General features: G+C 43.3%; 1 protein-coding gene and 1 non-coding gene across 2 annotated transcripts; one reads left to right on the top strand and one right to left on the bottom strand.

The window, feature by feature from the left end:
- Positions 1-36,731: 36,731 nt before the first annotated feature.
- LOC126235754 (leukocyte elastase inhibitor-like) lies at positions 36,732-140,263 on the top strand. The gene is made up of 8 exons (XM_049944550.1): positions 36,732-36,791; positions 85,881-85,991; positions 86,403-86,582; positions 108,915-109,122; positions 114,860-115,074; positions 115,572-115,757; positions 124,766-124,904; positions 139,974-140,263. Exons 2-8 carry the CDS (start codon positions 85,914-85,916, stop codon positions 140,120-140,122), a joined length of 1,155 nt encoding a protein of 384 aa, XP_049800507.1. The 5' UTR covers positions 36,732-36,791; positions 85,881-85,913; the 3' UTR covers positions 140,123-140,263.
- On the bottom strand, positions 136,998-137,072 carry Trnai-uau (transfer RNA isoleucine (anticodon UAU)). The gene has a single exon. It is a non-coding gene; the product is annotated as a tRNA-Ile (tRNA).
- Positions 140,264-144,179: the final 3,916 nt, after the last annotated feature.

Here is a 144,179-nt window from a genome sequence, read left to right as displayed (position 1 = left end):
CACTACTTCATCCCTCAAAGCTACCCATTCTTCTTCTACTGTATTTCTTTCCCCCATTCCTGTCAATTGTTCTCTTATGCTCTCCCTGAAACTCTGTACAACCTCTGGTTTAGTCAGTTTATCCAGGTCCCATCTCATTAAATTCCCACCTTTTTGCAGTTTCTTCAGTTTTAATCTACAGGTCATAACCAATAGATTGTGGTCAGAGTCCACATCTGCCCCTGGAAATGGTTCCTAAATCTCTGTCTTACCATTATATAATCTATCTGATACCTTTTAATATCTCCAGGGTTCTTCCATGTATACAACCTTCTATCATGATTCTTAAACCAAGTGTTAGCTATGATTAAGTTGTGCTCTGTGCAAAATTCTACCAGACGGCTTCCTCTTTCATTTCTTAGCCCCAATCCATATTCACCTACTACGTTTCCTTCTCTCCCTTTTCCTAAGCTCGAATTCCAGTCACCCATGACTATTAAATTTTCGTCTCCCTTCACTATCTGAATAATTTCTTTTATTTCATCATACATTTCTTCAATTTCTTCGTCATCTGCAGAGCTATTTGGCATATAAACTTGTACTACTGTAGTAGGTGTGGGCCACAATAATGCGTTCACTATGCTGTTTGTAGTAGCTTACCCGCATTCCTATTTTCCTATTCATTATTAAACCTACTCCTGCATTACCCCTATTTGACTTTGTGTTGATAACCCTGTAGTCACCTGACCAGAAGTCTTGTTCCTCCTGCCACCGAACTTCACTAATTCCCACTATATCTAATTTTAACCTATTCATTTCCGTTTTTAAATTTTCTAACCTACCTGCCCGGTTAAGGGATCTGACATTCCACACTCCGATCCGTAGAATGCCAGTTTTCTTTCTCCTGATAACGACATCCTCTTTAGTAGTCCCTGCCCGGAGATCCGAATGGGGGACAATTTTACCTCCGGAATATTTTACCCAAGAGGACGCCATCATCATTTAATCATACAGTAAAGCTGCATGTCCTCGGGAAAAATTACGGCTGTAGTTTCCCCTTGCTTTCAGCCGTTCGCAGTACCAGCACAGCAAGGCCGTTTTGGTTAATGTTACAAGGCCAGATCAGTCAATCATCCAGACTGTTGCCCCTGCAACTACTGAAAAGGCTGCTGCCCCTCTTCAGGAACCACACGTTTGTCTGGCCTCTCAACAGATACCCCTACGTTGTGGTTGTACCTACGGTACGGCTATCTGTATCGCTGAGGCACGCAAGCCTCCCCATCAACGGCAAGGTCCATGGTTCATGGGGGGGACCTTTCTACCTAGGTAGTAGAATTCCTTAACTTCATCTATTTCGTGACCATCAGCATTCATGTTAAATTTCTCGCTTTTCTCATTTCTGCTACTTCTCATTACTTTCGTCTTTCTTCGATTTATTCTCAATCCATGTTTTGTAATCATTATTAGACTGTTCATCCCATTCAGCAGATCCTGTAATTCTTCTTCACCTTCACTGAGGATAGCAATGTCATTAGCGAATCTTACCACTCACGTCCGCAGCTCGTGGTCTCGCGGTCGCGTTCTCGCTTCCCGAGCACAGGGTCCCGGGTTCGATTCCCGGCGGGGTCAGGGATTTTCACCTGTTTCGAGATGACTGGGTGTTTGTGTTGCCCTCATCATATCATTGCCATTCATGAAAGTGGTGAGATTGGGCTGAGCAAGGGCTGGGAATTTGTTTGGCCATGATAACCGCGCAGTTGGGCGCCCCACAAATGAAACACTATCATCATCATCTTATCACTAATATGCTTTCACCTTGAATTTTAATTCGTTAATGTATAAATTGGACAGTAGGGACGAAAGGCTACATCCCTGCCCTACACCCTTTTTAATCTGACACTTCATTCTTGGTATTCCACTCTAGCTATTCCCTCTTGGCTTTTGTACAAATTTTGCGTTATTCGTCTTTCCTTACAGCTTACCCCTATATTTCTCAGGACTTCGAAAATCTTGCACCATTTGGCATTGCCGAACGCTTTTTCCAAGTCGCCAAATCCTATGAATGTGTCCTGATTTTTCTTAAGTCTTGCTTCCATTCATTATCAACCACAACGACAGAATTGCCTCTCTGGAGTCTTTACCTTTCCTAAAGCCAAATTCATCATCATCAAACACAACCTCTTTTTTCTATTCCCTTTATATTATTCTTATCAGCAAATCGGATACGCGAGTTGTTTAGCTGATTCTACGATAATTCTCTTGCGGTCTTCGGAATTCTGTTACTGACATTTTTCCTAAAGTCAGATGGTATGTTCCCAGACTCATACCTTGTACACACCAACGTGAATAGCCGTTTTGTGGCCACTTGCCCCAAATATTTTAGAAATTCTGTTGGAATGTTATCTATCCCTTCTGCCTTATTTGAACTTAAGTCGTCCAAAGCTCTCTTAAATTCTGATTCTAATGCTGGATCCCTCTTCTAAATTTTCTCCTGTTTCTTCTTCTATCACATAAGACAAATCTTCCCGTCATGGAGGCCTCTTTACACCTATCCGATCTCTCCTCTGCATTAAACAGTGGAATTGCCGTTGTTCTCTTAATGTTACCACCCTTGCTTTTAAGTCACGGAATGTTGTTTTCACTTTCCTATATCCTGAGTCGATCCTTCCGTCAATCATTTCTTTTTCGATTTCTTCACGTTTTTCGTGCAGACATTTCGTCTTAGCTTCACTGTAATTCCTGTTTATTTCATTCCTCAGCGAGTTGTATTTCTGTATTCCTGAATTTCCATGAACATTTTTGGACTTCCTTCTTTCATCGATCAGCTGAAGTAGTTCTTCTGTTAACCGTGGTTTCTTCGCAGTTAACTTCTTTGTACGTACGTTTTTCTTTCCAACATCAGTGATGGCCATTTTTAGAGATTTCCATTTCTCTTCAACTATACTGCTGTATCTATAACCTTAGAGAACTTCAAGCTTATCTCTTCATTCCTTAGTACTTCGGTATCCCATTTCTTTGCATATTAGTTTTTCCTGACTAATCTCTTAAAGTTCAGCCCACACTTCTTCACTACTAAATTGTGATCTGAGTCTATATTTGCCCCAGGGTACGTCTTAGAATCCAGTATCTGATCTGGAAATCTCTGTCTGACCATGGCGAAAGATAACTTAAATCTTCTACATCTACATCTACATTCTTACTCCGCAAGCCACCCAACGGTGTGTGGCGGAGGGCACTTTACGTGCCACTGTCATTACCTCCCTTTTCTGTTCCAGTCACGTATGGTTCGCGGGAAGAACGACTGTCTGAATGACTCCGTGCGCGTTCGAATCTCTCTAATTTTACATTAGTGATCTCCTCGGGAGGTATAAGTAGGGGGAAGCAATATATTCGATACCTCATCCAGAAACGCACCCTCTCGAAACCTGGCGAGCAAGCTACACCGCGATGCAGAGCGCCTCTCTTGCAGAGTCTGCCACTTGAGTTTGCTAAACATTTCCGTAACGCTATCACGCTTACCAAATAACCCTGTGACGAAACGCGCCGCTCTTCTTTGGATCTTCTCTATCTCCTCCGTCAACCCGATCTGGTACGGATCCCACACTGATGAGCAATACTCAAGTATAGGTGAACGAGTGTTTTGTAAGCCACCTCCTTTGTTGATGGACTACATTTTCTAAGGACTCTCCCAATGAATCTCAACCTGGTACCCGCCTTACCAACAATTAATTTTATATGATCATTACACTTCAAATCTTTCCGCATGCATACTCCCAGATATTTTACAGAAGTAACTGCTACCAGTGTTTGTTCCGCTATCATATAATCATACAATAAAGGATCCTTCTTTCTATGTATTCGCAATACGTTACATTTGTCTATGTTAAGGGTCAGTTGCCACTCCCTGCACCAAGTGCCTATCCGCTGCAGATCTTCCTGAATTTCGCTACAATTTTCTAATGCTGCAACTTCTCTGTATACTACAGCATCATCCGCAAAAAGCCACATGGAACTTCCGACACTATCTACTAGGTCATTTATATATATTGTGAAAACCAATGGTCCCATAACACTCCCCTGTGGCACGCCAGAGGTTACTTTAACGTCTGTAGACGTCTCTCCATTGATAACAACATGCTGTGTTCTGTCTGCTAAAAACTCTTCAATCCAGTCACACAGCTGGTCTGATATTCAGTAGGCTCTTACTTTGTTTATCAGGCGACAGTGCGGAACTGTATCGAACGCCTCCCGAATGTCAATGAAAATAGCATCTACCTGGGAGCCGGTATCTAATGTTTTCTGAGTCTCATGAACAAATAAAGCGAGTTGGGTCTCACACGATAGCTGTTTCCGGAATCCATGTTGATTCCTACAGAGTAGATTCTGGGTTTCCAAAAACGATATGATACGCGAGCAAAAAACATGTTCTAAAATTCTACAACAGATCGACCTCAGAGACATAGGTCTATAGTTTTGCGCATCTGCTCGACGACCCTTCTTGAAGACTGGGACTACCTGTGCTCTTTTCCAATCATTTGGAACCTTCCGTTCCTCTAGAGACTTGCGGTACACGGCAGTTAGAAGGGGGGCAAGTTCTTTCGCGTACTCTGTGTAGAATCTAATTGGTATCCCGTCAGGTCCTGTGGACTTTCCTCTGTTGAGTGATTCCAGTTGCTTTTCTATTCCTTGGACACTTATTTCGATGTCAGCCATTTTTTCGTTTGTGCGAGGATTTAGAGAAGGAACTGCAGTGCGGTCTTCCTCTGTGAAACAGCTTTGGAAAAAGGTGTTTAGTATTTCTGCTTTACGCGTGTCATCTTCTGTTTCAATGCCATCATCATCCCGGAGTGTCTGGATACGCTGTTTCGAGCCACTTACTAATTCAACGTAAGACCAGAACTTCCTAGGATTTTCTGTCAAGTCGGTACATAGAATTTTACTTTCGAATTCACTGAACGCTTCACGCATAGCCCTCCTTACGCTAACTTTGATATCGTTTAGCTTCTGTTTGTCTGAGAGGTTTTGGCTGCGTTTACACTTGGAGTGAAGCTCTCTTTGCTTTCGCAGTAGTTTCCTAACTTTGTTGTTGAACCACGGTGGGTTTTGCCCGTCCCTCACAGTTTTACTCGGCACGTGCCTGTCTAAAACGCATTTTACGATTGCCTTGAACTTTTTCCATAAACACTCAACATTGTCAGTATCGGAACAGAAATGTTCGTTTTGATCTGTTAGGTAGTCTGAAATCTGCCTTCTATTACTCTTGCTAAACAGATAAACCTTCCTCCCTTTTTTATATTCCTATTAACTTCCATATTCAGGGAAGCTGCAACGGCCTTATGATCACTGATTCCCTGTTCTGCACTTACAGAGTCGAAAAGTTTGGGTCTGTTTGTTATCAGTAGGTCCAAGATGTTATCTCCACGAGTCGGTTCTCTGTTTAATTGCTCGAGGTAATTTTCGGATAGTGCACTCAGTATAATGTCACTCGATGCTCTGTCCCTACCACCCGTCCTAAACATCTGAGTGTCCCAATCTATATCTGGTAAATTGAAATCTCCACCTAAGACTATAACATGCTGAAAAAATTTATGTGAAATGTATTCCAAATTTTCTCTCAGTTGTTCTGCCACTAATGCTTCCCATATCACCAAACCTTTTCCAAGTGTATATCCTCTTCTTGTGATTTTTGAACAGAATATTTGCTCTTACTAGCCTCTCTCATTCCTTGTCCCAACCCCATATTCTCGTGTGACCTTTTCTTTTTCTCCTTCCTCTAGAACTACATTCCAGGCTCCCAGAACTATTAGATTTTCTTCTCCCTTCAAGTACTGTATTATCCTTTCAGTACCCTCATACACTTTCTCTGTCTCTTCATCTTCAGCTTCTGAAGTCGACATGTATACCTGAGCTAGCGTTATCGGCCTTGGTTTGCTCTCGATTCTGAAAAGAACGCCGGCCGGCGTGGCTGAGCGGTTCTAGGCGCTACAGTATGGAAGCGCGCGACCGCTAGGGTCGCAGGTTCGAATCCTGCCTCGGGCATGGATGTGTGTGATGTCCTTAGGTTAGTCAGGTTTAAGTAGTTCTAAGTTCTAGGGGACTGATGACCTCAGAAGTTAAGTCCCATAGTGCTCCGAGCCATTTGAACCATTTTGATCTGATAAATGGCTCTGAGCACTATGGGACTCAACTGCTGAGGTCATTAGTCCCCTAGAACTTAGAACTAGTTAAACCTAACTAACCTAAGGACATCACAAACATCCATGCCCGAGGCAGGATTCGAACCTGCGACCGTAGCGGTCTTGCGGTTCCAGACTGCAGCGCCTTTAACCGCACGGCCACTTCGGCCGGCTTTGATCTGATAAGAACAACCCTATCACACCATCTGTCATACTTCCTATACATAACGAATCCTATTCCCGTTATAACATTTTATGCTGCTATTGATATTACCCTATACTCATCCAACCAGAAATCCTTGTATTCTTTCCATTTCACTTCAGTGACCCCTTTTATATCTAGATTGAGCCCTCGAATATCCCTTTTGAGATTTTCTAACTTGCTGCCACGTATAAGCTTCGACATTCCACGCCCCCGACTCGCAGTACGTTATCCTTTCGTTGGTTATTCAATCTTTTTCTTATGGTCATCTCACTCAAATATCTCTTTTCAGAGTTTCTAACTTCCCTAACACGTATAAACCTCTGACATTCACGCCCCGACTCGTAGTACGTTGTTCTTTCGTTGGTAAGAGCATATGGACTACCAGACCAATTGTGTGATTGGACTGAAGAGTTCCTAGATAACAGAACGCAGCATGTAATTCTCAATGGAGAGAAGTCTTCCGAAGTAAGAGTGATTTCAGGTGTGCCGCAAGGGGAGTGTCGTAGGACCGTTGCTATTCACAATATACATAAATGACCTTGTGGGTGGCATCGGAGGTTCACTGAGGCTTTTTGCGGATGATGCTGTGGTATATCGAGAGGTTGTAACAATGGAAAATTGTACTGAAATGCAGGAGGATATGCAGCGAATTGACGCATGGTGCAGGGAATGGCAATTGAATCTCAATGTAGACAAGTGTAATGTGCTGCGAATACATAGAAAGATAGATCCCTTATCATTTAGCTACAAAATAGCAGGTCAGCAACTGGAAGCAGTTAATTCCATAAATTATCTGGGAGTACGCATTAGGAGTGATTTAAAATGGAATGATCATATAAAGTTGATCGTTGGTAAAGCAGATGCCAGACTGAGATTCATTGGAAGAATCCTAAGGAAATGCAACCTGAAAACAAAGGAAGTATGTTACACTACGCTTGTTCGCCCGCTGCTTGAACACTGCTCAGCAGTGTGGGATCCATACCAGATAGGGTTGATAGAAGAGATAGAGAAGATCCAACGGAGAGCAGTGCGCTTCGTTACAGGATCATTTAATAATCGCGAAAGCATTACGGAGTTGATAGATAAACTCCAGTGGAAGACTCTGCAGTAGAGACGCTCAGTAGCTTGGTACGGGCTTTTGTTGAAGTTTCGAGGACATACCTTCACCGAAGAGTCAAGCAGTATAGTGCTCCCTCCTACGTATATCTCGAGAAGAGACCATGAGGATACAATCAGAGAGATTAGAGCCGACACAGAGGCATACCGACAATCCTTCTTTCTACGAACAATACGAGACTGGAATAGAAGGGAAAACCGATAGAGGTACTCAAGGTACCCTCCGCCACACACCGTCAGGTGGCTTGCGGAGTACGGATGTAGATGTAGATGTAGATGTCGATGTAGATGTTGTTCAATCTTTGTCTTATGGTCATCTCCCCCTTGGCAAGTCCCCTCCTGGGCATCCGTATGGGGGACTACTTCGGAATCTCTTGCCAATGAGAATATCATCAAGATACTTTTTTCAGTTACAGGCCACATATGTTGTGGATAGAGATTATGTGTCTAATGAAGTGGTTTCTGTTGCCTTCTGCATCCTCTGATCACTGCTCCGAGCAGTCTCCCCCCCCCCCCCCCCCCCCCCCGCCCCCCAAGATGGGCGGAAGTCTTCGGTCGCCAATGCTAGACTATTAATCGAAATTTAAGGGGTGGCTGGTTTCGAAACCGGACCGAGGACGCTGGACAACTTCGCTATACTATCAAAAAAATCAGACTGCTTCCGCAGGGCTGTGAGAGCTAGAAATGCCGTACAGTTGCCGGTTGCGCTCTCACCAACAGGTCCGAAAAGGAATAAACATGTCACACCAAATTGCGCTCCAGATAAGGCCAACCACTGTCCATATTGCGAATGTCAGCACGTTGGGAGTGGTATACAGTGTCTCCTAGTTCCATTAGGAGTGCTTCTGTGGAATTCCTTAATAAAACACTGTCTCTTGGCGAATTCCATCGTTACGATCTTTCAGGTTTCAACAACAGCAGTGCTGAAGGTCAAAACGCTACTAGCATAGCTGCAGCAGGAGTCTTGGCCTCGAATGTAACAGTCCGTGCCTCACGCTCGTCGCATGATGACGGTGGAGCAGCGAAGCAACATCACGTGTTTCTAGTCCTCCATCGAATGCGGTCGAGAATTCGTCGAACTGGACCTGAATATCGAGAGGCTGCTTCCTGGTTCCTCCTTCACGAAGTACTCCAATCCACAAAGCAAAGATTCTGCGCGAGTTTTCGCCAGCAAACGGATCACAGTCCTGAATCGCCCGCAGTATTCGCCGGAGTTAGCTTCAGCTGACTTTTGATCATTCCCCGAACTGAAGTTGGCAATAAAAGGACACTGTCATAACGTAATTTCAGGCATTGAAGAAAACTGTACTGCAGTAATAAATACAATTCAAAACAAGAACTACAGTGACAGTTTCAAAACACTTTCATATGTGTGTTAATTCACGAGGAGACTGTTTTGAATAAATACAAAATTCTTTCTAGAGAGGTCGACAGGTTTACCACAGGCATTAAAATCAGGAATTTCTTGCTATTTTTAGATGTTAATAGATTTGTAAAGGCAAAAGAATTTAATCATTAGAATGAGGACTTTGTCTTGGAATAAATTTTCATGTTGAATTACATATTTGTATTTCTTCATTGTTTATCCTACGTAACTGTAATATGTAATGAAATATTTTGTTATTGTTTGCAAAGCCTTCAATGGAGGAATTTTGTAACTGGATTTTTTTTAATAAGTTTGCTGAGAAGAATTCTTATCTAGAGAGTAACTCAGATTCTTCTACGTCATTTTCCAGCACCATCACGTTATGAGCACTCTTTTTTATGAGAGATAAATTTTATGAGAACCAAGTTTGCATAGCATGTGTTCAAGAGTCCAAATTGCACTACCACAGTTTTCTATAGTTAGTAGCAGCTCAGAGGCTCAGACGCGCCGTTTCTTCTTTTTCTACGAGAGCAGTTGCACGACATTTTCCACTGCGACACAGGTAAGCCAAAAAGCAGGAGATTCGAGGTTTGAATTTCACAGGGACAATAAAGTTCAGAGAATGGTTTTCGTAACAAAGTGTTGATTGAGACAGGGAATATTTAGGACACTTTCTTGTAGTCAGATTTGCTTCTCATTCTCGCAGACAGATTCTTTTTTTAACTGAAAACGTGAGGTTAGCTCATGCCCATATTCCTTTTCCATGAATAGAATTTTTTGGTATGCCACAGCTTACATTCATAAAGGAACTATACATTCAGAACAGGCGCGGCTCGTGGTTTCTATACTGGGGAAGGCTGCGGCATTTATCAATCGGAGCCAATATAGACCTCTGGTTACGTTACAGATTAGTCTGACATAAACAACTAAGAATTCAGGGGGAGGGGGGTGGGCAGATCACTCTCTACCCATAATTTTATGTACTGTGTCTTCTATAATAAGGTATTAATTTATTAAATATCATTAGAAGCTGACTTCGAGTTAAAATCTTTGGTTAGTGTTTTTATACGTCATCATTACATTTTCTGACACTTTGCAGCAAATCATATGAAAAGACGCGATGCGATGAATGTTAACTTTGCGGCTGCTTAATATTTTTGGTGTTTTCAGTTCTAAATTTAAGGCGTTTATTGTAATTTACCTCCAAAGCTCGAAGTTGAATGTTTTTCGCTGGAATTATGTTTTTTCACCTTTGCGTGAAAATTCTTTAAGTCAGTGATACCAGTTTCAGTCCAGGCACTATCAGTACTATTTGTACGAAGACAGGTGAAACAGAAAAATGCATTTTTCACTTCACAACCACACAACCACTCAGCTGCATCGTACATTGCTCTATTAAAACTGCGTTTGTATCCTTGCCTAGATTTGCACTGTTTCTGTTCTTGATTGATCGTTAGATCGGGTCTGGGTGCACCAAGTTCTTTCACTTGCATCCTATGGCCGTGTTCCAAGTTTTTAACTAATAAACTGCACACTGAATTCATATTGCGCTGGTTTCACACTCGCGGTATGTCGCAGATATTCACAAGCAAGTAAAACTCACTAAAATCTTGCAAAATACACTCCGAAAAAGAAACTTGCTAATATCACACGATATCAACAAAAGCAGTCAGCATCAGCAAGCAAGGAAAGTAAAAGTCACGGGACAAATTTCGCGCGCTTTGTCCTCTAATCACTTATGAAACTCTCGCTAGATGGCAGTACTGTTGTTACGGTTAGAGAGCCTGTAGTTACGGCAGTCTAGTGCACTCTGGCGGGATATTTGCAAACTTATTGTAAATGTAATCGGGCAGGTAGGTTAGAAAATTTAAAAAGGGAAATGGATAGGTTAAAGTTAGATATAGTGGGAATTAGTGAAGTTCGGTGGCAGGAGGAACAAGACTTCTGGTCAGGTGACTACAGGGTTATAAACACAAAGTCAAATAGGGGTAATGCAGGAGTAGGTTTAATAATGAATAGGAAAATAGGAACGCGGGTAAGCTACTACAAACAGCTTAGTGAACGCATTATTGTGGCCAAGATAGATACGAAGCCCACACCTACTACAGTAGTACAAGTTTATATGCCAACTAGCTCTGCAGATGACGAAGAAATTGAAGAAATGTATGATGAAATAAAATAAATTGTTCAGATTGTGAAGGGAGACGAAAATTTAATAGTCATGGGTGACTGGAATTCGAGTGTAGGAAAAGGGAGAGAAGGAAACGTAGTAGGTGAATATGGATTGGGGCTAAGAAATGAAAGAGGAAGCCGCCTGGTAGAATTTTGCACAGAGCACAATTTAATCATAGCTAACACTTGGTTTAAGAATCATGATAGAAGGTTGTATACATGGAAGAACCCTGGAGATACTAAAAGGTATCAGATTGATTATATAATGGTAAGACAGAGATTTAGGAACCAGGTTTTAAATTGTAAGACATTTCCAGGGGCAGATGTGGACTCTGACCACAATCTATTGGTTATGACCTGTAGATTAAAACTGAAGAAACTGCAAAAAGGTGGGAATTTAAGGAGATGGGACCTGGATAAACTGAAAGAACCAGAGGTTGTACAGAGTTTCAGGGAGAGCATAAGGGAACAATTGACAGGAATGGGGGAAAGAAATACAGTAGAAGAAGAATGGGTAGCTTTGAGGGATGAAGTAGTGAAGGCAGCAGAGTATCAAGTAGGTAAAAAGACGAGGGCTAGTAGAAATCCTTGGGTAACAGAAGAAATATTGAATTTAATTGATGAAAGGAGAAAATATAAAAATGCAGTAAATGAAGCAGGCAAAAAGGAATACAAACGTCTCAAAAATGAGATCGACAGGAAGTGCAAAATGGCTAAGCAGGGATGGCTAGAGGACAAATGTAAGGATGTAGAGGCTTATCTTACTAGGGGTAAGATAGATACTGCCTACAGGAAAATTAAAGAGAGCTTTGGAGATAAGAGAACCACTTGTATGAACATCAAGAGCTCAGATGGAAACCCAGTTCTAAGCAAAGAAGGGAAAGCAGAAAGGTGGAAGGAGTATATAGAGGGTCTATACAAGGGCGATGTACTTGAGGACAATATTATGGAAATGGAAGAGGATGTAGATGAAGATGAAATGGGAGATACGATACTGCGTGAAGAGTTTGACAGAGCACTGAAAGACCTGAGTTGAAACAAGGCCCCCGGAGTAGACAACATTCCATTGGAACTACTGACGGCCTTGGGAGAGCCAGTCCTGACAAAACTCTACCATCTGGTGAGCAAGATGTATGAAACAGGCGAAATACCCTCAGACTTCAAGAAGAATATAATAATTCCAATCCCAAAGAAAGCAAGTGTTGACAGATGTGAGAATTACCGAACAATCAGTTTAATAAGCCACAGCTGCAAAATACTAACACGAATTCTTTACAGACGAATGGAAAAACTAGTAGAAGCCGACCTCGCGGAAGATCAGTTTGGATTCCGTAGAAATACTGGGACACGTGAGGCAATACTGACCTTACGACTTATCTTAGAAGAAAGATTAAGGAAAGGCAAACCTACGTTTCTAGCATTTGTAGACTTAGAGAAAGCTTTTGACAATGTTGACTGGAATACTCTCTTTCAAATTCTAAAGGTGGCAGGGGTAAAATACCGGGAGCGAAAGGCTATTTACAATTTGTACAGAAACCAGATGGCAGTTATAAGAGTCGAGGGACATGAAAGGGAAGCAGTGGTTGGGAAGGGAGTAAGACAGGGTTGTAGCCTCTCCCCGATGTTATTCAATCTGTATATTGAGCAAGCAGTAAAGGAAACAAAAGAAAAATTCGGAGTAGGTATTAAAATCCATGGAGAAGAAATAAAAACTTTGAGGTTCGCCGATGACATTGTAATTCTGTCAGAGACAGCAAAGGACTTGGAAGAGCAGTTGAATGGAATGGATGGTGTCTTGAAGGGAGGATATAAGATGAACATCAACAAAAGCAAAACGAGGATAATGGAATGTAGTCGAATTAAGTCGGGTGATGTTGAGGGTATTAGATTAGGAAATGAGACACTTAAAGTAGTAAAGGAGTTTTGCTATTTGGGGAGCAAAATAACTGATGATGGTCGAAGTAGAGAGGATATAAAATGTAGACTGGCAATGGCAAGGAAAGCGTTTCTGAAGAAGAGAAATTTGTTAACATCGAGTATAGATTTAAGTGTCAGGAAGTCTTTTCTGAAAGTATTTGTATGGAGTGTAGCCATGTATGGAAGTGAAACATGGACGATAAATAGTTTGGACAGGAAGAGAATAGAAGCTTTCGAAATGTGGTGCTACAGAAGAATGCTGAAGATTAGATGGGTAGATCACATAACTAATGAGGAGGTACTGAACAGGATTGGGGAGAAGAGGAGTTTGTGGCACAACTTGACCAGAAGAAGGGATCGGTTGGTGGGACATGTTATGAGGCATCAAGGGATCACCAATTTAGTATTGGAGGGCAGCGTGGAGGGTAAAAATCGTAGGGGGAGACCAAGAGATGCATACACTAAGCAGATTCAGAAGGATGTAGGTTGCAGTAGGTACTGGGAGATGAAGAAGCTTGCACAGGATAGAGTAGCATGGAGAGCTGCATCAAACCAGTCTCAGGACTGAAGACCACAACAACAACAACAATTGTAAATGTGGATAAAATAGCCAATGGTAGAAACAAAACAACTATGTAAAACATTATCAAAACAATAACACTAAACATCGATTAATGACGCATCGAAGCGTAGTCGAGATGTGCAGAGACAGAGGGTGGACAGCGAAGTTTCGGCCACTCTGCATTCCTTTATTACATAGATAGTGGAACGTGAAAAACGTGTGGTGGTTGGTATGACACCCTTAGGCTGCAAGCTCTGAGCCTTCGGGTCGCCCATAAAGAGCAGTACTATGTAGAAGCCACGCCCCTTACCGCTACCACATGCAGCTTACGGACGTTCCAAGGCGCAGCCTAAACACTACTAACCGTTCGGAAAACATCTATCGATACAAACAGTCCCAAAAACGTTGACCGTCGTTATTTTAATCGGAATGGGAAATTTGCGAAATTCGTCCTGACAATTTAAATTTTGAAATAAGTTCTTGCGAAATTTACTTTAACATATATTTTGGGGCGGCTCCGCCTCAGAGCCTTTAATTACGAGCCGCGCCTGATTCAGAAGGAGACAATCCAGAAGTAAAGCGAACAGGTGCCTATTCGTCTTTAACTTTTTTATTTATTAAGATAACTTTCAAGACTAAACGCATTACGCTTTACTTTCAAACATCTTCAGTGGTCATTGTAACGATATGGTTACAACAGGATCATGAACAGTTCTCATACTATAACTTACTACTACAAACAGTATAAAATTATTATCGTTACTCACGGATTTTTTTACATGTTTCTTAACATTCTTCTACCCATACGTTTCAAATTTTTTGGCACAGCACTTTCACTGAGCCTAAATACTCCTATATTCACATTTTTAGGTTGTCTAGATCCAGTGCTATCTCGCCATTTCGTGTAGTTTGTTTTGATATTGCAGGTCCGTTATTCTTTTATTTGTTTTGGTGCTAGTATTGCGGGACCGTTAGTCTTTGATTTGTTTTGGTGTAGTGGAAGCGTTTGTTATCGCCCTGTGTGTGTGTGTGTGTGTGTGTGTGTGTGTGTGTGTATTATGTTATATCATTTTCATGATGTCTAGGAGGATTCTTCTTTTCTTGCCGTATGTTTTAGGTATTATATACCTTATACCGATGTTTTGTTGCTAAGCTTTTTAGTCAGTTTTTGTCTGCGTCTTTTTTATTATTGCCTTTTGGAGTTTGAAGTTCCCGTGTACGGATAGGAGGCGTTTTCAGTTACTGAATGTGACTATATCATAGTCTGTTTGTGTTGTGATAAGATGGTGGATTTCTTGTCGGAGGTGCTCTGCAAATGTTGACCGGCTGGTGCCGTATTTCCAGTCTCTTTTATGTTTTTTGAATCTTACTTCAAATATTCTGTTGGTCTGCTCCAAATATACTGCATCACAACTGTTAGAACGGAGCTGGTAAATACCAGATGCTTTGTGTACGTCGGCGTCATATTTCTTCTTAGACATTTCTGTATTGAGGCCATGCTTTGGTATGCTGCTTTTATTCCTTGTCTCTTGACGATGTTTCCAATTCTGTATGTCAGTTTGTTTCCATATGCGAGTGTGCTAGCTTTTCTGTTGTATTTCGGTGGTGTATTCTTGTTGTGTGTTGTTGTTGTTGTTGTGTGTTTATGGGGGTGTTTGAATGGTAGCTGTGTTTTTTCATACTTAAGTTCGGTGTCTGGTTTATGAGGCGTGAGTAGAATTGATTTTTTATCGCTGCCTGTTTGAGGTGTTTGACTGTCTTTATTGGTCCAAAGGTGTTTTAAGTTTCTCATTCTGTCCTTACTGTTCAACGGCATTACAAAATATGTGAACTTAAAGTTTGCCCAGTATGTAGCATAAAAGGGTGGTGTGTGCAAAAATCTACCACATATTTGTCGAAGAAAGTTAAAAATGACGTAAGAAACAAAAACCTGTGAGTAATGATAGTAATTCTTTCTGTTTATAGCAATAAGTTGAAGCATGAGAATTGTTCGTGATCCTAGAAAACAAAATTGTAATAAAAAAAGTATATTGTTACAGTCACCACTGAAGATTCTTTAAAATAAAGCGAAACATGTTTAGTCTTAAAAAAACTTTTATTAACATCTCAAAAGACGGTATTAACCTGTACAGTGTGTATAATTGTGACTGCAGAAAAGTGGGGCTGAAAAACAAAGTCAACAGTAACTGATTCCAAGTTTTTACAGAAAATTTCCTTAACGCGAAGCTGATACAATGTTTGAAGTACTTTTAGGTGTAAGTTAGGGAAATTTTACAGAAAAATTGCAACTGTGACAGAATCTACTTTTTTCCTCAAATAAGAATTTCGACGGCCGGGGTGACCGAGCGGTTCTAGGCGCTACAGTCTGGAACTGCGCTACCGCTACGGTCGCAGGTTCGAATCTTGCCTCGGGCATGGATGTGTGTGATGTCCTTAGGTTAGTTAGGTTTAAGTAGTTCTAAGTTCTATGGGACTGATGACCTCAGAAGTTAAGTCCCATAGTGCTCAGAGCCATTTGAACCATTTTTTTTTTAAGAATTTCATTGTATTGCAAGAAAGTGAACATATGATATTTATTTTAACGACATGATTTGCTCAGATGTTTTGCAAATGAAGGTGGTTTTCCAAATTCTTTATTAAATTGTATACATAATAAATCAAAAATAAGATGCAAAAATTATAAGTTTTCCCTTACAATTAAAAAAATACAGACTGCTCGCTTAATTCGACATTTATATCTTGAGTGAAAGTACTCCGTTAATGACGTGTTTGAAGGATTTCAGACATACAGATACATGTTCTATCATTTTTCAATGGAAATGAGGTACAATTTATATTTTCCCTTGTCTCTTCTGATGACCATAAAATACGTTACTGTCAATTACATGTTAAGTTCATTTCACTTGCATGAAATTTTATGAAGAGAACAAGATATAAGGACGCATTTTAAGGTCTGGGTATGGGTGTTCACCAGTTATTCACTTAATTCATTGGGAGTGTATTCTGTAAGAATTATCAAGCTGCTTCGAGGATCCAAGGACTGCAAGGGAAAAAGTGACTGACCTAGCGATATCTGTGCAGGAGTGGTACAGTTTGCTTGTGGCGGCTGTCACAGAGATAGCTCGTGATTTACTGTTTTCAATCCGACAGCTATCTCGATTTTTTATGGGTGAGTGAGCAGGCTGTCGTATCTCCTGTCCTCGCTCTTGGCTCTTGTAGATACACAGTATCTCCTGTCAGGTCCCTAAAGGTAATTGAAGCACGCCCAGAGTTTATAGTAACAGAAAACTTGTGATGCTGACCAAAAGGGTGTGTAAACCGGGTTGGCTGATTACCCTGAGGTAGCTCTTCACGTAAGAGTCCGATGACTTTCATAAAACAAATGAAGGGAGAAACAATTTCACGTATGGACGTCATGGTCACCTTCGACTTGATGTCGTTATTCACAAACTTGACAGTAGACGAAAATGTTCGCATCCTACAAAAACACGTACTGTCAGACGCTGAATACCAAATCAAACTAATATAGTGTAGGGCCCCCGAGAGCACACAGAAGTGCCGCAACACGACGTGGCATGGACTCGTCTAATGTCTGAAGTAGTGCTGGAGGGAACTGACACCATGAATCCGGCAGGGCTTTCCATAAATCCGTAAGAGTACGTGAAGGTGGAGATCTCTTCTGAACAGGACGTTGTAAGGCATCCCAGATATGCTCAATAATGTTCTGGGGAGTTTGGTGGTTAGCGGAAGTGTTTAAGCTCAAAAGAGTGTTCATCGAGCCACTCTGTAGCAATTGTGTGTGGAGTGTCGCATTGTTCTTCTGGAATTGCCCAAGTCCGTCGGAATGCACAATGGACACGAATGGATGCAGGTGATCAGACAGGATGCTTGCGTACATATCAACTGTCTGAGTCGTACCTAGACTTATCAGGGGTCCCATATCACTCCTACAGCACACGCCCCACACCATACAGAGCCTTCACCAGCTTAAACAGTCTCCTGATAATATGCAGGGACCATGGATTCATGAGTTTGTCTCCAGACTCGTACACGTCCATCGGCTCGATACAATTGGAAATGAGACTCGTTCGACCAGGCAACATGTTTCCCGTCATCAACAGTCCAATGTTGGTGTTGACGCGCCCAAGCCAGGAGTCAAGCTTAGCGTCATGCAGTCATCAAGGGTACACGAGTGGACCATCGTCTCCAAAGGCCCATATCGATTATGTTTGGTTGAATGGTTCGCAAGCTGACACTTGATGATGGCCCAGCATTGAAATGTGCAGCAATTTGCGGAAGGGGTGCACTTCTGTCACGTTGACCGACTCTTCTTCAGTCGTCGTTGCTCCTGTTCTTGCAGGATCTTTCTCCGGCTGCAACGATGTGGGAGATTTGATGTTTTACCGGGTTCCTCATATTCGCGGTACACTCCTATAATGGTCGTACTGGACTTCGGAGATGCTGTGTCGCATCGCTCGTGCGCCGACTATAGCACTACGTTCAGACTCAGTTAAATCTTGACAAGCTGCCATTGTACCGCCAGTAACCGATCTAACAACTGAGCCAGACACTTGTTGGCTTACATAGGGGTTAGCGACCGCAGCGCCGAATTCTGCCTGTCTACATGTCTCTGACTATGCATGTCTATTCCAGTTTCTTTGGCGCTTCACTGTATGTGACGTCATTGAGCAATGTTAGTCTTCAACATACTTCAAAAGGTAAGGAAAATATTACGAGCAGACAGACGGTGTAGCAATTGGGTCTCCTATATCTCCGTTGCATATATATATATATATATATATATATATATATATATATATATATATATATATTCATAGGGTCCTTCGAAGCAACGGCACTTTGCTCCGCTCCTTTACGCGCACGATGCTGGTTCAGATACGTGGGCGATAGGTTCGCTATATGGAGTCATGATGAAACGGCGATACACAGGTTTCACGAATATTTGAATGAAATGCACAGGGAGATACAGTTCGGACGGCACACTTGGGCACGGTGTATACGGCGATGCTCAAAACATTACGCATGGGCTCAAAAAGCTGCGTACAACGTTAGTGGCCAATGGCTACAAACACGAATCAATCCAAACAGCCATGGCAAAAAGCAGAAGGAAGCGAGAGAGGGAAGAAATCGGCATACTGCAACCAGCAGCGCGCTTACCTTACGTCAGGCTGTTCCAACCGAGCTCCAGGGAGTCGGAGCATCCCGGACCGCACACTGCGGCAGCTCGGAGCCCGCTTGGAGGGGGAAAGCGAACTCACTGCCCCCCTGGCCGCATGCAGCCCCAACTGACGCAATAATCCGTGTTCAATGACAGCTATGACTAGCCGCCGGAGCCCTGTGCCTCTATTCATTGAGAGGGATGGTCGTCCTCAGTGTCTTGTATGTCAGAAAGTATTTAATTCTGCGAAGAGGTACAATATACAACGACATTATACACGTCTTCACGCAGCGCACTACGATCAGGTAGAAGGCGTTGTACGCAGAGAACTGGAAGCCAGGCCTAAGAACGACATACCAGGAGACGTAAGTTTAAAAACGGTTTCGTAATACGGAGGGTATCAAAACGAATGAGAGCGGAGAAAACACGACTGAATCTGCAATTCAAGCAAGCTACAGGGTCGATCACATCATTTCGACGAGTGGTAAGCCGTTTTCGGTGGGACCACTCGTAAAATCGTGCGCGGTAGCAGTTGCAGAATGTTTGTTTCCCAGGGAAGTGCACGCAATTGAAGGGGTTTGCCTGTCGAAACAAACAATGTCTCGTCGAATCCCGGACATGGCAGCGGATTTAGAGACACAGCTCAGGAAAAAAGGCGGAGAGCTTTGTTGCATTTTCGCTAGCGTTTGACGAAAGCACCAACATATCGGACTGTGCTCAGCTTGCACTCTTTGTGCGTGGTGTCGATATGGAGCTGCAAGTAACTGAAGAACTCTTGGATGTGGTACCACTCGATTACACCGCAACAGGACGTGCCACATGCCGGCGTGCCGGCCCACTTGAATGGTCACGGAGCCGGCGAGCTGGAACAGCCTGCCTTACGTGAAAAATGTCACTGGCCGGACTGGGAAACTCCTGCGTCGGGTTGGTGTCCAGCCTGTCTACCGCAGCAGCCGCAAGATCGAGGATGTGCTCGGCTCCACAAAGGACAAGATAGATGCTTTACGCACAGCAGGTATGTAGAAGGGTGAAGCCAGTGTGGGAGAGCAACAGGCCGATAGCAACGCGCGTTCGAGAACTTGTGCGATACATTTGTCTGGGGCAGCACAGCAACTCTGCAGTGGCTGAACACAGGCAAGACTGCGGCAAGGAAATCAAGTTTAACGAAACCTACGTACTGGCTAAAAAGCGGGTTTTGACGAAACGGAAGATTAGAGAAGTGAAAGAAATAATAAAAGACCCTAACAGCATGAACAGAGAGAACGGATGCAGGCTTGCCCCGTCCCGGGCGCCAGACCTCGGAGTCCTACAGGCCGCACAAACAACGTTAGATGTGAGCGCTACCAGCGAGTAACTGCCGCCGCACGGCCCGTGTCCAGGAGCCCACGCCTCATTTGCCGATGACCACCATTCGTAACAATCAATGTAAGATGCAATAACCGACAGCAGATGCCCATTCCCTCCACCCTGGCACTCTATTATAAGTTCCCCACTGCTTTCGCCGAAAGTGACCAATCACACCCGCGACCTTTCAAAACTATAACGTAACGTCATGCTCAGTGAGCAACAGTGACAAAATACAAGCCTTTCTTCACAGTTATAACATGTCAGTAGACCCAGAAGAAAGCCACTGTAACCGTTTCCTAAACGTTCGTTTCTCCAGTAAAGTGTTTTACATCATGACACGGCAAGGTACTCAGAAAACTTTTATGTCTACTGGCGTGGCAGCGTAAATTAAGCAATTATACCCTAGTCACTCACCATTCTGAAAGATCTAGCGGACATGTGCACCTTCATGAAAATAATAATCACGTGATCAGCATTACCCTTCCATCTCCTTCCATTTCCGGTAGGGAACTTACGGAATTATATTGCTTGATTCCATTGGGTGATAATCAATGGTTTGGTCACTTTCACCGCTATAGCCTGTTCTTAAAATCTACCTTTTTTAAAAGCCGTTTTACAACATGAACTTCACGATGAATGTTGTCTGTGCAGTTCCCTTGCACTGCTCTCGTTGGTACTGTGTAATGTAGTCCTATATCAATCCCAGCAGTCACTGCCCTGTCAGTGGTCGTCTTACTGGAGGTAACAGTCCTCTTTAACGTCATTTTACATTTGAGCAGGCTGAGCGAGATGGTGCGTGGTTAGCGCACTGGTCTTGCATTCGGCAAGACGGCGGTTCAAATCCACGTCTGGCCATCTGAATTTAGGTTTCCCGTGATTTACCTTAAATAGTTCCAGGGAAATGCCAAGATGATTCTTTCGAAAGCCACGGCCGATTTCTTTCTGCGTCCATGAAATCATTCTGAGCGTGTGTGCCGCCCCCCCCCCCTCCTCCCCGCGTCTAACGTCCTCGATGTCGACTGGACTTTAAACGATAATCTTCCATCCTTCCTTCGATGAGCAACTTCGCCTTTCTTTCACTTTCTGTTTAGCAGGACAAGGTTTCCCATGATTTTTGTATCGTGCCGTGACACTAGAGATAGCAGCCCTATATAACCACTGTAGATTAACAATTGTTGCCAAGGATTCACAATGTTTTGGTGAGAAAACAGAACAGCTTCTGGACGCAGCGACCTAGTTACAAATCTCTAATGACGCTGCAGGTATTCAAGACATGTGTAAGATTTCCAAGCGCCTAAATAAAGTCTCTATGGGCGTCTCCAGCTGAAAATATTCGCTGCAAACTTCACTACCATATTCATCATAGAGCTGAAGCGAGCCATGTGGATTAATTACTTACAGGAGCTCACAGTCTCAATACCAGATGCTATTCTGTAAAGAAAGGACATGAAAAATCCGAATAGAAACACTAAGGGACAATCGAGTTGTATCTCAAATTTCGTCAAGAGCAGTTCTGAGTTTTATGCGTTGTCGGCTAAATGGTCTCTATTGCAGAGAACTGAAGAATATTCACTGGGATGGATGTAATTTGGCACTTTCTTTAACTTTTTGCAGTTGTTATTGGGCTGTCCTCCAGTTTGCTTGTATTCCATACAAAGGTCCAGAGGCCTTTGGAAAATTTATAAAAATAAAATCATTAAAATTTATTTCTGCATGAGAAATGCATTCATTACACCATGTTATCACTTATGTTACTAACTTAAGGCCATCTCTTGTCACAGGTAGTATTTGTTAGATCTTGTTGAAACGTCCCCTTTTAAACAATTATACATAAGACTGTGCTTAAACTGACACACAATATTTTTAGCGCAACGCAGTCTGACTATCAAAGATCCCTGCAAAAGAATGGCCCTGAGTAACATTAAACTATACCTTTCACAAAACTTACCTCACAAAAATCTTGGTTACTCGAGCTACTGCAATAAAGCGAGCGCCACTACTGCCAGCTAAATAAAAGATTCAAACTACTGAAGGCACTAACTACTGATAGGCATAGTTAGCAAATGAAAGATTTTGATAGAGAACAACCAATGTATTTACCTCAATAGTCATAATATATATAGCAGTTCATGACAAATTTCAAAACTCCGCCATCTCTCTCCCCACATCTACCACTGCTGGCGGCTCACCTCCAACTGCGCAACGCTACGCGCTGTTCACAGCCAGCTGCCTAACACTACAATGGCGAGTATTACAACAATGCAAAGCAGCCACAGGCTGCACACAGCACAGCCAGTGATTTTCATAGAGAGGTGGCGTTACCAATAAAAAAACCTAAACAGCCTACTTACATTGTGACGGACCAGTGACTCTAAGACAACTAGAAAGAGACAAAAAAAATCACTTTCGAGGGAAAGTGGCAGTCGTAACAAGGACAATGTCTTCGTCTTCAGTTGTTTTATGGAAGAAAATTTATTTACTTTGGTAACACGATATAATTGGAAGCAAACAGCCTAATGTCAAACAAACGTTAAAGATTTCGTTCTGCAATTGCCTGCTAAGTGAATTCGCTGTGGGTTCAAATACCGCTCTAGTCGTGCGGGAAGTGACTATTTATTTGAAAAAGAACAAATTCAGACATTGGAGCTGAGAAACTGCGTACTAGAATTACAATGGAAACAACTACAAAAACACTCTAGAGAATTATCGCACGCTGATACGTGAAAAGAAATGAATTTTGTTTAAAACTGTACGACATTTTTCACATAACACGTGATGATGCTCAACACATCGTTACTATTGAAGAAGGTAAACAATTCTAGATCAACCAACGGTGCAAAGAACAGTCAGATTTCGCGCTTGGAATCCATCACCAGGTACTTGAGAAAGAGAGAACAGCATCTGAGCGAGAAGAGCCAGCTGGGAAAAGGCGGGAGCGAAGCGAATATGAAATCAAAACTTCGTCAAATCGTTGATTTATGAGTGATTTTTGAGAACATGTCTCTCTGGAGTAAAGCGCTTTATTTATTATTTAGAAATGAATATGAACAGTCGCAATCGCAATATACTTTTTTTTTACTTAAGGTTACCGGTTTCGGTCTGTTTTAGACAACTTCAGAACCCTGATGGTAGATTATGGATGTGAACTGAGCAGGCGCAACACCTCCACGAACATTGACGTGGAGGTGTAGCACCTGCTCAGTTCACATCCACCATCTACCATCATGGGCCCGAAGATGATCACAACAGTTTTTAGCATGGACAGGGACTGCAACTGCTGTGTTCGGATGCAGGCTGAGTTGGCATCCCTTCGCTCCCAGCTTCAGGCAGTGTTGGCTTCGGTCACACAGCTTGAGGCTGTTGCCAGTGGGCATCACTGTGGGGGTCTGGATAGGGGTTTGTCAGGGACGGCCAGCTTGTCCCACACATCCCCCGATCGGACTACGACTGTGGCTGCCCGGGATACTGCCCACATTGAGGCTGATCCCTCACCTGTGGTAGAGTGGGAGGTCGTCTCGAGGTGTGGCAGGGGGCGAAAGACATTCCGGAGGGCTGAACGGAAGACCTCTCCAGGTTGTCTGACGAACCGGTTTCAGGCTCTGTCTCAGGCTGATACTGATCTTCGGCCGGACATGGCTGTTTGTCCTGTTCCAGAGGTTGCCCCTCAGTCTGCAAGATCCGGGCAGTCGCAGAGGGTGGGATTACTGGTAGTTGGGAGCTCTAACGTCAGGCGCGTAATGGGGCCCCTTAGGGATATGGCAGCAAGAGAGGGGAAGAAAACCAATGTGCACTCCGTGTGCATACCGGGGGGAGTCATTCCAGATGTGGAAAGGGTCCTTCCGGATGCCATGAAGGGTACAGGGTGCACCCATCTGCAGGTGGTCGCTCATGTCGGCACCAATGATGTGTGTCGCTGTGGATCGGAGGAAATCCTCTCTGGCTTCCGGCGGCTATCTGATTTGGTGAAGACTGCCAGTCTCGCTAGTGGGATGAAAGCAGAGCTCACCATCTGCAGCATCGTCGACAGGACTGACTGCGGACCTTTGGTACAGAGCCGAGTGGAGGGTCTGAATCAGAGGCTGAGACGGTTCTGCGACCGTGTGGGCTGCAGATTCCTCGACTTGCGCCATAGGGTGGTGGGGTTTCGGGTTCCGCTGGATAGGTCAGGAGTCCACTACACGCAGCAAGCGGCTACACGGGTAGCAGGGGTTGTGTGGCGTGGACTGGGCGGTTTTATAGGTTAGATGGCCTCGGGCAAGTACAGAAAGGGCAACAGCCTCAAAGGGTGCGGGGCAGAGTCAGGACATGCGGGTGCCAAGCAGTAATCGGTATTGTAATTGTAAACTGTCGAAGCTGCATTGGTAAAGTACCGGAACTTCAAGCACTGATAGAAACCACCGAAGCTGAAATCGTTATAGGTACAGAAAGCTGGCTGAAGCCAGAGATAAATTCCGCCGAAATTTTTACAAAGGCACAGACGGTGTTTAGAAAGGATAGATTGCATGCAACCGGTGGTGGCGTGTTTGTCGCTGTTAGTATTAGTTTATCCCGTAGTGAAGTAAAAGTGGATAGTTCCTGTGAATTATTATGGGTGGAGGTTACACTCAACAACCGAGCTAGGTTAATAGTTGGCTCCTTCTCCCGACCTCCCGACTCCGCAGCATTAGTGGCAGAACAACTGAGAGAAAATTTGGAATACATTTCACATAAATTTCCTCAGCATGTTATAATCTTAGGTAGAGATTTCAATTTACCAGATATAGACTGGGACACACAGATGTTTAGGACAGGTGGTAGGGACAGAGCATCGAGTGACATTATACTGAGTGCACTATCAGAAAAATACCTCGAGCAATTAAACAGAGAACCGACTCGTGGAGATAACATCTTGGACCTACTGATAACAAACAGACCCAAACTTTTCGACTCTGTAAGTGCAGAACAGGGAATCAGTGATCATAAGGGAGGAAGGTTTATATGTTTAGCAAGAGTAATAGAAGGCAGATTTCAGACTACCTAACAAATCAAAACGAAAATTTCTGTTCCGATACTGACAATGTTGAGTGTTTATGGAAAAAGTTCAAGGCAATCGTAAAATGCGTTTTAGACAGGTAAATGCCGAGTAAAACTGTGAGGGACGGGCAAACCCACCGTGGTTCAACAACAAAGTTAGGAAACTACTGTGAAAGCAAAGAGAGCTTCACTCCAAGTGTAAACGCAGCCAAAACCTCTCAGACAAACAGAAGCTAAACGATGTCAAAGTTAGCGTAAGGAGGGCTATGCGTGAAGCGTTCAGTGAATTCGAAAGTAAAATTCTATGTACCGACTTGACAGAAAATCCTAGGAAGTTCTGGTCTTACGTTGAATTAGTAAGTGGCTCGAAACAGCGTATCCAGACACTCCGGGATGATGATGGCATTGAAACAGAAGATGACACGCCTAAAGCTGAAATACTAAACACCTTTTTCCAAAGCTGTTTCACAGAGGAAGACCGCACTGCTGTTCCTTCTCTAAATCCTCGCACAAACGAAAAAATTGCTGACATCGAAATAAGTGTCCAAGGAATAGAAAAGCAACTGGAATCACTCAACAGAGGAATGTCCACTGGACCTGACGGGATACCAATTCGATTCTACACAGAGTACGCGAAAGAACTTGCCCCCATTCTAACAGCCGTGTACCGCAAGTCTCTAGAGGAACGGAAGGTTCCAAATGATTGGAAAAGAGCACAGGTAGTCCCAGTCTTCAAGAAGGGTCGTCGAGCAGATGCGCAAATTCATAGACCTATATCTCTGACGTCGATCTGTTGTAGAATTTTAGAACATGTATTTTGGTCGCGTATCATGTCGTTTTTGGAAACCCAGAATCTACTCTGTAGGAATCAACATGGATTCCGGAAACAGCGATCGTGTTAGACCCAACTCGCTTTATTTGTTCATGAGACCCAGAAAATATTAGATACAGGCTCCCAGATAGATGCTATTTTCCTTGACTTTCGGAAGGCGTTCGATACAGTTCCGCACTGTCGCCTGATAAACAAAGTCAGAGCCTATGGAATATCAGACCAGCTGTGTGGCTGGATTGAAGAGTTTTTAGCAAACAGAACACAGCATGCTGTTATCAATGGAGAGACGTCTACAGACGTTAAAGTAACCTCTGGCGTGCCATAGGGGAGTGTTATGGGACCTTTGCTTTTCACAATATATATAAATGACCTAGTAGATAGTGTCGGAAGTTCCATGCGGCTTTTCGCGGATGATGCTGTAGTATACAGAGAAGTTGCAGCATTAGAAAATTGTAGCGAAATGCAGGACGATCTGCAGCGGATAGGCAACTGATCCTTAACATAGACAAATGTTATGTATTACGAATACATAGAAAGAAGGATCCTTTATTGTATGATTATATGATAGCGGAACAAACGCTGGTAGTAGTTACTTCTGTAAAATATCTGGGAGTATGCGTGCGGAACGATTTGAAGTGGAATGATCATATAAAATTAATTGTTGGTAAGGCGGATACCAGGTTGAGATTCATTGGGTGAGTCCTTAGAAAATGTAGTCCATCAACAAAGGAGGTGGCTTACAAAACACTCGTTCGACCTATACTTGAGTATTGCTCATCAGTGTGGGATCCGTGCCAGATCGGGTTGACGGAGGAGATAGAGAAGATCCAAAGAAGAGCGGCGCGTTTCGTCACAGGGTTATTTGGTAAGCGTGATAGCGTTACGGAGATGTTTAGCAAACTCAAGTGGCAGACTCTGCAAGAGAGGCGCTCTGCATCGGGGTGTAGCTTGCTGTCCAGGTTTCGAGAGGGTGCGTTTCTGGATGAGGTATCGAATATATTGCTTCCCCCTACTTATACCTCCCGAGGAGATCACGAATGTAAAACTAGAGAGATTCGAGCGCGCACGGAGGCTTTCAGACAGTCGTTCTTCACGCGAACCATACGCGACTGGAACAGAAAAGGGAGGTAATGACAGTGGCATGTAAAGTGCCCTCCGCCACACACCGTTGGGTGGCTTGCGGAGTATAAATGTAGACGTAGATGTAGATGTAAAACAGACCGAAACCCATAATATTATGTAAAAAATAGTTTTTTGAGGTTGTGACGGTTCATATTTGTTTTTAAAAAGATTCTTTGAGTTTTTATGAAATATAAATTTGAAAATAAAAGGAAAAATTTACTACTCATTTAGAGCCGTTTATCGAAGACGTCTGCTGTAAACAGTGGCAAGGGACAGTGGATGAGAAACAGAAACATGGTAGGTAATGTACTTTATTCATATTAGTTGACAGTGAAACAATAAACCGAGAAATGGCAGTTATCTGAAATTTAAGAGTCTCTCTGATAGCAGCTTTGTTAGAATGTGTGCCCCCAGTCATATGGCTGTCAGTAGCAGTACTGAATGTGATATCCGTTCCAGGAAAACGCTTTTCAAAGATGATTTGCGCGAATTTGAGGATGATGTGGGTAACTACGACTCAGAAAGAGATCCTGAATACGCTCCTGGAAACAAAAATGCTTCGAAAGCTCTCGCTACAACAAGTAAATGTAAATATTTCTTGTAGCGAATAAGCAATATTTTGTTCCTTACCATAGTTTACGTGAATAATTTACTTGACAGGGTGATGCCAGAAATGTTAAGGACCACCCTTAACATGGTTTTCACACAATAGTAAGGTCTCTCCTAAAATTACTTTTGTATCGTGCTGAATCAAGGATTAATTTATGAGTTGTCATTTTTCATTACTGCAAAAGTTGTTAATGCAAATCTTAGTATCACTAACTGAAGTAATTCAGACTTTTTAAACTAGTTTTTTTGAGCGGTTTCGCACTGCGGCTTTGTTAACTCGCCCTGCAATTAAAGAGTGGTTAATCAAAACTAACTCATGTTAAGTACGTCCAGTTCGCGAGTACACGGTAGTAAGTACATACTGAAGAATTTTTAAGATTAAAATATTGGGTAGAATTTACCTTTTGAAAATATGTAGTTACTACACTATATTTGAAAACAATGCCTTATGTGGATACAATCACACTGCATCTACGTTAAATATCTTATTTACGAGATTTTTTTGGAACAATGTGCAGTGTCTCAAAACAGTCAAGGTCTTCAATTTTATTCATATTTCGGTCGTCTGACCTGCTGTGGCTCAGACAGATTTGCTGAAATAAGGGCTCAAAGTTCTAGTAGTGACTGAGAGTTACTTGACTGCGAGGAGCTTCCATAAACATCAGTTTTAACGTTGTCACCACAAGTAAAAAAGAGAGACGGTCAAGCAGTAATCAGTCCCTAGCTCCCAGCTGTAATTGATAAACGTTGGATGTTTGTGACAGGGGAGAAATTCACATTCTCATAGTTACAATCAAGGCGCTAGTTCAAGATAACGAAGATTCAAGAGTTCTGTTCACAGAAGTAAACGGGAACTTTGTTCCCAAGTTCTAAGACAATACCCGCGAGAAAAAGTTTACTGAAATGACAAATCAATTTAAAGATAAGAAATTGCACGCTCCTACAATACACTGGGACGGTAAATTAATACCGGCATTAAAAGGTAACGATACGGCAGGAATTCATTCTAATTGTGATATAAGCAACTTCTTGTAGCGTCTGTACTGTCATCTGCTACTGTAAAAGAGCTGGATGTAGGTGTGTATGAATCTCTCACGAATGGACTATTCAGTCCGTAGTCAAAACACTAGTCTTGGATAGAACAGCATCAAATACAGGAATAGTTCGAGGTCCTTGTGTCTTGACTGAAAAATTTCACATATGTGAATGTATTAGGCTCAACGGTGTTCCTGCGGGAAATACTGTGAAAGCACAGCTTAGACCGTAACAATCTTGAAAAACTTTCAGAGCGCTTGGTCTCTAGTCTACAAGGGTAATCCCAAAAGTAGGGTCTCCTATTTTTTTACAAGTGCATAGACCTGTTTATTTCTACAATGGTTTATATCAGTTTACAGCTTGAACATTTAGCTATTTTTCGACATAATCACCATTTCTGTCGATGCATTTTTGTAGACGCTGTGGCAGTTTTTGTATGCCCATGTCATACCAGCTCGCCACCATGCTGTTCAGAAAGTTATGAACCTCTTCTTTCACCTAGTCGTGTGAGCTGATTCGCTTTCCAGCCAAATGTTCTTTTTTAACTTAGGGAACAGGTGATAGTCACTGGACGCCAAGTCAGGACTACAGGGTGAGTGGGTGATTATGTTCCACTGTAACTGTTGCAGGAGAGCAACGGTTTGCCGAGCGATGTGTGGCCGAGCGTTGTCATGGAGAATGTGTACGCCCTTGCTCAACATCCCTCTTCCCCGGTTGTGAATTGACCGTTTGACTTTTTTCAAAGTCTCACAGTACCTGTCAGCGTTAATTGTGGTCCCAGCGATTCAGTTCCGACGACGAGGGAAAAGAAGAGGCTCATAACTTTCTGAACAGCATGGCGGCGAGCTGGTATGACATGGGCATACAAAAACTGCCACGAAAAATAGCTAATTGTTCAAGCTGCAAACTGATGTAGAAATAAACAGGTCTACGTACTTATAAAAAATAGGAGACCTTACTTTTGGGATTACCCTCGTATGTTAATAAATTCCAAACTGCAGTTCGTTACAGAAAAGTCAAGAAACACCTTGATCAAGTAGATGTGTCCTGAATGATGATTTTGTCCGACCTAAGGCATACTATAGGGATTTTTTTGAGTTAAATTACTGTACCTGGTACAGTGCCAAACAAGTTTATTACGCGGAAAATATGAAAGTTCACAATTCCAGTCACTACCAGGTAGTGATAAATTGTAAAACACACCCAAAGAATAAATAATACAGATAGTCCAGGGCCCAGAAAAATCTGTTAATTATCCGTAGAACAGCCATCTAGTCCTATATATAGTCTGTATAGGACATCGATGTTAGAATGTTACGATGTTGGTCGATAGTGAATTCAATAATAGTAATTTGTAAGGGAGCGGCTCCAGCATTGTACGCAGTGCGTCATTTTTTTCTGAAAGGTGCTTCTTACGGCCGGCCGTGGTGGCTGAGCGGTTCTAGGCGCTTCAGTCTGGAACCGCGCGACCGCTCCGGACGCAGGTTCGAATCCAGCCTCGGGCATGGATGTGTGTGATGTTCTGAGGTTAGTTAGGTTTAAGTAGTTCTGAGTTCTATGGGACTGATGACCTCAGAAGTTCGCAAAGTCCCATAGTGCTCAGAGCCATTTGAACCATTTTGCTTCTTAGGACCGGTTGGGGAAACTAATGGTTTATGGTCCAGTATAAGGTAAAAATGGAAATGTCGTGTGGCTAGGGCCTCCCGTCGGGTAGACCGTTCGCCTGGTGCAGGTCTTTCGATTTGACGCCACTTCGGCGACCTGCGCGTCGATGGGGATGAAATGATGATGATTAGGACAACACAACACCCAGTCCCTGAGCGGAGAAAATTTCCGACCCAGCCGGGAATCGAACCCGGGCCCTTAGGATTGACAGTCTGTCACGCTGACCACTCAGCTACCGGGGCGGACCATTATAAGGTGAAATTTTATGATGCAAAGAAATTTGTGGAATTTTTGTATTTTTAATGCTTTATACAAGAAACGTATTCGCAGCTGCGAATATGGACAACCATCAGCTGTATAATGGAATAACAACAATGAAAATTTGTGCTGGATCTACAGTCCACTCGGGTTTCCCGCTTAGAAGCTACATTTTTTTTTTAAGAAACGGTTTCAATGTATTTTTTTTTTTTTTTACCCTGTGAGTATGTGCTGATTCTAAGCGCCATCACATTGAATGTTTCGAGAAAGAATCGTTATTCGTGCTATTTGTTCTAATAAAATGAAGAGAAACGTCATATTGGGAGTTAAAGATTTTTCGTAATTAGTTACCTTCGCGTTTTAACTCTCGTGTTATCAGAGTAACCCGCTTTAAGGCAACGACCTATTGAAGATACATGATAATTTGTCGTTTTTGCTAGGATTTGTTATAATTAAATGTCAGTGACATATCAGTGATTGAACCGTTCTGAAGATTGTAACATAAATTACGAGTTTCCTAGGAACAGTGTTTCAGCGTAGCGTCGTTGGTTAGGACGCCAGTTTATGAAGCTGCGGGAGATCGGTATAGGGTTCGTGTCCTACTGTATACATACTTTTCGCACCTTCGCTTATACTAAAAGGTTGCGGAAATTTCCTATGAAATTAATAAAACTAATTTACAAAGTGGTTCAAATGGCTCTGAGCACTATGGGACTTAACATCTGAGGTCATCTATCCCATAGAACTTAGAACTACTTAAATCTAATTAAACTAAGGACACCACATACAGCCATGCCCGAGGCAGGATTCGAACCTGCGACTGTATCAGTCGCGCGGTTCCGTACTGAAGCGCCTAGAACCGCTCGGTCACAGTGGCCGGCAATAATGAAACTAATTTCTCAAAAATTTGATGATATGTTAATGTAGGTGAGCTCCCTGTCAGGAATCACTTCGATTTGGTGAAGCTTACTGAGTGGACATACATACTTCATTTTTGTCTTATTACACGTTCACGGATGCTGAAGTTTTTTTAATTATATGTGGCGTAGACAGAACAACATGACTAGCGTCTTGTCAGGAAATAAATGTGCTTTTTAACAGAACTAACGTAGAAATTCTACGTACATCTCGATATGCATACATATAGACGGCAATAGACCTAAGCCGAAACAAGGCCCCGGGAGTAGACAACGTTCCATTAGAACTACTGACAGCCTTGGGAGAGCCAGTCCTGACAAAACTCTACCATCAGGTGAGCAAAATGTATGAGACAGGCGAAATACCCTCAGACTTCAAGAAGAATATAATAATTCCAATCCCAAAGAAAGCAGGCATTGACTGGTAGAAGCCGACCTCGGGGAAGATCAGTTTGGATTCCGTAAAAATATGGGAACACGTGAGGCAATACTGACCTTACGACTTATCTTAGAAGCTAGATTAAGAAAAGGCAAACCTACGTTTCTAGCATTTGTAGACTTGGAGAAAGCTTTTGACAATGTTGACTGGAATACTCTCTTTCAAATTCTGAAGGTGGCAGGGGTCAAATACAGGGAGCGAAAGGCTATTTACAATTTGTACAGAAAGCAGATGGCAGTTATAAGAGTCGAGGGACACGAAATGGACGCAGTGGTTGGGAAGGGAGTGAGACAGGGTTGTAGCCTCTCCCCGATGCTATTCAATCTGTATATTGAGCAAGCAATAAAGGAAACAAAAGAAAAATTTGGAGTAGGTATTAAAATCCATGGAGAAGAAATAAAAACTTTAAGGTTCGCCGATGTCATTGTAGTTCTGTCAGAGACAGCAAAGGATTTGGGAGAGCAGTTGAACGGAATGGACAGTGTCTTGAAAGGAGGATATAAGATGAACATCAACAAAAGCAAAACGAGGATAATGGAATGTAGTCGAATTAAGTCGGGCGATGCTGAGGGGCTTAGATTAGGAAATGAGACACTTAAAGTAGTAAAGGAGTTTTGCTATTTGGGGAGCAAAGTAACTGATGATGGTCGAAGTAGAGAGGATATAAAATGTAGACTGGCAATGGCAAGAAAAGCGTTTCTGGAAAAGAGAAATTTGTTAACATCGAGTATAGATTTAAGTGTCAGGAAGTCGTTTCTCAAAGTATTTGTATGGAGTGTAGCCATGTATGGAAGTGAAACATGGACGATAAATAGTTTTGACAAGAAGAGAATAGAAGTTTTTGAAATGTGGTGATACAGAAGAAAGCTGAAGATTAGATTGGTAGATCACGTAACTAATGAGGAAGTATTGAATAGGATTAGGGAGAAGAGGAGTTTGTGGCACAACTTGACAAGAAGAAGGGATCGGTTGGTAGGACATGTTCTGAGGCATCAAGGGATCACCAGTTTAGTATTGGAGTGCAACGTGGAGGGTAAAAATCGTAGAGGGAGACCAAGAGATGAATACACTAAACAGATTCAGAAGGATGTAGGCTGCAGTTCGTATTGGGAGATGAAGAAGCTTGCACAGGACAGAGTAGCATGGAGAGCTGCATGAAACCAGTCTCAGGACTGTAGACCACAACAACAACAGACGACATTAGTATCGCGTACATTAATATGTTGGTGCAGCTGTCATTTTTAGTCAGGTGATTCATGTTAAGAGGTTTCCGAGGTGATTGTGACTGCACGACGGGAATTAACAGATTCTGAATGCGGAATGGTAAATTGAGCTAGACGCCTAGGACGTCGTTTCGGAAATCGTCAGGGAATTCAATATTCCGCGATGCACAGTGTCAAGTGTGTGCCGAGAATACCTGTCACTACCTACAACGCAGTAGCAAGCGGCCTTCCCTCAACGACGAGTAGTAACAGTGTTTGCGTAGAGTTGTCAGTGGTAACACACAAGCAACACTGCCTGAAATAATCGCAGAAATCAATGTGGGATGTATGACCAACATATCCGTTAGGTAAGTGCACCTGCCACAGGATCCGGGAGCACTAATGCCCTGCTTCCTGGACCTGGGTACGCGCGCCGACCCCGGATCGAATCCGCCCAGCGGATTACCGACGAGGCTGGTATGCCGGCCAGCCTGAATGTGGTTTTTAGGCGGTTTTCCACATCCCACTAGGTGAATACAGGGCTGGTCCGCACGTTGCGCCTCAGTTACACGATGTAAGTAGGCTGTTTAGGTTTTTATATTGGTAACGCCACATAGCGCTCTGTATGAAAATCACTGACTGTACTGTGTGCAGTCTGTTGCTGGTCGGCATTGTTGCAATATTTGCTATTGTAGTGTTGGGCAGTTGGCTGTTAACAGCGCGTAGCGTTGCGCAGTTGGAGGTGAGCAGCCAGCAGTGGTGGATGTGGGGAGAGAGATGGCGGAGTTTTGAGAGTGGACGATCTGGACGTATGTCCATCAGAAAGAGTAAATTTGTAATATTGGATATCATGGACTGATATATACATATTATGACTTTTGAGCACTATTAAGGTAAATACATTGTTTGTTCTCTATCAAAATCTTTCATTTTCTAACTATGCCTATCAGTAGTTAGTTACTTCAGTAGTTAGAATCTTTTATTTAGCTGGCAGTAGTGGCGCTCGCTGTATTGCAGTAGTTCGAGTAACGAAGATTTTTGTGAGGTAAGTGATTTGTGAAAGGTATAGGTTAATGTTAATCGGGGCCATTCTTTTGTAGGGATTATTGAAAGTCAGATTGTGTTGCGCAAAAAATATTGTGTCAGTTTAGTGTTGATCAGAATAGGTAAAGAGCGAAATGTCTGAGTACGTTCAGTTCTGCTCAGCTGTTTGTAAATCAAATAATGTAAGAGGTCTATCAGCACAGTAATTTATTAAATTTTTTAAGGGGACGTTTCAACGACTTGCAGACATTTGAAACATGTTCGCATTATTCCCTGGCTTACATTAGACACAGACAGCTAGAGTACACTAATTCCATTGCGGGGGGTTCGGGGTGGCGGCAGGAAGGGCATCTGGAAACCCTCTGCAACACAGCCAAATCAGTAGTAACAAGGCCGACCCCGCCTTGCAGCAGGAATAAGACCTCGAGGAAACGATGATGATCTGTTAGGTAAGTGCGGAGACATTTTGCGTTAGTGGGCTATGACAGGAGACGATTGAGGCGAGTGCCTTTGCACAGTACGACATACTCGTAGCTTAAGGAAACTTCCTGGGCTCGACGCCATATTGATTGGACCTCAGACGATTGGAAAACTGTGGCCTGGTCAGGTCAGTTTCGATTTCAGTTGGTAAGAGCTGATGGTAGAGATTGAGTGTGACGAAGTCGTAGATCCAAGTTGTCAGCAAGGCACTATGCAATCAGGTGGTGGCTCAATAATGGTGTGGGCTGTGTTTATTATGGAAAGGACTGTGTCAGCTGGTCTAACTGAAGCGATCGTTAACTAGAAACGGTTATGCTCGCCTACTTGGAGACCATTACAGCCATTCACGGAGTTCATGTTCACAAACAACGACGGGATTTTTATGGATGACAATGCACCATGTCACTGGGCCACAACTGTTCGCAACTGGTTTGAAGAATATTCTGGACAATTCGAGCAAATGATTTGGCCTCCCAGAATCCCATCGAACATTTATGCGACGTAATCGAGGGGTCAGTTCATCCTGCACCAGCAATACTTTCGCAATTATGGGTGGCTATAGAAGTAACACGTCTCAATGTTTCTGAAGGGTCTTCCAAGGACTTGTTGAGTCCATGCCGTATTGAGTTGCTGCAGTATGTCAGGAAAAAGGAGGTCCGACACGATATTAACATGTATTCCAAAACTATTGTCATCTCACAAGGGAACCTCCCCATCGCACCCCCCTCAGATTTAGTTATAAGTTGGCACAGTGGATAGGCCTTGATAAACTGAACACAGATCAATTGAGAAAACAGGAAGAAGTTGTGTGGAACTGTGAAAAAATAAGCAAAATATACAAACTGAGTAGTACATGGGCAACATATACATCATCATGGACTATATGAGCTCAGTAGCACCGTGGTCCCGTGGTAGCGTGAGCAGCTGCAGACCGAGAGGTCCTTGGTTCGAGTCTTCCCTGGAGTGAATATTTTACTTTCTTTATTTTTGCATAGTTATTATCTGTCCGTTCGTTCATTGACGTCTCTGTTCACTGTAATAAGTTTAGTGTCTGTGTTTTGCGACCGCATCGCAAAACCGTGCGATTAGTAGACGAAAGGACGTGCCTCTCCAATGGGAACCGAAAACATTTGATCGCAAGGTCATAGGTCAACCGATTCCTCCACAGGAAAACACATCTGATATATTCTATACGACACTGGTGACGGCATGTGCGTCACATGACAGGAATATGTTGTCGACCCACCTAACTTGTACACTTGGCGAATGGGTAAAAAGATTCTTCTACCTTGCCCGATTTAGGTTTTCTTGTGGATGTGATAATCACTCCCAAAAAAGTGATGAAAACATAAGAGTTTGTCATAAACTGAAAATAAAAAATTAAACTTTTCACTCGATGGAAGATTTGAACTAAGGACCTTTCGTTCCGCAGCTGCTCACATTACCACGAGACCACGACGCTCCTGCGTTCACATTGTCCATGATGTTGCCTATCTTTCCATGAACAACTCAGTTTGTATATTTTGCTTATTTTTTCACAGTTCCACACAACTTCTTCCTGTTTTCTCAACTGATCTGTGTTCAGTTTTTCAGGGCCTATCCACTGTGCCAACTTATTACTAAATCTGAGGGGGGTGCGATGGGGAGGTTCCCTTGTCAGTATATTGTTTGCAAGCCAAATGAAGCAGACAACTGCTGCTGGAGTGTGATGAGAGTGCAAATGACTTTCACCAGCTCGTGCCGTGAACCAACGATACTGCGTCTCGTCAAGGTAAATATCAGGTCTATGTGTACGTCAACGTTAGCTGGCTCCTCTAGCGTGCCGATGGCTGTACCCTCTTCAAACATTTCTATTCGACTGACGCACTCACGCTTCTTTGAAAGAGCCAGCAGCGAGGAAACTGTTTTGAGTGTCGAGTGGTAGAACACTGCCAAAGAGCTGTGAACAGCTCGAAGTGACCTTGACTTTCAGGTGCGGAGACCACGTCGGCAGCGAAGCGAGGAGAATAGCGTGGTAATGGATTTCGCGCTACAAGGTGACGTCAAAGCCTCTCAGCGTCGAAAATAGCAGGTATATACGCTGCGAGAACGGCCATGATGGTAGTTAGTCGCAGATTGTGCCGAGACGTGTCTCCTGTCTCGCTGTACGTTTTCTTGTAAGTAATGCTATCGACTGCTGATAGTTACGTAACAATGCAGTCGCACAGAATTAAACGATGTTTAGCTCACCTGTTAACCGTATGAGCATCGCGCAACATGCCACGATGTAAAATCAGTGACTCTACTGATGTACAGGTATTGAGTCAGCTGCACGATGAAGGCTAAGCAGTATTTATTGGAAATAAGGCCTGCCAGTTACGCAAAACATTTCTTCATATAGATCCATACGTGTAGCAGCGCGTATGTGCCCTCGTAAGTGGATTTCCTTTGTTCATTGGGTGAAATGTGAACTTGTTTCAAATGATAACTAAGCTACGAAAATTATGGCTAAAAAGTTTTTTTTTCTTGTCATTCACTACCGTACCTTAAGTTTACATTATAGGGTTACGCAGGATTCTCTGCACGTTATAGAGACTGGTAGCTTGTCATCTGCAACTAAGTGCTGTTAATGTGAATTTGGCTGGCGAGCTGACATATCACTTCATATGAAAGGTAATTTTTTTGTGTGAAAATATTTCACTCCTCTTTATTTGCGTTTTAGTAAATCCTTTTTCATCCGCGTTGCCATGAGTTATTGAGAACCACACAGAAATGCTACTCATATTTTGCAAAACTTCGTTAGAGAAAAACATTTTTCACTTTGCCGGAACACCCTGCAATATAAATTTAAACTAAGGACAACAAGAAGCCAAGACTGCATTTAGGTCTAATTGCATAGACTAGTTTTTACTTAAAACATGTCCACATAACACAGAGGTGAACAAAGAAAACCCACTGCCGATGACCCAAAGATGTTGAAATTCGTTTGGGTCTTTACGAAGGAGCAGTGCTTTGGATGCTAGGCGGACGTTACAGCAATAAATTTATCTGCAGGCACGGCCAATGTGAAAGCAGAAAATCCAACAGACGAATAAGCAGTATTTGTTTGTAATACGATTATCCTCTGAGCTGGGGCCATCTAAAAAGTACTTGTCACGACGAACAGGTGCTAACTGAGAGATCACGTTTTACTACTCCAACTGCAGATATGTTATTTGTCGCAGCTGATAAACAGGCTATAGAGCCTGGTGCACAAAGACGACTTGTGACCATCCATAGAGATCGCTGAATACATCTACTGTGACTTACACCAAACTGTTACTGTTTTTCTCTTCCTTAATTGTCAGTCTTTCATTTATTAGTTATTTATGTGAATCAGAAAATCCAGAACATTAGAACTGTACCGATATAAGAATACACTAAAAAAAAGGACACTCACCACGAAGAAATTATTCAAATGGAACGGGTATCGGTAGATGTGATGTACATGTACAAACAAACAAAAGATTACAATTTCTAAAAAATTAGATGATTTATTCAAGACAAAGAGCTTCGCAAACTCAGCAAGTCAGTAACTCGTGGGTCCATCTCTGGTCCGTATTCAAGCACTTATTAAACTTGGCATTGATTGACAGTTTCTACATGTTCTCCTGAGGGATGTCGTGCCAAATTCTGTCCAACTGGCAAGTTAGATGTCAAAATCTCGGCCTTGTTGGAGGGCCCTGTCCATAATACTCCAAACGTACTCAATTGGGGAGAGATTCGGCGATCTTGCCGGCCAAAGGAGGGTTTGGCAAGCGCGAAGACAAGCACTAGGATCTCTCGCCGTTTGCGGGTGGGCATTATCTTGCTGAAATGTAAGGCCAGGATGGCTTCTCACTGAGAGCAACAAAACAAGGCTAGAATATCGTCTACGTTCTGCTGTGCTGTACGGGGTCCCTGCTATAAATTGAAATGTCACCCGGGACCATCACTCCCGGGTATTGGGCAGTAGGTTAGCATCAGTCTGTTTAGTATCCCACCGCTGTCTGGTGCCTCTCCACACACGTCTTATGGGGTCTCAGTTCGAAGCGGAACTCATCACAATTCTACTTCAGTCAGTGAGATTCCAGGTCGAAGACTTGTCTGGAGACGCTGAAAGGTGGCTACACTGAGCCACAGCGCCAGAGATCGCTAGAGAGCATTGTTCCGCCGCCTCCACTGGCGGTGATTATTGAGAACTCGAAGTGGGCAGTGCTTGTCGAGGACTCGTAGTAGTCAGTTCGTGTTCAGATGTGCTAGTAGGGAGTGCTTGCTGAGATGTGATACTGAAAAGTTCTTGTTGAGATGTGGTAATAGCGAGTCGGTGTGGAGATATATTGTAATGATTAGAGTGATTTTGGTCAATATATGAAGGTAACGAAACTTGATTTATTTTTCATTATTTCCATGTTTTAAATAATGCGTCATTACAGGTTCAGTCAACAAAGCATCTGGCTTGTGTCCTTGTATTAGAGTGTAATTCTGGTTTTCTTGAGTAATTATGGTATTTTTATTTTCTTTAATTAATTCAGTATAAATGATATTTAAAATTTCTTGTGTTATTGAAGAAGAACCGTGCCAGATGCGTACGTTGAGTCATACTTCCACACACAGAACAGTTACACTTGTGCTTTGGTTTCGTAGGTTTTTATAGTTGCTGGGGACTTAATTAATTAATTGTGTTAATGAAAATTTCCATTTCATTCTTTGTTATTGTCTAAGCAGTCAGATTGCGTAATAATACTAGTCAGGGCCAACCGTTTACGAGACTTCGTAATCGGACAAACAGCTACTAAAACAAAAAATTAAAATTATTTGCATTATATATTAATTAAGCCCACATGCACGTGGCGACCGCTGCTTCGGATCGTCCCTTGGAATCTTCTGATTGTAGAAATAGTAGACAGTAGGATTGTTGTAGTAATTTGTAGTTTAGTAATTGTAGTCTATATTGCATGTGTAGATTTGGTAATTGTCATTCTTCTAATGGTATTTTTTTTTGCAGAATTTAATTTTGTTATCTTGTATACGGGTTTGACAATTTAGTGCAATTATTTCAATTGTTCGTTAATCGTGTTTGAGGGAAACATTTCGTGTGAATGGTATTGTTGGAGATAAAGTGTCATTGTGTGTAATTTTCATATAGTGACGAGCTTTGTATGTTTTGTAAATGATTACGCGATCGACGAAACAGGCAAAAATGATGAATAGCGAGAATAACGAAATTGTTAACATGGCGAACTCGCCAACACAGGAGAACAGGATGATGAATAATGGAGTTGAAAACAATTTAATAAGCAGGGAAAATAGTCCAGAACTAGTTCAAAATTTTTCACAATCAAAAAATTTTCAGAATACGAGATTAACGACAGAAGATATGCAGCAGTTGTTGGGTGCAATATTAAATTTGGGATCTCAGTTAGAATCACTACGAAGAACAATTAAAACCGAATTCAAAACAGTGGGATCACAGTTAAGATCTGAATTAAAAACAGTGGGATCACAGTTACGATCTGAAATTAAAACTGATATGGGAACAATGCTCTCTAGCGATCTCTGGCGCTGTGGCTCAGTGTAGCCACCTTTCAACGCCCGGACAATGGTGGGATATGAACGTGACTGTCGCCCGCCGCATGGCTCGACAACCAGGCGTGATGGTCTGGGGAGCTCTTAATTAACAACTTGACCAGAAGAAGGGATCGGTTGGTAGGACATGTTTTGAGGCATCAAGGGATCAACAATTTAGCATTGGAGGGCAGCGTGGAGGGTAAAAATCGTAGAGGGAGACCAAGAGATGAATACACTAAGCAGATTCAGAAGGATGTAGGTTGCAGTACGTACTGGGAGATGAAGAAGCTTGCACAGGACAGAGTAGCATGGAGAGCTGCATCAAACCAGTCTCAGGACTGAAGACCACAACAACAACAACAAGATCTTATGGGACCAAACTGCTTAGGTCTTCGGTCCCTAAGCTTACACACTACTTAATCTGACTTATACAAACTTGCGCTATGGACTACACACACACACCCATGCCCGAAGAAGGACTCGAATCCCCGACGGGGGGAGCAGTGCGGACCGTGGGGACCGGGTGTTGTGCTGTCCTCACCATCATTTCATCCTCGTCAACGGCGCGCAAGTCGCCCAATGTGGCGTCGAATGAAATAAGATTTGCACTTGGCGGCCGAACTTCCCCGGATGCGGCCTTCCGGCCAATGATACCATACGCTCATTTCCAAACGTTCCCAATGAAATGTTAAAAATTTGTCTTTCCTACAGTTCAAGATTTTGATAGGTCGGTTATAACATTTTTGCCACTGAACAGACCTTTTTTATTTTTGGTCTCAATACGCTTTGAGGTCCCTGAAGAAAGATACAAAGCCGCAGAAACAGTAATTCATTCTTATCTGTAACTGTCATTGCTATGTATGAATGTGTCGTAACATTAATCGATTGCACAAAACCCTCTGTCTTTTTTTGTCTCGAAATGATGAAATGTGGTTTGCTCATAGTTCTTTCACGAAATGTGACTGATCAGCGTTAGATACAGCAGATGTAAGGATAAGAGCAATCTTCATGCCAGCTATGAGTCAATAGCACCTCCTCTACACTTTTATCTGAAGTAAATTTCATTGGTTTGCGGCTTTATATATTGTATGATTTCTTTAATCTGCTTAATCAGGTCGAAGAACATCTGAAAGCCGCTATGTTCCACTCAGGTGCGATTCGGAATGGCACAGTCTCATAGATCTCAACCGGTAACATTGCGTTGCCTGTCACGAACAGCTCTGAATGGTTCGTATATCGAGAAAGCTTCTCTAAAGAATTGTTGTTCATGTTGAAACTCCTTGGCAAAGTAATACTTTGTACCGGACGGAGTCTCGAATTCGGCACCTTTGGTTTTCGCGGGAGAGCTCTACCGGAAGAAAGGATATCCCTGAGACGTGGCTTAGGCACAGCCTGGGGGTATTTCCAAAATGAATGTTTCCACTCTGCAGCGGAGAGTGCGCTGATATGAAACTTCCTGGCAGATTAAAACTGTGTACCGGACGGAGTCTTGAACGAAGGACTTTTGCTTTACGAGGGTAAGTGCTCTACAGATTGCGCCTTTCTTCCAGAAGTGCTAGTCTTCCAAGGTTCGTAGGAACGCTTCTGTCAAGTTCAGAAAATAGGAGACGAGGTACTGGCGGAAGTAAAGCTGTCAGGATAGGGTGTGAGTTGTGCTTGAATAGCTCCCAGTTGGCAGAGCACTTGCTCATAAAAAACAAAGGTCCCGAGTTCGAATCTAGGCACGACAGACGCTTTTAATCTGCCAGAAAGTTTCACACCATCGCATACTCCACTGAAGAGTGAAAAATTTTTAATTCTATCGTTCATGTTGTTTATTCAAGATTAGAGGTTTATGTTAGCTTATTAAGGAGAGGTAATGGGACTTTGGGGATAATGCCACTGGACAGGGCAGGTTTTAAGGAGGATCGGTTTGACATTATTGACTCTCCACGTTCAGGAAGACCTACGGGGTTTGATGATGATTGTTTAAACGCGTTAACCCACAATGATCCAAGTCAGTGTACAAGAGAACTGACACATGTGATGAACTGTGATCATTCCACCCTCATGCGACATTTGTATGCAATGGCAAAGAGTAAAAAATCGGGTGTACGGCTACTGCATGCTCTAAGCCAAAATCACAAAAATCTGCAGGTGGCCATATGGACATTTCTGTATGCTCGTCATCAATTGGTCTGTAAAAAACACCGACCATTCCTATCCTGTATCGTTACGAGAAACGGTCTCTTTCTGCTAACTAAGAAAAAGAAAGGAACGGTTTAGCCGAAAAAAATCAAAAACTCCAGAACAAAGACCTGTTTGTGTCTATGTATGTGTGTGTATTGAACCGCGGACCTAGAAACGACGGAGAGGCTTCGTCCCGCCATAGTCCTCAGTGGTTCACAACCACACAACAGGCCACAGCAGTCCACCCACCTCACCGCCGCCCCACACTGAACCCAGAGTTATTGCGCAGTTCGCCCCCCCCCCCCCCCGCCTCCCCCCGGGAACGTCTCATACCATACGAGTGTAACCCCAATGTGTGCGTGGTAGAGTAATTATGGTGAACGCGTACGTGGAGACAGTGTTTGTGCAGCAATCACCGACATAGTGTAACTGAGACGGAATAAGGGGAACCAGCCCGCATTCGTCGAGGCAGATGGAAAACAGCCTTAAAAACCATCCACAGGCTGGCCGGCACACCAGACCTCGACACTAATCCGCTGGGGGGATTCGTGCCGGGGACCGGCACGTTTTCCCGCTCGGGAAGCAGCGCGTGAGACCGCGCGGCTTGCCAGACGAGCACCAAGACTTGTGGTCATCCACAAAACAGATGTTATGCATCTGGTGGAAAAGCGACGGTATGGTGTACTACGAATTACTTCCCCGAGCTGTAATCATCGCTGTTGACATTTATTGTCAACAACTGAGAAGTCATCCAGGCGCAATCCAAGAACAACGACGAAGAAGACTGCGTGAAGTTATGCTACTACACGATAATGACCGCTCGTTATTGTTGGGTTGGGAAGTTACTCCACACCCATCTTGTTCACCTGATCTTGCGACCTCAAGTTTTCACCTTTTCCTTTCTCAGTCGGTCAATCTTTAAGCAGCCACCTTTCTGGATGATAATGCGCTCCGAACATAACTCAAACGTGGAATCGAAAAGTTACTTCAGCATTGGCAGACTGTTATAAATAGCGAAAGACAATCTATTATTGATGACTAAAACCTCTGTTATGTGTATCTATTATGTTTATTACACTTGTGGAAAAACGGTACGAACTTACGCACCAACCTATGAATATTCAATTAGTAAAATGAAGAAACAGCACAACAGTTACTTAAGCAATTGTTCTGCTGTTTCTTCATTTTACAAAATGGACTTACACAGTCGCGGCTACTCCACAAGAAGAACTCTGCGATATTAAATGAATTGCAGATTTGAGTGAACAGTTTCAGACGAAAACTGCAAACAGCTTTACAAATTACATGTTATCTTTTTACCGATGTACCGTTCACCAAGGAGAAGCGCAATATCACATTGCTTTGGAGACGGCGGCACTGAAACCTGCTTGTTTTTCAGGCTTGTATACGATGGTTTTTCTCGCAATCTTGTCGAAAATTGGTATTTTGTGAACTGTGGCCGTAATACTATAAGATTTATAACTGAAACAGAAGCTAGCCACAAGTATGGTATACAATGTTTATATTAATCAAACCATGACCGGTCTCGGATTTCTCACAAATCCATCTTCAAATGGTTGTCAGAGGTTTCCTTACTTTCTTGCTGGGGCTTGTTTTGTATTCGTTATTGGTATTCTGCGCTAGGATAAACAGGAATCATTTGTTCAGAATTTGGTAACATTTTTCAGAGATTTAGTTCTTTTGAGCTCTATCAAAATATTCGAGAAAAGATTTTAAAAATAGTAAAAGGTGAAATGTTGTGAAAAGATATGTGTTGTATCATTCTCATAGACGAAACTGCTCAATGTTGTTGTTATGAGTTTTAAAATTGAAATATTTGTCGACGTGGACTATGCAGTGCTGTTCAGTTTTTACACCGCACCATTCTCCGTTGAATCACAGCAACAACCATCTGAAGATGAAGTTGTAACAAATCTGGAACTGGTTTGGTTCAAATAAACCTTTGTAAAACATACTTGTGGGTGGTTGCTGTTTCAATTATAAATCTGATATTTTTGTTGTTTGGCTCATGGTAGCGAGAATCTGAATGACTTTTTAGAATATCTGAATTCAATCCATCCGAATACTCGATTGGCTATGGCAGTGGGAAAGGTTGGCTGCCTTCCTTTCGTAGATGTGTTGGTCAGGAGGAAAGTTGACGTTACGTTGGCTCAAGGCGTAAATAGACAGCATATCACTTGTATCTACAGGTTGATAGTTGTTCCAGTTGATTCGGGGATAATTCGTGTCCCGTTTTACACGGACCACGTCATCTCAGGCCCTGAGGGCTTGTCAGCTAATTTACCCAATCTTGAAGTCACCTTTCGTCAAAATTCTTATAGCGAAAGACAGATCAGACATGCGTTGCGCTATCGGTCACCCTCTTACTGGTTGAGTAATGATTGCACCGAGGTGACATCAAAGTCTACATCTATATCTACATATACATATATACTCCGCTAGCCACCAAGCGGTGTGTGGAGAAGGGCACAATTCGCGCCAAAGTCATATTTCCCCCCTTCGGTTCCACACGCGGATCGCGCGGGGGAAAAACGCCTGTCTGAACGCCTCAGTACGAGCTCTGATTTCCCTTATCTTTGAATGGTGATCATTGCGCGATTTGAAAGTTGGTGGTAATAATATATGCTCTACATCCTCGGTGAAGATCGGATTTCCGAATTTAGTGAACAGCCCCTTCCGTTTAGAGCGCCGTCTATCTGGAATTGTGTCCCACTTCAAACTTTCTATGAGATTTGTAACGCTCTCGCGATGGCTAAATGTACCAGTCACGAATCTTGCCACTCTTCTTTGGACCTTCTCAATCTCTTGAATAAGACCCAACTGGTAAGCGTCTCATACAGACGAACAATACTCTAATACTGGACGAACTAACGTATTGTAAGCAATTTCCTTTGTTGAAGGATTACTTCGCTTCAGGATTCTACCAATAAACCGCAGTCTAGAGTTCGCATTACCCGTTACTTGTGTAATCTGATCATTCCATTTGAGATCATTTCGAATAGTCATACTCAGATACTTGACGGATGTTACCACTTCCAAATACTGGGCATTTATTTTGTACTCGTACATTAATGAGAATTTTCGCCTTGTTATGCGCAGTATGGTACACTTACTAATATTGAGAGATAACTGCCAGGCATTACACCAAGCATTTATTTTCTGCAAATCCTCATTGATTTGTTCACAACTTTCGTGGGATACTACTTTCCTGTAGACTACAGCATCATCGGCAAACAGTCTAATGCCGCTGTCAATACCATCAACCAGATCGTTTATGTAAATCGTAAAAAGAAGCGGACCTTTTACGCTGCCCTGGGGCACACCTGAAGCTACGCTTGTTTCTGTTGAAGTCACTCCGTTCAGGATGACATACTGCTCCCTGTCTGTTAGAAAACTTTCTATCCAACCGCATATGTCATCGGATAGACCGTAAGCGTGCACTTTTTGGAGCAAGCGACAGTGCGTAACTGAGTCGAACACCTTTCGAAAGTCGAGAAATATGGCATCAACCTGGGAGCCTGTATCTAGTACCTGTTGTATATCATGCACAAAGAGGACCAGCTGTGTCTCGTATGACCGCTGTTTCATAGAACTGTGCTGGTCTATTTCCCTTACCCATGAAGCGTTTCCAACAAGATCAGCTGTATATTGCAAAAATATGATGTAAAATGTCGTTTTCGACCACCGCCCAAAATTAGGATCCTTTTAAGCTTGTTTTGCGTACAGCGGTGTCTATCATGCCCCTTGCGGTTATTACATGTCTTATAAAGACCGGGTTATCAGCACCGTGGAAGACTAGTGTACTGAGCGTAAACATGACACACGCTTACAACATCTGAGCAAATCTGATACTGCAGAAAACTGTCTTGGTCCCTTGTCTTATGGAACATAACAACACGGAGATTCTAAAATGCGCTTCCAGCTATTGTGATATTGTTATTAAGGAAGCAGTTCAAATTAAATTAGCAAGTAAACTTATAAATAGACATGGAGATTTTTGCTTACATTCTGAGTGGAATCCTGCTCTCTTGGAGTCCTACTCTCTCACTTGTCCAAAAACGGAGGGAAAGAGTTAATGCTAGCTCACCCTTTGGTTATTAATTTTCGCATTCACCACAACAAAATGTACAATAAGATGAATACTGAACATAGGACATTATGTGACATAAACAAGAAACTTTTAACTGCAAATGCCCTCATTATCAGAGCAGACAAAGGCAACACCCCTGTTGTCATATATGAATCAGACTATATTAGCAAAACTTATTAATTCTGCAGTAGGAATAACATAAAGGAAAAAGCATATGACCCTACCCCCAAATTCCATCATAAAATTAAAAAGTTGCTTAAAAACTGCAACTTCTTGTTGACACAATTAGAAGCAAAGCATTGTACAGTGATGAAACCATTAGCGCCAAAACTGAGATCACAGCCTAAGATCCACAAAGCAGTATGTCCGATACGTCCCATTGTGAACTCCATCAATGGTCAAAGCTATAAAATCACCAAGAAACATAATAATATTATGTGCAATGCTTATGTATTTGAAAAAACTTCTCCATCAAAAACAGTTATGAGCTCATCAATAGTATAAAACATATCCCCAGTCACAGCTAAATTTGCATCTCTTGACATAGTCAACCTGTATACAAACATACCTGTCAAGGAAACAATTAGGTTAATAAGACATAACTAACTCAAACATGGGACAATGGTACAGCCTGAAATCTATGAACTAATAGAGATCCTGGAGCCTATATTGTCACACAACTACTTTCTGTTCAACAACAAGTTTTACATTCAGGAAGATGGACTGGCAATGGGCAGTAGCCTTGCAGGCTTGCCAGGAGACATATATATCAATAAACTTGAAAACAACTTTTTTAGATCAGAAACCCAACTAAAAGATATGCTGCTTTATTACAAACGGTATGTTGATGACACTCCCATTCTGTTCAATGGAACAACAGAAGAAATAGATAATCTAGCCAAAGAACTTAATAAAATACACAATAAAATTCAATTCACAGTAAAACATGGAACGCCAGAAGGCATTAACTATTTTGATCTAACAATCTCAAATAAAAATCAAAAGCATAAATTTCAAATTTTCAAGAAGCCAACAACCACCAGTGTCACCAAACACAAATCTTCTTGCCATCCAGACCATAATAAGAAACATTCTTCAGAACAATGGTTAACTGAATGCTTAAAATCCCAAAGGACACAAGTGAAAGACAAAAAGAAACAGAAATGATTAAATCAATTGCGTCCAGGAATGGGTACAACCCTGCAATAATAGATTATCGATACGGAAAAATTAAATCAACCAACTGCTGAACAACCACCCACAAACAAGAAGACCACATTTATAAGACTGCCTTTCCTAGTGAAGATTTCTCACGAAGTTTTCAACCTCTAAAAAACATACAACATAAAAATAAGTTTCTTCACCAACAACAAAATACAAAATAAATTCATACACAGTACCAAAACCACTATACAACAGTATCAAAAGTCAGGTGTGTACAAGCTCATTTGCAACTCATGTCCAAGCTTCTACATCGGACAAACTGATAGAAGCTTCACAACAAGATTTAAAGAACACATAGATGTACTCCTTCTTAACAACGTGAATAAGTCCAGCTTTGCCTCACATCTTGCCCAACACAATCAGTCTGCAAACAACATAGAACAGAATCTCCAAATACTCCATTTTCCCAACAAAGGCACAATACTTGACCTTCTTGAAGAAATTGAAATATTTATCTACACAAATGTAGCACCTGACAACCTACTCAATGATCAAACTGAACTGAGAAACGAAGTTTTCCTTCAGAACTTTGAAGACCTACTAGTTATAACGGTACTTTGCGGGCAGGCGTGTCAATTAGCATCATGTTAATTAAAATCGGGGAAGAATTAAAAAGGGGAAAGTAATACGAAACTTTAATAACTGCACAGTATTACTAAGAATCAGTATAATGAAAAGTAATAAAAAGCAAAGACCAAGCGGGACATAAAAGAACATGTAACACATTATTGAGCTCTCTACCTTCAGTTATCGCGATCGGGCTAGTCGATGAAAAAGTGGTACGCGACTGCAAAATTCGTTAAGGAGATTATTTAAAGACTCTTCAAGCACGTTTAAAATACATTATTTATTTATTTATTTATTTATTTAACGTGGCAAGATTAGGGCCATCAGGCCCTCTCTTACATCTAACCAGGCATTCTACTTATTTTACATTCATATGTTTTAGTAGGCATGTTAAACTACATCTAGTACAAAAAGTGAAATAAACATTTTGAAAGGTACACCTGGAAAAATACATACATATAGAGTTTATATTCTTAGATCACATGTACTGTTATAATTAGACATTATTGAAGAGACAGATTTTAGATAGGAGTGCTGGCAGCAGGGAGTATGAGGGAGACTCATGGTGAAGGGAGGAGAAGAATAGAGAGACATGATGAAACATAATTAAGGAAATATAAAGGAAAAGAATATTGCGTGGCTAATAGAGATAGATGAAGAGGAAGGCATCTCAGGAGCAACATAGGAGACGCTAGCTTTGCTATTTGACAGATGAGGGGATTGTCCTTGTACATTAATTTTGTGGAGAACTTTATGAGGATGATAGTAGGAAATGCTTCAACTTCTTCTTAAAAGCAGCAGGAGATTGAATTTTGCGCAAGGTAAGGGGCAGTTTGTTCCAGAGGCGGACAGCGGCAACTGAGAAGGAGTTTGCAAAAGTTTTTGTTTTGTGAGTGGGCACAGTTAGGATACCAAATAAGAGTGACCTCGTGTTTCGATTATGATGACATGACAGGTTTTTAATCTCTGAAGCAAGGTACTGGGGTGTTTGCGCCTCGAGGAGTCGGTGGAGTAGACATAGAGTGTGGTAGTCGCGCAATTTGTCCGGCCGCAGCCACCCTAGCTGGGAGTATGAAGCACTAACATGATCGTATCGGCGAATGTTGCAGGTGTAACGCACACAGGCATTCATGGTTAGCTCTAGCCGTCTTTTGTTTTCACTGCTCATGCCTTGTTGAATCACATCACAATAGTGGAGGTTCGGTAGAACGAGTGCTTGCACGAGCTGGCGTTTCAAGTCCTGTGGAAATATGTTCCGAAACTTTTTGAGAGCATAGAGACAAGCAGACGTCTTTCGGCACACTGCGACTGTATTCTCCGCCCAGTTGAGATGTTCATCCAAAGTTACACCCAAGTTCTTCACTGTTTTCTGATATGGTATTGGAGTACCGTCGAGCAGAATAGGAGGTAGCCGTTCGCGGAAATCTGAACTTATTAATTTCTGATGGGCTATTAAGATTACTTGCGCCTTTTTTGCATTTAGTTTAAGCCCCAGGTTTTTCGCCCATGTCACTACTGAAGATAGATCATCATTCATCTGAGCGATTGCAGTGTTTACATCTTCAGGTCTGACGCTTAGGTAGAGCTGGAGGTCGTCGGCATAGAAATGATATTTACAGGAGGACAGAACCGATGAAATATCGTTGACATATAAAGAAAACAAAAGTGGTCCTAAGACTGATCCTTGTGGCACTCCCGAGGAAACATGTTTCCATGAAGATTTTTCATTTACGCAGACAACACATTGCTGTCTGTCTTTTAAGTAGCTTTCAAACCATCTCATTGCACTTTCAGAGAAATTAAGCTGTTGCATTTTTCTGAGCATTATGTCAAAGTTAACAGTGTCAAAAGCTTTGCTGAAGTCCAGTAGCGTCAATATTGTTGCCTTTCGATTGTCGATGGCATATTTCAGGTCATCAGTTACTTTAATTAGAGCAGTGTTTGTGCTGTGATGTTTACGGAAACCGGATTGAAATTTGTCATATAGGCTGAATTCATGCAAGTGTTCAGTGATTTGGTCATGAACAATATATTCAAGTGCTTTGGAAACAGCAGGCAGTATGCTAATTGGTCGGTAATCACTAGGCAGTTGCGGGTTTTCGATCTTAGGGATGGGTCGAATTAGGCTTCTTTTCCATGCAGTGGGATATATTCCGTTCACGAGGGAAAAATTAAATATGTCAGTTAAGACAGGCACTAAGATATCGGCAACATTCTTAATCATGGTTATACCGATACTGTCGTTGCCTATTGCATCAGAAGAGATTCTCATTATTGCTTTTCTTGCCGTATTTGTTGTTACATGTTTTAGATGGAAGGTATCGTTGTTAGTTATCCTGTTTAGGGATTCTTGTGGACGGTAATTATCAGCTGTGCTGGTATTCAGAGGTGCAGAGAAGTATTCATTTAATTCGTTAGCTGACACATGAAAAGTGGTTTCCGATTTTGCCTTTCCGACCCCCAAGCTACGGAGATTCTTCCATAGAGTCGTGGGCGTCAGATCGCTGCATACAAGGGAGCGAGCGTGCCTGATTTTAGCATTGCGAATGCATTGTTTCACTCTGTTCCGTAGCTTTCTATATTCTTCGAAACGCTCGGGTTTCGGATCTGCCTTGAAACGCCTGTGGGCAGCATCCCTATTAGTCATCATTTGACGTAATTCAGCTGTCAGCCATGGAGCAGGAGATTTTCTTACACGGATTGTGCGCACAGGTGCATGTTTGTCATAGAGGGCAGTGAGTTTATCACCAAGTTCATTAATTTTGCCGTCGATTGTGGGTTTTCTGATTATTTGATGCCATGAGATTTCTGAGCAATCGGCTGTTAGAGCGTCAAGGTCAATACGTTTCATGTTCCTACAAGTTATGTAACGCGATTTGATCCTTGGGGGCTGCACAGAGTAGGCCAGGAATATTACATCATGTGCTGAGAGGCCAGGGGCCGATGTTTGACCAACATCTCTTACTTTGTCAGTCTGTTTCGTTGCGATTACGTCTATAAGAGTATGACTGTGCGCCGTATGGTGTGTAGGTTGTAATGGAAGAATGTTCATGCTATTGCAACTAAACAGTCTTCTTAGGTTTATTGCGGAGGGAGTGTCTCTTAGCAGGTCTATGTTCAAGTCACCCATTACGATGACATGTTCGTATTGACACTGAAGTGAATGTAATTCCGACTGGAAGGAACTCATTGAGCTTATTTTTGGCGGCTTGTACACGACGCCAGTCAAGAATTTCCGACTTTGTATATTTATTTCAATGAACATGAATTCAGCCTCTTTTTCTTCAGCAGGATTTGACGTACATAAGACTTTCGCTTTGAGATCTGTTCGTATATACGCGCCGACGCCGCCACCTCGCTTTTTTGATCTGTCTGCCCTAAGAAATGTGTACCCTGGGAGATGAATAGATGCAGAGGATATGTGTGGTTTCAACCACGTTTCGGATAAGAGGATTACGTGGTAGTTTAGTTGGTTGAAGAGGAGGCTAAGTTCTTCGTAATGTGCAGGTAAAGACTGGATGTTGCAGTGAGCTGCTAAAAGCTCTGACGCGTTCCGCTGAGCAGCCTGAAGTAGGGTGGCAGACTGGTTTGTCCCTTTGTTAGGCACTACCTGCCGCGAGGGGCACTGGCCGCTGCTTCCGCCAAGTGACATAACACAGGGGTGTCCGAGATTTTGCGCGCCCTGTGTGTGACACCGCGAGTGCCGAAAGAAAGGCGACTGCTAGAGATTTCCTGAGGTTGCGGGAGTATAGAAAATGGATTAGTGGTATTCGGTGCAAAGAGAATATGACCAAGACAGTGACGGCTGTGTGTCACTGTGTATCCTCTGTCGTACGAGGAGAAATGTAATTAGCGTATTTGAAACAGCTTAGGGTGGAAATAAGGGAAAAGGGAGTGATTTAAGAGGCCGATGCTGCCAGCAGAGAGAAGTAAGCTTAATAATTAATAGAATATCGTAGGAAGCTAGAATTAAATTGAAATTTACTAAAGTGATGCTGGTAGTGATTATCGTAGGAAGCTACAATTAGATTGAAATTTGCTAAAGTGATACTGATAGTGATTTTTGTTATGAACAATTTAAACCGAAGAGATGGGTGATTAATGAACTAAAGGAGAGACTAATAATTGCAATAGAACTATTTCAGAACGGAAGAGAATAAACTGAGAAAATGAAAAAAGTATTAGCAGTAACTAAAATTAAGTAATGGTTAGAGCTACAGACACAAAAAAATAGTGAAAAGTTAATACAGTTACAAAAACAATTAGTTGAAGGTACAAATTTGGGTATGATTAAAAAATTAATAAAATTACAAGACTATATCTGAGTATATGGCTGTTACAATTTGCAAATGGTGTTAAGTTTGCACTTTTGGCTCGAGTAGCTTCACTTAATACTATTCAGTTCTGTCATGTTTGTGACTGTCTTCTTTCCAGCTGCTGTCTTAATGATTACTCTGCCATCCTGAGTCCACACATTCTGAAGACCGAAATGGGATATGGCACTGTTTAAAATCTTTAGCCGTTCGTGTGTCAGATCTTCCCTTATTGTAAGCCCAGTCCTTGCTAACTTCTTCTTCTGGGTAAAGATCTCTGCCCTTTTTCGGTACGAGATAAATTTAATTATTATTGGACGAGGTTTGGTGGCACCTGGTAGTTTTCGTCCCACCCGATGGCTCCTGTCAATGTCTGCCTTGGTCACTTCTACGCCTAATTTTTCACGCGCAATCTGTATAAGCAGGTTGTCCGTGTCTTCTTCTTTATTTTCTACTACTCCAAACAGTCGTAGACTATTTCGCCTTTGGTACTGTTCTAGTTCGTCAGTTGCGGCAGATAGTTTCACTTCCAACTCTCGTGCCTTTTTCTCGTATTCAGACACAGACTTTTTTAGTGCTGTAATTTCGGCAGTATTGGCCTCAACAGTTTCACGCATTTTGGCCAATACTGCTGCCGTTACAGTATCTGATATAGTGCCTGCTATCAGATCGAGATTGTTTTTATCGCGAAGCGCAGCGTTTACCTCAGAGCGGACCAGCTCCGCTATGCCGGGAGCCGCGGCCGCACCTTCCGCCAAGAGCGGGCCCGCCGCACCTGCTGCTTCCCCGCTGCTGGACGCGCTGTTGTTGACTCTTCTGTTTACCATTTTCTCGAAGATATTGGCGGAGCACAGAAAAAAAATAGCACTACTGCACAGAACACTGTTGTTTACACGATTTCCACTTGTACTAGACAACACCACCTGCGAGAACACCTTCGAATTCGACTAAATTTCGCGAGCCGAACTTAACACGTGTTACACTGCAGCCGCCATGACACACAGTTACATTACGTGTGACGAAGTGATCAGAGACGTTTATTGTCGGGTGGAGTGAAAATGAATTCGGCAACATAATTCGAACTTTGTGTTAGCTGGGAAAAATACTCCTGGGAAACTATTATGGTTGTGGAACCCACGAAAGTTGTGCGCAACGGAAAGCTATAGTTTACGTAATTCTGCATTTTATAAAATGGTGAAACGCGTGTGCGCGGAACATTAATAGAATCTTATCCTTGGACGGTTGCGGGGGTAACTGATAGAAACAACGCGCCAGCATAAAAATTAGTTCGCTTATTAACTACCAGATATTAATTAAGGGGACCTAAAATATTAAAAAAGAAGGATAGGATCATCACCTCCAATCCCGATTCATATTTCATATTTAATTAGTGAAAAGAAAAGTATTAATAAACAAACTACATTTCAATTTTATCCACGATTTTGGCTTCATTACGTAGTCTTGACTACACGATAAACAATATCTGTGGAAGGAGTATGCAACGTATCGTCATAATATTTAGCCAACCAATTTTGTGGGACACCAAAAATGTAAATGCATGAAATTGTTCTTACAGCGGATGTATAATGTGTGAAAGCGACAAACTCTATTGAGAAACTGAACATCCATTACATACTTCCATGTTTATGTGCAAAAATGGTCCTTGTCGGTACATCAGCATAGAGTTCGAATAGAATCGCTGGAACATTGCAAACCATTCAGATTAATCGAACATCTAAATACGCATAATGCTGTTACCACCAGGATGTGTTCTTTCTCCTCACCCCCGTGGCAGTAATTGAATTAAGATTCAGCCGGGAATAACATTTAAATCAACTGACGACCATTGAGCTAGCGTCACGAATTTTCAAACGTCCACCGCCAAGTATGAAGGCGAGTGACATCACGACTGTTAACGTCAATCGAGGGGTGTCGTCGTGATCGTATTGAATGACATTGAGCGGTTACATAGTTCAAAACAAGTAGCCACTCAACGAACCCTACACCGCATCCCCATCTCCTTCCCCCCAACGACCTCCCCCCTCCCTCTCCTTACATCCTAACTACACTGGTGTCAATGTAACATCCTACCACAGAATAAAACCTGTACTATATTTCTAAATGTTACAGCCCTCTACTGCTAACATGAATCAGTACTTTTATAGATATTACTTCTAGCTGGAAGAAACAGAAGCTGCCTTTACCAATATTCCAGATCACTTTAATGTAAGAATGAAAATAAGTCAACAGTTAAAGAACTTTTGTTCATGGTTTTTAAATATGAAGTGTACAGCCATAGAAACAGCTATAGTCCATTACAGTCACTATAACTTTTATACATATACCTTTAGCTAAAATAAACCGAATCTACTCTTGTTAATACCCAAGATCATGTTAACATAAATACAGAAACAAGTCAACACTTCATCTGAAGGTTTGTTATTAATTTAAATATAAAGGTCCTAGTCATACAGACAGCTGCATCCCACTGCAGAAACAATAACTCTATCTCACTGATTCAATGGTATTAATGTTAATGCCAATCATGATTATAAAAAAAATGCTACAAACTGCCTGTATTATAAGTAGTATACAAATAGAAATATCAGATCACCTGAAGTTTATACTTGTAGTTATTTATTTATTTATTTTATTTTGTGATCTCACGTTATCGCCAGTCTGATTAAAAAAATTGCCCTTATATCGGCTTTAATACACGCAAAGAAGAACAAATTACATCTCTGTGCAAAGTAGGCCTATGCCATATCCGTCTGTCAAGATCTTTGTTAAAGCAGCAGTTGTAAAGCGCTTGCTGGATCCTGGAAAAGGGGAATGATGACCTCAGATGCTAAGTCCCATAGTGCTCAGAGCCATTTGAACCATTTTGATGCTGGAAAAGTCTCGCTGTCAGAGTGTAAATTAATATAGTATGTGTGGAAGTGTTTGTAGTGATATAACAACTGGACATCAAAATGGAGGCAGACAGATGAATACTAACCGAAAAAAGCCGCCTATGCTGCCGCAGTAAGTAAAAAACTAAATTTACATCCATATCGACAGATAAGCTATAGTCATGGCGCTACATTAAAGTGTGTTCCATCTTTTTGTCATAGAACCAGCACCCAGCATTATGCTAGCACTAATGATGTAACTTCCTGAAACCATCTGAAGATCAACCTGAAAAGGTTCCAAAACCGGTTCATGGAATAAAACATAATTATTCAACAAAAGTGACTGGTTGCAGTTTTGTATAAGCTATTTACATAAGTACTGCACTTCGCCAGTAACTGAATGCTGCCGGCCGGAGTGGCCGAGCGGTTCTACGCGCTACAGTCTGGAACCGCACGACCGCTACGGTCGCAGGTTCGAATCCTGCTTCGGGCATCGATGTGTGTCATGTCCTTAGGTTAGTTAGATTTAAGTAGTTCTAAGTTCTAGGGGACTGATGACCTCAGAAGTTAAGTCCCATAGTGCTCAGAGCCATTTGAACCATTTGAACTGAATGCTGATGACATCAAACAATAGTGAGCGAAAATCCTCGGTGTATGGACATGATTCATTTGTTTTTCTTGCGAGTGTGTCTTGGGAAGAGAAATGGCTCTGAGCACTATGGGACTCAACTGCTGAGGTCATTAGTCCCCTAGAACTTAGAACTAGTTAAACCTAACTAACCTGACATCACAAACATCCATGCCCGAGGCAGGATTCGAACCTGCGACCGTAGCGGTCGTGCGGTTCCAGACTGCAGCGCCTTTAACCGCACGGCCACTTTGGCCGGCTCTTGGGAAGAGAAACATAATCGTGTTATAAATGACCAGTTATTATAAAAACACGATCGCAACGACTATGCTGCTGTCGCCCTGCATAAAAGGCTCTCTTGTTTCTACCGGCGTACGCAAGTATCGCTAACGATGTCCATGTCGAAAACAATACTAACTTCATAAATCGAGGTGTGAGGTTGCCTCAGAATGAAGTGGTTTTGCACACAAATACCGCGAGATCGAATACAAAGGGTGATCGCCTGGGTGTGTATTAACATACCGAAAGCGCAGATTTACTTCGCCGGCGGTGTAAGCTCGAAATAAAATCACGATTCTCGCCGAATTTAAAAACTGATTCGGCTAAGGAACGTGGTATTAAGCCGATATTTGCCACTCCCTCACGCCGCAGCTAGATATTTCTCACGTTAACAAACAATATTTGCAACGCATTCTATCCCGATGCCAAGTCAGAGGTTCTGCTATATATCCACTGGTTTATAAGCGAGGGAGGATGATGGTTGATGGAGAATGATCATATGCAGTAGATAGTGTGCTATGCGACGAATCACTTAAGAAACTGCCACGCTAGACTGAGGTCGTAAGAAATGTACAAAATCCTTTGACCAATACACTGGCCTTTTAGATCTATAGTGTTAAGCTTTCTAACAGAAATTCTGTCTGCAGTTTGGAATCAAGTCTTACGATTCAATCACATACCTGCGTTGGATCCTGTGGGGATGTCTTTTATTGACTACAGCCACTAGTGAATCATATCCGTGGCACTTCCATATCTCGAAACGAGTCACTGTTTTCGAAGCTGCCTGCTACAGTAGAACTCCAGCGTGGTTATAGACTGCCCCTATGCATCTTGACAATGTTTCTCAATCTCTGCCCCGCCCTCCCTGCAGCTTTGTCCATGTGATAGTTCCAGTTTAAGACGGATTAAATATTACTATTCCCTCACAAACAGAACATATTGTATTTTGTTTCCTATTCACAGCAGACATCAAAAATGAAATCTCTCTCGTAATCATAGAGTAAATATTTCTGGAGTGGGCATTCTCATGCGCAGAACAGATTTTGTGTTGTCAACATACATTGCCGGCCCGGTCACATGTTCTCGGGACGTCGTGTGTTTGTCCGTATAGCGCCCTGTATATTTCGAATGTCACTAAATCCCTAGTACAGACGGATTCTTTTCGTACGTGTCGTGGATTACTTATTTATGTTGCGTAGATATTTTAACAGTATCCATTTGATACCGGGAATAAACCAGCTACGTAACTTTTAAGGGCAAGTGATACTGCATTCTGCTTCTTCGCGATAGGTGTCACAGTTCAGATGCACTCGATTTTTGGTAGTTTTCGGTATGATACGGCACTTTATAGTATTACGGAGCCTACGTACATTTTTGCAGTGATAGTCTTGCAAAACGACTTGACAGTAGGCTAGTACTTTTGCAAGTGTCTGAAAAACACCGAATTTGCCACATATTAGCTATTATATCCCTGCTAATTCGTCCTTTTTCAGCTATTCTGCATACTTATTTTCTCGTTTTTGCGACCTAAAGCAGAATTTTTCTCACTGGTGACACTTTGAAGTGTTTATTTAACGTATTTTACGTACTTGCTCCCAGTTTATTAAATAAATAGTAGACTGAGTAGGAAGGGGGAAAAAGGCGATCGGAGAATAAATGTACTGTAAAGCAAATACAGTTGGTCATGTAACAGTCAACCCATATAACACCATTAAGGGAAGTGTAAAGTGTCACAAATGAAACAGTTTGTTTACTAATATTTTACGCTTCTTAATCAAATGGCGAAGAAAATAAATTGAAGGCAAAATACACCAAAGAAGATGAATGTGTACTTTGATTAGCTACACTATTGTGTTTTTTATTTGATTTGTGCAGAAAATGTATTTAAGCTGAAAGCAGAAATTGTTAGTAGGTGCTGTGGAAAATTAAAGAGAGGTGGTATAGCATCTACCTTCAGCCACACAAGCGTCCAAATTTTTCTCTGTCCAAACATTCCTCTTCAAAATGTCTTGAACGTACTTTGGAATATTTTGTGGGGGCAAAATTACTCCTCCTTATTTTCTGGAGCCACATCTTTACTCGTTGTTCATCCTTCGGGAAACTAAAATATAAATCACACATAATCATTCTCCATGTCCTAGACACACTTAACGTGGTCTCCTACTGTAACTTTGTGGTAAACAAAAATGTTTGGACACTCATATTATACGAAGACAATTGCAGACTCCCACTCTATTGAATTTATCTGTCTCCCGTCTTTCAAATCTATATACATAATCGACAAGTCACTGATAAATGCATGGAGGATAGTATTTGCTGAAACAACTAACCATTCCCTTTCCTATTCCACTAGCAACTTTACGAGAGGAAGCGATAGTTTGTAAGCTTTTGTACGAGCCATAATATCTATTACACAGTCATAAAATCGTAGAAAAATAGGTCTACAGAATCAAACCTTAATTATAATGCGTCTCGGAATTTTGAAACATAGTACCCATGAAAAGTTACTATCCCTCCTTTCACATATTTTTCTTTGCATCCGTAGCAACAACAGTAATTCACCATCGCTATTACACTATCAACAAACGGTGAAAACACAACAAAAACTCTTGATATTATAAACTTCAAACTCTGCGGAAAGCACGCACGCACCGCGAAGTCCCGAAAACACGTGACAATCCTGGCTTAATGTTGACAACATGCGCAGAACGCAGTGCTCACTCAGAGATATTTACTCTATGCTCGTAACCAACGAAAATATGTCAATAAAGAGCGCAGTAAGGGCATGCGGTTCAAAATACACACCAAGAAGTGATGTCACAGCAGCCATTAGCATTAACGTCGCTGGTCAAAGCAGACGGTTAGCATCGCAAATTCCTGTGTTTGTGAGTGTGTGTGTGGGAGGGTGTGTACGTAAGCTTGCTGAAATCTTCTTATCGAAATTAATTTGCCTTTTGTCATGCAAAGTACGTATGGGAAAGAAAGGTAGGTGTACGCACCTAACGTTTTGGTATTGATAAAACGTAAATCAAGAAAGATAATTATGGACTCTCAAATTCCACACAATATTCTTTAGTTAACTACGAATCAATAAGTTTATAGTACAATATTTTATCTCTCATCACTTAAAAACGAAAAATAAAATAGAGAGTAGTGACAACTGTGTACTCTTAACCTACTAGGAGGCTAAGAGTACGCAGGTAGGGTGAGCAAGAGTACGCCGTGGATCTGGCTGAGCGTTATCGCACGCAAATGGCCCACAGCCTTCGCAAGCACTGCAATCTTCGTGACATCAGACTTTGCACAATCACACTGAATAAAACTTTCATGATAAGAGTTTTCCTGGGCAAGTAGTAGTATCACATTCAGATAAATCTGGTGATTGGGATGAGCTCGTTGGTGGTTCTGGTTCTCACAAGAAAACGTTAAACCTTTCTACACGTTTTGTTTCTCTTTTCTATTGTTTTTTATTACTCTTTCACTTCTACGTACTGATTTGTTTTCGTAGCTCTTCCAAAAGGGCTTAAAAGGAAGAAGATGTCACGGTTTATGACTTGATTGAAGTTCTATTTTTTCTTGTGGTTCACCTTTTCTTTCACGTTTTTGCTCTGGAAGCGGTAAAACTCAACTAGTGCTATCAGCAATTTTTTTCTAGGCCTTTGGGTCGTACCTTCTTCTGACAGTATTTCATCTGCTCGAAGATTTAGGTCAACAAAGACACTTAAGTGTTGATTTACGTCTTCTGTTATCACCAATGAAGGAGTGCCTTCTTAACTGGGTGGTCACGTGCTCGCATCCCATGCAATCGGGCCTGGGGACTGGGTGTTGCGCTGCCCGCATTATCACTTCATCCTCATCACCGGCGCGCAAGTCGAAATAAGACTTGCACTTGGTGGGCGAACTTCCCCAGATGGAGCCTCCCGGCCAACGATGCCATACGCACATTTCCATTTTACCAATGAAGGAGCGAAAAGTTCTTTCTCTGTTTACGTCTTCTGCTGTGACCAATGAAGGAGCGAAAAGTTCTTCCTCTATTATGTAAGGGCTAAATGGCTGTATTTTTGTAACTGAAGAAGCTTTTTCAGCCAGTTTAGCTCTTGCAGTAGCTGTGTTAGCCTCACTGGAAACAGCTGCTGGGTCAGTGAATTTCAGTACTTGTCCTGGGTGTTGGACAAGCCGTTTTCCTCCTTCAGCGGTACGAGCAGCTTTCAGTGGCCTAAAGATCATGATGATGTTTGGTTTGTGGAGCGCTCAACTGCTCGGTTATCAGTGCCCGTACAAATTCCCAACCTTTGCTCAGTCCAGTCTTGCCTCTTTCATGAATGATGAGGACAACACAAACACCCTGTAGCCTAAGGAAGCTGTTATCTAAGGGCTGAGTAACATTACAGCGATCTGTATACCTTCAGCTTAAAGAAAGACAACTTCTTAGTTACGTTCGCATTTATATAAGCTTTATTTATAATGGCAGGTCGTGCCATCATCTGCTTTTAGTACACTATTTTGTACTCAAAACCAGATGATGGCAACTCTGTGCAGCGAATTTATTTATTTTCCCATCATTGTCATTTCATTCCCTGCCCCATTCGGGCAACAGAAAGTGCGCAGTAAAGTTTTATTGCTCTTCTTTATTGCGTTTTCATTCCTTGCACCATATTCGGAATTCACAGATTAAGAGGCCCAAATCGCATTTGAATGTGCCTCTTCAAAAAATTACCGTTAAATTTGGCAAAGACATTAATTATGAATACACATATCCTGCAGCGAACCTAGTCATCGTAAATAAAGGTTTCAAAAATGCGGACTTGTCTGAGATGTCTGTCTTCAAGTTGAATTATTGCTGTTAAATTCTATTAAAATATTAAAGAACAGCTATTCACTTTTAAAAGTGTTTTATTGTGTTTACAATAAAAAAAGTGAAGTAAAATTGAAAAATTTTTGTGGAAGATAAGCGAACGTAGTAAAGAACTGCTGCAAACTCTTGGCCTCCTTGATAACAGTTTACTAAACTACCGTTAGATGTCAGCGCGACACCGATAGAGATTCTCGGGATACACGAATTTGCCGCTGACTAAGTATCAGTGACGTAGCGAACATAACTGGCGCCCAGAGAACGACACTACATTGGCGCCTCTCCCCCCCCCTCCCCCCACCCGCTGGTCATCGGCGTTCGGGACACAACAATTTATTGGCGCCCTTCCGCCGTCCCCACCCACCTCCTCGGTGCCCTGGGGACGACACTGTCATTTATTGGCGCGACCACCCTCTTCAGGAACACATATAGTAATATAATATGTATAATTTACTCTAATAACAATAGTAATGTTAATAATAATATTTTCGGCTAAATTTTGTCTGTCTTGGAGTCCTTTTGGCAGGCGGGGCATGATGAACCCCCTTTTCCCTCCCCCTCTCGCTACGCCACTGCAAAGTATGCTTTTATTTGATACGCATCTAATAATTTTGTTTTTTGCTCTGTATGATGACAAACACTTATAATCTATGATCGAAAAATTACTTCTAAAAGTAAGAAAAGTGAACTTGACCTTTAAATTGAAAATGAAGTGCAACAGACCGATGGTGATCCGTCATACTCAAACACAGCTGTAGCAAGACTAAAACGTCACAATGATGATTCTCGTTGCTGTTGCCAACAACGCGAAATGTTGCTGGTACCATTAATCGTCTGCGTACTCTTTCCTACCGATCTCATACCCTAAAACGTAATGATCTTTACGTTTCGTAAACGTTTCTGTATCTCATGCCTCAATTTCCGTCATTTTCGCCAGCACCACGACGCGTAGTCACAGATGATGAGTCTCCAACGACTCGATAACTGGTTAACGGTATAATGAATCGTATTAGATTTAAAAATCAACTGGTTGCACATAACCTACATAAACTGAAACATTATTGTTTCCCTTATGCTGGAAGAAACCTTAGTTGCTAAATATTCTATTATGGAAAATCATAACCATTAATTATTGTTGTTGTTGTGGTCTTCAGTCCAGAGACTGGTTTGATGCAGCTCTCCATGCTAGTCTATCCTGTGCAAGCTTCTTCATCTCCCAGTACCTACTGCAACCTACGTCCTTCTGAATCTGCTAAGTGTATTCATCTCTTGGTCTCCCTCTGCGATTTTACCCTCCATGCTGCCCTCCAATACTGAATTGGTGATCCCTTGATGCCTCAGAACATGTCCTACCAACTGATCCCTTCTTCTAGTCAATTTGTGCCACAAATTTCTCTTCCCTCCAATTCTATTCAATACCTCCTCATTAGTTATGTGATCTACCCATTTAAACTTCAGCATTCTTCTATGCACCACATTTCGGAAGCTTCTATTTTCTTCTTGTCTAAACTATTTATCGTTCATGTTTCACTTCCATACATGGCTACATTCCACACAAATACTTTCTGAAACGACTTCCTGACATTTAAATCTATACTCGATGTTAAGAAACTTCTCTTCTGCAGAAACGCTCTCCTTGCCATTGCCAGTCTACATTTTATGTCCTCTCTACTTCGACCATCATCAGTTATAATGCTCATCAAATAGCAAAAATCATTTAGTAATTTAAGTGTCTCATTTCCTTATCTAATTCCCTCAGCATCACCCGATTTAATTCGAGTGCAGTCCATTACCCTAGTTTTGCTTTTATTGTTGTTCATCTTATATCCTCCTTTCAAGACACTGTCCATTCCGTTCAACAGCTCTTCCAGTCCTTTGCTGTCTCTGTCAGAATTACAATGTCATCAGCGAACCTTAAAAGTTTTTATTTCTTCTCCATCGATTTTAATACCTACTCTGATTTTTCTTTTGTTCCCTTTCATGCTTGCTCGATATACAAATTCAATAACACCAGGGAGAGGCTACAACCCTGTCTCACTCCCTTCCCAACCACTGCTTCCCTTTCATGTCCTTCGACTCTGGTATCTGTACAAATTGTAAATAGCCTTTTGCTCCCTGTATTTTACCCCTGCCACCTTTAGAATTTGAAAGAGAGTATTCCAGTCAACATTGTCCAAAGCTTTCTCTAAGTCTACAAATGCTAGAAACGTAGGTTTGCCTTTCCTTAATATATCTTCTAATATAAGTCGTAGGGTCAGTATTACCTCACGAGTTCCAACATTTCTACGGAATCCAAACCGATCTTCCCCGAGGTCGGCTTCTACCAGTTTTTTCATTCCTCTGTAAAGAATTCGTGTTAATATTTTGCAGCCGTGACTTATTAGATGGATAGTTCGGTAATTTTCACATCTGTCAATACCTGATCTCTTTGGGATCGGAATTATTATATTCTTCTTGAAGCCTGTGGGTATTTCGACTGTGTCATACATCTTGCTCACCAGATGGTAGTGTTTTGTCAGGCCTGGCTCTCCCAAGGCTATCAGTAGTTCTAATGGAATGTTGTCTACTCCCAGGGCCTTGTTTCGACTAAGATCTTTCAGTGCTCTGTCAAACTCTTCACACAGTATCATATCTCCCATTTCATCTTCATCTACATGCTCCTCTTCCATTCCCGTAATACGAGGTGCATTCAAGTTCTAAGGCCTCCGATTTTTTTTCTCTGGACTGGAAAGAGATAGAAACATGCGAATTGTTTTAAAATGAGGCCGCGTTCATTGTCAATACGTCCCAGAGATGGCAGCACCGTACGGCAGATGGAATTTTACCGCCAGCGGCGAGAATGAGAACTGTCTTAAATACTTAAAATGGCGACGTTTTCCGTTCTTGAACAGCGTGCAATCATTCGTTTTCTGAATTTGCGTCATGTGAAACCAACTGAAATTCATCGACAGTTGAAGGAGACATGTGGTGATGGAGTTACGGATGTGTCGAAAGTGCGTTCGTGGGTTCGACAGTTTAATGAAGGCAACTAACCGAAACAACCTCGGGCTCGCACAAGCCAGTCTGACGTAATGATCGAGAAAGTGGAGAGAATTGTATTGGGGGATCGCCGAATGACTGTTGAACAGGTCGCCTCCAGAGTTGGCATTTCTGTGGGTTCTGTGCACACAATCCTGCATGACGACCTGAAAATGCGAAAAGTGTCATCCAGGTGGGTGCCACGAATGCTGACGGACGACCACATGGCTGCACATGTGGCATGTTGCCTGCAATGTTGACGCGCAACGACAGCATGAATGGGACTTTCTTTTCGTCGGTTGTGACGATGGATGAGACGAGGATGCTATTTTTCAATCCAGAAACAAAGCGCCAGTCAGCTCAATGGAAGCACACGGATTCACCGCCACCAAAAAAAATTCGGGTAACCGCCAGTGCTGAAAAAATGATGGTGTCCATGTTCTGGGACAGCGAGGGAGTAATCCTTACCCATTGCGTTCCAAAGGGCACTACGGTAACAGGTGCATCCTACGAAAATGTTTTGAAGAACAAATTCCTTCCTGCACTGCAACAAAAACGTCCGGGAAGGGCTGCGCGTGTGCTGTTTCACCAAGTCAACGCACCCGAACATCGAGCTAACGTTACGCAACAGTTTCTTGGTGATAACAACTTTGAAGTGATTCCTCATGCTCCCTACTCACCTGACCTGGCTCCTAGTGACTTTTGGCTTTCTCCAACAATGAAAGACACTCTCCGTGGCCGCACATTCACCAGCCATGCTGCTATTGCCTCAGCGATTTCCCAGTGGTCAAAACAGACTCCTAAAGAAGCCTTCGCCGCTGCCATGGAGTCATGGCGTCAGCGTTGTGAAAAATGTGTACGTCTGCAGGGCGATTACGTCGAGAGGTAACGCCAGTTTCATAGATTTCTGGTGAGTAGTTAATTAGAAAAAAAATCAGAGGTCTTAGAACTTGAATGCACCTCGTATTGTCCTCAAGCACATGCCCTTGTATAGACCCTTATATACTCCTTCCACCTTTCTGATTTCCCTTCTTTGCTTAGAATTGGGTTTCCATCTCACTCTTGATATTCATACAAAGGGTTCTCTTTCCTCCAAAGGTCTCTTTAATTTTCCTATAGGCAGTATCTATCTTGCCCCTACTGAGATATGCCTCTACGTCTGTACATTTGTCCTCTAGCCGTCCATACTTAGCCATTTTGCACTTCCTGTCCTGAGGCGTTTGTATTCCTTTTTGCCTGCTTCATTTAGTGTATTTTTCTATTTTCTTCTTTCATCAATTAAATTCAATATTTCTTCTGTTACCCAAGGATTCTACTAGCCCTCGTCTTTTTACCTCCTTGATCCCCCGCTGCCTTCACTATTTCGTCTCTCAAACCTACCCATTCTTCATCTACTGTATTTCTTTCCCCCATTCTTATCAATCGCTCCCTAATGCCCTCCCTGAAACTCTCTACAACCTCCGGTTCTGTCAGTTTATCCAGGTCCCATCTCCTTAAATTCCCACCTTTTTGCAGTTTCTTCAGTTTTAATCTACAGTCCATTACCAGAATTCACATCTTCCCCTGGAAATGTCTTACAATTTAAAACCTGGTTCTTAAATCTGTGTCTTACCATTATATAATCTATCTGAAACCTTCCAGTATCTCTAAGCCTCTTCTATGAATGATTCTTGAACCAAGTGTTAGCTATGATTAAGTTATACTCTTTACAAAATTCTACCAGGCGGCTTCCTCTTTCATTCCTTAGCCCCATTCTATATTCATCTACTACTTTTCCTTCTCTTCCTTTTCCTAGTATCGAATTCCAGTCCGCAATGACTATTAAATTTTCGTCTCCCTTCTCCATCTCAATAATCTCTTTTATGTCATCATACATTTCTTCAATCTCTTCGTCATCTGCGGAGCTAGTTGGCATATAAACTTGTACTATTGTGGTGGTTGTGGGCTTCGTGTCTACCTTGGCCACAATAATGCGTTCAGTATGCTGTTTGTAGTAGCTTACCCGCACTCCTATTTTTTTTATTCATTATTAAACCTAGTCCTGCATTACCTCTATTTGATTTTGTATTTATAACCCTGTAGTTACCTGACCAGAAGTCTTGTTCCTCCTGCCACCGAAATTCACTAATTCCCACTATATCTACCTTTAACCTATTCCCCTTTTTACATTTTCTAACCTACCTGCCCGATCAAGGGATCTGACATTGCACGCTCCGATCCGTAGAACGCCAGCTTTCTTTCTCCTGATAACAACGTCCTCCTGAGTAGTCACCGCCCGGAGATCCGAATGGGGGACTATTTTACCTCTGGAATATTTTACCCAAGAGGACGCCATCATCATTTAACCATACGGGAGGGCTGCATACTCTCGGAAAAAATTACGGCTGTAGTTTCCCCTTGCTTTCTGCCGTTTGCAGTACCAACACAGCAAGGCCGTTTTGGTTAGTGTTTCAAGAACAGATCAGTCAATCATCCAGACTGTTGCCCCTGCAACTACTGAAAAGGGTGCTGCCCCTCTTCAGGAACCACATGTTTGTCTGACCTCTCAACAGATACCCATCCGTTGTGGTTGCACGTACGGTACGGTTATCTGTATCGCTGAGACGAGCAAGCCTCCCCACCAACGGCACGGTCCATGGTTCATGGGGACGTTATTATTATTATTAATTTTATTTCCAATTCCTTTTTTGTCTATTTGCAAGCGATTTCTAAGCTTTGACGCTCATATCCAGGCACATTTGTCTGATGACACTTGATGGTTCAAATGGCTCTGAGCACTATGGGAGCTAACATTTTAGGTCATCAGTCCCCTAGAACTTAGAACTACTTAAACCTAACTAACCTATGGACATCACACACATCCGTGTCCAAGGAAGGATTCGAACCTGCGACCGTAGCGGTCACGCGGTTCCAGACTGAAGTGCCAAGAACCGCTTGGCCACACCAGCCGGCGATGACACTTGATGATGCTAGCCTATGATATCCCAGCAGACTTTTGGAAGTACACGACATCAATTACGAAGTTAGTACATCAGGAAATGAGGCCTTAGGGATAGGAAATCGACCAGCTTACTAGAAAGAATAACATCATCCACTCGTAAAAACGTGAGGGACGAGTAGAGGACAACGAAATAAGCAAATAATTCTAACTGTCATAGGTCTGGCAACCAATAGCTTCCCCAATTGTACATATTAGGAATGAGTATACGGTCTCCTTAGTGTTAAAACGACTCTGTTGTTCCAGTGTGGACGTGGGGCAGCAGCTGGTCAAATATTTAACAAAGAAATGCGCCAAAGAGCCGAATAAATTGGGAAGTTATTTTATTTTTTTTTTCGCTACAAGTTTCGGCAATTCGATACGCCATCATCATGCCCCATATGCATCTCTCAAAAATTCTCGATACTGGCACACGAGGGCGATCTGTTCCTGGATGTGGTGAATTCTCAAGTGCTTTCTTCGAAGACTCGACAGCAACTTCACTATAAGACTAATCCCCATGTCTCTGACACTGAAACTGTGCAGATTGTGTACTTTCAGTTTATGATACCGTATGATGTTATAATTTGGGCTAGCTCTGTGCAGCTCACAAAAGAGAAGTTAGACTGACCTGTGGTGTCAGTGTCTCTGAATTCTAACTCGGACTTCCCTGTACATACACTGGCCACTACCATTAATGCGACCACCTCTCAAAAGTCTACAGAACCGCCTTCTGCAGCATGGACCACGCTGTGGCACGTGTAGGATGAGAGTCAGTGAGGTTATGGAGGGTACCGACTGTGATGTGGAGCCATGCAAACTCCAGTGCCGTGGTGGACTGCTCTAAGTTTCTCGGTTAGGATCAACGGTGCGAACAACCCGATCTCGATGGTCCCACAGATTCTCGATTGGGTTTAAATCTGAGGAGTCTGGAGGCCAGGGGAGTAAGCTAAACTCATTCTGGTACTCTTCGAACCACGTACGTACACTTCAAGCTGTGTGACACGTTACATCGTCCTGCTGCTAGATGCCATTTTGACAAGGAAAAGCAAACTATATGTAGGGGTGGACAAGGTCTCCAAGGAGAGACGCATACTTCTGTTTATCCAATGTACCTTCCAGAACGACGCGATTATCAATGGAATGTCACGGAAACATTATCCAGATGTAACTCTCTAATGAATATTGCAGGTTTTTTTTTCCAGTCATTGCACGGCGTGCAATACAACAGCCATCTGTCCGATCGAAGATAAAAACGTGATTCATTTGGAAAGGCCACCTGTCACCAATTATTGAACATCCAGTTGCGCTACTGGAGTGCAAACTCCAGCCTTTGTCGCTGATGAACAGCAATCAGCATGGGTGCATGAACCAATCGTCTGTTGCGGAGGACCACATGTAGAGACCTTTCGCTGAGCAGTTGTTGAGGAGACACTGTTACAATAGCCCCTTGGTTCATCTGGGCAGTCAGTTGTTCATCAGTAGCATGTCTATTGACCCATACAAACCTCTACAGCCGTTCTGTCACAGTGCGCCACAGTTTCCTTGGTGCCAGTTTTGGATAGCGCCATTTTGCCATTCAAAGAAATAGTATCGGCAGCAATTGAGAGATTTATACCAAATAAACTAACAGACGACGGAGCTGATCCTCCCTAATACACAAAACGGGTTAGAACACTGCTGCAGAAACAACGAAACAAACATCTCAAATTTAAGCAGACGCAAAATCCCCAACACTGGCAATCTTTTACAGAACCTCGAAATATAGCGCGGACTTCAATGCGAGATGCCTATAACAGTTTCCACAACGAAACTTTGTCTCGAAACCTGGCAGAAAATCCAAAGAGATTCTGGTCGTAAGTGAAGTATGTTAGCGGCAAGAAACAATCCAATGCCTTCTCTGCGCGGCAGCAATGGAGATACTATCGAAGACAGTGCTGAAAAAGCAGAGTTACTAAACACAGCCTTCCGAAATCCCTCTCAAAAGAAGAGGAAATAAATATTCCAGAAATTGAACATTATGAATTACCTCGAAGAAAACGGTCTATTGAAACACAGTCAACATGGGTTTAGAAAACATCGTTCCGGTGAAACGCAACTAGCTCTTTATTCACATGCAGTGTTGAGTGGTATTGACAAGGGATTTCAGATCGATTCCGTATTTATGGATTTCCGGAAGGCTTTTGACACTGCACAACACAAGCGGCTCGTAGTGAAATTGCTTGCTTACGGAATATCGTCTCAGTTAAGTGACTGGATTTGTGATTTCCTGTCAGAGAGGTCACAGATGACGGAAAGTCATCGAATAAAACAGAAGTGATTTCTGGCGTTCCCCAAGGTAGTGTTATAGGCCCTATGCTGTTCCTTATGTATATAAACGATTTGGGAGACAATCCGAGCAGCCGTCTTCAGTTGTTTGCAGATGACGCTGTCGTTTATCGACTAATAAAGTCATCAGAAGATCGAAACAAACTGCAAAACGATTTGGAAGTAATATCGAAATGGTGCGAAAAGTGGCAGTTGACCCTGAATAACGAAAAGTGTGAGGTCATCCACATGAGTGCTAAATGGAACTCGTTAAACTTCGGTTACACGGTAAGTCAGTCTAATCTAAAAGCCATAAATTCACCTAAATATCTAGGTATTACAATTACGAACAACTTAAATTGGAAGATACACAGAAAATGTTGTGGGGAAGGCTAACCAAGGACTTCGTTTTATTGGCAGGACACTTAGAAAATGTAACAGACCTACTAAGGAGACTGCCTACACTACTCTTGTCCGTCCCCTTTTAGAATACTCCTACGCGGTGTGGGATTCTTACCAGATCGGACTGACGGAGTACATCGAAAAAGTTCACAGAAACGCAGCACGTTTTGTATTATCGCGAAATATTGGAGAGACTGTCACAGAAGTGATACAGGATTTGGGTTGGAAATCATTAAAAGAAAGGCGTTTTTCGTTGCCACGGAATCTTCTCACGAAATTCCAATCACCAACTTTCTCCTCCGAATGCGAAAATATTTTGTTGACACTGACTTACACAGGAAGGAACGATCACCACGATAAAATAAGGGAAATCAGAGCTCGTACGGAAAAATATAGGAGTTCATTCTTTCTGCGCGCTATATGAGATTGTAATAATAGAGAATTGTGAAGGTGGTTCGATGAACCCTCTGCCAGGCACTTGAATGTGATTTGCAGAGTATCCATGTAGATGTAGATGCACAGTACACTATAAGAAGGGGATCATGTGAACAGTTTACATATGTTGTGTACGACTTCATACACAATGCTAAGGAGAGGTGGACTACAAAATGGTGTGGCAATTACTGTCACAGGGAAGCTGGACAGGAGTGGAAATGATCAGCGAACAAGCAGATGCAGTAAACAGAAGATTTACATGTCTTGCATTTCTTCAAGAATAAGAAAACTCATTACAAATAATACAGCAAGAAGCAGAGTCTGGGTCTCAGCGTCAACAAGTAAGCTGCCTTCCTTCCCCCACATGGCTCCTGTATGACCTCATCCCTTTCCCCCACCTCCTCCTTTTCCTCCAACATCTCCGCATCCTTTATGCTGTCTGCAGGCTTCATCCTCCCCATCGCCTGGTTCCCTCCTTCCTCTCCACCCCTCGCCCATTGCTGCACCTCTATCGCTGTATCCGTCCCTCTCTCCACCTCCACACCCTCCATCTCCTTGATCAGGGCAATTTCCAGCACCTCCCCCTCCTGGATGATGAAGTTCGCCATGACATATACCCTTCCTTCCAACTGTATCCTGGCCTTGTCCCCCCCCTTCCCAGGGCCGCCTTTCTCCTCACCCCTCATTCTCCCAGAGTGGATTTTGCTGCTTCCCTCCCAGAGTTCCTGCACCCCCTCCTCAGCTGTTTTCCTCTCCCATCCCTTCCCTTCCGAGCCCTCCTTCAGTGCACACCCCACCTCATCCCCATTTTTCTCTCCTCCTTCTAGCCTCCTTTCCCCTTCTTCCCATTTCCCTTGCCCCCCCCCTCCTTGCAGGTCCTCCCAGGTTTTTATTCGTTATCAGTGCGGTACATTAGTGTTGTGTTTCAGTGCCGTTATACAGTGTCATCTAGTGATGTGGGTTTTAATTGTGTGCTCGACCTGTTTATCATCTATGACAGTTCCTTGCTACGCGATCCATCATGTGACTGTTTTATTCGTTCTACGGACGTGTATGCACCGGCTGTACTTTGCCTGGTGCCCTTTAATGTAGTGTGTGTTTTTTTTGTGTAACATAATTTTTTAGATTTTTATCCTCGATTTACAGTCACCACTTTGTATGTCTTCTTTGCTTCTGTTCTGCCTTTTTTGTTTCTATATTCCGCCATGTTACCTCCTTTATATTGTTTTTAAATGTCTTCCTATTTATGTCTCTTGGCTGAAGAGCACCGCTTATGCTGCTGCCAGCCCGCCCCAGATGGGGAATGGAAATGACAATAAAGAGGAAAAAAAAGGTATCGATATACGATACGACATCCCTCCCTCCAAATCATATCATCGTTGTCGTGTCGTCATGTAGTGTAGACGAGTGAATGAAGCGGGGGGCTGGGGCGTGGGGGAGGAGGGTGATGTCCAAGCTCCTCACTGACTACGCTCTGTCCGGTAACAGCGGCGTGGGCGAGCCGCTGTGGCCGAGCTGTTCTAGGCGCTTCACTTCGGAACCACAGTGGTGCTACCGTCGCAGGTACGAATCCTGCCTCGGGCATGGATAGGTGTGATGTTCTTACGTTAGTTAGGTTTAAGGAGATCTAAGTGTAGGGGACTGATGACCTCAGATGTTAAGTCCCATAGTGCTTAGATCCATTTGAACCATTTGAACTGGCAACAGCGGTTGATAAACCGGAGCAGCAAACGGTAACGGAAGCGTTTTGATCACTGCAGAGGGACCTGAGGCAGTACTTGGGATAGGCACTGGGAAGAGGGGCTCACTCCCTGATGACGGTGGCTGTCGAGAAGGCGACGACTACGAAGGGGTGTCGATTTCCATCAGTTCTGGAACCGGCAGCGACGGTTTGCTGTCCACAGGAGCCAGATACAGCAAGGGCAGCTGCGTCCAGGCAGGCACGAAATCTGAAAGCACAAAGCTTGGGGCAGGATCACGTAATTCACATGGACGACTTACATTCTGGTGGCGTCTCACTAATCTTCTCGTTCCCTGCAGCAGAAAGAGAAACGTGCAAGAAAACATACAACGGTACCTCGCTCCAAGCGCCTCTGTCCGTCATACAATCTGTAAAAGACCGAGTCGTCAGTGTGATACTTCGCCTGTGTGGGCAGAGTGGAGTCTGTCCACCGTGGGGGGTGCAGCGAGGTGCGGTGGCGCCGTCCATGTGACATCTGGCAGGAAGACAAGAAGAGCAACGGAGCTTGAAGGCACAAAGTTTGCCCATCTGTTGGTTAAATGTTCATACAAAGCTTTCAGATTTGCCAATGGATTGCGGTTGCAAAGGCGCACTCGTGATGTGGTCGACGCTGGAGCCAGTGCAAAACTGTTCAAGCTCGGCGGCTACCAAATGAGGACCATTGTCAGTCACAATCACTTCAGGTAAGCCCTCGAGGCAAAATATGGACAAGACCTACCTTGTGGAACAAGACGTAATCGGTTGCATAGGAACCACGAAGGGAAATCTGCTGAAAGCGTCGACAATGGTGAGCTAACGTGAATTCCAGTAAAGCTCACGAGATCCAAGTGCATACGTCGCCAGGGTGCTTGAAGTTTCGACCATCCTAAGAACTGCTGGGGTGCGGCTGACTGGTGTTCAGCACAGGCTTAGCACTGAGATGCCAACTGGTAAATTTGTGCATCCGGATGACGCCAAGTGAAATGACGACACATCAACTACTTGGTGCGAACGACACCACAGTGACTTTACTGTAGCAAACGAAGCACGTCAGGCTAGAGAGTATGGGGAACCACAGAACGCGAGTGGTCGTTAACGGTGCGAAGCAAAATGAAGCGTTGGTGAACTGCAAGGGTATGGCGATGGCCAAAATATGGTGAATCAAGGAGCTGAGAATCAGTTTGGCTAAACGCAGCTAACCAGTGTGGATGTAGTGCAACATGATCTGCCTTTTAGGATCCCCTGCTGTGGCAAGGGCAGTTTCTCGGTGATTAAGAGAAAGCTATGCTACGTATCCTTGTTTTGTGCATCAGTGTAGCAACAAGACGCAGATGACTCATCGGATGTTGAAACTGGGTCAAGAGGGAGACGAGAAAGAGCATCTGTTTTTTCATGCTTAGAATTGGGCCGATATACAATTTCATCTTGATAATTTGACAAAAGAAGAGCACGCCATTGCAGCTTCTGTGCTGTGAGAGTTGGAACTGACTGAGGAGGGCTACACAAAGATTGTTTGGTTTATGGTCAGTTATTAAGTAAAATTTTCTGCCAAAAGGATACTGGTGAAAGTTAGTAGACACCACAGACAACGGCGACAGACTTCTTTTCAATTTACGAATAATTACACTGAGCTTTTTTTAACAACTTCGAAGCAAAGGCGATCGGCCTGTAAGCAGCACCAAATTTATGTTACCTAACTGCACCAATGCGGTAACTGGAACCATTCGCAACCAACCCCCACAGGTTTTGCTGGATCAGAATGACCAAAGTATCGATAACTAATCTTCTGGAAAGCTGACTGACACTCTTGCTTCAAAACAAAACGAACGTTCTTCTTGCGCAAGCAATGCAAGAGAGCTGTGATTTGAGCAGAGTTAGGAATACATCAGATACACTATGTGATCAAAACTATCCAGAAACCCCCAAAACATACGTTTTTCATATTAGGTGCATTGTGCTGCCACCTTCTGACAGGTACTCCTTATCAGCGACCTGGTCTTCGAACGTGGTCAGGTGATTGGGTGTCACTTGTGTCATACGTCTGTACGCGAGATTTCCACATCCTAAACATCGCTAGGTCCACTGTTTCCGATGTAATAGTGAAGTGCAAACGTGAAGCCTCACGTACAGAACAAAAGCGTACAGGTCGACCTCGTCTGTTGACTGACAGAGACCGACTACAGTCAAATACGGTCGTAACGTGTAATAGGCAGACATCTATCCAGACCATCACACAGGAATTCGAAACTGCAAGATCCACTACAAGTACTATGTGTGGTGTCACCGCCAGACACCACACTTGCTAGGTGGTAGCCTTTAAATCGGTCGCGGTCCGTTAGTATACGTCGGACCCGCGTGTCGCCACTGTCAGTGATTGCAGACCGAGCGCCGCCACCCGGCAGGTCTAGAGAGACTTCCTAGCACTCGCCCCAGTTGTACAGCCGACTTTGCTAGCGATGGTTCACTGACAAATTACGCTCTCATTAGCCGAGACGATAGTTAGCATAGCCTTCAGCTACATCATTTGCTACGACCTAGCAAGGCGCCATTATCATTTGCTATTTATCTTGTGATGCATGTACCGTCAGACCGATGTTCACCAATTATGGATTAAAGTTAAGTATTCCAGAAGCTACGTATCTTTTTTGCTAGTCTAAATACCTTGGCATTGTTCCAGACCTCACGCCAGCCTGCGTGAGCTTAAACGCGTGCCTTTCGGCTTCCTCTCATAGTGGCTTGGCTGTCTTGCCAAGCCACAACACTATGACAGTTAGGGGGGAGGTGAGAAAACTTGGATTTCATTGTCGAGCGGCTACTCATAAGCCACGCATCACGTCGGTAAATACCAAACGACGCCTCTCTTGGTGTAAGGAGCGTAATCATTGGACGATTGAACAGTCGAAAAACATTGTGTGGAGTTACGAATTACAGTACACAATGTGGCGATCCGATGGCAGGGTGTGGGTATGGCGAATGCCCGGTGAACGTCATCTGCCAGCTTGTGTAGTGCCAACAGTAAAATTCTGGGGAGGTGGTGTTATGGTGTGGGCGTGTATTTCACGGAGCGGGCTTGCACCCCCTATTGTTTTGGGTGTCATTGTCGCAGCACAGGCCTACATTGATGTCTTAAGAATCTTCTTATTTCCCACTGTTGAAGACCAATTCGGGGTTGGCGATTGCATCTTTCAACACGATCGAGCCTGTGGCGGAGTGGAGTGGTTACAAGACAACAACATCCCTGTAATGGACTGTCCCGCACATGGTCCTGACCTGAATCCTATAGAACACCCCTGGGATGTTTTGGAACGCCGACTTCGTGCCAGGCCGCACCGACCGACATCGATACCTCTTCTCAGTGCAGGACTGCGTGAAGAATGGGCTGCCATTCCCCAAGAAACCTTCCAGAACCTGACTGAACGATTGCCTGCGAGAGCGGAAGCTGTCGTCAAGGCTAAGGGTGGGCTAACACTGTATTTAATTCCAGCATTACCAGTGGAGGGCGCCAAGGACCTGTAAGTAAGTTTTAGCCAGGTGTCCGGATACTTTTGATCACATAGTGTACAATCATGAGCTTCCCCGAGACAGACTGCAATTCCCGCACATTGAATGGGGGTGGAACGTCACGGATAGCAAGTAAATGTGATTGCAACAGACGAACACTATGGCTATTAATAATAATATGTCCTAAATATTCAAGTTCGGTGTGAAAAAACCAGTTTGTCTCTGTCACATTTGAGACCAGCTGCAGACAACACTTCAAACAGAGTACAAAGACTACAAATGTGTTCTTCAAGAGTGCGACCTGAGACGAGAATGTCATTTAAATAATTGGAGCAAAAGGGAATTTTGCAGTCAGGTACTCCAGAAATCGCTGAAATATGGTGGGTGCAGAAGAACTGCCAAAGACCAATGTTAAAAATTTGAAGAGCCCCAGATGAGTAATGACAGAGACCTTTTGCAACTGCTCATCCAGAGGGATTTGCAAGTAAGCGCCGTGCAAATCAAAAAGTAATACCCGGGACCCAGTTTATTCATCAATTCTTCTGGGCCTGGCAAGAGGCAACTGTCAATGACTGTTTGAGGATTAACTGTTTTCTTAAGACTGGCGCACCGGTCGGATTCTTCAGAATAACAAGAGGGGACGTCCACTAACTGGCGGTAATGGCTGCTAAGACCTCACTGTCCTGCAAAGCAGTAAGTGCCTGAGCCACTTGTTCTTGAGGTGCATGAGCAACGGGACGAGCTCTAACGAAACATGGCTTCAAATTGTCCTTCAGTGCGATGTGGGAAACAAAATAATTATGTTTGCCTAGCAAAAAAATGTTCAAATGCGTGTGAAATCTTATGGGACTTAACTGCTAAGGTCATCAGTCCCTAAGCTTACACACTACTTAACCTAAATTATCCTAAGGACAAACACATCCATGCCCGACGGAGGACTCGAACCTCCGCCGGGACCAGCCGCACAGTCCATGATTGTTTGCCTAACACCTCAGACAACAAATCCTGAAATTTTGCACATAACTTAGCAACTTTTGCGTAACCACTGTACCACTTGGACAGAGTGTTTATCGCAATTACGCAGACGCCGGCCGGTGTGGCCGAGCGGTTCTAGGCGCTTCTATCTGGAACCGCGCGACTGCTACGGTCGCAGGTTCGAATCCTGCCTCGGGCATGGATGTGTGTGATGTCCGTAGGTTAGTTAGGTTTAAGTAGTTCTAAGTTCTAGGGGACTGATGACCTAAGATGTTAAGTCCCATAGCGCTCAGAGCCAAATGAACCAAAATTACGCAGACTATCTCGGTACACCCCTCAGCCGACTCAAATTTCCAACCAACGCCACCGATCCACAGTGCGTCCATGTCCTCTTTTTTTTTTTTCCTTTATTGTTATTTTAACACCTTATACAAAGGCGGGCTGTCAGCGGCACAATACGCCGCTCTTCAGCCTTGAGTTTGGCAACAAGTAGTACAGAAAGGTGGCACAGAGCAGACAGTAAAAACGGTGGTCAAAAAAGGTAGACACTAAAAATCGAAAAAACATGGAGCCGTTCACGCTGGACGAGAAACATCACTAACACTGGGCGACACGATGCACAGAACACGGATGATGATGGCGACGGCACGTGAACGGTGGTGGCGTGACGGCGAACAACACTACACACAAACGAAGGCACACACACGAAACACTGACGGCGATGATCTCCGGCGCGCGAATGTTCACTGAGCGTGTACGAGTCCGGGGACCTGCCAAGAGAGGAGGTGGAGGAGGTCCATGTCCTCCACGCTCGCTACTTTAAGTTTCTTGCAGGAGGTCGAACGTGATTCTGCATTCGCAGTAAAGGTTATGGATTCATAGCCCATCAAGGCGACTCATTTATACAGGGTGTTTCAAAAATGACCGGTATATTTGAAACGGCAATAAAAACTAAACGAGCAGCGATAGAAATACACCGTTTGTTGAAATATGCTTGGGACAACAGTACATTTTCAGGCAGACAAACTTTCGAAATTACAGTAGTTACAATTTTCAACAACAGATCGCGCTGCGGTCTGGGAAACTCTATAGTACGATATTTTCCACATATCCACCATGCGTAGCAATAATATGGCGTAGTCTCTGAATGAAATTACCCGAAACCTTTGACAACGTGTCTGGCGGAATGGCTTCACATGCAGATGAGATGTACTGCTTCAGCTGTTCAATTGTTTCTCGATTCTGGCGGTACACCTGGTCTTTCAAGTGTCCCCACAGAAAGAAGTCACAGGGGTTCATGTCTGGCGAATAGGGAGGCCAATCCACGCCGCCTCCTGTATGTTTCGGATAGCCCAAAGCAATCACACGATCATCGAAATATTCATTCAGGAAATTAAAGACGTCGGCCGTGCGATGTGGCCGGGCACCATCTTGCAAAAACACGAGGTGTTCGCAGTGTCGTCTAAGGCAGTTTGTACCGCCACAAATTCACGAAGAATGTCCAGATAGCGTGATGCAGTAATCGTTTCGGATCTGAAAAATGGGCCAATGATTCCTTTGGAAGAAATGGCGGCCCAGACCAGTACTTTTTGAGGATGCAGGGACGATGGGACTGCAACATGGGGCTTTTCGGTTCCCCATATGCGCCAGTTCTGTTTATTGACGAAGCCGTCCAGGTAAAAATAAGCTTCGTCAGTAAACCAAATGCTGCCCACATGCATATCGCCGTCATCAATCCTGTGCACTATATCGTTAGCGAATGTCTCTCGTGCAGCAATGTTAGCGGCGCTGGGGGGTTGCCGCGTTTGAATTTTGTATGGATAGAGGTGTAAACTCTGGCGCATGAGACGATACGTGGACGTTGGCGTCATTTGGACCGCAGCTGCAACACGGCGAACGGAAACCCGAGGCCGCTGTTGGATCACCTGCTGCACTAGCTGCGCGTTGCCCTCTATGGTTGGCGTATGCGGTCGCCCTACCTTTCCAGCACGTTCATCCAACACCAGAAAAATCCTCTGTTCTAAGGAATAAACCATGTTGTCTACAGCACACTTGCACGTTGTGAACAGCACACGCTTACAGCAGAAAGACGACGTACAGAATGGCGCACCCACAGACTGCGTTGTCTTCTATATCTTTCACATCACTTGCAGCGCCATCTGTTGTTGAAAATTGTAACTACTGTAATTTAGAAAGTTTGTCCGCCTGAAAATGTACTGTTGTCCCAAGCATATTGCAACAAACGGTGTATTTCTATCGCTGCTCGTTTAGTTTTTATTGCCGTTTCAAATATACCGGTCATTTTTGAAACACCCTGTATGAATGTATGGTGCTTGTTCTTTCGGACTTTCATACAACTGAGCCGCCTCGGTGGGCTACGAATCCACAGACTTCATTGCGAATGCAGAATCACATTCGACCTCCTGCAGCAATCTCAAACTAGCGAGCATAGAGAGCATGGATGGGGACTGCGGATAGGTGGCTCTAGGTGGGAATATGAGTCAGCTGAGGGGTGTGCATGGTAGTCCGTACAATTGCGATAAAAGCTGTGTCTGGGTGGTTCGAATCCTGGTGCGGCACACATTTTTACTCAGCACAGCTGACTCTGCACAAAGTCCCTATGCAGTTGACATCAGGAGTTCCCTCCCTTGCCTTTAGTTTTCTTTCTCCCCCTTCCAACCTTCAGTTTACATAATATGCAGGGTGGTCCATTGATAGAGACCGTGCCAAATATCTCACGAAATAAGCATCAAATGAAAAAACTACAAAGAACGAAATTCGTCTAGCTTGAAGGGGGAAACCAGATGGCGCTATGGTTGGCCCGATAGATGGCGCTTCCATAGGTCAAACGGATATCAGCTGCGTTTCTTAAAAAATAGTAACCCCTATTTTTTATTACATATTCGTGTAGTACGTAAAAAAATATAAATGTTTTAGTTGGACCACTTCTTTCGCTTTGTGATAGACGCCGCTGTAATAGTCACAAACTTATAAGTACGTGGTATCACATAACATTCTGCCAGTGCGGACGGTATTTGCTTCGTGATACATTAAATTGGACCGTTTACCAATTGCGGAAAAGGTCGATATCGTGTTGATGTATGGCTATTGTGACCAAAATGCCCAACGGGCGTGTGCTATGTGTGCTGCTTGGTATCCTGGACGACATCATCCAAGTTCCGGACCGTTCGCCGGGTAGTTACGTTATTTAAGGAAACAGGAAGTGTTCAGCCACATGTGAAACGTCAACCACGACCTGCAAGAAATGATCATGCCCAAGTAGGTGTTTTAGCTGCTGTCACGGGTAATCCACGCATCAGTAGCAGACAAGTTGCGCGAGAATCGGGAATCTCAAAAACGTCGGTGTTGAGAATGCTACATCAACATCGATTGCACCCATTTTATCGATGGCAATCTAAAGGTGCAATGTATGCTGATTTCCTACGTAATGTTCTACCGATGTTACTACAAGATGTTGACTGCACGACAGAATGGCGATACACTTCCAACATGATGGATGTCCGGCACATAGCTCGCGTGCGGTTGAAGCGGTATTGAATAGCATATTTCATGACAGGTGGATTGGCCATCGAAGCACCATACCATGGCCCGCACGTTCACCGGATCTGACGTCCCCGGCTTTCTTTCTGTGGGGAAAGTTGAAGGATATTTGCTATCGTGATCCACCGACAACACCTGACAACATGCGTCAGCGCATTGTCAATGCGTGAGCGAACATTACAGAAGGCGAACTACTCGCTGTTGAGGGGAATGTCGTTACACGTATTGCCAAATGCATTGAGGTTGACGGACATCATTTTGAGCATTTATTGTATTAATGTGCATTCACAGGTAATCACGCTGTAACAGCATGCGTTCCCACAAATGATAAGTTCACAAAGGTACATGTATCACATTGGAACAACCGAAATAAAATGTTCAAACGTACCTACGTTCTGTATTTTAATTTTGAAAACCTACCTGTTACCAACTGTTGGTCTAAAATTCTGAGCCATATGTTTGTGACTATTACAGCACCATCTATCACAAAGCGAAAAAAGTGGTCCAACTAAAACATTCATATTTCTTTACGTACTACACGAATATGTAATAAAAAAAGAGGGTTCCTGTTTTAAAAAATCGCAATTGATATCCGTTTGACCTATGGGAGCGCCATCTAGCGGGCGAACCATAGCGCCATCCGGTTTCCCCCATCAAGCTAGACAAGTTGGAAACGGTCTGATTGTCCAGCAGTAGTCAAAAAAAGTTTGTTGTCCTCACGTAGCACTGCAGATGATTTGGGAGCCCTTCCTGGGCGGCTATCACACTGTTGTTTTGCACTAAAGGCACTGTGGGACATAGAAAACACACTGCACACTGTTTCAGACTTAGACTTTCGTGAATGAGTATTAGAAGGGACCCCTTACGCTTCTGTAAGAACACAGGGGGCAAGATCGGCTATTATGTGCATTATTACAGCGAATGCACGACTTCGTACCTTGTGCCGGCTGTAACACGTGTTTACGTGGGCACTATCACCGGCTGGGCCGCTGTCTGCGAGGCCTGTTTGTCGTGGCCATCTGCAGAAAAAGAAGAAGAAAAAATGGTCAAATGTGTGTGAAATCTTATGGGACTTAACTGCTAAGGTCATCAGTCCCTAAGCTTACACATTACTTAACCTAAATTATTCTAAGGACAAACACACACACACACACCCATGCCCGAGGGAGGACTCGAACCTCCGCCGGGACCACCCGCACAGTCCATGACGGCAGCGCCCTAGACCGCTCGGCTAATCCAGTGCGGCTCTGCAGAACAGACAAGCGCTACCTGAAAACTGTCTGCTGCACTGTCGCAGGAATCCTGATCGTCTAGAATATGTAGAACCTGTTGCAAGGAAACGTCAGGGTATTTAAGAATCTGCTCCCGAATTTGAAAATCAGCTTCATTGAGCGTGATGGCATCACAAATCATTGCATCGCTGCAGTAATTGCCGTAGTCGCATTCGAATCTATACTGTCTAATAACGACTTGAAACTCAGTCACCCACTAACGGTATGTCCGTCATTGTTTCGTAAGCAACGTAAAGAATTTGTAACAGGCAGCCGCCGCTTCTAGCCTGTCGTCTTCACGCTTTGTAAGCGCCTGCAGTAGGTCCTTATATTGTACTAGTTCAGGGTGGTACGTCGGAAATAACTTGGCGCACAGCCTATAAATAGCCATTCTCACCGTGGCCGAGAAATAAGAATGTTTGTCAGCACCTTGTATGTCATGTGGTCCGATGTACACGTTCAACTGTGCGAAGTACTCTGTCAAGTCTTCACCGCGCGGGATTAGCCGAGCGGTCTGGGGGCGCTGCAGTCATGGACTGTGCGGTTGATCCGGGCGGAGGTTCTAGTCCTCCCTCGGGCATGGGTGTGTGTGTTTGTCCTTAGGATAATTTAGGTTAAGTAGTGTGTAACCTTAGCAGTTAAGTCACATAAGATTTCACACACACTTGAACTTTTTTTTATGTCAAATCTTCCTTTGCCTCATCAAAATCAGCAAATGGCAGCACAAATGCATACGCCGAGGCGGCGACGCTGCCGTTATGTGCTGCGTATTGTGTGAAGTCATCTGCACTATCATGAAACGAGTCATCACTTCAAGCAGTTGCGCCCCTTGTTGACTCTGAGACTGAAGAAACTGAGCTACATGAACTGCAGATGGTGCAGCAGGCTATAGCGGCGGAGCAGCCATAGCCAGTTAAAGCAGTCCGTCTTCAGGCCACAAGTGGCCCATCGGGACTATTTGACCACCTTGTCAACCTCAGCTGAGGATGCCGATAGGAGGGGCGTGTAGTCAGCACACCGCTCTCCCGGTCGTTATGATGGTTTTCTTTGACCGGAGCCGCTACTATTCGGTCGAGTAGCTCCTCAGTTGGCATCACGAGGCTGAGTGCACCCCGAAAAATGGCAACAGCGCATGGCGGCCCGGACGGACACCCATCCAAGGGCCGGCCTTGCCCGGCAGCACTTAACTCCGGTGATCTGAAATAGTCAATTAAGCAATGCTTAATTACAGACAGTGAAATGCAAAAAAAAAAAAAAAAAAATAGCACAGAGAGAGCAGAAAGGGGTGCAAAAGCAGCAACCGCAGAACCTTGAACATAACGAGCACCATCAAGGCAAACACTGGGTACCCAGAAAACAAGCCACAACAGCAGAAACCAAGCAAAACGATGACAGAACAGGAAGAAAGAAACTTGAAGACTTGAAGATGGCCACATGTAAGCACGCTGACTCGTCGGCAGGTATGTTGTGTTTGGCTTCGTACACAATAGTAAGGAGAGGTGAGCTACGGAGTGGTGGGCCATCTGTCATCGAAGGAAAGCTGGACAGGAGCAGAAATGATTAGCGAACAATCAAATACTGTAAATAGAAGCTTTACTAAATGTAAATATCGTGGGACTAATGCTCCCGTCGGGTAGACCATTCGCGGGGTGCAAGTTTCTCGATTTGACACCACTTCAGCGACTTGCTTGTCGATGAGTACGAAATGATGATGATTAGGACAACACAACACCTAGTCCCTGAGCGGAGAAATTCTCCTACTCAGCAGGGAACTGAACCTGGGCCCTTAGGATTTACATCCTGTCGCGCTGACCACACAGCTACCGGGGGCGGACACTCATTGCAAGAAGTAAAGCCCAGCTCTCAACATCAACAAGGAAGAAGCTCTCTGCCCTAAGCTACGAATGGTGGGGTCAGGGCCTCAACCAAGCTGCGCATGCACAGCATGCATGCATGTAACACAGAGGCTCCAAGTGAAAGTGGACTGAGTCACTGCCACCTGCGGTCATATCTCGTGACCGCAGAGGGTGTACGTAGTACAGAGCCGTTGGAGGCATGCCTCAGCGGGCACGCACCACTGGGTCCGCCAGATCCCACGTGACCGCTGTCGGCGTCTGACAGAAATTGCAACTGTATTGACAACTTAAAGAGATGGTGGGGTGGTATCGATGTCTGATACCACAAGAGACTTAGCCATTCCGGAAATGTTTCCACCCTTGGTAAAAAAGCCAATGATCATCCCCTTTTGGACATCAGATAACCCCTCCATATCCGCATCCCTCCACTGCTAGTGCTGCCACCTGCGGTTATTACAGTTTGGTGGCGAACATAAACAATGGTCACATTAACACGATTGGACTGTGTACATTCTACCACTGTGTTTGTTGTTGGAGTACTGACTCATTCAGAAGAAACTGCATTGATTCACTAGATGCGTAAATGATATGTACTTGAATAGCGTATCCTCAAGTATTGTAGAGAAAGGTATGCACTATTCAGCAGGTTTAATTTTAAATAGGTTTCCACAAGAATTCAAAAATTTGAGTCATAAACCACAGTTTTCAATCGCCTTTAAAGACTTCTATTTTGTACAGGAGTTCTTGACAGAAGTTCAGGACTTCTCTCGGCACTATGTTATTTATTCTTATATTCTCCCAGTTTTATTATTGATTGCTTCGTGCTTTTGTTTCTAAATTTTCTAATAAAAATTCTGTAAAGAAAGTAGTAACTTGACCATGACAAAATAGCTTATGTTCACGTTGTACTGTAGAACTTAGTAAATCAATAAATACACTCCTGGAAATTGAAATAAGAACACCGTGAATTCATTGTCCCAGGAAGGGGAAACTTTATTGACACATTCCTGGGGTCAGATACATCACATGATCACACTGACAGAACCACAGGCACATAGACACAGGCAACAGAGCATGCACAATGTCGGCACTGGTACAGTGTATATCCACCTTTCGCAGCAATGCAGGCTGCTATTCTCCCATGGAGACGATCGTAGAGATGCTGGATGTAGTCCTGTGGAACGGCTTGCCATGCCATTTCCACCTGGCGCCTCAGTTGGACCAGCGTTCGTGCTGGACGTGCAGACCGCGTGAGACGACGCTTCATCCAGTCCCAAACATGCTCAATGGGGGACAGATCCGGAGATCTTGCTGGCCAGGGTAGTTGACTTACACCTTCTAGAGCACGTTGGGTGGCACGGGATACATGCGGACGTGCATTGTCCTGTTGGAACAGCAAGTTCCCTTGCCGGTCTAGGAATGGTAGAACGATGGGTTCGATGACGGTTTGGATGTACCGTGCACTATTCAGTGTCCCCTCGACGATCACCAGTGGTGTACGGCCAGTGTAGGAGATCGCTCCCCACACCATGATGCCGGGTGTTGGCCCTGTGTGCCTCGGTCGTATGCAGTCCTGATTGTGGCGCTCACCTGCACGGCGCCAAACACGCATACGACCATCATTGGCACCAAGGCAGAAGCGACTCTCATCACTGAAGACGACACGTCTCCATTCGTCCCTCCATTCACGCCTGTCGCGACACCACTGGAGGCGGGCTGCACGATGTTGGGGCGTGACCGGAAGACGGCCTAACGGTGTGCGGGACCGTAGCCCAGCTTCATGGAGACGGTTGCGAATGGTCCTCGCCGATACCCCAGGAGCAACAGTGTCCCTAATTTGCTGGGAAGTGGCGGTGCGGTCCCCTACGGCACTGCGTAGGATCCTACGGTCTTGGCGTGCATCCGTGCGTCGCTGCGGTCCGGTCCCAGGTCGACGGGCACGTGCACCTTCCGCCGACCACTGGCGACAACATCGATGTACTGTGGAGACCTCACGCCCCACGTGTTGAGCAATTCGGCGGTACGTCCACCCGGCCTCCCGCATGCCCACTATACGCCCTCGCTCAAAGTCCGTCAACTGCACATACGGTTCACGTCCACGCTGTCGCGGCATGCTACCAATGTTAAAGACTGCGATGGAGCTCCGTATGCCACGGCAAACTGGCTGACACTGACGGCGGCGGTGCACAAATGCTGCGCAGCTAGCGCCATTCTACGGCCAACACCGCGGTTCCTGGTGTGTCCGCTGTGCCGTGCGTGTGATCATTGCTTGTACAGCCCTCTCGCAGTGTCCGGAGCAAGTATGGTGGGTCTGACGCACCGGTGTCAATGTGTTCTTTTTTCCATTTCCAGGAGTGTATGTAAACAAAAATAATTATAAAAATTTCGAGAAATGTGTGTATTTATATTCTGTTAGTAACAGGATATCTCTAGTATTTTAGTAACTGTTTCGTTTTCTCGCACATAAAGCTTTAATGTTAGCCTGCATGTAGGGCTATATTATGTTTCCTTTAAGATGAGTATTTTTAGGGAACCCCTCATATTTAGCAACGGCACTTGAAAGACCTTGTAAAGCAACTGTATCTTCCATACAAGTCGCTCATAGCCGCCTTTTCCTCAGTTTGTCTTTAGGTGGCTGTAATTCTACGGCGCCATGGGCGACGCTCAGGCAGTAGCTCCTCTCGAGGCGGTATCCCACTCAAGCATCGACTTCACTGTGGATCTGTACAAGGTTAGTATTAATTTTAACGTGCTACCCGCCAGGTGCGGAGGCAACGAAGTCTCTCTACATCGTACACTCAAATACAAGAAACCATGACGCACGTGCATCGTCACTCAACAACAATGTTAATACGCAGCTCTTACTTAAAAAACATAGCGGCTACTGCATGCAAACGGGTGGTGGTGGCAGCGTAACATTCTATGTGGTACACGTGGAGCATCAGATGGAGAAAAGTGAGAGGTGTGCCGTTTTCATTAACAGGAATGCAGTTGTGCAGTTAGTAGTATAAGTTTCCAAAAAGGTGATAGGTTTACATAAAATTAATTGTTTATACAACCCCATAGCACAGTAGTAACCAGCAAACCAAAATGTACAACGTAGTTACAAAATCGCATGAGAATCATGTGCATATGATTTCAGGTGCTGGCAAATGAACCAGGGAATCTGTTTTTCTCGCCCCTGAGCATTCAAGTAGTTCTCGCTTTGGTGTACTTCGGAGCAAAGGGCGACACAGCAAAAGAGTTAGAGAGAGGTTTGCACCTTCCCAGCGACAAGCAGCTCACAGACAATGGAATCAATGCCCTGATGCATCGGCTAAATGTGAGTACAAAGCACCAGTCTAATTTTATTTCAGATAAAATCTGTAAAAATAAATACGTTACCCGCTTTGGTACTGTATGAAGTATTGCAATTAGAAACACCGTGTATTATTATTATTTGTATTATTATTTATTCGTTGACTCATTTTTAACACGGTATTAACATAACAAATGTTTAAACAACGTTATCGCTATGCTGTGTTTCCTGAGAACCTGATGAACTTTTCTGTAGGTGTTCTGCAGTTGCAAACAAACAAGTTTGCAGTTGTGTATCCTGTATGATTTTCAGTTCGTTTCGGGTTAACAACGTTGTATGATATTACCGCTGGGACGATGTGTACCAGACTTCTGTTTCCGGTCATGTGTCAGATCCCTCTATTTCATCATCTACTTGTTGCAATTGGTTTGCAAACTGCCAGTGTTGAAAATAGCGATGGATAATAGGAAGAGATTTACTCGGGTATTCGTTATTATGAAGCTGTTCCAGAAATTATTTTCTGAAATATTGGTTTGGCCTACTAAGGACTACAAGAAAGAACTTCTGTATTCTTTCTTTTCTCCATTCTTTCTATCCAGCAATTTTTCATTCTTTCCCTATGGTTTTCTCTTCTTTCTTTTGTCCATATTGCACCTGTATTTTTCTTATTTTCTGGAAGCCCTTGAGATGTTTTACTATTTCTCTTTCTTCTATTTCATCCTCTGTTATTTCCATTTCCCTCAGGTCTGCTTTACCTTCTTTTACCCATGTCATTGATATTTTAGGGATTCTGTCAAAGAAGTTAAAAATTGTTTTAGTTATTCTGTTTTCATCCAGTCTTATTAGGTGTCCATAGAATATTTTCTCTTTCTCATGACATCTGATATTCACTCTTCTTACCTATAAACTTCTGTATTACTCCTTAATTTCCATTTCCCATTCTCATAATTTGGTGCCAAGATTTTCCTGTATATTTTCCTTTCTTCCTTTTTTCTTTCACCTGATTGCTTGATTGAATTTTTTTAAAAAAATGCATTGTAATGCATAAAGGCAGTCTGGTTTAATTACAGTATTGTAGTGACGAAGTTTTGCATTTATGGAAATAGATTTCTTATTATGCAGGTTTTTTGTTAGTTAAAGAGCCACTTTTATTTTCCTTGCCTTTGCTTGGTTAGCTTCTTTGTGTAAAGCATTTGGTTGTATAATGTCACCTAGATATTTAAATTTTGTAGCTCTCTTTCACTCTGCCATAATAATTTTTTATGTATTTCGGTGCCTCCTTCACATCTGTCATGTACACTGTTTTTTCTAAAGATATATGTAGGCCTGCTTTTGAAGCTATCTCGGGGTAGAAGATTTATCTACATTGTTCCATCTAGTATAGATTCAACAAAGATGGCAAGATCATCTGCAAAAACCAGACAATCAAAACTCACGTTTCCCCTTTTCTCCCAAGTCTGATTCTTCCAGTCTCTTCCTCTTCTGTTATCTTCCTCCATTTCCTGATAACCTTTTCTAGCACACAATTCAACAGTAGTAGGGACAGTCCATCTCCCTGCCTTAAACCAGTTTTGATATCAAAAGCCTTGGAGACTTCGGCTAAAAATGTCATTATGGATTTTGTATTTGCTACTGTGTCTTTTTTGATTGCCACTGATTTGTTGTCAGTTCCAAACTCATGTAAGGTGTTGAATAATGTTTTCCAGTCAATTGAATAGTATGCTTTTTTGAAGTCTTCGTATGTTATATAAATACTTTTAGATCTCATACTTCTACACATGATTATGAATTTCAGATTTAAAATTTGTTCCACACAGGATCATCCTTTTCTTAATCCTCCTTGGTACTCTCCTAGACGCTGATCCAATTGGTTTTCCAGCCCTTTTTGTAATGATTTTGAAAGAACTTTGTAAGTTACTGGAAGGAGGGATAGTCCTCTCTAGTTGCTGGGGTCAGTTTTATCTCCTTCCTTGTGAATTGGGTGAATTAATGCTATTTTCCAATCTTCTGGTATAGCTTCAGTTTCCTATATTTTTTGTAAGACTCCATGCAGCTTCTTGACTGTTCCTGCTACTGCAATTTTCCACATTTCACCCGTTACCGAATCTTCCCTGGGGACCTTGTCATTCTTGAGATATTTAATGATATTTTTAATTTCATCCATGCTGGATGCTTCTGAGTTTGTGTAACTATACCCTGGATTTTGTTATTGAAAATTTGCTCTTGGTTACTCACAATTGAACAATTTACTGAAATAGCTCGCTAATATTTCACAGTTTTCCTTGTGGTGTAGGGCTAATTTTTCGTCTTCATTCTTGAAGTACAAGATAAGTAACTGGAGGGTTTGTTTAAAAGTTTTATAGAAGTTCCTAGAAAGAATTGTTATTATTGAATGAAAAGTTTTTGGGTTTCCAACAGCGTCAAGTAATTATAATTACACAAGCTTTTGGCCAAGCACTCCTTGGCCTTTGTCAAGTGGTATGACTGCTAGTGGGCTGCTGGTACGCCCCTTACATACACTAGCTGCTGGCTGTGACGTCACTGGTGACTGTGGCATCGGCATGTAGGGGCATGTGTTGACTCGGCGCTCGATGCGCCCGCTTCACACACGCGATTGCTGGATCCCAAAGCATGCTGGGCACCAAGAGACCATCACTGTGTTGGGTGTTATTGGCGATTTTATTTCAGTTGCTTCTTTAATCACGCCATCCCAGAAAACTTTATAAGGGGCCTACTGGCAGTCCATTCCCAGTCATACAACTTGACAATATCCAAGGGTGCTTGGCTGAAAGCTCATGTAATTTTAATTGCTTGACCCGGTTGGAAACCCGAAAACTTTTTATTCAGTAATACAGCCGCGAGACTTTATTAGGCCGGCCGGAGTGGCTGTGCGGTTCTAGGCGCTGCAGTCTGGAACCGAGCGACCGCTCCGGTCGCAGGTTCGAATCCTGTCTCGGGAATGGATGTGTGTGATGTCCTTAGGTTAGTTAGGTTTAATTAGTTCTAAGTTCTAGGCGACTGATGACCTCAGAAGTTAAGTCGCATAGTGCTCAGAGCCATTTTTTAGACTTTATTACGTTAATTGTTACTAGTATCGGCAATTCCCCGTTATGGAGAGTGCTAAGACCCAATCGATCTTTATTTTCGTGATGTTTGTAATCTGTTTGTATAGTTCTTTTGTTAGTCTCTTTGTACGGACTCCCTCTTTCTGAAGTGGCCAATATATATTTCTCATTATTTTCCTCTCTTGTTTTTCTGTCTCCTTTTTTCCCCTTCTCTCTTGATTGCTGTTGTTTCTGAGGCGTAAAAGGCCTCTGGTAAGACTACTGTATTATAGTGTCTTAATTTGGCATTGTTGGAGGTGCTTCCTTTCTTGCACTGGTTGCATGTACGAGGTGCGACAATAAAGTAATGAGACTGACGTGAAAAAAAATGTTGCTTACCGTTTTAGTCAAGTTTACTGTTGTCTCCTTCACAGTAGTTCCCATCTGATTGCACACACTTTTCCAGCGCTTCTGCCATTGTTGGTAACATTTCTGGAACTCATCTTCTGTAATACCATCCAAGACCCTCGTCACAACTTTTTGGACATCTTGTGTTGTTTGAAAATGGTGTCCCTTGACCGCCGTTTTGACTCTTGGAAATAGAAAGAAGTCGCACGGAGCGATATCTGGTGAATAAGATGACTGTGGTAATACTGAAATTTGTTTTGAGGTTAAAAATTGCTGTACTGACAGAGCAGTATGGGATGGCGCATTATCGTGATGCAGAATCCAATTATCAGCAATGTTGGCACCGACAGGAAGAACTCTTTTACGAAGTCCTTCTAAAATTTCTTTGTGGTAATATTGGTTAACTGTTTGTCCAGGAGGCACCCACTCTTTATGAACAACTCCCTTGGAATCAAAGAAGCACATAGGCATGCATTTCACTTTTTTTTTCTTCCTGGGTGATCCATGCGAACTTTGACGTTTTGTCTCTGGATGGTACTGAAAAAACCAACTTTCATCACCAGTGGTAACACGGCTCAACAGTTCTGGATTGATTTCCGTTTGCTCTAACAGATCGGCTGTCACATTTTTCTGTTTTTCTCGCTGTTGTGGTGTGAGATTTTTGGGCACCATTTTTGCACAAATCTTTCTCATATCAAGATCTTCAGTTATTATTAGACAAACCGTTTCTCGATTGATGTTCAGTTCTTCTGCAAGCATTTTCATGGATAATCTTCGATCAGATCGTACGAATTCATGCACCCTGGCCAAGTTGACATCCGTCCGTGAGGTTGATGGTCGTCCACTGCAGTCTTCATTTTCAACATTCGTTCTGCCTTCACTAAACATTTTACGCCAACGAAAAACTTGAGCTCTTGACATAACCTCCTCTCAAAAAGCCTTCTGAAGCTTACCATAAGTTGTCGTCGCGTTTTCACCCAATTAACGCAAAAAGAAATGGCATACCGTTGCGCAGTATTATGCGATTCCATTTCCGTGACGAGAGACAGAAACAGGTGTTAACTTATTACAGCACAACTCACGACTGAGCAGTTGCATCGATGTGCCACTTGGACTAGAAGCAGCTTATAGACAAAGGTCAAAGATATTGTGCCTACGCAAGCCTGCAGGGTTGCCACATCTTGCAAACAAAATGTCTCATTTCTTTATTGCCGCACCTCGAAAGTCTGTATGCTTTCCATAATTTTGTGATTCTTTCCTCATTGAACATCCATTTCACTTCCGTTTGTTGTATAAGCTCTCCACGGTACTTATAACTTTCTACCTTCTTATCTTTCCATACGCAGTTGCCAATGGGTGTCTGTCTGTGGATTTTCTGTCCATATACTGTGTTTTTTCATAGAACATTTCGTGTTTCGCGTAGTGTCTCTAGAGCTTCTTAGGTTTCTCTTCTGTTATTTGTTACGATGGCTATATCACTAGCAAAGGCCAGAGATTTTGTACTGACACTCTTCCGTTGTGTTTCGGTGTCTTTCCCTCATTGACTCCTTTGTCGCATGTCCTGATTAATTTCTCTAAAACTGAATGAAATAAAATGGAAGACAAGCCATCCTCCTGTCTCGCTCCTTTCTTGGATTCGAATAGTTTGCAGATCTCCTCCAAATGTTCAAATGTGTGTGAATTCCTAAGGGACCAAACTGCTTAGGTCATCGGTCCACAGACTTACACACTACTTAAACAAACTTATGCTAAGAACAACACACATACACCCATGCCCGAGGGAGGACTCGAATCTCCTGCGGGAGGGGCCGCACAGTCCGTGACATGACGCCTCAAACCACGCGGCCACTCCGTGTGGCAGATCTCCTCCACGAATTTCAGTTTGGATGTCGTACTTGTTAATGTTTCCTGGGTTAGCTATCTGTTCACCTTCATTTGAAGAGTGTTTATGTGGTGTCACCGCTAGACACCACACTTGCTAGGTGGTAACTTAAATCGGCCGCGGTCCTGTAGTACATGTCGGACCCGCGTGTCGCCACTGTGGGATCGCAAACCTAGCGCCACCACAAGGCAGGTCTCGAGAGACTGAGGAGACCTCGTCCCCAGTTGTACGGACAACATAGCTAGCGATTGGACGTGCTAAGCCTTGCTCTCATTTGCCGAGATATAGACAGTAGAATAGCCCTCTGCTAAGTTAAATGGCGACCACCTAGCAAGGCGCCATTTGTATCAGTGCCAATAGCTTACGAGTATGCAGGAGAGATGTATTCCAACAAGAGAATAAAGTTAAGTATTAAAAAAGCTACGTATTTTTCTTTAGTGCATTTATAAGTCTCATGTTCCAGACTTCACGCCCGTCTGCGTTAGCCTTGCGTGCCCTATCGGCTACAGCATTGTGTCTGGGCTGTATGGTCTAGACACAACTGTTTATCTATGGAGTCGTAAGCCTTCTTGAAATTTAGAATTGTTTCTGTGGTGTTTCTGGACTTTCTCGTTGTTAATATTTTTCTCTGACACGAATCTGTTCACTTCGTGATCTTCTCTTCCTCAACTTCGCTTAGTATCTCCTATCTGTGGATCTATCTGAGGCTCCAGTCGACTTAACATGGCTCTGGATAGAATTTTGTATGTGACAGGTACTAGTGAAATTCCTCTGTATTTATTACGGTCTGTTTGATCTTTCTTGTGGAGAGTGCTGACTCGCACTCCTATGATACTTTTCCTGTTACTGAGAAAAAATGGTTCAAATGGCTCTGAGCACTATGGGACTTAACTGCTGTGGTCATCAGCCCTTAGAACTTAGAACTACTTAAACCTAACTAACCTAAGGACATCACACACATCCATGCCCGAGGCAGGATTCGAACCTGCGACCGTAGCGGTTTGCGGTTCCCTACTGTAGCGCCTAGAACCACTCGGCCATTCCGGCCGGCGTTACTGATAAGGTTAGATGATTCTGTGTATCTTGGGTGAAATGTTTTCGGCGTCTAACCTCCAGATTTCTTAAATAAGCCCATCTTCTCCAGCTACTCTGTTGTTTTTCAGTGATTTTAATATGTTCACCATTTTTTCTTGTTAGGCTTTGTAATCCAGGTTAGGATCTGACTAGTTTCTGCATGCAAAGCTGCGTGCATTATTTCGATGTGCGATACTTGCAAATCGGCAGGACCATGGCTGAGATCTTCCACGTGTTTCCTGTGCATTTCACTTCTCATCCAACTTATTATCTTGGTGTCAACTATTTCTGTGAAAGGCCTTGGATCTGTCCCCGATGTTTCTGCCAGATTGAATAGTCTGTAATTAATGTCTGTAGTTATGATTGTTCAATTGAATGCTCAATATATATAATTACTCTGAATTTAACTTTCATATGTCTGGCAAAGGTTGTTTAGACCTACTTCCAGACTATTTTTCTACTACTGGCGAATATATCCTAGAAAAAGTAAATATCTAATACTTCCGTGTAAACTCTGATTCTCTTATTTTATCACGATTGACTTTTCTCACAATGTAGGTACGAGTCAACCAAGTATTTGGCATTCAAAGGTGAAAGTTGTTGATTGTAATTTTGGGAAAGGTTCCAGCCGCAACTAAAAACGACTTTGTTTTAATGAATGCCACCCCAACTTGCTTCTTAAATCCGTGACGTTCTCTCCCCTGTTTCGTGAGAATACAAAATGAGGAGCCTTTCTCTGAACTTCATTAACGGTCTCCGTTAGTCCTATCCGGTAAAGATCATATCGTGCTGTAATATTCTGGGATCGACAAGCGTAGTGTGTGCAATCTCTGTACTAGATATCTGCCCATAAAACGCAATATTTGTTTCGCCATCTCCATGACACTGTTTACAAATGTAATCAAGAGAAATTTTATTGAATAGACACCTTTTTAAATTTATAACATTTGTCGTGTAATCGAAATGTAGGGGGATCTGTTTTTAGTACCCATATGGAGGATCTCACACATTTTATTGCTCAGGATCACACTTCTCGCACCATGCAGATATTATATATAAATCATATTGCAATTCGGTCTGATCTTCTGGTGGCTTTAGACGGACAACAACGTCAGCAAATAAACAGTGCTTCTCATATTGTCTCCAAAATCCGTATGTGTTATAAAACTGTAAGTATGTTCTACATGTACTCCTATACCACCGGATCGATTTCAACCAAACTTTGTAAACATATCACTTGTTACTGCTGTTGTGGCCTTCAGTCCAGAGACTAATTTGACTGGTTTGATGCATCTATCTATGTTATTCTATCCTGTGTAAGATTCTTCATCTCACAGTACCTACTGCAACCTACGTCCTTCTGAATCTGCTTAGTGTATTCATCTCTTGGTATCCCTCTACGACTTTTATCCTCCACGCTGCCCTCCAATACTAAACTGGTGGTCCCCTGAAGCCTCAGAACATGTCCTACCAACCGATCCCTTCTTCTAGTCAAATTATGCAACAAATTTCTCTTCTCCCAAATTCGATTCAATACGTCTTCATTAGTTACATGATATACCCATCTAATCTTCAGCATTCTTCTGTAGCACCACATTTCGAAAGCTTCTATTCTCTTCTTGTCTAAACTATTTATCGTCTGTGTTTCACATCCATACATGGCTACACTCCATACAAATACTTTTAGGAAAGACTCGCTCACACTTAAAGGTATACTCGATGTTAACAAATTTCTCTTCTTCAGAAACGCTTTCCTTGTCAGTGTCAGTCTACATTTGATATCGTCTCTACTTCGACCATCATTAGTTATTTTGCTCCCCAAATAGCAAACCTCGTACGCCAGGGCTTAACAACTGGCCGGTTTTGAGCGCGAGTACTCGCGTCTGCTCAGGCAAGAGCTCGCGAGCAGCTGCATGGTCGCTGAGTAGGGAGGGAGGGGAGGGAGGGGAAATGCGCGCGCACGTTTGAATAGGGCCGCAGCGTGCCTATTGAATTCGCGCCGACTGTGTAACGTTTAAAGTACTACGATCAGCTCTTAAGTCACTTCGCTGGTTAAGAATCATGTGAAGTCGCCGTTGTGTAACCCCAACCGTGTTTTCGCAGTTCAAACCCCATTGGGAGGAATTGTATCTGTTTACTGAAAAAGATGGTGTTGCAAAATGTTTAGTATGTCACAAAACGCTGAATTCTTTTACGAAATTTAATTTGCAGCGACATTATATGTCGTACCACGCGAAAGACTACGGACGTGGAAAATGTGATTGACCAGATCGTGTACAGGAAGTTATTAAACTTAAAAGGAAGCTATCCGAAGAAGATCTGGACGACGAAGAAAAATCAGCTGAGGCAGCTCTGAGTGGGTTACAAAATTGCTTTGCTTTTAGCAAAATCCCTGCGCCCCTTAACTGATGGCGATTTAATAAAAGAATGTTTGGTAGTTGCAGCGGAACATTTGTGTCCATCTCAAGTTGAACAGTTTCGGATTGTGCCATTATCTAACATGAGCATTATGCGTCGCATACAGGACATGGCAGACGACGTCCAGAGCCAGCTTGCAAATATCTGTAAAGATTTTATGGCGTATTCTCTAGCTCTGGACGAAAGTGTTGATATCACTGGAACAGCGCAGCTTGCCATATTTATTAGAGGTGCTAATAGAGATCTTCAGGTGAGGGAGGAGCTCCTCGATGTAGTAGCCATGAAGAACACTACAACCGGAGGTGATATTTTAAGTAGTGTTGAAGAAAGTGTTGAAAATATAGGATTGTCGTGGAATTCTTTAGTTTCAATGTCTACAGATGGTAGAGGCATACACTAAGCTAATAAAATTATGTGGCACCTGTACATTCTCCTTTATTTGTTTCATTTGTCGCAGTAATAATTCGTGAGTGATATTCCTGCAGGTGGCCGCGGATTTACATTGACTGGCGGCAGCTGTTGTTTGCCCCATGTGACTCTCCCCACTCTCCGCTCTGGTCCGGTAGTGTGGGTAGCGTGCTCGCGCTGCTCCGTGCTCGCGCCTTGCTGCTCACAGCTTGCTCCGCGAGCACGTATGTTGTGAAGCCCTGTCGAACGCTAACTTAAGTGTCTCATTTCCTAATCTGATTCCCTCAGCATCAGCAGATTTAATACAACTACATATCACTTCTGTCCGGAAAGAACTACTGTGGGGATAAGAAATACATACGTCTCAAAGCGGTGTGGATGGAAAAGGAGCGTAGCTCACGACGTGCAGACAGCCAGACTACATTCATCCATATTTGATAACGAGAGCACTTAGTGGCCTGCAACCATCTTTTTACATAGTTTCAGACCTTTGCGAGACTTCTTTCAGCTGAACAAGCCACAAAATGATGAAAGGAGAAATGTTTATAGCTTACTATGTTTGACATATATCACCTGAAAAAGTGCAGGGGATATGATGTTATAAACAGTGAGCTGCGTAAAAGCGAAACTGTAGAGTGAAATTCGCTAGAATGCTAGGTGAAATATCTACACAGGTGTGTAATATATATGTGAAATACACTCATGCAAAAAAAAATCGCAACACCAAGAAGGAGTTGTGCGAGATAAACGGAAGTTGGTAGGCGTGTTTCTAAATCTGAAAGATGACGTTTATTAAAATTTCGTCCTGGTCTCATAAGAGTTGTGCTAGCAGCGCCTCTATGAGGATGCAAATCAGATTTGCTTCAAATAAGCGCTGTAACAAATGGTTCAAATGGCTCTGAGCACTATGGGACTTAACTTCTGAGGTCATCAGTCCCCTAGAACTTAGAACTACGTAAACGTAACTATCCTAAGGACGTCACATACGTCCATGCCCGAGGCAGGATTCGAACCTGCGGCCGTAGCAGTCGCGCGGTTCCACAGTGTAGGCCTAGAACCGCTCAGCCACACCGGCCGCCGCGCTGTAACCGGCGTGAGCGTTAGTTACCTTTGAGATTGGACTTAGTGAGCTGATGTCAGTCAAGAGGAATGCTCTTAAGACATTACCAAAGGTTCGCAGAGTTTGAGCAAGGTTCTGTAATAGGGCTACGAGAAGCTGGATGTTCCTTCTGCGATAGTGCAGAAAGACTTGGCGGGAATGTAGTCACTGTACATGACTGCTTTCAACGATGGTCACCTGAACGGTCTCCGGACGGCCACGTGGCACTACGGAGAGGGGAGACCATCGTGTTCGGCGTATGGCTCTGGCGCATCGTACCGCGTCTGCAGCATCAGTTCCAGCAGCAGGTGGCACCACAGTGACACAACGAACAGTCACGAATCGGTTACATCAAGTACACATCCGACCCAGAAGCCCTGCAGCGTGCATTCCACTGACCCCAAACCGCCGTCATTTACGAGCGAGAGCTCATTGGCGGGCGAAGTGGATATCTGTTGTACTTCCTCATGAAAAGCAGTTCTGCCTTGGTGCCAGTGATGGCCTTCTGTTGGTAAGAAGGAATCCAGAGCGCACGCAGCCAACTTCCTGTCTGCAGCCTAGACACACAGACTACAGCTAGAGTTATGATCTGGGATGCGATTTCGTATGAGAGCAGGGGCAGTGTCGTGGTTTTCCCACGCACCCTGATTGTAAATTTGTACTTCAGTCTAGTGATTCGACCTGTTGTGCTGCCATTCGTGAACTGGATTCCAGGGAGTGTTTTCCCATCAAGTGTTGCAGGCATGTAACTCCATCCCACAAACTGACAAAATGGTTCAAATGGCTCTGAGCACTATGGGACTCAACTGCTGTGGTCATTAGTCCCCTAGAACTTAGAACTACTTAAACCTAACTAACGTAAGGACATCACACATATCCAAGCCCGAGGCAGGATTCGAACCTGCGACCCTAGCAGCAGCGCTGTTCCGGAATGAAGCGCCTAGAACCGTTCGGCCACAGCGGCCGGCCGGGACAGACAGAGAATGGGAAGATGGCGATGGACAAAGATAGGGGGAGCATGAGGTGGACAGAGAGAGGGGGAATTGGGAAATGGACAAAAAGGGAAAAGGAGGAAGAGGAGCTTGACAGAGGGAGGGAAGAGGACGAAATTTGACACAGAAAGGAAAGAAATTCGAAATTTGTGGTAAGTTCCTATGGAACCAAACTGCTGAGGTCATCAGCCCCTAGGCTAACACATTACTTAATCTAATTTAAACTACTTTCGCTATGGACAACATACACGTCCATGCCCGAGGGAGGAGTCGAACCTCCGACGGGAGAAGCCGCCCGAACTGTGACAAGGTGCCCCAGACCGCGCAGCTACCACTTGCGGCGAAAGGAAAGAGGACGAAATGGACAGAGAGAGGGGGGACGAGGATATGGATATAGAAAGAGGGAGGAAAAGATGGACAAAGAGAGGGGCAGGGAGAGATGGATACAGAGAAGGGGAGAGAGTAAATGGACAGAGAGAGGAGGAAGAGGAGATTGAGATGAAGGAGGAAATGGACAGAGGGGAAAGGAGCAGATGGACAAAAGCGGGAGGAGCAGATAGTAGACGCAGAAAGAAAAGAGACGAACATGGACAGAGACAGGGAGGAGGAGGAGATGAACAGAAAGAGGAGGGAGATGAACAGAGTGGGGGAAGAGAAGATGGGCAGAGAGAGGGGAACAAGGAGACGAACTAAGGGAAGTCTGGAATAAATACACACGTTGGCAACATCGGGTAGTCAGCTAGTCATTTGTATAGTTGAGAACAGCACTGGCCCTATAAAGCTTCCTTGGGGAACGCTAAATGTAACTTTAGTTTCAATAGCTGACTTCCCGTAACCTTTTTCTTGTACCAAATCACGAACCCAGCCGCAGAACTGAGTCTATACTCAGTAGGTAAGTAATTTATTAGAAGCGAATTATGAGGAGCAGTATCAGTCGGCTTGAGATCTTCTGTCAATAGCACTCATTACTTCAGCGAATAAAGGATCTGTTTCACAAGAACGATATTTTTTGAGTCCGTGCTGGTAGTTTGTGACTAGATTGTTTTTACCAAGGTCTTTCATACTGGTGGAACAAAATATAAACTCCAACATCATACTACAAATCATGACCTCTGCAGCTTTTCAGTCTTTGAATAAGAACCCTTCCCCGAGTGAGTGGTTGTATATCACTTGTGAAAAACAGAGCTATTTCATCAGCATACAGTGAAAGGAATCCGACTGATTTTCAGTTTGAACCAGCCGACATTCCTCTATTGACTTATTTTGTCTCACTATATTGAGTGTATCTGCTTCCAAATTGCTCGTGTTCGTAGTTGTTCTTGATTGGAATTCTGGAATATTTACTCCATGTTATGTCGTGAACGGGCTTCGAAAAATCGCATTTTGTGGTCCACTTTAGTTGCGCTGTCGTCGTTAAGATTACTATTGTTGTCACACAGTGAAGTTATTGACTGCATTTTGCACTAGTATACTTTACGTACGACCAGAACATCCTTAGATTGCCTGTCACTATTCGAGAGAGTGTCTTTGTGGGTGCTATTAAAAGCATCTTGTACTGAAGTCCACACGACGTTTCGAATATCTGTAAGCTGTCCCCGTTATTAAAAATTTTGTGTTCTTCAAAAATCTAGCATGCTTTTTTCAATACTCCTTCAGTACTGTCCAGCCCTGTTATGTGTGTACCATAGGACATCTGTAACACTTTACTTGGTAACACTATTTCTCCGAATTTGAGCTACATCTGGTCGACACTTTCATCGTATGGAAGGAAAGGAGACTCGCTCTAATGAAAACGTCAAGAGCATTTTTATCTGTTTTTTTTAATAGCTGTATTTTTTGTTGGATGTGAATATTACGATATTCAATCTTGCTACAACGATCGTTTGGTTGGGTACTAATTCCAGTATTCATCAAGATATTATTTATTTTCTCACGATTGGACTGTTTTTCACTAAGAAGTCTAGTATGCCATCAAAATCATTTACCATTCGAGTGGGTTCTTAAACTAATTGCTAAAAAATTTTTTGGAGAAAGCATTTTTGTAAAATTTCGGGAGCTGTTTCACGGTTATCACCGAATTTAAACATTTATTTTCCCAATCATATTGAGGGCAGATTGAAATCACCACCAGCTACAATTAAATGATTAAAAAAACTAAAAAGCCGCCTCGATTGCGAAAAAAGCACCTAGTGTTAAGTGTTAACCCAGGTTTCGGTGTAGATAACTACACCTTCTTCAGAACAACAATAAAACCCACAAGTGCCTATGAAGACCTTTGTCAATGATTTCTACAGGAACGAGTATACAATGTGAAAGGCATATTACTATAAACATAACTAGGTCTACTAGAATTCTTCGGGTCGATTCCACAATGTCAGGTCTTGTAGGCGATGACATCTCGGTCGGCGAAAGATTCCAATCCAGGTAGAGACGCGTTTTCACAGCGGACAATGACGAGTGTAAACCACCCCTGCCAGCTGCTCCAGTAGCGACATCCAGTGTAAAATTAATTCGACAACCACGAAAGCACTTGTGGGTTTTATTGTTGTTCTGAAGAAGGTGTAGTTATCTACGCCGAAACCTGGGTTAACACTTAACACTAGGTGCTTTTGTCGCAATCGAGGTGGCTTTTTAGTTTTTTAATATATTAACCAACGATTGCTGACGCGCTGCGATGTTGAAGGTTCTGCAATTAAATGAGTCGGCTACTTATTTGAAATTAGACTCAAAATAGCCTTAAACCTTTCAGGAACTATGACATGTGAGTCGTAGGGACGAAGTCGGTAAAAGGAACCAGCCATTAATATATTTCGGTTCTCGAGTATAGCTTCTTTCCATATTAACTCACAGCAAATATCTAATTCACCTTCACTAGAAGATAAACTGCTGCTAACAGCAACATACACGCTACCATCAACTGAGTTCTGTTATCCTTGCTGTATCCTGTTAAGTCCCTGATTAAAAATTTAGGCTAAACTTATCTCCGAGTTTAGGAAATTTTCATTACCTACATCGATAAATGCTTCATTGTGTTCTGTGAGAGCTTGGAGGTGTTCCCAACACAGCTGCGACGGTTTACAACTGCAATGTCGATGTTTCCTAGCTAGTCAAAAAAAAAAAAAAAAAAGTCGGGCAGTTTTAACGGAAAAAAGAAGCCATCAATCTTCAGTACTAAGTGGACAGTAGCTCTACAGAATTTATAGATTAATTTTATCTTTAACAGACCACCGTTCGAATGTTAGGTTTTATATTGGACAGAGATTACCTCTGCCGATTACGTGTAAACTCATACCACGCCCCCTTTATGTCGCTCTCCGAAGAAAGACTCATCAATCGGCAAGACACAGTGAAACCAGGAGCTCCTCTGAAGTCGTCCACACGTCAGAAAAATAAAGTTTCATGGATGATGTTTATACAACCCAAAAGTTTCGCCAGCAGCTAAGAAAACCGATGTAAAGCCTTCAAATTAAATACGATTTCAGTCCCCAAACTCGCAATTCTTTTCTTTTATACGCACCAGCCTTCCGACTGGTTTGATGCGTCACGCCACGAATTCTTCTCCTGTACCAAACTTTTGATCTCAGAATAACAAATGCAAAATACATCCTCAATTACTTACTGGATGTATCACAATCTCTGTCTTCCTCTACAGTTCTTATCTTCTACAGCTCCCTCTAGTACCATGGAAGTTATTCGTGACCTCTTAACAGACGTCAGATTATCCTGTGCCTTCTCTTTGTCAGTGTTTTCCATATATCGCTTACCTCACCGGTTCTCTGGAGACCCTACTCATTCCTTACCTCATGTGTCCACCTAAAATCCAACATTGTTCTTCTGTAGCATCACATCTTAGATGCTTCGATTCTCTTCTGTTCCAGTTTTCCTGCACACATATCTCACTGCCATACAACGCTGTGCTCCAAACGTACATTCCAAGAAATTTCTTCCACAAATGAAGACCTGTGTTGGACACTCGCAGACTTCTCAGGGATGCCATTTTTGGCAACACTAGTACTAGTATGTTTTTTATGTTCTCTTTGCTCTGTCCGTGATGGGTTATCTTGCTGTCTAGGTAGCAGAATTCCTTAACTTCGTCGACTTCGTATCATTACTTTTGATGTGTCTCTCTGTTCTCATCTTTGCTACTTTCTACTTCCATTTTCTCTCAGTCCATATTCTGTACTCGTAAGACTGTTCATTATGTTCGATAGGTCCCATAATTCTTCTTCACTTTCACTGAGGGTAGCATGTCAACAGTGAATCTTAACATTGATATCTTTTCAACTTGAATTTTAATCCCACTCTTGAACCATTCTCTCATTTCCGTCATTGCTTCTTTGATGTATAAATCGAACAGTAGGGGCGAAAAACCACATCTCTGCCTTAGAATTTTTTTTAATCCGAGCATTTCGTTCTTTCTCTGCCAGTCATATTGCTCGGTCCTTGTACCTATTGTACGAGTATATTACCCATCTACCTCTGTAGCTTACCCCCTTTTTAATCTCAGAATTTCTAACACCTTGCACCATTTTACATTGTCGAACACTTTTTCCAATCATCAAATTTTATAAATGCGTCCCAGTTTTTCTTCACTCTTGCTCCCATTATCAACCGTAACGTTAGAACTGCCTCTCTAGTGCGTCCCACTTTCATTAAGCCAAACTGATCGTCGTCTTAACACATCCTCTATTTTCTTCTCCATTCTTCTGTATACTATTCTTGTCAGTAACTTACAAGCATGAGCTATTAATCTGAGTGTGAAATAATTAATTCTCGCACTTGTCGCCTCTTGCAGTCTTCAGAGTCGTGTGGATGATATTTTTCGGAAAGTCAGGTGCTACATCGCCATCCTCATAGATTAGAAACATCAACATATATAATCGTTTTTTTTTTCTTTTGCCCCTTTCTCGACGATTTTAAAAATTCCTGTGGAATATTACTTATACATTCTGCGTTATTTGAACAGAGTATTCCAAAGCCCTTTTAAATTCTGATTCTAGTGATGCATCCCGTATCTCCTCTCTGTCGATTCCTGTTTCTCCTTCTATCACGTCATGAGATAAGTGCTCCTCCTTACAGGGGACCTTAATGTACTCTTTGCGTCTGTCCGCTCTCTTCTGACTCTGGAATTCCCATTCCATTCTTAATGTTATCACCCTTGCTTTTAATTTCACCAAAGGTTGTTTTGATTTGTCTATATTGTAAGTTAGTCCTTCCAGCAGTCATTTCGTTTTCGATTTTTTCACATTTTTCATGTAGCCATTTCGCCTTAGTTTCTCCAAAGTGATTTGTATATCTATGTTACTAAACTTTCCTGAACATTTTCGTACTTCCTTCTTTCATTGTTCAAATGAAGTATTTGTTCTGTTACCCATGGTTTCATTGTAGTTATCTTTCTGATACCTATGATTTTCTCTCCAACTTCTGTGACTGCGCTTACTAGTTAAGTCCACTCCCCGTCAACTGAAATTCCTACTGAGTTATTCATCGTCACAGTATCTATAGCATCAGAGAACTGTAAGCGTATCTCTTCTTTCCTTAGTACTTCGTTATTCAAGTTCCTTGCGCATTGATTCTTCCTGACTAGTCTCTTAGATTTCAGCCTACTCTTCGCCACTACTACATTGTGATCTGATTCTACATCTGCTCCTCGATACGCCTTACAATCCAGTGATCACACAGGTGGCTTACGTTCGTGTCACCTGTCAGAGTCGCATCTAGACTATTCTCTGTCTGACCATGGTGTAATCTAACTGAAATATTCCCGTATCACGCGGCCCTTTCAAAGTATACCTCCTCCTCTTGTGATTCTTGAACAGAGTATTCTCTAGCTGAAATCTATTGCAGAGCTCAGTTAGTCTTTCTCCTCTTCCATTCCTACTACCAAGCCCATATTCTCTCTTAATCCTTTCTTCTACTCTTCCCCCTACATCCGCATTCCAGTCCCTCATGACTATTAGATTTTCGTCTCCCTCTACGTGTTGAATTACCCGCTCAATATCCTCATATACTTTCTCTACTTCGTCGTGAGTTGCTTGTGACGTCGGCATGTATACCTGAACTATTGTTGTCGGTGTTGGTTTGCCATCAGTTCTGATTGGAACAACCCTATCACTAAACTGTTCACAGTAACTCACTCTATGTCCTGCCTTTCCATTCATAACGAATCACACTCCTGTTACAAAGTTATCTGATCAAAAATCCTTGTCTTCTTTCCATTTCATTTCGCCCACTATATCTAGATTGAAACTTAGCATGTCCCTTTTTGAAATTTTTAGCTTTCCTGTCATGTGCCAACTTCTGACACTCCACACCCCGACACATAGGACGTTATCCTTTCATTGATTATTCACTTTTTATCTCATGGTCACCCCCGGAGATACGACTCATTCACATATTTCTTTTATGGCCGAATATACCGAGAATTTCCTTATTCCTTATTTTATCTGTCCACCTAGTTTTCAATATACTTCTAAACCTCCGTATATCAAACGCTTCACGTCTCTTTCTTCCGGTTTTCCGCAGTCCTTCATACAATGTTTGTCCAAACGTATCTTCTCAGATGTTTCCTCCTAAAATTTGGGCCATTTTTTGATATTAGCAGAGTAGCCTCTTTGCCTGTGCTAGTCTGGTTTTTACACTGAAGAGCGAAAAAAACTGGTACAACTGCCTAATATCGTGTAGGGGCCCCGCGAGCACGCAGAAGTGCCACAACATGCCGTAGTATGGATTCGAAGTAGTGCTGGAGGGAACTGACACCATGAATCCTGCAGGACTGTCCATAAATCCGTAAGAGTGCGAGTGGGTGGAGATCTCTTTTGAACAGCACGTTGCAAGCCATCCCAGATATGCTCAATAACGTTCTTGTCTGGAGAGTTTGGGAGCCATCGAAAGTGTTTAAACTCAGAAGAGTGTTCCTGGAGCCACTCTATAGCAATTCCGAACGTTTTGAGTGACGCATTGTCCTGCTGGAATTGCCCAAGTCCGTCCGAATGTACAATGGACATGAATGGATGCAGGTGATGAGACAGGAGGCTTACACACGAGTCACCTGTCAGAGTCGTATCAGGGGTCCCATCTCACTCCAACTGTACATGCCCCACACCATTACACAGCGTCCACCAGCTTCAACAGTCCCCTACTGACATGCACTGTCCACGTCCATCCGCTCGATACAGTTTGAAACGAGACTCGTCCGACCAGGCAACATGTTTCCAGTCATCAACAGTCCAATGTCGGTGTTGACGGGCCCAATCAAGGCATAAAGCTTTGCGTTGTGCAGTCATCAATGGTACATGAATAAGCTTGTTGATGGCCAGCATTGAAACGTGCAGCAATTTCTGGAATGGTTGCACTTCTATCGCATTGAACGATTCTCTTCAGTCCTAGTTGGTCCCGTTTTTGCAGGGTCTTTTTCCGGCCGCAGCGATCTCGGAAATTTGATGTTTTACCAGTTTCCTGATATTGACGGTATACTCGTGAAATAGTCGCACAGAAAAATCCCCACTTCATCGATACCTCGGAGATGCTGTGTCCCATCGCTCGTGCACCACTATAACACCACGTTAAAACTCACTTAAATCTTGATAATCTGCCATTGTGGGAGCAGTAACCGATATAACAACTGCACTAGACACTTGTTGTCTTATATAGGCGTTCCCGATCGCAGCGCCGTATTCTGTCTGTTTACATATCTCTGTATTTGAATACGCATGCCTGTACCAGTTTCTTTGGCGCTTCAGTGTACATCCTTCCTGCTTCGTCCACCATGTGTAATTTTTTTGCTTCCAAGGTAGCAGGTGTCCTTCAATTCTCCTATATCAAGGTTCCCAATTTTGGTGTCATGTTCAATAATCTCATTTCTGCTCATTACTTCCTTCTTTCTTCGGTTTAATCTCAATCAATTTACTGTGGTCAGCAGACTCTTCATTCAATGCAGTATGTCCTTCAACGTTTTCAGCGAAACTTGCACTCTATATTGTTCCAACCAAAATTTTGATCTCACTTCTGAAATCATCTTTTATTTCCGTCATTGTTTCTTCGATGTACAGATTAAACAATAGGGGAGTAAAACTACATTCGTTTCTTACGCCCTGTTTTCGGGCGCCTCGTTGTTTGTCTTCCATTCTTATTGCTCCTTCTTCATTCTTATACCTATGTATTTACACGTCTTTTCATACAGCTTATTCTAATTTTCCTTAGAATTTTAAACACCTCTTGTCAATTTACGATGTCCAACGCTTCTTCTAGGTCGATAATCTTATGACAGATTCTGTGGTTTTTTAAGTCATGCTTCTATTATCAAGTGCAACGTTAAAACTGTCTCTCTTTCACCTTCCTGAAAATCAGATTGACAGACATCTGGCAACTCCTCGATATTCTTTTGCACTCTTGTGCAATAGCCTGGTAATACACTCCTGGAAATGGAAAAAAGAACACATTGACACCGGTGTGTCAGACCCACCATACTTGCTCCGGACACTGCGAGAGGGCTGTACAAGCAATGATCACACGCATGGCACAGCGGACACACCAGGAACCGCGGTGTTGGCCGTCGAATGGCGCTAGCTGCGCAGCATTTGTGCACCGCCGCCGTCAGTGTCAGCCAGTTTGCCGTGGCATACGGAGCTCCATCGCAGTCTTTAACACTGATAGCATGCCGCGACAGCGTGGACGTGAACCGTACGTGCAGTTGACGGACTTTGAGCGAGGGCGTATAGTGGGCATGCGGGAGGCCGGGTGGACGTACCGCCGAATTGCTCAACACGTGGGGCGTGAGGTCTCCACAGTACATCGATGTTGTCGCCAGTGGTCGGCGGAAGGTGCACGTGCCCGTCGACCTGGGACCGGACCGCAGCGACGCACGGATGCACGCCAAGACCGTAGGATCCTACGCAGTGCCGTAGGGGACCGCACCGCCACTTCCCAGCAAATTAGGGACACTGTTGCTCCTGGGGTATCGGCGAGGACCATTCGCAACCGTCTCCATGAAGCTGGGCTACGGTCCCACACACCGTTAGGCCGTCTTCCGCTCACGCCCCAACATCGTGCAGCCCGCCTCCAGTGGTGTCGCGACAGGCGTGAATGGAGGGACGAATGGAGACGTGTCGTCTTCAGCGATGAGAGTCGCTTCTGCCTTGGTGCCAATGATGGTCGTATGCGTGTTTGGCGCCGTGCAGGTGAGCGCCACAATCAGGACTGCATACGACCGAGGCACACAGGGCCAACACCCGGCATCATGGTGTGGGGAGCGATCTCCTAACCTGGCCGTACACCACTGGTGATCGTCGAGGGGAAACTGAATAGTGCACGGTACATCGAAACCGTCATCGAACCCATCGTTCTACCATTCCTAGACCGGCAAGGGAACTTGCTGTTCCAACAGGACAATGGACGTCCGCATGTATCCCGTGCCACCCAACGTGCTCTAGAAGGTGTAAGTCAACTACCCTGGCCAGCAAGATCTCCGGATCTGTCCCCCATTGAGCATGTTTGGGACTGGATGAAGCGTCGTCTCACGCGGTCTGCACGTCCAGCACGAACGCTGGTCCAACTGAGGCGGCAGGTGGAAATGGCATGGCAAGCCGTTCCACAGGACTACATCCAGCATCTCTACGATCGTCTCCATGGGAGAATAGCAGCCTGCATTGCTGCGAAAGGTGGATATAAACTGTACTAGTGCCGACATTGTGCATGCTCTGTTGCCTGTGTCTATGTGCCTGTGGTTCTGTCAGTGTGATTATGTGATGTATCTGACCCCAGGAATGTGTCAATAAAGTTTCCCCTTCCTGGGACAATGAATTCACGGTGTTCTTATTTCAATTTCCAGGAGTGTAGGATGAAAAGAACCATGCTCTTTGATGAGCCAGATCTCAACAACAGACCACTTTGCTCCCTCACGTAGAGCATGTTTCATAATGGTCTCGCAGGTATTTTATTTAGTCTACTGGAATTGAACAACGGGTCGGATCACCGACAGTCTGGTCTGGCGGCTAAAAATAGTTACTTGTGGCCATACTGGCTACGTTTGGGACCCTTGACTGAGTAAAATAATTACTTTTTTTCTGCAGTCATATGTTTCGTTTTATGTTCAATTTAGCATATTCCAACGCGATTTGAGCGTTTTCTGCTGATCTTCAGGCGTTTAAACATACAGAAACTTGTTACTAAAAAATGAAATGTCTTAAGCTAAATCAACATAGGTCTTTGTTCAGATGGTTCAAATGCCTCGGAGCACTATGGGACTTAACATCTGAGGTAATCAGTACCCTAAGACTTAGAACTACTTAAACCTAACTAACCTAAGGACATCATGCACATCCATGCCCGAGGCAGGATTCGAACCTGCGACCGTAGCGGTCGCGCGGTTGCAGGCTGTAGCGCCTAGAGCCGCTCGGCCACACCGGGCGGCAGGTCTTTGTTTCCTTTACGCTGCTGGTGTGGCTGTTGGTGTATTTGGAGGAGGGCAGGGAGCAATAGATGGCCACAAATTGACATTCAGTGTTGTATTCTGCTGGTGTGGAGCTGTCTCTCTTGTTTATTATGACTGACACCACTACGATTCTGGCGCCCTAAAGATTCGTTTTCATCATTGGTACACTGGTGGGGCTGTCGTGACATGTTACACTATATCAGTGTTTATTTTGGCACTGTTTTTCGACGTAATTCACTGCACAATTTTTTCTACATGCATGTCAACACCATATACAATTGACAGAGTGTGTTAAACGAAACAAAACAAAAAAGTGACTGATAGTAGAAAGAACAAATAAGTAACAAAAAATAAACCCTGTGCAGGGAATGAAAGACGCAGTGAGAAATTTATTGTTTTCTCTACAGTACTTATAACCACAATGAATGTTACTGCTGTCATCAGTAACTGTTGATAACATATACAGAGATGAAGGTTCTTATCGCTATTACAGTAGTAGTCGTAGTATGCATACAGTAATTAGAACGCCTTAATAAGTTTTACACATTAATGTTAAGTAACTTATTTTTGTAATAATAAACTGCAAATTTTTGTTCCAGGGATCTCAAAACGTGTTACTTGACATAGCCAACAAAATATATCTACGGAATGGTTCCGAAATCAAGAAGGAATTGAGGCAAACTGCTGACAGGTTTCTTGCTGGAGTTGAGCAGATAAACTTTGCTGAATCAGAACAGTCCAGGAAAACAATTAATGATTGGATTGAAAGCAAAACTCATGGAAAGATAAAAGATATGATTGGGAAAGGTAACAGAGATTTTTAAAGGGTGGTTTTACAAATTCTTTTACTTTTTGCTACTCGCCTGTTTAAGTGCAGATAATAAAGATGTAACAATATCTCTCACCTAATAGCAAAAAAGAGGAAAAAGTCATTCATTATCAGATGTTTTTAGTTCTATTACTATATTTTTTCTCGCAGCCGTATAGTGACTCCTACGCAGTCACTTGCTTTCCTGCAATAGGTAAAGCTTTTGAATTCAGTTCTGTAATGAGTGTAACGTAAATATTGGGATTGAGCTAGACCTGTTGGTATGCTAAATAAGTCACTATTCAAATGTGCAGTATCAAACTCCAGGTGAGAAAGAGATTCTAATCCCATCCCAAACTATTGCGGCCTGTACTGTGCTGCAGATTCACTCTCCCCTACCCCATAAAAATGGTCAAACTTTCATCTTCTCACGGCGAGATCTACCTATGTTTCAATATTTAGCCATAGATTGGAACCCCATCTAGTAGTCCCTCAAATCATCTAATCTCGTAGATATAAGTGCCGTGTAGTCATTAATTTGTCTAGGTTCGAAGGCTGACACCTCCATTTGATGTTTGAGATGATATTGACGATTGAAACACAGACAAAAGCTATGCGTGATGTTTGTTATCATTCAGCGCAAGATAAAAAAATGCACGACTTTAATATGTGGTCGTCAGTGTAACTGCTTATCAGAATCAAAGAGTCCAGTGTCATCTGAAGTTATCGCTCCCAACTGCCCTAACTCACTGAAAACCTCTGGCAGAACTTTCCACTTTAACAGAGGCAGCTTCTCTTATTGTGTTCGCTGGTGACATAATTCTTATGGCATCTACCAAGCCCTTCGTCAGAATTACGAAACGTCTTCTGAATCAAATTAGCATCTGCACAATTTCTCTCACCCCGCATAAAGTGAAATGCCTGGGACAGCTATTAGTGAAAATGTGACAGTGTGATTGATTTTATCAGCCATCACTTCCGTACTCCCCTCTGCCTGAGTGGTTCATTTTAACTGGTTCAAATGGCTCTGAGCACTATGGGACTTAACATCTGAGGTCATCAGTCCCCTAGAACTTAGAACTACTTAAACCTAACTAACCTAAGGACATCACACACATCCATGCCCGAGGCAGGATTCGAACCTGCGACCATAGCGGTCGCGCGGTTCCAGACTTAAGCGCCTAGAACCGATCGGTCACACCGGCTGGCCTGTCTGAGTGGGTGCTTATATAGCCTCTCACGCAACTTTGATATTAACTTCTATTATGGAGCGGTAGGGGACGTGCACTGTGTTTCGTACTATTAATTAATCACAAAGTAGCTGAAACATAAAATAAATACCAGGTGCCACAGACAACTAAAAATAGCCAGAATAAATGTCTCACTCTGTAGAGCAGTGTGCGCTGGTGTGAAGCTTTCTGGCAACTTAAAACTGTGTTAGACCGGGGCTCGAACTCGGGACGTGGCCTTTTGCATACATGTGCTCTACCAACATAGCTACCCAAGTACGACACCCGACCTCTCCTCATAGATGCAGTTTCGCCACTTCCATCTTCTACCATCCAAACTTCATGAAGTTTTAAATCAGCGCACACTCCGGAGCAGAGTGAAAAATTTATTCTGGAAACATCCCCCAGGCTGGGGCTCAGCCATGTCTCTGGAATGTCCTTTCTTCCATGAGTGCTAATCCTGAAAGTTATGCAGGAGAACTTGTGTGAAGTTTGGACGGTAGGAGGTGAGCACTGGCGGAAGTAAAGCTGTAAGGACGGGTCGTACGTCGTGTTTGGGTAGCTGCATTGGTAGACACCTGCCCGCGAAAGACAGAGGTCCTCAGTTCACGTCTCGGCTCAGCACACAGTTCAATCTGCCAAGAAGTTTCACTTAAAATACATGTTGGTATTACAGTATTGTAGCTTATAACCCTAAGAATGCTCGTAACAAACTTGCCCTTTGTACACAACAGTAATAGTTCTAGTTACAGAACTGCCTCAAAAATCCTACGACAGGAGGCTTGCTGGTAGCTACCCTGCAACTAATGACAACACCTGGCACAGATTGCACAGAACGGGCATGGTTGACTCCCACCACGTTCGCCAACACTTTCAAGTCCACCGCCAGGTAAAAACGGTGCCCTCGCCCTGATGCAACCGCGATCATGTCGGCTTCGCAGTTGCCGTTGAGTCTAACAATGGTCCTCCACTTCGTGGCCGCATCGCGTGTTCTTCTAACTCGGGCAGCAAAGGAACAAGCACACCCTCTATGCAGCCCACTGATCAGTCGATCCTGTACCACAGGAATGAATGGTGCCGTGCCCATCAGGGCAGAACATTCCTTACTACCCTGCACTTTTTTTTTGTAAAGTAATAGTGTATCCAGCATTTGCTCTTGATGGAGGCGACCTCTTCAGCCCAAGAAATATTCCGCTTTCCACGACGATCATACAGTACTATAGAGAAAGATGTATCACTATTTTGGCACATAGGGTGGCCTCTTCCTTCGCAGAAGCTCACCTGTGGTAGAAACTACACATCTCTCAACTTGTGTCCTCCTTCCGTCAGGCAACTTCAGAAAAGCCTTCAATGAGCTAAACTCGGTAACTTGGACCTTGCTCACTCTGCCTACCCCGTCGTGTTGGACACTGAAAAATGGTCACGAACTAAGTGTATGAACAGTGTTCGTTTTGCCGGCTAAAATGGTTCTCTTCACGAGGGTACGAAATACATAGGACAAATCGTATTAGTATTCGGCATATTACATATTAAAAGTTTCTTTAAATACGAATCTATTAGATATAGTAATGAGGCAATGGCGCTAAGGTTCGGACACGTTGCAGATCGGTTGCCCTACGTAATTTCAGCCATATTCGTAAATGACGTTCTATACATCGGATACTGTCACACTAACACAATACATTACTGAACGTGTCATTCCTTTTAATTTTCTGCCGTGGACAGAACACTGGTTGGATATGACATTTATCTGGTATGCACCCTATTTTGCAAGAGGCTGCCCACAGAATGGATTTGCCGTTGGACTTTATCGGCTTGTTAGAATGGATTTGCCGTTGGACTTTTTCGCCTTGTTAGATATTTTTGAGCCATCCATCTTGTTGCTGTTTATAACAGTTTCTTCTTTAATTCGGATTGCAAATTACTGGGTTCTGAAATTGCCTGAACTCTTTATATCAAGCTGCTCACGAAAGAATTCCTCTGTGTAAGGATATCGGAAAGCATTTATTTAACGACTCTGCAGTATTGTCATGCCTGTGGAACATGCCGATTACAATTTTATCCTGCCTCGGGCATGGATGTGTGTGATGTCCTTAGGTTAGTTAGGTTTAAGTAGTTCTAAGTTCTAGGGGACTGATCACCTCAGAAGTTAAGTCCCATAGTGCTCAGACCCATATGAACCATTTTTGATTAAAATTTTATCCTCATGCGAGATTGTTTTCAATGTTTCCTGTATAGAAAAAGTCGCATGTACAGTTGAATAATGGTGTAAGTACAAGATGGCTATTGGCCGTGTCCGACGTGACCGGAAATTTTGAGGTGGAGACCACAAAACAGAATGCTCGGATGATGTGCGCTTCATCTTATCATCACCTTTGGGAATGACAAGTCTCATGGGAAGTTCATACGGTCTCATCACACAGACGGCTGTAGATGACTGCAAAACGGGATGAAATGGACTACAGACAACACCGTGACAAGAAGAATAGGCACGAATCCTTCCAGAAGGACTGCACAACGAGAAAAATGTAGACTGGTGACAAAAAGAAGGCTGACAACAGCTGAAATGTCGAGCATAGAGTACTAAAGATGTCGAGTTGTCAAGCGTTGTTTTCCGCTGGCGCCATACCACAGACATGGAATGCGTAGAGCCAGAGGCAAACGCGACGCTCTGTAGTTTTCAGTGACCAAATTCGCTTCACGTTGTGGCGGTCAAATCGTCTTCAGCTCCTGGAATAGTGGTGTGGAGAGCCACTGGGTATGACAAGGGGACTGATTTGGTAATCGCTGAGGGAAGGCTGAATGCTCACCAGTTTCTGGAAAGAATTGTAAACACTATTGTAATACGCTTCACGACCAGGATAAAAAAAATACCATATTCCAGCATGAGATTATGATACGATCCACGGTACTGCAGTTGATATCGTAAACGTCTTTACGATTGTGTGGGTCGTTGACTGCTCTGGTTCACTGACTTGTCACACATGGACCGTGACCGCGACGCAGTGGGGGATGTATAATTTCTCACCAACCTCTGGTTGCCATGAATGTGTTTCAGGCTTACTAAGAACTTCCTCGAGATGACATTCGGAGGCTGTACGCCTTCATAACATAATGAATACAATAATACATTCGCGCTCGCTAGGGTCACACCCCATACAGTCGATGGTGATGGACACTAGTTGCTAATGGAATGATTGTTTAATCATCTGACATCGGTTATGTAATGAACAGCTCCACAAATTTGGATAAATGTGATACTGGTGCTTGATATGCGTAACACTTACGTAGGGATTGGCCCATAACACCATCTATGTAACTTTCATTGTAAATCTGATATTTGGATGTATACACAGAATACATATGATCCAACAACAGTAAGTCTGTTCCGTGAGATCAGATATAAAAGTTTAAATTTGGCTCCGGCGGGCGCCATCATCGCTACTCTTCGTGGACATCTTCAGCAAAGTCTGAAAGATGTATCTCTCAGGACGCAGAGACAAGGGCCGGGCTACCAATGTCCTATTAACTGAAAAGAGAGTCGAAGCCTTCTAAGTTTATGTAGTAATAATTACGAGTAATTCCACAATGAATTCTCGCCCTGCAGAGGATTGTGCACTGATTTGGAACTTCCTGGAAGATTAAAACAATGTGACAGGCTGGGACTCGAAACTAGGACTTTAGTGATTCGCGGGCAGTTGCTCTACCGAATGAGCACTTGGAAGGTAGGAGATGAGGTGTTGGCGGGAGTAAAGCTGTGAGGAGGGTAGTGAGTCGTGCTGAAGCAGGTGAGCATTTGCCCGCCAAAGGCAAAGGTTCCATGTTCGAGGCCCGATGCGGCACACAATTTTAATGTGACAGGAAATTTCAATGACGAATTGGTCGTAATGCCGGCGGATTTAATGCTCCCGTGATCCTTCGCTTCGCAGATTATCATGAAAACCTAAGTTATATCAGCCTCCAGTATTTCCCTGTACTTATGTATATTCTTTGCTATGGTATTTCATTCATTGGTCTATAATATATTAAAATAGTAAATGTAAACGTCACATTCACTCCTACTAAATGTATCTCACTTCCCAAAATTTCATACTAGGGCTAATCGTTTGTCCTATTGCGCACAAGAAGATGGGATGAATTCTGTTCCCAAAACGACGACAATGCAAAATATAGCGAAACTGGGTGTACATGATATGACAGCCTTATAGTTATTGCAGTATGGGACACGTTATGTGCGCTGTATTTCACAGTATTCCAGCTGAGAGATTTATATGTACTCTCTGAAACATTTACATCGGACAGATAACCAGTGAAGTGCACACAGTTAGAATCGCGAGTGGAAGTGTCATGCAGTAGAGAAAGGACGAAACAATGGGACAATCATTTCTTATGCGTTATATTTTGTAAAATTATCCACGAAGGTTCTGTTGTAATCCTTTATAAAGATAATAAAAGTAATAGAAAAAGGCTTATTTCCTTGTCTACATCTGCTGATCCACTTTCACAGGCACTTTGGATGCTAGCACTCTCATGGTGCTTGTCAACGCTATTTACTTTAAGGGTGAATGGCTTAAGATATTTTACGAGGACGAAACAAAGCCTACACCCTTCCATTTACCGTCAGGAGCGACGGAAAATGTTGATATGATGTACGCCGAGGACCGTTTCTTGTATGCTGATGTAACTGAATTAAATTCGCAGGCTCTTATGCTTCCTTACAAGGTAATTTGATCCAAAATTTTACAAATATTTATTTCTCCATACAATTTTAGGAATTAGACGTACTTGAATATTTCAAGGGACAGAAACGTTAAGAGTGAAAGTACATAGAGAATCTAAAATGCTAAAATAAGCGACGTTTCACCAGTGATGCAGCGGCTTTTCTCCGGTTCCTGAGGAAGCCCACTGTAACGCTGTCTAAATGTCCCTTATTTTAGTGCTTCAGCATTTTTGTAGTATTTAATAAGATGAGGAGGAAGTGGATCCAGAACGATTTTAATGAGATTATAGGGTAAGTTCTAATTACATTCGTACAGTAGAACTGTAAGTTGTAGAGCACTGCACGGATATTCTTATAGCTCTGAATGGACCAGTTTTTTTTAATTTTAAATTCAAAATTACCTTTTCACCATGTTTCAAATACAAATATGTTTCAAGTAAAAAATACAGTGCAAAGATATTTTATGATAAACTAATCAGATTTCTTTCTTCCTTTGCAGGATTGGAGACTGAATATGATGATACTCCTCCCAAAAGAAGTGAATGGTTTGCAGGACCTCGAGAGAAATCTTGACAAATTTGATCCCGTGCAAGTTGTGAAAGGAATGACCAAAAGCAAAGTGTTTGTATATTTGCCGAGATTCAAAATGGAATACTCCAAGTCTTTAAAAGACACTCTGATAACTGTGAGTTTAACATTTTCAAACTTTATAATTACTGAGGCAAGTCTGAAAAATAATGTTTAATGTCAACTATTCCTTTACCTCACACAATCTGCCTGAAAGAGTTCTGCACGAGTTTTGCATGATTTGTGACTATTTTAAAGATCGGATACCTTTTTCTCAACGCGGTTTCAACCACAGGGAATGACTTTGTACAAATCAACTGCATTTAAATTGCTGAACGGTACAATGTAACTTGTGCACGCTGTTTAGTTTGTCGAAAAGCATCAAATGCTCATTTTTAACCTAGTCTGCGGCTGTACTTTCACTTTTAGGTAAAAAAAAAATTGGCAACTCGGAAAGAAATCTAAGTACTCCAGAGCGACATCATTCGAACTTTCAACAGCACATTGAAGATATAGCTGGCAGTGGTCACTCGCGATCAAGAAAACCAACTGATAACCCCAATTACAAATTACAGCGTCGTAGGCAACCCGAGAAGAATGGAACAAAACTGTACGCTGCCTTTCTTTATGGCAACGGTGAGGAATGTGAAAACCCAGGCAGCAGGCAAATCTCCACAAGATTTATTTGTCACTTAGGCGGCCTGTACGAACAACGATATGAAAGTCGTGTAGCCCGGGTCAATGCCGTAAGGTAGCTTCATAGTAGCACTGCATAACGTGCTCGAGGTTTTCCATCACACTGAATTAATAGTATGTTTTTCGTTGATTTATGGTGTAGTTGCCGTACAACACAGGAAAATGGCCTGCCTCAGGGAGATAAAAGTTCAAAAAATGGCTCTGAGCACATGGGACTTAACTACTGAGGTCATCAGTCTCCTAAAACTTAGAACTATTTAAACCTAACTAACCTAAGGACATCAAACACATCCATGCCCGAGGCAGGATTCGAACCTGCGACCGTAGCGGTCGCGCGGTTCCAGACTGTAGCGCCTACAACCGCTCGGCCACTCTGGCCGGCGATACAACAAGTCACCGACTCCAAAACCACTACTGTTTGTAAAAAGTGAAACATCAAGACTGAAAGATGTGATCGCAATAAGTATATTCCATCGATTAGGGATATTAAACTACACAAATGATAAGCGTAAACACTACAGGCCTGCACGTCCACTGTGACTGTGGAAATTAAGTACGCAGTAGCTCCATCACGTGCTGCAATCAGAGCCGCTAATCATCGTGGCAAGGAATCAAAAATTTCATGATTATGCTGCTTGCGAATACTCTGCCATGCCGTTTGTAGACGCGTCCACAAATCATCAACTGTGGCTGCAGGAGCACTTGAACGAACAAGCTGCTGACAGATCACATCGCAGACATGTTCATGGATGACATATCAGTAGAACGGGCGGGCCAGGGAAGCAATGGCACTCGTCATTCTTCGAAGAAGGCTTGTACATTCCACGCCGCATGCGGCCGGGCGTTGTCCTACTGAAATGTTGGATGTGGAATGGCCTGCAGGAGGGGAATGCCGCGGTCTGTGAAATCTCGCTATTGTAGCGGTACCTGTTCAGATCGCATGTTACAGGCAAAGGCACCCCAAACCATCACACGTGTCGTTTGTCCGCAATACTGCGCAACAATTCACTCTGCCAGACTGCGTTTCCCATGGTGGCGTCGAACACGTATGCGGTCATCGCTGTAGGGCAAGCTGAAGCTGGACTCGTCCAAAAGCACTATAGTTTGCCACTCAGCACGCCAGTGTCGGCATAACGTGCCCATTGCAGTCTGCGGGGCTGGTGGGTTCTCGTCAGTGGAAGCCGACGCGATGACATGCGTGCCTCCAGTCAAGCCCGTAGGAGACGGCGCCGAAGGGCCTACGCAGATACAGGGTGTTTCAAAAATGACCGGTATATTTGCAACGGTAATAAAAACTAAACGAGCAGCGATAGAAATACACCGTTTGTTGCAATATGCTTGGGACAACAGTACATTTTCAGGCAGACAAACTTTCGAAATTACAGTAGTTACAATTGTCAACAACAGATGGCGCTGCGGTCTGGGAAACTCTATAGTACGATATTTTCCACATATCCACCATGCGTAGCAATAATATGGCGTAGTCTCTGAATGAAATTACCCGAAACCTTTGACAACGTGTCTGGCGGAATGGCTTCACATGCAGATGTGATGTACTGCTTCAGCTGTTCAATTGTTTCTGGATTCTGGCGGTACACCTGGTCTTTCAAGTGTCCCCACAGAAAGAAGTCACAGGGGTTCATGTCTGGCGAATAGGGAGGCCAATCCACGCCGCCTCCTGTATGTTTCGGATAGCCCAAAGCAATCACACGATCATCGAAATATTCATTCAGGAAATTAAAGACGTCGGCCGTGCGATGTGGCCGGGCACCATCTTGCATAAACCACGAGGTGTTCGCAGTGTCGTCTAAGGCAGTTTGTACCGCCACAAATTCACGAAGAATGTCCAGATAGCGTGATGCAGTAATCGTTTCGGATCTGAAAAATGGGCCAATGATTCCTTTGGAAGAAATGGCGGCCCAGACCAGTACTTTTTGAGGATGCAGGGACGATGGGAATGCAACATGGGGCTTTTCGGTTCCCCATATGCGCCAGTTCTGTTTATTGACGAAGCCGTCCAGGTAAAAATAAGCTTCGTCAGTAAACCAAATGCTGCCCACATGCATATCGCCGTCATCAATCCTGTGCACTATATCGTTAGCGAATGTCTCTCGTGCAGCAATGGTAGCGGCGCTGAGGGGTTGCCGCGTTTGAATTTTGTATGGATAGAGGTGTAAACTCTGGCGCATGAGACGATACGTGGACGTTGGCGTCATTTGGACTGCAGCTGCAACACGGCGAACGGAAACCCGAGGCCGCTGTTGGATCACCTGCTGCACTAGCTGCGCGATGCCCTCTGTGGTTGCCGTACGCGGTCGCCCTACCTTTCCAGCACGTTCATCCGTCACGTTGCCAGTCCGTTGAAATTTTTCAAACAGATCCTTTATTGTATCGCTTTTCGGTCCTTTGGTTACATTAAACCTCCGTTGAAAACTTCGTCTTGTTGCAACAACACTGTGTTCTAGGCGGTGGAATTCCAACACCAGAAAAATCCTCTGTTCTAAGGAATAAACCATGTTGTCCACAGCACACTTGCACGTTGTGAACAGCACACGCTTACAGCAGAAAGACGACGTACAGAATGGCGCACCCACAGACTGCGTTGTCTTCTATATCTTTCACATCACTTGCAGCGCCATCTGTTGTTGAAAATTGTAACTACTGTAATTTCGAAAGTTTGTCCGCCTGAAAATGTACTGTTGTCCCAAGCATATTGCAACAAACGGTGTATTTCTATCGCTGCTCGTTTAGTTTTTATTGCCATTTCAAATATACCGGTCATTTTTGAAACACCCTGTATGTTCACACCCGTTGCAGTGTTCCAACATCGCATCGACACTGTGGCCGAAGCTGTCCCGTCCGCTGCGGCCAAGAGGACAAGACAGCGGTGTGGGCACATTGTGTCGTCCAGTACCCTGTCGGTGCTGAGTACGGTCTTCATCTCTGCACTGGTTCCACATACACCTCACCGTTGAAGCAGCGAGCCCTGTAGGAGGCTCAATGTCACGGAACGACAGATCCGCCTCCCAGAGACCAATCATTCTGCCCCGTTCGAACGCACTTACATGCCACCCTGTGATGTCGCCGAGGCATAGTGTCACTTGGTTACATGTCTTCACTTCGTATGACCGCTCGCACTGACTGAGCGTTGCGTAACACTGACCTATCCGGTCACACAAAAGACGGCGCAGCTGGGCCCACGTGCACACTGTAAATGAGCTAGTCTTTGCTGTACAGGGCGAAAGATTTGCAACAGCAGAGGCAAATTAGACAACCACGCTCAGAAATATTTCAGGACACTGTAATCGCAACCATCGTCATCTAAGAAACATGTCTCTCCACCATTCTTGAAACAGAGGAGCTCGTCATTGGCTACATATAGCACGACCAGGAACCCGGTTCTAGCACTGTCATGTCCCAAAGTACCTGGGAGTGAAGCTTCACACGGCTTTTACATTCAAAAACCATCCTAAGAACAAACGGAAATCTTCATACCAAAAAGTGTGATTCTCAAACTGGCTGACATTTACCAACAATATCTTCATAATCAATGATACAGGTGTTGTGCTCCGGAGTATGGCTGTTCGGTTTGGTACGGATCTTCATGTATCAGACAGACGCTTACAGTACCCAATGAAACACGTAGGCATACATATTGTCTCTGGCCCACTCCGACAAATAAACTTTGTATTTTAAAACGCGATTCAAATGGCTCTAAGCACTATGGGACTTAAAACATTTGAGGTCATCAGTCCCCTAGACTTAGAACTACGTAAACCTAACTAACCTAAGGACATCACACACATCCATCTCCGAGGCATGCAGAACATTATATAATGGGAGTAGCTTTCGTTATAAATAGGAAGGTAGGGCAGAGAGTGTGTTTCTGTGAATAGTTAAGTGATAGGGCTGTTCTCATCAGATTCGGCAACAAACCAACGCCGACAACGATAGGTCAGGTGTACATGACAACGTCACAACCAAAAGATAAAGAGATAGAGAAAGTATATGAGGATATTGAAAGGGAAATTTACTGTTTAAAGAGAGAAGAAAATCTAATAATCGTGTGGATTTGAACATGGTTGCAGGGAAAGGAGTAGAAGAAGGGTTGCGGGAGAATAAGGGCTTGGTAGCACGAATGAGAGACGAGAAAGAGTAATTGACTTCCGCAATAAATTTCAGGTAGCAATAGCAAATACTCTGTTCAAGAATCAGATGGGGAGGTATACTTGAAAAATACCGGAGACACGCAAAGATTAGGGCCATATTACCGGTACATCTTAGACAAGGCTTCTGAAATCGATTATTGGACTGTAACGCTTACCCACGTGCAAATACAGATTCAGATCACGATTTGGTAATGATGAAGAGAAGCGTGCAGAAGACTGATAACGTAAGGAATGAGGATGTTTTCAGCAGAATCGACGGGGAAAGGAATGCATGGAAAACCCTGACAAGGGGCAGGGTAATAGGACATCCGTTAAGACATTAGGGAATAAATTCCGAGGTACTAGAAGGAGCTGTAGAGGGTAAAAACTGTAGAAGTGGACAGAAATTGGGATACATCCAGCAAATAAGAAGACTGATGACGAATAAAAAGAACGAAATAATCACTGTGGAAGGAAGTGGGACACTCAAGTAATGAAGAATGATAAGACGCAGTTTGAATTTCGCTAAAGATGTCGATCCCGCGATAAGAAAAATCAAATTAGGCAGTTCAGTTGACTGGATATATCTAAAAAGGGCAATCACAGATATTGGAAAGACAAAAGTACTACTACAAAAGTAACTCCGAAGATAGCTTGGTTACGAGAGTATACACTTCAATTGATCGACAAAGGAGGAAATACAAAAATGTTCAGTGAATTATAAGAACACATCAATATAAATCACTTAGACTTGAAATAAGTAGGAAGTGCAGGAGAACCAAGGTGAACGCCTGTAGGAAGGATGTGAAGAAATTGGAAAGGAATAATTGTCGGGAGGACCGACTATGTATATAAGAAGAGTCAAAACAACCTTCGGAGAAATTAAAGGAAAGGGTGGTAACACTAAGTGTACAATGGGAATTCCAAAGCTAAACTCAGAGGAGAGAGCGGATAGGTGTGAAGAGTGTATTGAAGACTTCTATGAGGGAGAGGACTTACCTGATGGTGTGATAGAAGAAGAAATAGGTGTCGATAGGGAAGAGATAGGCGATCCAATATTAGAATCAGAATTTAAAAGAACTTTCGACGACTTAAAATCAAATATGCAGGAGGGATAGATTGAATTCCACTGGAATTTTTAAAATAATTAGGGGAAGAAACAACAAAGCGAGTATTCAGGCAGTTGTGTTGAATCTATAAGGCTGGCGATTTACCATCAGACTTTCGAGAAAATATCATCCACATAATTCCGGAGAACTTGCTGAGCTACTAACAAGAATAAAGGACATTAGTCTAGTATATGGATTAGATATCAGCCTCATCATGTCCAAACTCGTGATAATTGATCGAGGAGAACAGATCCAACTCAGCGGTCGATTAAAGGAACTGGAAGTCGTGCGTTCCTTCACCTATTTTGGGTCAACCATCTACAGCACTGGAAGTTGTGAAGATGAGATAAGAAGACAGATCACGCTAGGGCGAGTGGCTGTGAACAAGCTCACCAAGATTTGGCAGAGCAGAGCAGTAACAAATAGCACAAAGATCCGGCCAGTCGAAACACTCGTGTTTTCTGTCTTCTTTCTTGGTTGCGAAACGCAGACACTCAAGGCCAGAGACAAACAGCGGATTTATGCGTTTGAACTTTGGTGCTGGCGTAGGATGCTACGCATAAAATGGACCGAAAGAACAACAAATGTGTCCATTATTGAACAACTCGATCTCTCCAGACGCTTTTCTTTTCGAGTCATCGAAAAAAATTCTCCAGGTCTTTGGCTATATTGTGAGAGAGATGGAGGAAATCTAGAGAAAATAATTTTGCAACGAAAGCTCGAGAGCACGAGACCAAGAGGAACAGCTGCCAGCAGATGGATAGATCAAATCAAGAAGACCTCAGGCCTACCTCTTCAGCAGGCACTAAGAGAAGCTGGCAACCGTCCTGGATGGAGACGCTTGGTTCATGGGGTCACGACGCTCAGCAATGAGCACAGCGATTTATGATGATGATGAATTCCGGAGACAGCAATGGTAGATAACGGATCTGAACAACAGTGGAAAAGAAAGTTGAGGATGTGTTAGATAAGGATCAGTTTGGCTTCAAGAAAGGTAAAGGCGCAATAGAGGCTGTTCTGCAGTTGCTGTTGATAATGGAAGCAGGACTGAATGAAAATCAAAAGACGCTCACAATGTTTACCGAGCCAGAAAAACCGTTCGATACTGTAAAATATTTCGAGATCGAAATTCTGTCAAAGATTAAAATATGAATAACAAAGTGCTCGGATTTAAAAAGGTGTAAGACATTGATGCAGCCTCTTGTCCCTACTTTCAGTCAACACATCGAAGAAGTAATGGCGAAAATGAAAGGAAGATTCAATAGTGGGATCAAACTTCAGGGTGAAAGATACCAGTGAGAAGATTCACTGATGACGTTGCTATGCTCAATTAAAGTGAAGAAGAACTACAGGAACGGAATCAACAATCTGATGAGCACAGGGTGTGGATTGAGAGTAAACAGGAAAAAGACAAAAGTAATGAGAAGTAGCAGAATTGAGAATAGCGAGAAACTTGATATCAAAATTGGTGGTCACGAAGTAGACGAAGTTAAGGAATTTTGCTAACTTGGAGGCAAAATAACTTATGGCGGACGGATAAAGAAGGACATAAAAAGTGGACTAACACTGGCAAAAATGGCATTCCTTGCCAAGAGAAGTCTACTAGTATCAAACATAGGGATTCATTTGAGGGAGAAATTTCTGAGAAATTACGTTTGGAACACAGATTTGTATGGTAGTGAAACATGGACGGTGGAGAAACCAGAACAGAAGAGAATCGAAAAGTTTGAGATGTGGCTCTACAGAAGGATGTTGAAAATCAGGTGTACTAATAAGACAAGTCTTGGGGAGGTTCTCCGCAGAATCGACGAAGAGGGCAACGAATGGAAAATACTGACAAGAAAAAGGGATAAGATGAAGGACATACGCAAAGTCATCAGGGAATAACCTCCATGGTACTAGAGAGAGCCTTTAGGCTAAAAACAGTAAGGGAGGACAGAGATTGGCATATATGAAGCAAGAAACTGAGTAGTGGGGTGCAAGTGCTACTCTGAGATGCACTCTCACCTGCAGATGGCGGCCAGGTGGACCGCGGAAATATTGTGTCATGAAGACGTAATGATCCGGCTGCATACCCGAGAAGAATATTATCAAAATGTTTCTGATTTTCACTGTTGTTTCCACGTAGTGACCGATTGGAATTTACTTTCTGGACAACCCTCGTTGATAAACCACTATGGTGCACAAAACTGAAACAATATCTCGGTAGAACAACCGGAAGTACGCTATTAATCAAATGTCTGAATGTGTGTGAACCTCTAAAGGACCAAACTGCTGATGTCAGCGGTCGCTAAACTTACACACTACTTAAACTAACTTATGCTAAAACAACACACACACCCATGCCCGAAGGAGGACTCGAACCTTCGGCGGGAACGGCCGCGCCATCAGTTACATGGCGCCTGAAACCGCGTGGCCACTCCGCGCGGCCGCTATTAATCAATAGCACCGGGAACGCCTGAGAAATCGCAATACAAGTCAGCAGTTTTGAAGTAGGGAACCCGTGCTCATTTGGCCAATGATAAGTATTAGCACCTAACTGGGCAGAAGGACAACCCTGTACTTGCCAAGTTTACCAGGTATGTGTCGGCAAGTGCCTAAAAGGTGTCGTAATTGGTCGATAATCTTACAACGCTCTACTTTTACACATTGTGGCAAACACAACTCACCATTTTGTTCTGCCGTTTGCCGTCGATGACAATATGACGGTATATACTTAATGCAACGCCCTTATCGATGTCCGAACACTATAATGTCGAAGCATTCATATCAATGTTTGACAGTCGTCTGTCTGCGCCTTCAGTGAAAAAAAGAGTACAGAAATCCTGTGTGCAGCAAGTAATTTTGAAAGCGAAATACTTTTAATGGCAAAACCTGTAGATTAGGTGTGGGAAAACAAAAATTATAGAGACCTTACGATATTTTTCAGGTTCGTGGGTGGTAGTTCAGACTAGTTAGTGGCATTAAAAATTAGTTAACAGAAGCTGTATAAATAGTATTGTATGTGATGTTTAGCTGCTTAATAAAGTGCAAGATCAGGAACATATTTCTCTGAAGGTACAAAATGATATGTCAGTGTCCACAGCGAGAATTCTATTTTCATGCTTTCTTAAATAATTTCTTAAACAAAGATTTTGTTTTCATTTACATGGTATGCCAAATCTAAATTTCAGCTCGGGATGGAGTCCATGTTCAATCCAGCCAAAGCGAACTTCTCTGGCATTGTTGACGGGGACTATGTAGTAAGCCAAGTCTTACACAAAGCGTTCATAGAGGTCAACGAGAGGGGCACAGAAGCAGCAGCCGCAACAGGTGGGTGATTTCAAAATTTTACATTCACTGATTACAATGACTGACGAACTACATTTATGACACCTCACACTGACGACTCAATAACTGTGACGTGCTCCATGAAGCGCAAACTTCATAGGGAACTTTCTTCATAATTTCTTTAGTGATGTCATTCAGCTTCTTTTTAAATCTTCTTCGAGTACTCGGTGTTACATTTGTCTTAGCATAAAGTCAAACGGTATCTAAGCACCGTAGTTCACGCAAGCTGTATGTTTTATGCTAATATCCAGGTCTATTAAATGTAGCCATTGCCATTATTCCGTAAAATTCTTCTGTATCGTTCCTTGTCGTGCTTCGCGAGTGTTTCGGTACATACCAGATGAGTGCTCATACGTGTGCCTCATTTACTGCTCAGTCACTTTTATCATGACTAGTATACCGTTCATATTTAAAGATTCTTGCTAGATATCCATATTGTTTATGTACACTCCTGGAAACTGAAATAAGAACACCGTGAATTCATTGTCCCAGGAAGGGGAAACTTTATTGACACATTCCTGGGGTCAGGTACATCACATGATCACACTGACAGAACCACAGGCACATAGACACAGGCAACAGAGCATGCACAATGTCGGCACTAGTACAGTGTATATCCACCTTTCGCAGCAATGCAGGCTGCTATTCTCCCATGGAGACGATCGTAGAAATGCTGGATGTAGTCCTGTGGAACGGCTTGCCATGCCATTTCCACCTGGCGCCTCAGTTGGACCAGCGTTCGTGCTGGACGTGCAGACCGCGTGAGACGACGCTTCATCCAGTCCCAAACGTGTTCAATGGGGGACAGATCCGGAGATCTTGCTGGCCAGGGTAGTTGACTTACACCTTCTAGAGCACGTTGGGTGGCACGGGATACATGCGGACGTGCATTGTCCTGTTGGAACAGCAAGTTCCCTTGCCGGTCTAGGAATGGTAGAACGATGGGTTCGATGACGGTTTGGATGTACCGTGCACTATTCAGTGTCCCCTCGACGATCACCAGTGGTGTACGGCCAGTGTAGGAGATCGCTCCCCACACCATGATGCCGGGTGTTGGCCCTGTGTGCCTCGGTCGTATGCAGTCCTGATTGTGGCGCTCACCTGCACGGCGCCAAACACGCATACGACCATCATTGGCACCAAGGCAGAAGCGACTCTCATCGCTGAAGACGACACGTCTCCATTCGTCCCTCCATTCACGCCTGTCGCGACACCACTGGAGGCGGGCTGCACGATGTTGGGGCGTGAGCGGAAGACGGCCTAACGGTGTGCGGGACCGTAGCCCAGCTTCATGGAGACGGTTGCGAATGGTCCTCGCCGATACCCCAGGAGCAACAGTGTCCCTAATTTGCTGGGAAGTGGCGGTGCGGTCCCCTACGGCACTGCGTAGGATCCTACGGTCTTGGCGTGCATCTGTGCGTCGCTGCGGTCCGGTCCCAGGTCGACGGGCACGTGCACCTTCCGCCGACCACTGGCGACAACATCGATGTACTGTGGAGACCTCACGCCCCACGTGTTGAGCGATTCGGCGGTACGTCCACCCGGCCTCCCGCATGCCCACTATACGCCCTCGCTCAAAGTCCGTCAACTGCACATACGGTTCACGTCCACGCTGTCGCGGCATGCTACCCGTGTTAAAGACTGCGATGGAGCTCCGTATGCCACGGCAAACTGGCTGACACTGACGGCGGCGGTGCACAAATGCTGCGCAGCTAGCGCCATTCGACGGCCAACACCGCGGTTCCTGGTGTGTCCGCTGTGCCGTGCGTGTGATCATTGCTTGTACAGCCCTCTCGCAGTGTCCGGAGCAAGTATGGTGGGTCTGACACACCGGTGTCAATGTGTTCTTTTTTCCATTTCCAGGAGTGTAGATTCCAGTGCCTGGTATTCTTCCTCCCTAAATCTCAATCTTCGTTCTGGCAAATTGTACCCTAACATAATATTTCTTCTTGGATAGTCGATAGAATTCTGTAGTAAATCACTTTATGTATCATCTAATACGATTCTAGAACACGTTTTCTTTAGTGTTTGTACTACAATATTCCATGTCGCATTGCTACTAGCTGCGCTACTGAGCTCGGAACTAACCGCTCCGGCTCCTGATGGTGGAAGAAACTGTCATGAAATACGTTTGTTAAAAACGGTAGAAGAAGGGGTGACAGCGAAATTTTCAGCTGCTGAGATTCCACACCAATGTTGTGAGTAGAATTCCAAATCTACTTCATGGAAAGCCATTAATTTAGGCGGTCTTCTTATTGTAAAGGCGTAGGGTTATGTGTCGCTACGTGATTTCATCATCTCCCAGCTTTCTCCATCATCATCGTTGTTAATTCAAACACACAATGCTGCTGAAGTGTCCGTCACAGTCGCTGTCTACAGCGAAGTTATACTTATTTGATACGAAAGAAGCAGGAAACATCGAAATGGTGACCAACTGAAAGGATTTTACCAGTACACAACAAGGGAGGTAAATCCCTCATCTTTTCTTCAGTTCTCAATATTACTTAAGGAATAGGATAGACATTTTAAAAGGCTTAAATAGAAATTCAGAAGCCTCAAAGATTGTGTAGGTACTCATAATGCTCAATTAAAACCAATTTCTTTCTGGTTTAACTGTATATAAGCAGTAAGTTAACCAGAGAATATATTGTCAACCCTAGGAGGCTGCAACATCGCTGTTACTATGAGCTCGTCCTACAGAAATAATGTTCACTCACCTTGCGGTGATTTTTTTCTTCTGCAGTCCGGTCCACACCCCGTCCCCGTTAAGATCAGTAGATTAGTATTTATATATGCTCACTCCACTTAATATATTTTTGGTAGTTATAAATTTATCATTTCAGTAATTAAAAGAGAAACAGTATGTTAGTAGCAACTGTAACATCTCAAAATGGCCTCTCTAGGAAGATGACATATAGTACGAGAGATGAAGTTTATATAGGCAACAGACTCTAATGTACGCGATTTTGTTTTTTCGTGGGGTTGAATCACATTATAAACTGTATATAAAATTCTTAGAAAGGCAAGAAAGCGTGGAAGAGTACGTATTTTCAAGAATATTCTCCTGCAGCAATGAGGTAGGAACTTTTCGGTATATCGCGAAAAATGAGACAGGAAAATGAAGTAAATATGAGAAATTTTTTAAAAGTTTGATGTTGAATAGATGAAAAAGATAGACCCAAGACAGTAGATTCCTTTACTCACTTTTCTGTCATTAGAAGATAATATAGATCTAAATAATTCCTTAATAGTTAGTGTATAATATATAAGTGAATTATTCCATAAATAGGTTCAATCAAATTCAACCATGTTCTACATCTATAAGCGAAATTTTTCAGTCCTGTCAACTTATCAGACTTTATTTGGATTGAATAAGCAGTTAATATTTTGGGTTCCAAAAATTACTGTCAACTGAATAGGCTATATCATATATAATAAAAATTATTAACAGTAGTGGAGTCTTGACAGGTTCATTGTGCTATGTAATCTACAAGCCACAAAGTAGACTGCATAAGTTCAAAGTGGACTATACGGCAATAGCCACTCATAGTTAGCAAAACTCACATGTCAAATTACATGAAGTTATTTTGTGTCCTTGTCTGTGTTAAACATTAATGAATTTCCCTATGAATAAATACAAGATGGAAATTTGGTTCTCTTTTGCGTATGATAGAAGTGTAGGAATAAAAGTAACACTAATATAAACTAAATGAAACACTTGTTTGCCTTGTTTCACAAAACTTTATAATTTTTGTACAACCTAGATTTCGTATTATAAGCTCATTTCTTTAACACATATTGATTCCAAAAGTGGTAATTATGCTGACAGTAACACATGTAAAATCTTCAATCGAGCAATTGTTGACTTAAACTATAAAAGTTATATTGCTGTATATTCTGACACAGTTACATGTGTATTTCACAACATTCATTAGGGCAACATTTACAATGACTGGGGATATAATATACTGGAACAGGTCTATGTGCACAGGAATGGGTATTTGGGTCATCATCCACTTGTGGAGGAAGGCACCAAGGTTGTTCTTCTATTTCCATGTTGCAATTTCCATGTTGCAACATTCCCTAAGGGGTGAATAGCCGCAATGAGTTTGCTCATTCAGTAGAAAAGGTGGTGTACACAAGTATGTTCTTTAGTTTCAAGTATTTGTAATTGAGTGAGTTCTGCACACTTTGGCTCTGTATGTAGGAATCATACATCTATCACATATTTGTGGTTCTGGTTTAACATATGTTCAGGAAAGGATGAGTCTCCTTTCTTTAATCTCCATCTTGTGTGGTGTCCTCTGAGCCTAGTACAGACAGACATCCCAGACTGTCCAATACAGCAAGACTGAGCCTCCTAACAGATGATCGTGTAAACCCCACTATTCATGATGGCTGGTAGTTTATTCTTTTAACTGAAGAAACACCTATCTAATGTAGAAAAAAAAATTACTTCTATAGGTGACTTAAAGGTGAAGAACCTAGTAATTAAGTATATTTCCATTTATTAATGAGTTATGGCATTATCTTTTGGTGAAATTTAACTGACAGTGATAGATTTTTCAGAAATCAGAAGTGTGTCTTTAGAAGTATGGCTGCTGTTACAAATATCTCTAGTGGTTGACATTAATGCAGAAAAGATGTAGAAATATAGATACACATGTGCTCAACAACCTGCCACAGCGTATTAAAGATCTTGTGAATAATGAAATGGAACTAAAGACTGAATGAAATAACTTTCTGTTGTGCAACTCTTTCTACTTCACTGAGGAATACCTTCACAAAAGATCTTAAAATTTATGTTATAGGTTACTTTCAACTGACTTTAGCATTGTAATAATTTTTAATAGTGTTAAGTCATTTTCATTACGCTTCATGTGTGTGAAATGTACATCTATGACTTCTTTCCACGTAGTAGAAACCCCTCTCTGCAGTGTCCATGGAATATAACTAACATAAGGTAATGTTAAAGCACAGAAGAAAATTTCCCAAGATGACATTCAAGTCCACTATAGGTAAATCTATGTACGCTTATATGGCTACACTGTATTTCAACCACCTACTGAAGGCTTCGTAAGATACTGAAACTGCCACTCGACACAAGCTGTCATTAGGTATATAACACTGGGATTATTAATTTAAACGTTTCACGACTACTATTACATTTCGACATAATGCCAGTCACGACAATCTCTTACTACAAGGTGTTAATTTTTAAGTTTAGATTTGTATAACCAACGCTGTGTGATAAAAAGAAAAGTGTATGGTGTTAAACTGCGCTTGTTAATTTTGCTCAGTATCCGAAAAAAATTAGGAGGATAGGCGATAGAGAAGAGGTATTACTTTATAAGAGGAAATCTGACTCATAGTGTATCCAAGGTATGAAGTTCAGAGTCTGAACCCTTAGAAAATTGATGTAAGCCAGGGGAATTACTGAGATATTACTTCGCTAGGGATACGAGACACGATGCAACGTGAAGTGACATCAGGGAAATTCTGAGAAACCAGTGCTGATAATTACTTGTCTCAGGAAGAGCCACTAACATAATTACCAGACTGTCTCTTTCGATGGCCTTGCATATGGTTTCAGACACGTTAATCAATGTGGTTTCCGAATGACAGGCATCTTAAACCCCACACACGAAGAAGTACTGAAGCGGAAAAGGTTATGTAGGAGCATCATTATCTCAGTGACCATACGTTATACACCGCTAGAGTTAATATGAGAAACACCAAATAACACATGGCCTGATAACGTAGCTGACTGCTATAAGGCACTGCTTACCACATTACGTTTCCTTCTCAGTTTTGCTCCTATAGTGTTTCTGAAGAAACGTCATTATGACATACCACAGATAAAATTTGAAAGACATCAAACCCTTCAAGATGGAAGTAGTTACATATTCAACACATTTATCCATGATGAGAACTTTATAGCCTGTTCGAGTTTCTTGTCTGGATGCTCATGTTTCCTAAGGAGCCTTGGCTTCTATTTAAACAACTAGTAATTTTAAAGTAACTGATTCTTTTGTACTTTAAGTAAGCTGTACAAGTTGTGACAGCTGACCATCAATCCTCTCAGTCAAAAGGGAATCACAATATATTAATAAAATAAGAATAGTGGAAAAGGTAATCAACTACCCCACAAGGAAAAAAACGTATTACATAGTTCTGTACTGATATTATTATGTGTTATTATGAAGCTATACCGAGTCACCAATGCTAGGAGAATCTGTATATGAGTCCGATGCTCTCACAGAATAATGTGTCCGTAAATATTGCAAACTTCAACTTTTTACCTTTTAGTTTCTTGCGATCCTTATGAGGTATATTCCGTCCCCACTCCTTTACTAATTAGCCATACGGGGGCTAATCGTAAATTTTCGTTGCTAAGTCTTCTTGACTTACAACTTCGTTGGATTATTGTGTGTAACGATAAATTAACACACAAACATTTGTATACTTCATACTACATATTTTGCTTGTGGTTTATATAACATACTGCTACTTATCGAAGAGTAACAAGAAAGGATCGTAAAATTTCACTCTTTCATTTTCTCTGACATTTTCAGTGATTATAACAAAATCGCAGTGATTCTGTTTCCAATAAATACGTACTTCCTCCTACAAATTTTTAGAATAACAAAAATGTTTATCATCTACTAAGTACCATCACAACATGCTTTAAGTAAATGCTTTAAAACGATGGAGAAACCGAGAAACTTCTGCGTTATTTCTCTTTCTAATACGTTTCTGGCCTTAAGAATTACAGTAGCGTGAAGACTGTATGCAACGAATGTCAGATCGATCTGGAATGCTCTGATACGCAATTTGAGTAACGTCATTTAGTTTCTGCAGAAAAGGAAACGTTATCAGCACGTTTCTCGTTCAGAAATCGCAACTGAACATTGGTGGTTTGTGAGTTACCCTAGCTGGTCGGGGACTCCATCATATTCAACGGCATTGCACGACAGACATACTGTTCGCTTGACCGTGCAAGACGGTTCAGCCACTTTACGCAGCTTCATTTACGAAATGGGTTTGTTCACAGGAGAGAAGTATCCACACAGATAGCACGGTTAATCTGCAAACAACAGACTGCAATCACGGCGATAACTGTTGCGGTTTCCCTTGATACGCTGCAGCAGGAAGGGAGCGGCGCCCAACGTCATATCTTTTCCAAGGATTCGTGGTTCCGCTCATAGCATTACGATGGATGTACGCGTGTGCCGAGGCTCCAAGGGGAACCCCAACATTGTCACATGGCTCTCGTCGTCGTAGTCATACTGTGCCTGCACATGGCCTGTTCGTGGTGCCATTGGGTACAACACACAATCATATCTGGTTCACATAGCCGATAATTTGGAACGCAGGAGTTACAGGCCGGCCGAAGTGGCCGTGCGGTTAAAGGCGCTGCAGTCTGGAACCGCAAGACCGCTACGGTCGCAGGTTCGAATCCTGCCTCGGGCATGGATGTTTGTGATGTCTTTAGGTTAGTTAGGTTTCACTAGTTCTAAGTTCTAGGGGACTAATGACCTCAGCAGTTGAGTCCCATAGTGCTCAGAGCCATTTGAACCAGGAGTTACATTTATGACGTGGTGGCTACACAGTCTCTTCATGGTCTGTGTGACGTCATCTAAAATCAAGGGATAGCGATGTGCTCGTATACGGATGGCGGTACTGTCGCGCACCAAAGGTACATAAAGGCGCTGGACTGGTGGAGCCGTCACTTGTAATCAGGTGATTCAAGTGAAAAGGTTTCCGATGAGATTATGGCTGCACGACGGAAATTAACAGACTTTGAAGGTGGAATGGTACTTGGAGCCAGATGTCTTTTTCCAAAGCTGTTTCACATAGGAAGACTGCACTGTAGTTCCTTCTCTAGATTGTCGCACAAATGACAAAATGGTAGATATCGAAATAGACGACAGAGGGATAGAGAAACAATTAAAATCGCTCAAAAGAGGAAAGGCGGCTGAACCTGATGGGATACCAGTTCGATTTTACACAGAGTACGCGAAGGAACTTGCCCCCCTTCTTGCAGCGGTGTACCGCAGGTCTCTAGAAGAGCGTAGCGTTCCAAAGGATTGAAAAAGGGCACAGGTCATCCCCGTTTTCAACGAGGGACGTCGAACAGATGTGCAGAACTATAGACCTATATCTCTAACGTCGATCAGTTGTAGAATTTTGGAACACGTATTATGTTCGAGTATAATGACTTTTCTGGAGACTAGAAATCTACTCTGTAGGAATCAGCATGGGTTTCGAAAAAGACGATCGTGTGAAACCCAGTTCGCGCTATTCGTCGACGAGACTCAGAGGACCATAGACACGGGTTCCCACGTAGATGCCGCGTTTCTTGACTTCCGCAAGGCGTTCGATACAGTTCCCCGCAATCGTTTAATGAACAAAGTAAGAGCATATTGACTATCAGACCAATTGTGTGATCGGATTAAACAGTTCCTAGATAACAGAACGCAGCATGTCATTCTCAATGGAGAGAAATCTTCCGAAGTAAGAGTGATTTCAGGTGTGCCGCAGGGGAGTGTCGTAGGACCGTTGCTATTCACAATATACATAAATGACCTTGTGGATGACATCGGAAGTTCACTGAGGCTTTTTGCGGATGATGCTGTTGTATATCGAGAGGTTGTAACAATCCAAAATTGTACTGAAATGTCGACCGGTGTAGCCGTACGGTTCTAGGCGCTTCCGTCTGGAACCGCGTGACCGCTACGGTCGCAGGTTCGAATACTGCCTCGGGCATGGATGTGTGTGATGTCCTTAGGTTAGTTAGGTTTAAGTAGTTCTAAGTTCTAGGGACTGATGACCACAGATGTTAAGTCCCATAGTGCTCAGAGCCATTGAACCATTTTTTTGTACTGAAATGCAGGAGGACCTGCAGCGAATTGACGCATGGTGCAGGGAATGGCAATTGAATCTCAATGTAGACAAGTGTAATGTGCTGCGAATACATAGAAAGAAAGATCCCTTATCATTTAGGTACAATATACCAGGTCAGCAACTGGAAGCAGTTCATTCCATAAATTATCTGGGAGTACGCATTAGGAGTGATTTAAAATGGAATGATCATATAAAGTTGATCTTCGGTAAAGCAGATGCCAGGAAATGCAATCCGAAAACAAAGGAAGTAAGTTACAGTACGCTTGTTCACCCACTGCTTGACTACTGCTCAGCAGTGTGGGATCCGTACCAGATAGGATTGATAGAAGAGATTGAGAAGATCCAACGGAGAGCAGCCGGTTCGTTACAGGATCATTTAGTAATCCCGAAAGCGTTACGGAGATGATAGATAAACTCCAGTGGAAGACTCTGCAGGAGAGACGCTCAGTAGCTCGGTACGGGCTTTTGTTGAAGTTTCGAGAACATACCTTCACCGAGGAGTCAAGCAGTATATTGCTCCCTCCCACGTATATCTCGCGAAGAGACCATGAGGATAAAATCAGAGAGATTAGAGCCCACACCGAGGCATACCGACAATCCTTCTTTCCACGAACAATACGAGACTGGAATAGAAGCGAGAACCGATAGAGGTACTCAAGGTAACCTCCGCCACACACCGTCAGGTGGCTTGCGGAGTATGGATGTAGAGGTAGAGGTAGATACATGGGACATTCCATTTCGGAAATCTTTAATGAATGCAAAATCCCGAGATCCACAGTGTCAAGAGTGTGCCGAGAATACCAAATGTCAAGCATTATCTCTCACCGCGGACAACGCAATGGCCTTCACTTAATGACCGAGAGCAGCAGCGTTTGCGTAATTGTCAGTGGTAGCAGACAAGCAACTCTGCCTGAAATAACCGCAGAAATAAATGTGGGACGTACGACGAACGTATCCGTTAGGGCAGTGTGGACGAAATGTAGCGTTAATGGGCTCTGGTTGCAGACGACCGAGGCGAGTGCCTGTACTAACAGCACGACATAGCTTGCAGCGCCTCTCCTGGGGCTCTAGAGGACTGGAAAACCGAGGCCTGGTGAGTCCCGATTTAGGTTGCTAAGAGTTGATGGTAAGGTTCGAGTCTGGCGCAGACCCCAAGAAGCCGTGCAAGTTGGTGGTGGCTCCATAATGGTGTGGACTGTCTTTACACAAAATGGGCTGGATCCGCTGGTCCAATTGAACCGATCGTAGAATGGAAATGGTTATGTTTGGCTACTTGGAGATCATTTGGAGTCATTCACGGACTTCATGTTTCCGCGCAATGTCACTGGGCCGCAGTTGTTCTCAATTGGTTTCGAAAACTCTCTGGACAAAAGCGAATGATTGAGACACCAAGATAGCCGGACATGAATCCCACTGAAAATTTATGTGACGTGATAGACAGGTCAATTGGTGAACACAATCCTGCACCGGTAGCATTTTCGCAATTATGGGCGGAAATAGAGGCAGCATGGCTCATAATTCCTGCCGACGACTTCCAACGACTTGTTGAGTACATGTCACGGCGGGAAAAACGAGATCCGACCTGATTTTAGCAGGTATCCCATGACTTTTGTCACTTCGGTGTAATGTAACACACCATGTGGTGCACAAGTGTCTCGCCCTCCCTCGATGTCATATTCTCCCTCATGGAAACCAGCTGGCCGTGGTTTTCCGAGAGATTGAAACAGCACCAGGACTGGTGAATTCTGTTGTTGAGCTGAAGCAGGATGGAATGACGCATCTACATCACTCATTCAATTACAGTTAGAGTTGAAGCGCAGCCGCGTTAGAGCCATTATTTCTGCAGGAGGTGGCAGCCCTGTGTTTTAATCTCGCACCCTGTGCATCCCAAAAGTCACCTACAAAGTTAATAATGCATTCTTCCTACAATAATGTATACGCACAATAAGAAACATTTCGTTATTTTCTATTCTTTTAGATGACCAGCTGTGTAAATTATACTTGCGGAGACCTAAAACACTTTTTAAATATTTCTTTCTATTGTTATTGTAACAGTGACGTAAACAAATTTGCTTTGAGTTCCTTTCTTACTTTCATGTGTTACTGCTACGGTCAAAATTAGTCTCTAGAGTAGAAGAGACTTCTACGCGTTGTTACGTCAAAACATCAACAAACAGTATTAAACAGTTCTTGAATATGAATGGAAAGAAAGGAAGAGGCACGAAAATATGAAGAAAATATAGGATGTCCCGTTCGTAAGGGGCCTCAGGAAAAGTGTTATAAAAAACTTATTAAAAGAGGGTTTGAAACCAAGTTTGTACATGACATAGCCGGCCAGGGCTGCCGATGGGTTCTAGGCGCTACAGTCTGGAACCGCGCGACCGCTACGGTCGGAGGTTCGAATCCTGCCTCGGCTATGGATGTGTCTGATGTCCTTAGGTTAGTTACGTTTAAGTAGTTCTAAGTTCTAGGGGACTGATGACCTCAGAAGTTAAGTCCCATAGTGCTCAGAGCCATTTGAACCATTTGTACATGACATACCACTATGGTTGACATTTGAAGGTACATTACAAGTTGTTCTGGAAGTGCTGTCCGCCCAACGAGGTTCTCTCTCTCGGACCGCCTGCTCCTTATTCATTCCCCCACCGAGCAATCACCACATACGTGACAAAGAGGGCTACGCACTAGCGGAAGGCGCAGTGGCTAGAAGTGACGGACAGTAACCTGCGCTCCGTGAAATCTACAGTGCGAACACCGAATTACCTCCTTCCATTTTTAGATCAGTGTTGTATTTTTAATTCTTTTCGTTGTGCTCGTTTGTTGTTCCTCGTTAGATTTAGAATTTATCGTTTCATTAATTGATTTTTCGCACATTCACCTCAATTTTTATGTAAGTTCCTCGATGAGGCATCACTTCAGTGCCGTAGAACTGTAGTCGTTACCACAATCATTATAGTCATTTTTCAAGGCTGATCACCTGTCCGTGTTCGCCATAATAGACAAGATACGCGAGCCGTTCTCTTCAGCAGTTCGTGCAGGCTAAATACGGGAGAACAACATTGTTAACCTTTGGCACTGAGAATAAATTTTGTGAAATGATAATTAAATGGCCACCCTAGCTGCAAACAGGCGTTGATGTACTTCATTGTGGACATGTTGAAAAATATGTGCTCCGAGCGGGACTCGAACCCGGGATCTCCTGCTTATATGGCAGACGCTCTATCCATCTGAGCCACCGAGAGCACAGAGTATACTGCGCCTGCAGGGACTTATCCCTTGCACGCTCCCCGTGAGACCCACATTCCCAACATGTCCACACCACTACATTCGTAGTGCGTCTAATAGATGTTTCAGCAGCAGGAGATCCCGGGTTCGAGTCACGGTCGGGGCACACATTTTCGACATGTGCACAATGAAGTACATCATCGCCTGTTTGCAGCTAGGGTGGCCATTTTGTAGTGTTAGCAGTTAGCCAACACTACGCACACTACTTGGTTGAGGAGGCCGAATGCACGCGTTAACTCACGCAGGCTGGCGTGAGGTCTGAAACAGGATACGTAATGAATGCTATAAAGAAAAGTACGTAGCTTCTGGAATTCTTAACTTTAATCCATCATTTGTATACATCGTTCTTGATGAGACATGCTTCATACGATAACTATCAATTGCTATGGCGCCTTGCTAGGTCGTAGCCATTGACTTAGCTGAAGGCTATTCTAACTATCTGCTCTGCAAATGAGCGAGGCTCCGTCAGTGTGCATCGCTAGCTAAGTCGTCCGTACAACTGGGGCCAGTGCTAGTCCGTCTCTCGAGACCTGCCGTGTGGTGGCGCTCGGTCTGCGATCACTGACAGTGGCGACACGCGGGTCCGACATGTACTAATGGACCGCGGCTGATTTAAAGCTACCACCTAGCAAGTGTGGTGTCTGGCGGTGACACCACACATTTAATTATCATTTCATTTCTAGCAAAGCTGCATGGTCATCTACGGTAACTGTTCTTTCATGAACAGATACAACCGTCACATATAGTTAAGATATGGCTTCCCGGCCATTGACCTTCTTGCGCGAACGCACACGCTATGCCCGAACTCGTACGGGACTTGGTAGATTAATCTGCCAAGAGTAATGAGTATGATGGGCAAACATCTATTAGGCGCACTACAAATATAGTGGTGTGGACATGTTGGCAATGTGGGTCTCACGGGCAGCGTGCTAGGGATAAGTCCCTGCAGGCGCCCTATCCTTTGTGCCTGTGGATAGAGCGTCTACCATGTAAGCTGGAGATCACGGGTTCGAGTCCCGGTGGGGGCACACATTTCCAATATATCCCCAATGAAGTACATCAACGCCTGTTTGCAGCTATGGTGTCCATTTAATTATCATTTCATTTCTAGCAAATCTGCATGGATATCTACGGTAACTGTTCTTTCGGGAACAGATACTACCGTCACATATAATAAATTTTGTGTTCGAATAATGTATGTTTGTTTCCGATGTGCGTTATTGTTCAGCAACGTTCACAGCAGTTTCTATATGAGAGTTGTAAAAGAAGTTACATTTTCTGCCTATACTGTAAACAAGCCTCTGTCAAATAAAGAGGGAATTTTATATGGCAAGTTTGTATGTACAGGGTGGTTATGACTAAACTTTCGCTACCTGAGAGGCCCCACATGAAAAACGAGTGATCGGAGGACAACGAAACTTCGTGCTAACATTTCTAAGAACATGTGGAAGAGAATTAATGAATAAATCATTGAAAGAAACATATTTTAATTTCCCCATGAGAGGGTAACATTTGTTAATTGTGTACCATGTTCACACTTCGGGTTACGAACTTCTGCATCTACGGCACCTGGAACCGCACTCGATACACCAGAATTGTTCGCGACACTTTTCAAACGGTGGAATGTCCAACTGTCGCGACACAGCTCGCACACTGCATGAAGATAGCACATTGCGTCCAGGATTCTCTCTCATGTCAACAGTAACTTCTGGAACAATTTTTGGCGCAATTGGCGTCGGTCTCTCTGAGAAGCAATTCCCAAATCGCCAGTTCATTCGAACTTTCGGGTTACGTTTTCCAAAGCCTGTGAGGAAAGAGGACTTTTCCATATTCCTTTAATGCGTAGATACAAAGAACAGCAGCGCCATAGCTGATGTTTCGATAATAAAAGCGTTGGTCTCTTTTTCCAGACCCAAGCTGACTGCAACTCCAGTGTACATTGACGCTTGTCTTTCAGCGCTGCGTCGCCATATCAGTACCAAAATCTAACAGTTAAGTCACGACGCTAACATTACTAACAGCGCAAATCCTTCGACGCATTCTATCAACATCATTGCTACGAAGTTGAGTATGCACACAGTAAGTAGGTTTCCGTCTACGGTGCCTCACGTAAAAAAGCTTAATCATAACCACCGTATACAGCCGCTCTAAAAGCACGGCGATGTTTTGCAAGTTTGTTCCAAAGGTATTAGCTAAAACAGACTCACACAGCAGAATGAAAGTTCATTCTGGAACACTCCCTTACGGTGTGGCTCCAGGAATGCCAAATCCGAAATGTATGCGAGACAACTTCAGTTAAGTCTGAGAGGTAAGGGACGAGTTACTGGCTCAAGTGAAGCTTTGACGGCAGGTCGTTAGTAGTGTCTCAACAGTTCACTCGGAAGAGCGATTGCATACGAGAGTCATACAGTATTAATCTGCCACGAAGTTTCAGTAATGCTAAATCATGTAGCAGGTAAAAGTACGTCATAAAGGTACTTCAATGAAACCCTTGATCAAGATACCATCGTAACTGATCCGGTACGGGTTCAGTACCAAAATGAGTTTGACCGTGTAAACCATCGATACTAGATAGCGCTTCCCAGTGCGGAGAAATGTTCGTTTTGGAAATATCGTGACACATGTAGTTACGCAGTTAGTACCTGTCGAGAATGTTGGCGTGTGTTGGTTTTATCAAAGAGTAATATGTTAAAGCAGTGTGTTCCAGTGGCACTCTATCCACAGTTCCTGCCTTTCGTGAACAGGGCTGATATTATCTTCCGCTGCCTGAAAACCCGGAAACATTGACCTCTGAATACATGAATAGCACTGGTAAAATTATTTCCTGGGACAGTTATCTAATATCTCTTCCTGTTGCAGTTCTCATAGCACCTGGATCGAGTGCTCCTCAACTTCCGCCACCAACACCCGTCATCTTCAAGGCCGACCACCCCTTCATGTTCTTCATTGTGGACGACATCACACGGACGATCCTCTTCGCCGGACGTCTTGTGAAGCCTTCTGCGTAATTATTGTCGTTTTAGAATACATATGTTTTATATCCCAGTGATGCGAAGAAGCTTCTGTGGCAACAATTTTTATGAGATTTCTGTTATTCGTTCTGGTGACATGTGGAAGCCCTTAAATAATTAATAAAACTATTCCATAAATGAAGAATGTGGCGAATTTGTTTCTAATTGATAAAAATAGTGATGTATTGTGTGAGCTTAAAGAACGATTTTATTTCTCAATTTATATCCTTGAAAAGTTGTAATAACTGAAATGTTGTGATTCTGGTCATATAAACAATGACGTTGAAACCTCCAGTAGATGGCTGACTTTGAAATACGAAGAGAGTAACAGGTTTTAAATTGTCATCACTGTCGACCATACACTCGCCACGTTATGAAACTATGTCAGACAGTATGCGGTGAGTATACACTTGTGTTCTTGCATTACCGTACACGAGGCTACTAGAAATAAATCAGAATTGTGCACGCATGTCAGTAACTGTTCTCCAAGGACTATTATCCTTCCCATCAGTAAACTTGACACGGATTCTAAACAATCTAGTTGCTCGTAGCAACTAGCGCACTGTACAATATGTCATCTGAAGTTGACTGCAGAACGATTCTACTGCGGACAACGTAGATATCGAGTAAGAACCACGAACATGAGATAAGAGAAACTGGAACTTGACGGATGCAAATAGACAGTTGTTATTCGCTTGACTATTGCTGGTACCAGATACCCTTTGCCATGTACCATGCGATGGCTTGCGGAGTATGTATTTAGGTGTAGATGTCTCTTGAATGGTTGATGTGTGTGTGTGTGTGTGTGAGAGAGAGAGAGAGAGAGAGAGAGAGAGAGAGAGGGAGCGGGAGAGAGAGAGAGAGAGAGAACTGTAGTGATTGTTTATTGTTTAACGAATTGTAATCTCCATTCCCGTCGTGGTGTGTATGCACACGAAAGTCGACTGTCTCAATGATTATCTTCCAGGCTGAAGACTTTACTCATTAGCAGAATGTTCGCTGATATTATTCGTCAATGGCTTGAAATGTAAGACATCATATCGGCCATATGCCAAACGACATATTGTCATCAAAAGACGTAGCGCAGAATGTTACATGAGTTTGTGATAATTGCAAATGTTATGCACATTGTTTTGCCAGCTGGATTTCCTTGCAATTGACTAAGCGTTACCAGAAATTTGTTTGTGGATCTTCAGTGATGTAATATCATAAGACACAGAAATTAAATAATTGGATCGACGTGGATGAAATGAATGAAGCTGCAACGATATGATGATGTATCAGCAAACCGTTCAGATCAAGGGTCGTCAAACCACTTTGTTCAAGAGCCAGTATCGACATTTTGGGTGGTATATCGGGCTGTATATTGAAAGTTGGAGGTTGATACTCTTTTCCGGAAAGTTAGCTACTGATTTTACTGTTGTATGTATACACAAACTGAGCCTGAGATATTATTATCGCGAGTATTATCGCCTGCTCTGATGGTGCTAGTAGCGCCGGAGAAGATTTTGGTATTAATCGACTTTTTGATAATTTACATATTTTCTGCACCTAGTTTGTTGCTTGCTTGTGCACAGGAGGGATTTTGTTAGATTTGTGTATCCATACATTGAGAGTAATATTGGTGTCTTTGTTGTGACCAGATACGTGATTATTGATTGTAAACATTGTGGAATAATTAAAGTTTTTCCTAATCAAACTATCAAAGGAAAAGAAAGGTATCAGTAAAGTTATCAATGTATGAAGCTTCATTCTTCAGAATATAGTAAATTAAAAGTTTTTTGTGGTTCGTTTCACTTTTTTTTTACCTCTTAAGGCTTGTTAACCAAATCCCTTGTGATCATTTAATTTCTATAAAAGTAAAACAAAGGAATAGTGGTGTCAGTAGTTGTGACCATGCATTGCACTCTGTGTGGATCGCAGTATTTCTTTTGGGTTATTGTAGCACGTTGTTGAGTGTATTTATGCAGTTGCAGCGCTAAGTTGTCTGTTGTGTGCAGGAAGGTTACATACTTGTTAGATGTTAAGAATATTTTGAAAATCGCTGTCAGCTGCTAGAGAATTGATTTTCCATAACTTTTTTGTATCAGAATACTGACGTATCCAGTAGTAGAAGGTGTAAGTAGGCTGTTTAGGTTTTTACGTTGGTAACTATAGAGATGGGGCCCCTCCACGCCCGCACCAACGTGGTGACCAACACAAAAGTTCTACTGTCACCTCCGTAAGCATGTTAGTTTTGAATCAGGCGTCACAGGATGCAGGCTGTGATGTTATCCATGCGTCTGGGTAAGACTACTCATTAACATGGTCCATCAGGAGATAGAAGTGGTCGAAAACGATCGAAGGGTAGCGGTTGTAAGAGCAGAGGAAAAAAAAGTGCCAAGGCCAGCGCCAAGGGAAAAAAAACCTCTGCGACAGTAGGACGGGTAGTAAGGGCAGTAGCGGCTTGCTAGCTGCGACAGAGCATGCAAGGTGAGGGGGGTTAGCGTGAGGTATCGTGCAACGTTACCTATGTACTGCGTGGTTGTTAGCTGGGGCAGTCCGGTGCTGCGGCTGGGCTCGCTTGTAGTCTCCTGGGCCGGCCGCAGTGGCTTACTCCCTGTAACATAAAAATTCGGCGCGGCAGGGCGGCGACGCTTCTGCGATGAAGACTGGCCTGGCCTATTGGCTCCTCGACCCCTTGCGGGGCCCCGTCTCGTAGCAGTCGGCGTCGCCAGCGGCTCCTCTGCGGCGGCGGTTGTCTTCTTTGCGCCTCTCACCCGCGCTGCTGCTGGAACAAGAGCTGGGATAGGCGCGCGAACGTCCTTCTGCGAGGTCGCAGGAGTGTTCGCAGGTACGACTGCGCTGAGGCCTTGGGCGAAAACTGCTCGCAGTTGCCTCAAGGCCTCTTCCTTCTCTGCAGCCACGGCGGCTGCGAAGGCAGCCCTCTCCGCCGCCATGACGGCTTTGAGGGCTGCTGTGGCCTCCTTCACGGCGGTGCCGAGTTCGAGGTCACATCTCTTCGCAGGAAGGCGAGCTGCGTCCTGGCTGCCCGTTTCCGAGCGGCCGTCCCCGCCCCTGGCAGGTGGATCTGCTGCTGCGCCGTCCCTCAGCTGCGCCGGGCTGTTCTGCGCCCTACGCCGTTTCCGACGTCGTCTTCTCTTCTGCTGCTGCGTCGGTGCGGCCGCAGCCGCCTCGCCGCCCCCGGCACGGCTGCGGCTTGAGAAAGCCGCACAGCCGCGCCAGCTGGCGACGTGCGGGCCGCCACACCGGACACAAGTCGGCAGAGCGTTGCTGCCGCTGTCGCAGGCGCGGCTGTCGTGCTCACCTGAGCACTTGACGCACCGCGCCGCGTTGCGGCAATACTTCGCAACATGGCCCTCGCCCTGGCACCTGAAGCACTGGGGCTGAGGGTCCATGGCGGTCGGGAGAGCCTCCGTCGTAACCGGGAAGCCCAGCAACTTCCGCAAGTCGAAGATGTCGCTCCCGCCGTCGACCGTTTGCACGGTCACGGCATAGAGCGTGGTAACGTCACGTAGCGCTCTATATGAAAACCACTGACTGTGCTGTGTGAAGTCTGTGGCTCGTTTGCATTGTTCGAATATTTGTTATTGTAGTGTTGGGCAGTTGGAGGTGAGCCACCGTTCTAAGGACAATTCCAAAAACTTTGTGAGTGCACAAGTGGTGGTTTGTGGACTTGCTATATTGTCCGCAAGACTCTTCGATGGTGATTGTGCATCTGCACAGTCGCAACAGATGGCTGCTGGCCGTCTCTACAGGGACTGCAGTGGGTCTGCACCTTTGATGGCCCACCAATACCATACTATCTACCACTCTACCAGGACTACAGTGGGTCTGCTCTGTGATGACCTACCTACCAGTATTCTTCAAAACTTCGACTGACTCTGTTTTGGGTTTGCTCTGTTGTGGCCCATTACCTGTCTGCATGTCAAGAGACAGCACTGTCTTTCCGTTGGAAGGACAACACTACTTCTTCAAGACTGCATGGAAATCCACTACTTCCTTGCATATTTTCTTTTACTGCTTAGACTTCGAGAGAAAAAAGAAAACTGTA

The sequence above is a fragment of the Schistocerca nitens genome, chromosome 2 (genome assembly GCF_023898315.1).
Source record: "Schistocerca nitens isolate TAMUIC-IGC-003100 chromosome 2, iqSchNite1.1, whole genome shotgun sequence".
Taxonomy (NCBI): domain Eukaryota; kingdom Metazoa; phylum Arthropoda; class Insecta; order Orthoptera; family Acrididae; genus Schistocerca; species Schistocerca nitens.
This window is presented reverse-complemented; position numbering and strand designations above follow the sequence as displayed.

Excerpts from the sequence above, each read along its gene's own strand:
- LOC126235754 (XM_049944550.1), top strand. The coding sequence starts at position 85,914 with ATGGGCGACGCTCAGGCAGTAGCTCCTCTCGAGGCGGTATCCCACTCA. Across the intron at positions 85,992-86,402 it reads TCACTGTGGATCTGTACAAG|GTGCTGGCAAATGAACCAGG; the intron begins GTTAGTATTAAT and ends ATATGATTTCAG. Across the intron at positions 109,123-114,859 it reads AAAAGATATGATTGGGAAAG|GCACTTTGGATGCTAGCACT; the intron begins GTAACAGAGATT and ends CCACTTTCACAG.